Genomic DNA, 144179 nt, shown 5'->3' on the forward strand with positions numbered 1-144179 from the left:
CTGTAGTTCCAGAACTGTTCTTGTCCAACGAGAATTGGACAGTGTAGCCAACTTTTGCTCCTTCACAAAGCTGCTTTTCTCAGAAAGGGACAGTGGATTGAATTGTAAATTGCAGGTGTTCTGAGGAGTCCTGTCCAGTACAAGTAGCCTGCAAAGACATGAAAGACAGGGCAGAGAGGAGCAGGAAGGCAAGAAGTCAACATAGAAGTCCATCTTTAGAATCTTTCTCGCCACCTCTTCCCTAGCCTGAGACACAGCTCCCACCCAGGCCCTTCTACTACCTGGCATCATCCAGCCTTCTGGAAGACAGGGGAAGGAGTAAACTTCTTGGGACCCCTATTTGCATGGGTTTTTCCTTCCCTGCTCAATTTTTCTTTTTTGCCCAACTACAAGTTTCCCTGCTATCAGATAGAAAGAGAAAAACGAAATAGGCTTGATTTACCAACCTTTTATATTCCAGGTTCTATGTTACAAATGACCTACAGTGTATCTCATCTCCAATTTCTAAATGGAAAAAAAGTCACAGAAACCAAAAACATTGTCACAGAACTGGAAATAAGCTAACAGAGGACAACTGTCAGACACTGGACAGATTTCTCCATGGCAATGGGACTTCCTTGAGAAAATGATCTTGGCCTCAAATTCTCTGAAACCAAGTGAACAGGGCCAGCAGAGTGAACAAAGTAGGACACATGGAAGAAATGCACTTAGAGAAGAGCACAGAGCACCAGGCTCTGTGTTGGATGGCAGGATGTGATATAGTAAATGAAATAACAGATGTGGCCCTGCTACCGAACCAAACTTGGGTCCGCTTGGTCACACACAGTAAAGCCTATCTACTGACACTGGGCTGTGCTGAAAGAAAGGGCAGCATCTATTGCAGGTACCAAACAAGGAGTCCAGGAAGCTAGTGCTCAAAAGACACAAAGTCCCCGAAGACTTTCAGGGAAAGGTTTTTAAAAACAGGGTGAGGGAAGGGGATTGTGGGGTGTGTGATCAGCTCGTGGACGTGCTTCTGACTGGTTCGTTGTGATGTAATTGGGAGTCAATATCATCAACCTTCTGGTTCCAGCCAGTCTGGGGTCTCCATGCTTGTGGGCAGCACGCAGTTAACTTCTTCCACCTGGTGGGGGTTTTGGTATCTGAAAAACAGCTCAAAGGTTATGACTCAGGATATTACCTATAGCTCTTGAGGAGGAACTAAAAGTCCTTGACTTTGTTTAATGGCTAAACTATTATTATTGTGTCTTGCCTGACTGTTTTCCTTTCTTTCTGCAATTTCTCACTTCTCTGATTAAACTTATTCTTTGACTAAAATTTTTCTACAGACAAAAGGCAGGCAGATGACATGGTGGGGGGGGCATCTGTTCTGGGAAGGCCCCATGGGATCCTGCTCTGTTACAGCCTCTGCCTTCACAAAGCTGATAATTCAGTGAGTAGTGGAAATTGGTATGGCGAAGTTCCAGGAAAGGTAGACGCCAATTAATTTTTCTGTTGGAAGGGAGATTTCAGCTCATCATGAAGTAAATGCCTTTCGTTCTGGGAAAATTACAAAAGGACCCTTTTCCCACCCAAATATAAAGTCAGTAGGCAATCACTGTGGAGAGGAGGGACGAGGCCTGGCTGGGTGATTCTGGGTGCGAGACCCCTGCTGTCCCTCTCCTCTCCCCTAGATGTGTGGATCTTGAAGATGGGTGATTAGTTGGATGGGTGGACTTGGATTGGGGTCAGCCCTCCCTTGGGTGGGACAGGAGCAAGACATTTTCCTTTACGGTGTCAAAGTTTTAGCAACATAACGGGTCAACTAGGTTAGTTCTACTGAATTCAAAGACCAGAAAATGAGCATTATTTTATTATTGCCTTTAAAAGTCAAGTCTGAGATCCCACATGCCGAGGCAGAAACACTTCGGTCTCAGGTGTTGCTGGTGCCCCCTCCATGCCCACCTCCCTTCTCTCCAGCCATTGAGGAGCCTCTTCGCTGCTTTGGGTCCCCACTTGCCCACAACACAGTCATCTGCTCTATTTGTCCCATTCACTTCCACCAGCTGACACCTGGTGACTCGCTTGTGTGTCTTCTGCCTGCTCCGTGAGGATACAGTCTCCACGAGGGCAGGGATCGTGTGTATTTTGGGCACCCTGCAGCCTGGAAAAGGGTCTAGAAGGATGTCCGGCATGTATTTTGGATTCAGTTGACATCTGCTTTGTGAAAGAGAGGCATGGTTGTCACTAATGCAGTGTCCACCACCCAGGCCTCCATGGCCCTGGAAGGCAGACACCCTCCTGCTTCCAGCCCCATGGGGTGGGATGGGCTCGGATGGGGTGAGCTGGAAGCCTCCCTTCACCCAGGTCCAGCCTCATCAGCTCCCCACGGTCCTCCTCACCCCGCTGTGTTCCCAGAGAGATGGAGAGAGAGAGGTCTGTGGGGCCCTGCTCCTCCTGGAACCCCAACCAGCGTCCTCCCCCTGTCTTGGGGGTGTGTCTCCTGCACTGCTCTTACCCGTCTCCCCCCCACTCCACAAAGACCCCATAATACCCACCTTCCTCCTCCCCCACCTCAAATAATCTCTCTATGTGTTTAGGCTTTTGAAAGAAAAGCCAGGGGAGAAAGTGGCCAGAGTCACCCTGAAACACCAAAGCCCCTTAAACAAGGACCAGGAAGGCTCGGATGCCTTTGGAGCTGGGAGGGAAGATCCAGGTAGGAGATGGCTCACGAAGGACACGCTGTCAAGTGCGGCCGAAAGATCACAACAGAAATAGCCTGACCAGTGTCCACAGGATGTAGCCACCAGGAGAGACCAGGGAGAGCTGAGCTGTGAGAGGCCAGGGTGTGGCCGTGTAAGAAATACAGGGGAGTGGGGGGTGAGGGGATGGAATGGGGGTGATTAAGTCAGGAACTGAGCTCAAAGCCAGCACAGTGGGAAGGGAGTAGCTGAAGGGGACCACGGGTGTTGAAAAATTTTTTAATTCGAATTAAAAAAATTTTTAAATGAGAAGCACTAAGCACGTCTGAATGTTGGGGAAGGATCTTTCAAAAGGGAGACACTGCAGTTCCAGATCAGAGTCTGGTCCTGGGCCGGAGGGGGCAGCTCTTTGTGAGGACGGCAGGATGGACGCGGCTGCAGGTGCGTGGAGGTCTGCCATCTGCCTGGTGAAGTGAGGTGGGGTCTCCTGAAGTGGGAGGGGAAGCGGATGGAGGTGAGTGGCGATGCGGGGTGGAGCGTGAAGACCATGGGCGTGGTCTGACAAACAGTTGCAGAAAACCACAGGGAGCTGAGAGGGACTCAGACGGCTTGGGAGGCTGGAGGGGCGCGTATCTGTTCATTGACCGGGAGCCAAGAACAACTGCTCGCTCACCTCTACGACCTGGCAGCACCTCCTGCAAGTTATTGCCTGTCCTGAGACCACGTGGTCCAACCTCACTTAAACCCTTTCCTTAAGGCTTGAGGGCATTTCTGTTCTTGGCCAACAAACAATCTCTGCTTGAGAGAGAACTGCTTTCCCAATTTGGACCAAGGATTTTTTTGTGTGTGTTGTTTATCAGCCTCCAATTCTGTGTTGATCTTATTTCCCTTTTATCATAAGTCCTTATGTGCTTAGCTCTCATCGTGATTTTTTAAATGTGCACATTGATCACCTTACAATTAATATTTAAACTCGATCGCCATTCATGACAAGTACACTTTGTGTTTTCATACAATTTTCCTGACTCAGCCTAATCTGAGAATGGGGACACGGGGCGATCGGGAAGATATTTTTAGACCCACTTCTTGTCTCCAACTGCAAGATAGTTACATCTTAAGGAGATGATTATAAGGCACCTACAACCTGTATTCTGTTGCAGAAGTGTGGGCTGATTCTCCTGGTGGAATTGTTTTACTGTTGTTGTTGTTTTAGAATTTTGTAAGAAATACATTTGTGCTTTTCATTAAGGAAGGATTTTTGCGTTGTTTGAGTTTTACTTTTCTACCTGACTTTAAGATAACTATATATACTGAAAGGAACCACTCTGAATCACAAGGCTCATTCTGGCCTGATCCACCCAGTCTGAGGCTGTGTATCCTTGAACAGTCCTTTTCTTCAGCTTCCTCATCTTTATTGTTTTGTTTTGGCTATGCCGCATAGCATGTGGGATCTAGTAGTTCCCCGACTAGGGATCGAACCCTTTAAATGCATAGAAAAACCATTCTGAGCTCACAGGCCAATTAAAAACAGGCTGAGGGCCTCAAATTGCAAGTTTAGACATTTCCAGCTATATTTAAGGTTTTCCAGAGATGAACATCTCAGTATTTTCCAACAAGGCTCATTTGGTAATTAAACTCTTCTAACTTGACACGGAATGGTTTCCAGACCCTCTACTATCTTGAATGCCCCCTTCTTGGCATCCCACTGCCAATGGAGTCCCTAAAACGTGTCCTCCAGGACCACACAGCACTAGAAACTTGATGTGACCACTGTGGTGGACTCATTTGAACTATTGCATAACCTAATTTGGCGAGAGTATTGAGAATACTATCACCTTTTTGTATAAATTCAGTGTTTTTGTTTTGGTTGTGCTATCATCTGAGATTTGCAGTAATTTCTATAAAGAACTGTAAACATCTCTTTGTAATCAAAGTTCAGCTTTCCAGAATCAAGTACAGTCTAAGGTTCCAGGTGGGGCTCAAAAAACATTGCCTGAATGAACACCAGTGCAATCTTTGTATTTCTGGGAAGTAAGGATAAAATCCTTCTGAGGGAAACGTGTCTTTCTGTGTATGAAATGAGTGTAAAACCTTTCAGGGTGAGGCCGACAGGGAACACGACGTTTAATGTATGAAAGTGTGAATCACGGAGGAGAGGTGCCTGCATCTCTGTGTTGGACCTGACCCCCCATCTCTTCCGCAGGAGGCCCCAGAACAAAGACGGGTTTATTAGGAAAATTCACTTATATTTAAAGATCTTATCCTTGCCTGTTATCGTGAAGCATGTTTGAATGTCAGCGTGGAAAACAGGTGTTTTTTAGACACCCTTTTAAACAATTCCCCTTTTATGTACAAGAGCCCCAGAAACCCAGAAGATTCCTATCCTAGTATTTCCCAGACTGTCAGAACACCTGCATTTTCTTCACCGTCGTTTACCGTAGGAGAGGGAACTGTGGCCACTGGGGAAGATGTCAGCTCCCGCTGCCCCATCACAAAAATCCCGCAGTGACTTGTTTCCTGTTTTATCTCCAAACCTACCGGACACATCAGGCTTCACCTCAACAAGCTGCTGGCACCGAAAATAACGGATTCCAGTTGGCAGAACACTTTCTGCCATTACATCATTTACGTAGTGGTACAGCCCCCGGGCCCCAGAAGTGTGTCTGCCTCTGGCTCGTTCCCACTACTGGTTCTTCTACCCTGAAACTTAGAAGACAAACCCTCCGTTCCCCAGAGCTGCCTGAGGACGCGGAGGTGCCACTCACGTGGAAAGGACACCACGTTTTAAGAAGAGTTAAAGTGTCATTAAATAAACCCTCTCATGCTGCAGCTGAGAGGCGTAAGATGCTTCTATTTCAAGGAGTAGATACCGAGCTAGGCAGGAAAGAGGAAAGAAGTTTTTTTAAAACTGGATTTCAAAATCATCTGGGACCTAAAGTCTTAATCTGGAAACTGACTGGATATGTCCGCACAGAGACCACCAGTCCATTTCTCACACGAGGATGGAAGGTGGAAATCACTCCGTTTGCCACCGGCTCACAGCTAGCATCGCTGCATCCCAGTCATTTCCACAGCTCAGCAGCGCTCACAGAAAGAACACATACCTTGCCATTCTTGCCGTGTTATACAGAGTACCTATTCTTTGGACCCTTCTAGAAAGATGTTAATAAACAGCACCTCTGCTCCAAGAAGTCCCACACACATTTATCTAGTGAACAAGTACACACTTCGCAATTTTAATCAGTCTTTGCAGACAAGTGTGGATATGTATATGCATATATACATATATATATATATATCAAAATTGAGAATTTACAAGTAAGATTTGATACAATTGGTCTAGTGGTGGGTTAAGTCCATAGAATAAATCTTAAGTAGGCTACATTTCCTTTGGTGGCATTTTTAGTAATTCACTTCTACTGCATAGAAAGGGATCCAAAGCTTAAATTTAGCTCCTTTTGGAGGGGTCCAGTGAGAAAAAAGAACATGGGTGCTGTTCCACAAAGCAAGCACAGCGTGTTTATGCTGATCCCTGGAGATACCAAAGTGTCTGAACTTTGTGCCTATAAAGTATGAAAATCACACCAGGCGTCCTGGTAGCTGCGCGTGTCTGCCGTCTCTGGGATGAGCTATTATAAGCAAAACATGTGGAGAAGCAAAGTTAACAGTAACATTGAATCCTGTGTGTGGTCCAGGCCAAGAAGTAGGACTGAGCTCCAGATCAAAGATGGCTGAAGTGTCCGGTGTCCACCGTGTGGCCTTGCGGACAGTGAGGCTTGGGACACCATCCCTTCTCCTGCTCACAGGCCCTAGTGCAGGTTAGTCGAGGGGGCCGGGCAGGACGAGCTTCCGGCACGACCAGTCCTGTGGTTACCACTTCCCTGGGATGGAAACCCCACACTCGTACCAGCCCACGTAGTAATAGGGGGTTCCAAAACCTATGTTGCCGAAGCTGACTGGCTCCTGGCGGTACTGGCGATAGTAGCCTGGAAGGTAAAAGGAAAGAGAGGGAAAGAATAACCAGTAATATTGTGATTTATAAAAGAAAACATATATTTGGTCTTCATCTCCATTGTTGGCACAGAGCTCCTGAAGCCCTTGGAATTTCCTGAGTGACAAGAGCTATAAAGGTATGTGGAATATTATTACATTCATAGTAAACCCTGTTCAACCACACCGGAGTTTATGCTAAGGACGTGACTTTCGGAAAGCATCTAAGGATGAGGGCTGGTCGCCAGAGGAACCAACCGTGTGATTGTGGGGGCGGGGGGGGACCTTCAGCCCTACCCACAACTTCCAGGGAGGAGAGAGGGGCTGGAGATCGATGAAATCACTACTGGCCAATGATTTCATCAATTTTGCCTATGTAATGAAGCCTCCAGAAAACCCGCAAAGGACAGGTTTGGAGAGCTTGCAGGTTGGCGAGCACATGGAGATTCAGGCAGAGTGGTGCTTCGAAGGGGCATGGGTGCTCCCTGCCCTTCCCCATACCTTGCACTATGCATCTCCTCCACCTGGCTCTTCCCAAGTTACCTCTTTTTATAATAAACCACAATTTAGTAAGTGAAATGTCTCTCTGAGTTTTGTGAGCCCCTCTGGCAAGTTAATCAAATCCAAAGAGGGGGTCATGGGAACCTCTTATTTATAGCCTGTCCTTATCAGAAGGACAGGTGACAAGGTGGACTTGTGATTGGCATCTAAAGTGCATGAAGAGGGGCAGTCTTGTAAGACTGAGGGCTGAAACTACGGCATCTGATGCTATCTCTGGGTAAATGGTTTCAGAATAGACTTGAACTGTAGAGCACCCGCTGGTGTTGGAGAATTGCTTGGTGGTGCGGGAAAAGAACCCACACTTGGAATTGGCGTCTGTATCGTAGCATCAAAAGCACCTGAACCAACTGGAAGAGTCCTCATCCTAACAGCCTCCTTCCGGACAGAAGATTTCTGATAAGTTGTTCTTGTGACAAAAGTTACTTCCAAATAAATACGACCTGTGTGGAGTCACAACACCCACCCCCTGAGGTTTATCCCAAGGATGATTTGTGGGGATAATCCAGTCTCCACGTGTGTGACACAGGTAGGAAAGAGTGCTCATTAGTTCTCTCTCTCTCTCCCTCTCTCTCTCTCTCTCCCCACAGAGGAAGATCATTTTAGTCAATCACAATGGAGCACTCCCAGTAGGGCAGGCCCTGAGCTGGGCAAGCAACCTTAGCCAAGATTCCCACAGAATCTGGGGCCCCTGACTTGCCTAGAACCGCAGGCCTCCAAGATTTACCTCTTGGAATCTGCGGTAGACTTTCAGATCTTTCAAGTAAATCTCTCAGAGGAAAGAATCCTGTAGCAGTTCTGACCACTTCTCCTTTCAAGAAGTGATGCTCCAACCTCCTCAAAAAATGTTGGCAACTCAACAACTGCTCTCACCCCACTGGCCCTGTGTCCTCTTGTAACATGAAAGGTTACCTGCCATTCCGCCAGTGAGTTTCTGATGAACCAGCACCTCTGTTCAGAGCCAAAACCATGACAGAACAGTCACAGAAACACAGTGAAATACAAATGATGCATTTAATACTAACCCTGGGGCACTGCAAGATCCTGAAACAATTAAGAGATGTGGTGTATTATGTATGTTTATTTTGATTGTTAATTTTCTGTGTCAACTTGGCTAGGACATGGCGTCCAGCTATTTGGTCAAATATTATTCTAGGTGTTTCTGTGAAATTATTTTCTAGATGAGATTAACATTTCAATCAGCAGACTTTAAGTAAAGCAGATTACTCTCCACAATGTGGGTGGGCCTCACCCAACTAGTTGAAGGCCCTAGTAGGAAAGGGGTGACTTTCCCTGAAGAGAAGGGTCTTCTGCCAGAAGCCTGCCTTCAGACTAACTGCAGCATTGGCTCTTCCCGGGCTCTCTAGCAGGTTTGCTGGCCCGCCCTGTAGATTTTGGACTTGCCACAGCCTCCACAATCATAGAGCCAGTTCCTTAAAATAAATCTTGTTCTCTCTCTCTCTTTCCCTCTCTCCACCTCTGTCTCTGTCTCTTTCCCTCTCTCCATCTCCCATTGCTTCTGTTTCTCTGGAGAACCCTGCCTAATATACTTGTTTTACTGTTTTGTATATTTTAATGTATCTTAATTTTTTGAAAATGGGTAATCTTTGTACCACCTATGGTATTTTTTTCCAAACTAAAAAATGTTAAAGATCAGAGCACCTTATATCTTAAAAAATGCCACATCACTAAAAGTGCTGCACTTCATTCAGTTGTTCTGTCTGTTTATTTGGGGACTTGGGGCAGTTAGTAATGTATTACAAGTTGTTAACTTTGAGATTAATATACTTGTTTTCACCTTGCAATGCCATCATGAAATAGTTGATACATGATCTCCTGAAGCATATCATGGTTGGTTTGTATTTGTTTATTTTTTCTTTCTCTGGACTCTTGTTCATGGCATTCTCCACCTGGAAGGCCCTCTAATCTTTGCATGTATTTTTATGACTCAGCTCAGACTCTGCCTCTTCTGAAAACCTTCCCTGGAAGCCTCAAGAGGCAGCCCCGCCCTTTTTTTTTTTTTGCGGTACGCGGGCCTCTCACTGCTGCGGCCTCTCCCGTTGCGGAGCACAGGCTCCAGACGTGCAGGCTCAGCGGCCACAGCTCACGGGCCCAGCCGCTCCGCGGCATGTGGGATCTTCCCGGACCGGGGCACGAACCCGTGTCCCCTGCATCGGCAGGCGGACTCTCAACCACTGCGCCACCAGGGAAGCCCAGCCCCCGCCTCCTTTGAACTCAGAGAGTAACTATAATCTGCACAATTACCTGACAATGGGACAATCGTGTGACATAACTCTTGTCATTATCTGTACTTTAAGTTGCTTGCTCTTAGTTACCTTTCACATATTTATCCTCCCTTCCCAATTACTGACCATGTTTCCTGAGGGTAGGGGTAAGGTCTTATATTCCTTTGTGTCCCTACCTCTCCAAGGCTCACCCTAAACCCAGCATGTGGTAGGAGTATTTTGTTTCTTCCTTATTTTTATGCTCCAAAATTCTGCTAATACCCATCTTCAAATGGTAAACCAAATGCAGAGCTACAGTGAATTTTCTCCTTATGTCAGCCCTCCTCTCCACCCCCCAGTATATTACACTGGGCCTTGGTTCACATTACCTTGAGTGGTAGGGAGGGCTTCTATGTAGGACTGAGGCCCTGTTCTTCCATCCAGGTGTGAATCCACAAATTGACAATGGTCTTCACCTCTTCCCCAACTGTCGCCAATGCTGTAGAATGTATCTGCGTAAGGGAATGCGATGAGTCACTGACTGCTCCGGAACTGCCGCGCTGGCTGAGGAATTTGCACAAGCTTTGAAGTGGGCACATGACTTCAACTCTGTGTGTCACACTTTCCACGTTTGAAAGATGGTGATAATGGCACCGGTTTCAAAGTGTTATAAGGATTCAGCAGGCTCACGTATGCTAAATACTTAGCAAGTGTTCATTAAATGGAAACTACTAATATTATAGGCATTTTCAGCCTGTAGATGGGAGACCTTTCTACTCTTTGTTTTAAAAACAAGGAGGAAACTCTGATAGGCAGAGAATGTATCATGAAATAATTATGAAAAGCACGAATACCTAGAAAAATAGAAGAAACTATTTTCACACATAACTAGAAGTAGGGGGTGTGTCTGTAGCATGAGGCGCTGTCCTTGGTCCTGAACCAGAGCTGCACAGTAGGGCGAAGGTGTTTCTCTCAACCTTGGGATACCAGACATGGCTGTGTAGCCTCTCCCGGAGCAAAAGGACAGTGTGCAAGAGGGAAAAAAGAGCAGCAAGAAACGAACAGACTGGCTGTAGGGAGAGGCATATACACGGAGAAATTGCAAGGGTGGGGGATGGTTGGGGAGATTTTGACATTATCTAGAAATGATGAGCAGCAGCAAGAAACAAAAAAAACTGACCTCTGACAAAATATAAACCAGCTGAGGGAAAGTTTTCTTTCTTTTTAAATGTATGTATTAGAAAAATTAAAAGTTGTGCAAATTTTGAAATACAAAACAATTTTGGGTAGATGGGTGAGTTAAAACCAGCAGGGGAGAAATGGCACTTTGAAACGTTAGTAGTTCAAAGTAAACACTTATGTTATTCTTTGTTTTAATCCCCTACCATGATGAAAACAATGTAATTTTTGGACACAGAACAAATAGTGCACCTCATATATGTTTCACCATCCACAACTGTTTCTCTGTAAAGTTGTTCCAACGGCAAAAATCGTAGGGGGTACTTCTCCTCAATACTTCCAGCTTACACTCACACCTTAAAAGAAATTTAAAGGCCATTTTTCTTCGTTGTTAATGTTATGGGATTAACAAAAAAGAAAAACGGCCTTTACGTTTCTAAGAGAATTTTGGATTTCATTCCTAAAAAGTAGTAGATTTTAAATATATACATATATTCCTGGGTACCAATGTAAATACTAGTCACTCCAGAATAGAGCCTGCAAAACTGGCTTGCACTTGAGCCAGACTGAGATGTGATGGGTCCATACCTCAAATGTATTCTGATGCACCTGCTATGTCAAGTTAGCATCTGATAAACTAAAAGCTTTCCACACCTTCCCATAGCACAGCATCCCTAAAGACCTACCTTTCAGGTTATCACTGAGGTAGATCTTATACCGCAGTGAATTACAAAGAACGACTCCCACAAACTTTCTGTACCACGTCCGCTTCACATACTGTCGGCCGTGGCAGTCCGTGTAGCCAGGGTCATGTTTGAAAGCAAATGGGATCCAGATGGGCTCACCACCTGGACGACACACAGCACACCTTCTAAGTCATGGCGTTTCACAGTGTTTACTCTTGCACAAAATACCGGAGAATTTGATTTATTCACTGGGACTTCCCCTTCTCTCAGGGCTTTTCTGAGCAGTCTTCCCACCGCCCAGTGGTCTCTCTCTCTCTCTCTGCCTGTCTTTTCTCTTCTTTCTTTGTACTGAAGTACAACTGGGGAGTTCCTTGTACCTGAATGCAGTTAACGTATTTGCATTTCTATAAAGGATTCTCAGAGTAAGAAAAAGCCTAATTTAAGCCAAGGAACATAAGCTATAATGGCAAATTTGACCTTGCAGGGCATGTCACCCTACCTCCCCACCCCCAAAATCCCTCAGCACAGGCACCTCCTGTTCTTATCACTCATAAGACCACTCTTGAACCTAAGCAATAGGTCTTTCTTGGTTTATTTGAAAAACAAAGTAAAATTTTATCGTACACTTAATGCATTTTGCTATCTTTTCAGCAATTTAAAATATTCAAAGGGGTTACGAAAATAAAGTTATCTATTTTCATAGATACTGGCCACCCATAATGGTTTAGATAGAGATTGGCTGCTACGGCCCTATTTAAAAATTTCCAGAACATGCTTTTCCCTAGATTAGGATGATGGGTGCAAAGAAACCACAGAAGTTGTCAGAAAATTATGAAAACACAAAAGCGGTTCAGCGTGTCTACTTGTAACCATAACAATCTCATATGCAATATTCAACTTGATTACTAGAATGTCAAGTTTATCAAGAAAAGAAACTTACCTGGTGGCCTCACGACAAGCAAAGGATTATCTGTAGAATGAAAAGTAAATAATTGAAAAAAAAAAAAGTAAATAATTGACTTCACTATTACATCACACAGCCACACAACTGTTGAAATGTGTTTTTTTGGTAATTAAAAGAACTACCCAAGCTAGAATAGATAAAGAAGGTATAAGATTCATTTGACAGATGCCAAGACATTCCCTTAGTTTTTACTTTCTAGGCATTTCCTTTCAAGAAATACTCTTTTCTATTTATATTGTCTTGTTATTTATATAGAAGGAGTGGGTCCTTGATGATAATATTTTGACATTGGGTACCACAAAATAATTCAATACTCATTATGTTTTAAAATGTGTCCATCTTGGGAAAACAGTTCAGTGGTTTCTTAAAAAAGTAAAAACACACACCTACTATGCAATCCATCCATGCTACTCCTGCGTATTTACCCGAGAAATGAAAGCATATGTCCTTAAAAATACTTGTACATGAATGCTCATGGCAGATTTATTTGCAATAGTCCGAAAGTAGGAACAATCCAATGTCTATTAACAGGTGAACAGATACAAACTGTGGCACATACAATGGAACACTGGTAAGTAATAAAAAAGAATGAACTACTTATAAATATGACAACATGGATGGATCTCAAAAGGATGCTACGTGAAAGAAGCCAGACAAAAGGACTCACACTGTATGATCCCGTTGATACAAAATCCTAGAAAGTGCACATGAATCCATAGTGACAGAAGGCCCATGAGTGGTTGTCTGAGAAGAGGGGAGAGGATGGGCACACGGGGAGGGAAGGGAGGGCTGGATTGTACAGCAGCAGGAAGAAACTGTCGGGGTGATGGCGCCATGCACCAGCATGACTGCCGGGATGGCTCCAAGGGTATAAACATACCCCAAAGCTTCCTCAGCTGTACATCTTGAGGATGAACAGTTTACTGTATGCCATTTCTACCTCAATAAAGCTGTTTTAAAACATGTCTAATATCTTAGCCCAAATAGTGCCACTTAATATGAATCTACATTATAAGGAATTCTGCTTTAGAAGAAGTTCATTTTTATAAAATACTGGCCAGGTAAACATGGGCCATCTTTTTTTTTTTTTTTAATTATCACAGAGTAAAATTACTTTTTTAGGGTACACATCCTATGAATTTTTACCACACGTATAGACTCATGGAACTCCACCACGATCACACACAGAACATTTTCGTCCCCCCAGATCTGCTTTGTGCTGCCCCTTTGTACAGACCATTCATTCTGACATCATCTGCTATCTATAAAATAAAGTGACATACCATTAGCTGTAAGTGTAAATGCTTGTTTTACTCTCCTGCTCTTAGGAAATAATCTAACCAAATGGAAGCGACAGCCACGTTAGAGTGGAGCCGACCCAGCTGGGCTTCTGTAAGTGCCTGTCTCGGGACCATGGGTACCAACTCTCCAGCCTGGCTTCCTATACAGAAAGGCTGCCAACCCGGCACCTGCCACCATGGGCCAGCTCTGTGTGTACTGCCTCAGACCATGACCACAGGGACATCTCACGGAAGGGCTTGAGAGCTCTGCACACCTGCATCCCAAAGTAGGGACATCCTCTGAGTGATACTGCTTGCAAGATGGACAGTATTTTAATTAGACCCTCCATGTTAAGTAGAGACATTTTCGTCTCCTCGTAAAGGAAGCGACTAATTGAAAGAAGCATCTGCCCCTCAGGTCACATGACATTTATGCTCTTCAGCTGTTTGCAATTAAAAAACAAAAGGAATTTATCTCTGTAACTAAATCTCTACAGATAGATTCAAACTCATCTTTCCCACATGGTTGAAAACTAGATTCCCCCCCCCCCCCCCCCCCCCCCCCCCCCCCCCCCCCCCCGCCTTTTCATTGGAATTTGACCTTTTCACTTCTCAGGCAGTTCCAATGAAGATTACTTTCAATTTTATTATCCAACTTTTAGCTTAGCAGAAAGAAAATCATGTTTATCTTATAAAATGACATCCAATATGAACTGATTAAAGAGAAGAGCATTTCACTTCTTCAGTTCTTATTCTATTGTAGACATGATTTCAGACTATTTGTTATTAAGAAAAGGAAAAAAACGAGGACATGAAGTCACCCATACCTGATTCTGTGACAAATGAGACCGAAGGGCTGATAGGTCCATAGCCGTGAGGATTTTTGGCTTGAACTTTAAAATAATACCTGAAATTGGAAGAAAACATATTTTGAAAGAGAACCTTGTTTAATTTTTGTGCAATGAGACAAACACCCAAACTATCCAGCACCTGCTCCGTGGCAGGGTTTGAGTCCTATTTTTCACAAATGGATACACCACTGCTATTTCTTCGGGTTATTTCTAAACTTTCTCATTTGCCAATAACTTTTCAAAACAATACGTGTGACTAATGGGAACAGAGGGGCATACTGGGCAAACAGCTCACTTAGATTGTGTGTGTTATTTAGAGCGTCAAGGGTTGAACCGCCCTGCGCAGGCCCGTCCTTGGATGCAATGGTCTCCTCTTGTCCCGTCTTGAGTTCTACTGACCGGAGGGGGAAGATGGAGCGGTGAAACGCTTACCAAGCAGAATTCCAACTGTAACCTAATTCTAATCACTGGACTGTGTGTGAAAAAGCAGGATGTTTGACGGTGTGATGATGCAAACCCACTGTTGGCAGGGAGAAGGCTGAGCAGTCCTGAGGCCGGTCTCCTCGGGGGAACTAACACGACAACAGTGTTCTGGGTGCAGGACAAGTGCTATGCTTGCCTCTGGAGCCTTAAAGTCACTGAGTTTCCAGCTTCTGTGCCTCGTGGAAAGAGAAGCAAGTCCGGGAAGGGGAAGAGGAAAAGGTCTGGAGAGGCTTTGCTGTGGATTAATCTTTTTCTTGGAACAGAGAATGTGCTAGAAAGCACATTGTCTGAATCAGCCTGTTCATCTAGAGGGAGAATGACAAGCCAGGTAGATTGGGAGTCCCAGAGCGTCTTACTTTGGACTCTGATGAGCTCTAGGACCAAAAGTGGTGATGAGAAAATACTGGAAACCTACACAGTTAAGACCCACTCTACTTACTGCTCATCTCTGTGTTGTCCTCCCCTCTGGGATTCCAGGTGTTATCTGTGCTCTCTTAGCCCCTAACTATCAATACTTCCAGGTAAAGAAGGTGGGTAAAAAAATCCCTGTGCGGGGAAGCTCTCCACCACTTCAGAGAGTTCAGAAGGAGTCTTGGTTTCCAGCTAGCAGAAGCTACACTTCAATGTTACCAAATCCTGTATTTCATTGTCAGACACACAGATCACATGCACTAATTAAGATACCCTACATTTTTAAAAGGAGAATTATTTACATTTAGAGAGCAAAGGCATGTGTCCGTGGCACCTCTGCCCTGGCACCAAGCCTCCTGAGTTTCTGAGCTTCTGAGAACCCCAAGGGAGCCTCTGGTCTCACAGTTACACAGAGATATTTGACTTGGGGTTTGATTAAACAGAGAGCAAAGAAAAGCCCACTCGGTAAAATCAAGTCTTCTTTTAAGCTTTCCAAGAAAGTATATTCACATCTCATTTAGGACAGAATGCTTTTTTAAATGTCATTTTTTTATAAGAAAGATATGCACAGTTAAGAACATAGGAATTCCCAAATCTCAATTCACTCAGCATTCTGTGTTTCCTCAGTTGTGCGTGCTTTTAACTCCGCGGTCGTGGAGTTATTTAAGGCAGACTCTGCTGGCCGTTCAAGCAGTGGGTTGAGCATACATCAATGATAACAGTCCAACTTTGCAGATACTTTTTTTTCCTTAAAAAAATAGGAGGGCTTCCCTGGTGGCGCAGTGGTTGAGAGTCCGCCTGCCGATGCAGGGGACGCAGGTTCGTGCCCCGGTCCGGGAAGATCCCACATGCCGCGGAGCGGCTGGGCCCGTGAGCCGTGGCCACTGAGCCTGCGCGTCCGGAGCCTGCGCTCCGCAGCGGGAGAGGCCACCACAGTGAGAGCCCCGCGTACCGCAGAACAAAAAAGAAAAGAAAGGAAATCGAAACCTGGAGAGTGACACTGATGTTCAGAGGCTACAGGGGACCTTTCTGTTGAATATTTCTCAAGCCATCCCTGGAGCCACGCTGCTACCTCTTCCCCAGCTCCACAGAGGGAAACACCCTGTGCAGTTGAAGAGATGGCAGACGGATGACCAAGCGCCTGGGAGACTATTCCGATTTCTTGGTTGTATCCATTTTGTTTTACCACTGAAACCTACGCATTCTCCAAATCTACCCTCCTGTCCACACAACAATTCCAGGGCTCCGCAAGGCCCACAGGGCCCAGTTCTAAAGATGTATTTCCACTCGAACTCGCCTAATGTGTCAAAGTAAGTTTAGATATGCTGAGCTGTAAACAACACGGGATCATGAAAGGAGTAAAAGTCCTGTTTTCGAAAACCACACAAGACTTTTCTACAGACTAAAATGTACATTTCATACCCTGAAGAGTCTCTGTCTCACCCAAGAAACAAAAGCAATCCATGCCTTGCCTTCTTCTACAAGCTTCTGGCACCTTCTTTTGAACAGCCTCCATGGTGACAAATCTTTGTACCTTAGGTATGGACTTACAATATGAAGATTCCAGAAAGTGATTCAGGGTTGAGTTGGGTGAATAAGGTGGGCAATGCCCACTTCATCTTGTCAAAAAAGAAGATTCAGTTACAAAGAACCAAAGCCAGTTTTTACATCCTGTCTCCTCTTGGGCTGGACCGACTTCTGCATCTCTTACGAGGACTCTGAAGGGGGTCCTGAGAAGCCCTGAGGACTGTGCAGAGGGTGGGGAGACACAGCCTCCGTGGAATAAGCACGTGGACACCCCAGTGAGCCCATCGGAGACGCCCTGCGTTAGGGGAAACGCGGGGAAAAATGAGCGTCCTTACATCGTGGCACGCTTCCCGGGCTGTAAAAGTTCAGCAGCTGTTGGGGGGTCGGAGGAAGCCTCCGTAGGAGGAAGTACACGCCCCGCTTTCCAGCCGGCCCACTCCCTCCGCAGGACGCGCGAACCACGGGGCAGGGGCAGCTGCTGCTCCCAGCCTGTCTATCAGGGCGCTCAGTGTGGGTGGACGCAGGACTCGAGCCTCAGGGGACACTAGGGCCCTCTGGGACCGGCTGGTCCAGCCTCCAGCCTCCTCTCCTCCCCATCACCACCCCCCCCCGCCCCCGACATCAGCCTCCTTCTCTTCCTTAAACCCACCGGCTTCCCAACACCCTTCCTGCCTGGAGCAACTTGACCTGCTCATCCACCTTCTCCAGGTGAAGTGCTGCTTATCTTACTCCCCATGGAAGCTCGCCTGACTGCACGCTAACCCCCAAGTTCAGGTAAAAAGCCCCCTATCGTACCCTCAGAGCGCAGTGTACTTCTCCCTCACAACACTGGCCGGGGAAGGTTCATACTTATGCGTCTATAAACTGTCTCCACCAGGCTGTGCGAGCCATGAGGGGCCACGGTGCACTGTGCACCCCTGCCCCACGCCCTCCCCACGCCCACTGCTCTCTCCTGTGTGGAGCCCAGTGCCTGGCCTGAGCAGACACTCAGTAAGCACTTACCGGTGGATCGTGGACACTCAGTCATACCTACTGAAAGAATGAATCAACCATCCTACGTAACCGGGCCCTGATATTATTCACAACTCAGCACCAGTTTGGTACCAAAAGTTGCCACACGAACGCTGGACTGCGGAGGGCGCAGGGGACTGAGATTTGCAAGGAGCCATGCGGCCAAACATCCCTAAGGCCTCGTTCAGCTGATACTGAGGCTGTAAGAACATTCACTCTGCCCACAATAAAAAAATGGGATGTTGACTTCGTTTTCTTTAGTTTTATTCTTTTTGTAATGAATCAACTTTTCGTTACTATCAGAGAAGAGCTAAGAAAAGTGCTCTCTCAGTTTCCTGTTTTTTATTTGCTGAATCTCAAAATTTATAACAGTTTATGAAAGCGCAGTCCAAGGGAGCCCAGGACATTAACAGGCCCTGAGGAAAGTTCTCCGCTAGTGCAGAAGTCTCTCGGTGCCCAAGGATATTGTCCAGTTTCTATCCCTTTCAACACATTTCTGTTTAAGGAGAGTATTTTGTTCCAATCTCCTCTGTGTTCCTCTGACTCTATAAAAAGTGGGAGACCTTGGGTCCAAGTCACTTCACTTAGAACACTTCGCTATGGAAACACAGTGGCTTGACATCACACGGTGTGCTAGAGCCATTCTACAGGCTTCAGAGAGCCGATCGCTAAATATCAGGAATTCTGCAGAGCCAGGGTAGCTCAGAATTGGCCACGGTGGGAGAAATTGGCAAATACCATAAATCAGTTGTTATTGGTTTTTTTTTTTTCCCCAGAGAGCCAGTTTACAAGCATACCACAGCTCAACCACTGTGTTCTTTCCTGATGGCTGTTACCAGCAAAACCAGACAGTATAAAAGAGGAAATGCACACTCATGCTGTTTGTACCCTCGAAACAAGTTCTGCGTATTTCACACTGGGGCTCACTCTCAGATGGCCCTCTGGCTAGCGAGCCACTGCCCCGACTAGGTTACACGCTTCTTGTAACCGTTACTAATGTGTAAAATACATCTTTCTTGAATGACCTGAGCTTGTACAGTATAGAGTCTGAGTAATTGCTGCTCCATCAATGTCACGTACAAAGCTTGTGCCACCTAAGCCACCATGGGGTGAGTGCAAACAGATCGATCCCCTTTCAACACACAGAGCAACCTTTCCTTCCCCAATGGTGGGTAGTTTCAGTCTCCGGAAAATAGGGAACAAAATAGAAATACAATGATCTAACAATTACGGTGCCCATAGTGCTTTCTCTAAAGAAAAATACATGACATATGGCAAGCATTCATTGATAGTCTATGAGAGCTAACTAGAGAATTCGAAAGAAACCATAAAAACATTTTTGATTAATCCTTTCCTTTTCAACCTAAGGCTATCCATGACCAGGCACATAGGTCTCGTTTTCTGTTTGTAAATGACTGACACATCATACCTTGTGTTTGGCTTCAGGTTCTCGATGGGCAGGTGCGTGACTGATGAAGCCTGGGTGGACCACTTGTTCCTGATGAAGTCTTCGTAGGATGCACTGTAGACCAGGTAACCTACGAGTGGAAAGGGGGCAGAACCCGATGAGCGCCAAGGAACCACATCACACCAGAGGCATAACCCAGGGGAGGACGACGGGAAGGAAACAGGGGCGTGGAGGCAGCTCTGTGCGAGAAGTCAAGAAGGGGAGTGTGTTGGGTCAGATGGGATAGAACGCTGGTACCCACTGGTGAAACCAGATGCAGATGACAAAATTAAAGACACTTCCTGGTGACGAGCTGGTTCCCTACTTCTCTTCCGTGTCCTCATCTCCCACGTTCCCTGGCCTTCCTCATCTCCTTAGGACTGATAACATCTGTGAGCGCACAGCAGAAGAAAGGAGCAGTGACCTCCACACAAGTATTTAAGAAGCTCCCGATAGAGATATATACAATCGTCCTTCAGGTGAAACGAAGAAACCGTAATGGTGAATGCCGTGTGTGTGGCTGAAAGACCCCAGACTCACGGTGGGTGATCTCCTCACCTACTGCTATCAGGCTCTCCTGTAGTCTCTAGTTGTTGAATATCTCTGCCTGCCCTTGATCTCGATGTCTAGTGACAACAGTCAGGCAGCTCTTTTCTCTGCCTTAGCTGCTGTTAATGGGCCTCAGTGGGTGGGCCCTCAGCCCTGACACCTGCCCAGCCTTCAAGGCTGCCTCGCTAGGCCAAGGGAAGCTCACGTCACAGCTTCACACGTTCTTTACTTATGTTGGAAGGAAATCGTTGTCAAGTACTTTCTAGTGCCAAACATCATGCCAAATCCTTTGGATTAAGTTTTACTTCGATGAATTCTCCTGGTCCTAGTACATAGGTTTCCCTGCCCTCATTCTGACACATGAGGAGACTGAGTCTTAGAGAGGGGGTAAAAATCCGGTCCAAGTTCACATTCGTTAATTCATTCAACAAATATTTACTGTGTGCCTTCTATGTGTCAGACCCTGCACTAAGTGCAGAAGGTCAAATGGCGACTCGTTTTATCTAAAACTCCAGGAGCAGTAGGCCGGCAGACAAACAGGATTACACAGCCTTGATGAGAACTAAGGAGCAGCCCACATGCTGGGGGACAGGGGGTGGGCAGAGCTCCCCCAGGGCCCCGAAATGGGGCTGATGACTGAAGGATGGGAAGCAGCTAAGATGCATGGTAGGAGGTGGAGTGGATTCCAGGTAGAGGGAATTCCTGGGCAAAGATGCTGAAGAGGGAGGAGCCAGGAGAAGGCGGAGCCTCCGAGTGGCAGGGTGGGAGGAGGGGCGACAAGAAATGAAGCTGAGGAAGCACAAAATGGAAAAAATATGCAGGGCCCTTTGGTCACGAAGGCTTTTGCTTTTCATTCTAGAAGAAAGGGAACGTATTGAAGGGGTGACACAACAAGACTGTCTTCAGCGCATCTCTCTGGTGCAAAACGGAGGACCGACACGGTGTGGGGCATGGATGGGATGGTCTAGCTAGACAGCTGTCACAATATCCAGGTGAGAGGCGGTGACAACTCAGGCTCCGTCGTGTTAATGGAGGGAAATGGATGCATGCAAGAGAAAGCTGAAAGGTGAAGCTGACAGGATTTAGTGATGAACTGAATACGGAGGGGAAATAAAAGGAGACTTTAAGATGACTCCAAACCTTCAAGCTTGCAAAAAATGGGTGGAAAAGTGAGGGCTCCTCTGAGACAGAAAGCCCAGATGAGCAGGTTTGGGGCTCTGAAGGATCATGAGTTTGATTCTGGACACGCTGAGTCCGAGATGCTTTGGAGACATCCCGGTGACGATGTCAAGTAGACATGCTTTTACTGTTTGAGGCTCAGAGGAGAGGCAGGCTGGGCCTTGAGCTATAAACCAATGACTCCCCTCCCAGATGAATTAAAACCGCGTGCGTGGGTAAAATCCTGGAGCGAGAGAACACAGAGTAAGAGGAAAAGAGAACTGAGGACCAAGCCTTCGGCAAGTCCGATCTTTAGTGTTCGGTCAAAGAGGGTGAGCCTGTGAGGGAGACTCGGGTTGAGAGAATTGGATCGCAGGTCAAGGAGGAAAAGATCAATAGCATCAAAAGCATCTAAGAGGCAAACAACTTCATTTAGCAACCTGTTCTCTCTGACTGCCTCCATTAAGACCTATCCCGGTGATGGAAAGGGTGGATTAGAGTCACACAGCTAATTGCCGAGTGCACAGGGAGCAGAAGCAGAGGCACTGGGTTCTGAAGCCTTTCCACGCTGCTTTCTGGAGGAATTCGTTCTCCTCTTTTTTCAACAAACATTTCATGGGGACCTGGGAAGGGCTGCTGCTCTCTCCACAGGGTTCCCTCCTCCTCTGAGGACAGCCGCATCAAGCCACACATGCTGCATATAACAAAGGCACATCCTCACACATGTGCCCGAGGAGCCCCATTTTGACGGGTCTGCCCGGCTAATTCGCCTTGAGATCAACTCCATCAGAACCCTGTGCTTCGTCCCACATGCTACGCGGGTTTCTCTGCTTATCCTTGGGTCTGAATTTTTATAATGTGCTATCAGAGCACGTGTAACTCCTGCTTTCTCTGTTCTTATCAAAACCTGTCCTGAAAAACTCAGAGGCCATCATGTGGGTGATTTCCTGTGGAGTCACTCCCGATGGAGTAACTGCCTCACTCATTGGGACTGATCAGGGAAAGCAACGGGCTGCAGGCCTACTCACTCTGCAGGAGTTTCCTATCGTTTGGATACCACCTGGTTACATGTTGACTCAGCCGCCCGTGCAAGAGAGTACAGCTGGTGGAAACCAGCAGAGCGCTCAATATCTCACGGAGCTACCAGGACCCAAATGCCCTGCAGTGGGCCCAGAAGTGTGATGTTCTGTTTGGGTCTAGGAGGTATCTGTGTATCCACTTTGCCCCGCTGTTCTACAGCGAAAAGAGCTGGTACTTGATTCATTTGCTGATGAAGAGCTCCCACGATATTCTCTTTTAGCCTCTGGGGTCTAAACAGCCCTGCATATTGCAGGGCTGTCGTGCGCTGAACTATTCCACAGTAAACAGCCTCGCAGTATCAGCACGACCTTCTACTGGGAGTGCCCGGATCCCTATAAATACTTCAGCCATGTTATCTATGCTCGTGGCATGAGTACTCGTGATTAGGGCACTGGGGTTTGGTTTAGGGTTAGGTGTAGGGTATGTGTTGATGAGATGACCTCAAAGTCTCCAGGAAGGCTTGGGATGTGAAGTTAACAAGAGCACGTGTTTCAGAAGCACGCCCTCTATGGGATGATACAGGAACTGCTTCGGAGTTAAGTCCAGTGTCATTTACCGGGAGCTCTCTGAAGGCTCCTCACGCTGCAGCCCTTGAGGCATGTCTAAGGTGGCTGGCGCTCTCATCCTGTATCCATCCTTCTGTTTTTCAGAAGCCCCGTGGCTCAGGGCACAGTGGTATATTTATTCTAAGTAACATCTGTTATGCAAGAGATCAAAAGCTAAATAGCTTAAGCTAAGATTTTCCATTATTTTTTTTTCGGTATGCTTACTGCTTGCTTTTCGAAATTGCCATTCATAAAATCATATTCAGTTAATAAAAGGATTTTCTGGCTGCTTTGACTACAAGCTTTCCTCCTTCCGTTGATTTATTCGTTTTCTATTAGGAACATGCTGGACTTCACAGAAGCTGGCCTCTGCAGCCCATGCAGCTCACAGGCTGGGGGCGACCGTCACTTACAGTTAGACCAAGACTCCGCTCCCTTGATCTGTACCCTCGCTCTCCCCTGGCCCTTCCGCCTTACCCGGCACAATACCCAGGCACTCTTTCCTATGTTCCTTATCCTGGTTTTGGGGCTGCTGTGCAAACTCCATTAGAAAAGTTGCTCTTTGGATGTGCTTGGATATCTTCTTATCATTTTAAGAGATAATATTGGGGACATAAAGCAAAAGCACTAAAAATTTTGAATTTGATGAACCACACTAGCATAATAGTGACAGATAATATGTCAAACTCTGACTTACAGCACCATCCCCAGCCCCGAGTCACACACACACATATGTTCCTTCCTCTTATATAACTAACTGACCCAAAAAGAATCATTTGCAAAAGAAGGGTCTATTCAAAAAAACATTAATTCTTTACTGTAGGAACTTATCTCAACAAATTTATCCTCAAATATATCCTTGGCAGAATCAAATGAACTCATGAACATCTCACAGGCCAAGACCTAGGAGGATGAAGATCCCTGGGCACTTTGCCATCATCACATCTGGGGCCCATCTAAGGAATTCAGGGACACGGAGACTGGTTTGGAAGCACCCCGCAGACATGGAAAGAAGGGAAGAGGCTGTCACCACCCCAGGGTTGACTGTGACTCTGGGTAGCGCACAGCAGGAGCTCTTTCATCACCCATGCTGTGGGATCTCATCTTACGTGTGGCTCTGTGGACTCCCTGGCTATTTGCAGGATTACAGAGTATAAGAGATGTAACGACATTTTGCATAGGAGGAAAGCAAGGTCCAGAGAGATGAGGTAGGTAGCTCAAAGTCATAAAAACCAATTTGGGACTAGGATTCAGGACTTCTGACTTTCATCTAGTGCTCTTCATGCTACCCCACAAGGCTTCCCATACTGCCTCTATTTCATCCTTTTAAAAGAAGACATCTGCGTTCATCCATCCAATTCATCATCCAGTTCATGCATCTGTCCATCCATTTAACCTATCCATCCATCCTTACATCCATCCACCATTCAGTGATCCAATCCATCCATTCATGTACCCATCCATCCATACATCCATTTTCCATCTATCCACTCATCCATCATCCATCCATCCCTTATTGTCTGTATTTCCCACCTACTGGTTGACAGGGGACACACCTGTTATCATATCTCCCGGGGCGGATTTGTCCCAGTCCACAATGACAAATGAGTGGCAGCCTTCCACGGCAACCACAGTGATGTTGCGGGGGGCATGCTGAGGAGGCAGGTCACTCTTCTTCAGGTCGTTTGGAATGATCTCATCCAGGCTGTCCACTTGGAAGTGATCCAGAGCATCAGTCAGAGAGCATGGGGCAGACGGGTCTTTATTTAGGTACGTCACATAAGGAGCTGGAAAAGAACAAAGATACCCAGTCGGATTGCTGAAGGCTTTCTCTGGAGGCAGAAACATGATGTCTGCTCCACGGAGTAGACCCCCTGATTCAGTGTCTTCCTACTAAGCATCCAGGGTCATCAGCCCTGATGCCAAACTCAGACGCACATCCCTAGCTCTCTTGTATGGATCTATATGTTTATATCTTTCAACATCGTGGTGTCAAAAGAGCTTATCGCCCCATCAACGTCAATGATTATGACCTCGGTGGTTTTGAAACATCTCTGAGCTACGATTTAGTATAACGTAAGCCTGCAGCATTCTGCCATTCCTATGCCCCAAAACTTAGAAGCGTGTGAATCAGCCCGACTTAGAGTTCTCTCAACCTCAGTTCATTCCCTAGGCTGTCTTGGGACCAGAAAAAGCCATACACTGATCAAGATCCACAGCCTTAGCCTCAGTTCTGGGTGGCCTTCCCTGGGACTTCAGGGACTCACATAACTACCTGTAATGTCTGCACAGGCCAGGCCTGAATACCCTTCTACAACATTACCACTCAGGACGATAATAGCTACCTCACATTTATGGATAGGCTCAAGCTTTCTCTATACACGTGATCTCAGTAGATACACGGGCCCCAGACTTAAGGCAGGACAAGAACTGATAACCCATACTCCAGCTGAGACTACGGATGCTGACAGAGGCCCCCAGAGGAGCGGGCAAACAGAAGCTTTTCCCTCTAGTCCACAGCTCTTCTTATTACATATGCTCTAGAAGTTAGAAAATCCAAGGAATTGGATTTGAGCTTTATACATTCAAGACCCCCAAGTGCTCCCAAGTAACAATTTCTAGAACTTTCTAAACGTTCCATTGCATCTTTTCATACAGGTTCTCATTCTCAGTGGCTGTGAGGACTGAAAGCAACTTTTAGATCCCCTATATTCCAATACTCTGTATAAAATTCGGCCTTTCGAGCTTGTTCATGATCTCATCAGGAAGTTTGGGGGAGTCGTCTACTACGCTTTATAGAGTTATAGGCACATGAAAATAGCCAGACAATACTAAGCCTTTCAGTCTTTTAAGAGTTCTCTGGAGCAGTTAATAATAGCACTGAAAGCATTTCTATTTCTGTCACGGGACTACAGAGAGAAAAGTCAGCACATTCGGGGGATTCAGGCAGGCTTCTGCGTGCCATGGACCAGCATTACCATTTGTCTCAGGACTCCTCCTTCTAACTAAGATTCTTAAAATTCAAAAAAAGAAAAAAAGAAAGCACTTCAAACAGATAACACACACACACACACACACACACACACACACAAAGATTCTTGTTCTTCAAGTACGTGTGGTTCAGACACTCAATACTACATCTTGGCTGGCAAGAGTTGTTCTCTGCTGATGGCAGAACATTTGTTTTGGAAACAGAAAAGTGTGATATTAGTTAAAGCTGTTGCCTGTTTCCACTCAGTAATAACTTATTTTTTTTCCAGTTAGTAATATGTTAATCTGTCTTGTTAGCGAAGTTCATTAAGGGCATGGGAAAAGAAGACTCCCAAAGGCAATGAAACACAGTTTAGTGAGACAGAATATCCTCCTGAGATTGTTTTAATAATTGAGAAAGAAGAATAGAATCAATTTCTAGGTCGCAAGTCCTTGAGGCTAACAAAAACTATAGGAAATAAACTGAAGGGCAAACGAACCTATTTACAAAACAGAAGTTGAGTCTCAGATGCAGAAAACAAAACTGTGGTTACTGGGGGGAAAGAAGAGGGAGGGATAAACTGGAAGATTGGGATTGACATACACAGTACTATACAGAGAAAAGATAATAAGAACCTGTTGAATAGCACAGGGAGCTCTATTCAATACTCTGTAGTGACCTATATGGGAAAAGAATGTAAAAAAGAGTGGAAGAAAAAACTGAAGGAATGGGCTTCCCTGGTGGCCACTGGTTAAGAATCCGCCTGCATATGCAGGGGACACGGGTTTGAGCCCTGGTCCGGGAAGATCCCACATGCCGCGGAGCAACTAAGCCCGTGCACCACAACTACTGAGCCTGCACTCTAGAGCCCGTGAGCCACAACTACTGAGCCCGTGAGCCACAACTACTGAAGCCCGCACCTAGAGCCCATGCTCCGCAACAAGAGAAGCCACCGCAATGAGAAGCCCGCGCACCACCACTAGAGAAAGCCCGTGCGCTGCCACGAAGACCCAACGCGGCCAACAATAAATAAATTAATTTTTTAAAAAACTGAAGGAAAACAGCTTCAGCTCTTTGAAACTCTAAGTAGCTCGATTCAGTAAACTGCTCATCTTTTAGGAAGAAGTTAATGAAGTGCAGGCAAGGCCTAGTGGAAGTCTCATCTCAGAAAAGTTGGCTACAATAAAAATACTCATATTCCCTGGACTGGTGATTATCGAAAGTGTTCCTTCCTCTTTGTCCACACAAGGCAGCCTCTCTAAACTCTATTCTGTCGGATACCAAACGTTCTCCTGCATTCACCCCCCCTCGCGACTTCTGCAGAAAGCAAGCTCACGTGCATCTAAACAGGAATGACTCGCTGAATCAGCCCAAGTGGAAAATTCATCCGGGAAAATAAGCCACCGCTGCAAGTGCGCTGCCTTGGCCAATCCAAGGGATTAGTTGTGCTCTTCTTCAAAGAACGAAAGTTAAAACCCATGGCTCTCTGATTCAGGAAGTTCTATTTACCAACAAATCGTTTCTTTCCAGCCAGATCGAACTCTTCTTCAGGGTAGGACCTGATGGAGCCTTCCGGGGGGATGACAGCAGGAGTGGCGGCAGGGGTGGAGGGCTTGGTGGTGGCCGGCAGCCTTGAGGTCTCAACTTCATAATCTGAAACGATGCAATGGTTTTGTAATTGGGCACTTCCAGAAAAGGGGCGCCGTGTGCCATCAAAAGATACCTTCTTAAGATTGATCTCTACACGGAAGCATGTAGGCGCACACACCCCACCACTCCGTAGAATAAATGCTACACCTGAACGGAATTTGTTGCTAACAAAACAGTATCTCCTCCCATTTCAGTCCTCTCGGAAAAGCAGCTCCTGGTGAAAGAAAGGAAGGAAAACAAGAAACGCGATGACCAGCAAAATGAGGTTTTTAGAATCAAAGCTGGACAGAACCTTAGAATTCCCCAGTTTTGCAGGCTCCTGTTACTGGTCCAAAACCATTCTCTGCCTAAATAATTTTCCCTTTTAAAGCCATAAAAAATTCACATGAGAAAAGAAACTTGATTTTTTAAAAAATTTATCTTCTGTGTATGGGCTTTTCTCTGGGGAGGGGTGTAGGATTAATCCTATTCAGAGAACTAATCCGTTAACGAAAAAGAAAACTCTGCTCCCTTTCAACAGCTCCAAACCGAAAGAAAGGTGCTATTTTCAAAGATGCTAAGAAAGCTTCCTTTGCTTTCTCACATCTGCTGTTTTTAAGTCCATTTTTTTTTTTTTTTTTGAAAACTGGGGGATTAAACCACTACATGGAACGATCATGATGGTATCAAAGGTGACATTATTCCCACATTCGTGATTTAAGAGCCTTGGAACTACAGACAGCAGCAGGCAGGCAGAGCACAAAAAGGGGGACAGACATCCCGAGTGTCAAAGGCCAGCACTGGGGTGGGGACAAGATTTCCACGTAAATTCCTTCAACTTCGGAGGCAACTTACAAAACACACAGAACCATCGCAGGGTCGTAAGTACAATGACAGGATTAGTTGCCATTGATGGAGTGAGTGTTCCAGGTGCCATGCAAGGCGTGTGTATTCTTTATCTTAGAAACTCACCTTGACATGAAAACATGCTATGATTAAAAAAAAAAAAAAAGAGCACATCTAGAGCACTGCATTTTCTTATGTAATTAGAAAAGGAGAGGAAGGAAAGAATGAGAATGGGAAGAGTCAAGGCTGGAGGCTGAGACCTGGTTAAACCAAGTCATTTTACTAACGGTGTGGATGGGGGACAGGAAGGCTCAGAATGAAGCAGCTCCAGAATCTCTAGAGGAAGGAGGGGCTGAGAGGGAGGGAAAGGGGGGCTCAGGGAACTTGTCTGGAAGCTGCATCTGTGTATCAAGCACACTGTTTTCCTTTAGGTTAACCTGTATTGGGGGGTAACTTGGAGGGGGACGGTATAACCACCCTTCCCTAAGCATTGCCACCCACCCCTGAGTTCTGAAGGAAACGGAAATTCAAGTCATCCACTTAGTCATTAAAATAAGATTCTCCCATCAGAAAAGTATGCAAATAATGTGTTTAAAAACATTAGCACCTTCATCGTAGATCACGTACGCCTCTTCCGTGGGCACTGCCGTGTCGGTCTCCAATCCTGAGAACTCATCTAGTGAAGGAGAGGGGAAGGGTCAGCAAACGCCCCAGGGTTTCTTCTCAGCATCACGTCCAGGGCACGGTGATCCAGTCCCATGATGGTTCCAGGGGAACAAGCGCCCCCTGCCAGGGGCTCCTCAGCTTCCTCAGAAGGAAGGGAGTTAGAACCCAGATTTTCTCTCCTTTGTACTCAGAAAAGGGCACTGGGGTACCCTCAAGGATCAAAACAAAGATACCTCCCCAGCACTCCCGACCAGCACAAGGGGCTGTTTCTGACCTTCCTCCCACCTCTGCAGTGCCCAGGCTCCCCCTGGCCCGGGATGTTGCAGGCCTGAGAACAGGCATTCTGGGAGAGCAGAGAGTGGCAGCTGGTACCCAGGATGGGGACAAAACTCCTTCTTCCGGGAGCTCCTTTGCTCATGGCACCCTCATTCTCTCCAACCCCTGGATCCTGCCACTCACATGTTCCAGAAACAGGGTGACCTCCTGCCTCTCCTCTTTTCCAATCTGGCTTCACTGCCCCTCTAAGCTCCCACCCTCTCTCACCGACTCAGGAGATAAATCTGTACTGATTAGACCTGCGTATGAAGTTTGGAAATAATATTCCAATGATTACAAACTTCTTTACAAATGGGTAGGGCTTTATTTACAAAACCATGAGATCTGACTACAAAATTATCCTCTAAATGCAATTAATAGACTTTTATATGTGATTTTTTGATGTCTTCCAGAAAGCCCTAATTATAAGAACCACTGTGAAAATGACTATTATTAATGACTGAACTGATATCACGAGCATGGATGACAACTTGGTTAAGAAAGGTGAGTGAAAGCAAAAAACACATTTTGTGTGTCCACCATCTGGGTCCTTTCAGCAGAAGCTTTTTTGAGAAGGTGGGAGGACATCAATATATTACTTCTCGACCTGTGGGAGGAAAACGCCGCTGCAAAAAGGAGACCGTTTCTTTGTAGCCGGTAAGATCTTGAGGCACCTTAAAAATTCAGAGGAATTCCTTTCTTTCTTTTGACCTGAAGCCACAGCAATTATACAGAACTCTCAATTCAAGGCACACTTAAAAGGCAGAGGGGGTGTGAGGGGACAGCAAGCAGGAACTAGGATTTATCACGTGCCTTCTGGGCATCAGGCACTGTCACATATATATTGTTCGAGTTAATCCTCACATAAGATAAATGGGGTTCATTATACCCACTTCTCAGCCAAGGACACCAAGGATTTATAACGTGCCTGGAGTCACACAGCTGGTAAAGGATAAAGCGCTGAAACAGAATTGGACTTGAAGGCCTCGGCTCCAAAGACCATGTTCTTTATACTTCACCACTGCCGCCACTGTTTAAAAGTTGGACTAACCAATCTTTTGTTTGTAAACCTTAAGGCACTTTATTAGAACCGTCATTCCGCAGCATAATGAAAGGGGAATTGAACTAGAAAGTATACCAACGCCCTTCACTCAAAATATTACAGGCACGGGGCTTCCCTGGTGGCGCAGTGGTTGAGAGTCCGCCTGTCGATGCAGGGGACACGGGTTCGTGCCCCGGTCCGGGAAGATCCCACATGCCGTGGAGCGGCTGGGCCCGTGAGCCATGGCTGCTGGGCCTGTGCGTCCGGAGCCTGTGCTCCGCAGCGGGAGGGGCCACAACAGTGAGAGGACCGCGTACCGCGGGAAAAAAAAAAAAAATTACAGGCACCGATTTTGAATGGTTTTCTTGCTAGGAAATCATTGATCATTCCTGAGAGATACACCAGTGTAATCACTCTACTGGCCTTGTCTGAGCCTACTTTCAATAACTTCAGGAATGCGACGCTGCCGAAACAAACTCCACCAGCCGAGGACAGTGGCAACCCTGCCTCTCCTGTCTGGCCCCTCTGTGATGAAAAGTCCCGCATACACCCGAGGCCCGTGACACGCCCCCCCCACCTGCCTCACCATGGAGGTGGTGACGCTGGGGATGTTCTGACAGGGCCAACGAAAGTCAACAAAGAGAAGTTGTAAATGATCCGCCTTTCAGGATGGGCATTTCGAGAAAAACCATTAGACGCAATTTTTTTTTTAGGTCATTCCAATGTCAATATGCCTGGATCCAAGAGGGATTACTTCTGGGCTGGTTTCAATTAGACAGTTTTCAGGTTGACACCACCTAACGTTTGGAGTTACCTGGCTGTTGTGTCCCAGAAACCATCTTCCTCCCTGTGTCCATTTAACTTTCAAGAATGTAGTCTTGTTTCACCTCATTATCAGCTCAGGTTCATTTCCTTTCATTATTATTCTTGCTCAGGTCAAAATGAATAAACTGTACAATTTTTGCATCCCGGAGTGAATGAGAAAAGGGGAAACTATAGGGTTTCTTTCATGGATTCCTGATACTAAATACAATTCCTTGAGGAGCTGAAACGCTCTGGTCCAGCACCAGGCCACAGAAACGATGCCTTTCACCTGCGAACTTGGATCACTTCTTGAGATGAGTGACAGTTAAGTCTTCTGGCAAAAGTGAACATCCTACTGAGTGATTTAGTGCTCCTTTTTTTGTTTTAAGACCAAATAAAGTCAGGCCTAATTTTTCTAAAAGAGCACCATCTTGATTCCAAGTAAAAGAAACTTGCAGATGTAAAGAAATAGATTTACAGTTTTGGGGGAAAAGCTGACCCTCAGAATTTGCCCCACCTGAATGCCATTTTGAAGCATTTGGAGCTACATAAAACGGGATGTCTTATAAGCCAACCTAGAATCAGTGTCAAAAGCTTCCACCTCTTCATATAAAAGTAGCTGCCAGCCACCAACCATGTGGTACTCAAGTTTATTTTCTTGAGTAGTTTATCCAGTCATGAAAAAAAAATGAGCGCAAAATGTCCGGGTCTTAGCTCCAGAGATATTTTTTTTAAACTATAAAAAAGATTCTCATTAGAAGTTTAGAGAGAAGGTAAATTCCAGCCGTTTGAAACCCAAGGATATTTGCAAATTATTTGGTTGGTCCAGCTCAAGTGAATTTTCAATTATTCTGTTTGTATTTTCTGTCTCAAGAGTGAGCTGTGGCAGGAGGGAACCGTTTTCCACAATGACTGATGGTCTTCTTAAACACGCCCCAAGGTCATGTTACAAATTGTTGAAGACGTTCAGCTGGCTCGTAACATTTCCAGACACACACGGTACCATCAGATCTGCTGTCAAAATGGAACCTGAAAAACAAGGATCGCTGGTAAAAGACTTCTCAGTAGAAAACAGAGAATGCCTATGGCTTGGGGTATGGTGTAGATATCCAAAGATGCATAATTAGGTACCAAGAGGAATCTGAGATGAAGCAGAGGACGCTATCTCTACTGCAAGGAGTTTATTATTTAATAGAGAAGTCATAGCAAGCAAAAAAGTGTGTGCGTGTGTGTGTAAGAGAGAGAAAGAACACCAATACGCTGGAAACAAGCATATAATATGCATCTGTGCTTACAGGAATATGCAAACAATATGGCCTCTATAACAAATACTTAAATTACTGGAATGATTTAATGACACAAGGTTATTCCCAAAACACTATTTTAAAGCAGTGTTTTCAAGGGAAAGAGGGGCATGATTTAACCAGGGGAGCTGAGACTAAGAGACGTGAAAAGATGATTTTAAAAATGGAGGGCTAGAAACAAAATGTTAGGACTTTGCCAATGGAAGATAATGACAAATGGTCGGCTATATGGGGGTTGAAGAGGGGACTCTTGGAAGGGCAGGTATTCTCTCAGGGATCACAACACAGGTTCTAAATCATCATCCCTACAACAGCAATTTCAGGTTACTAGGTTGCAAAGTGCCATGGCCAATATTTGCTTGGTAAATAAATATTGGTTGTATACACATGGAGCCCCAGCACTTGTGGGTGTACATTATAAACTGAACTACAGTTGTCCCTAGATATACACTGGGACTTGGTCCAGGAGCCCCTGTGAATACCAAAATCTGTGAATGCTCAAGTCCTTTTTATAAAATAGAGTAGTGCAAGGAATCCAAGTTTGGTTGAATCCGTGGATGTGAAACCCACGGTACAGAGGGCCCACTGGAGAGAAAACACGAGCACGAGAGCAGAGCAAGAGGCAGGGAGACACGGTACAGGTGGTACTGGGAGTGAAGCGTGAGGGGGAGAGTTGGGACTGTCGCTCCGCTGACATCAGCATCTGTCCTGAGTCTCATTGTCCCATTTACAGGATGTGTTTTTGCAGGTCGAGGCCACTGGAACGTTTTCAACCAAGAAATGGCAAACTCTACTGTACTTTATAGATAATGCAGAGGGTTTTCGTGAATAATTTTGACTGTGATTTTCTAATTACAAGCCGTCTTTAGAAGCCAATTCCCCCTTAAGATGCTCCCTTCCACCTCTACCTCTCTCCAGGATTAGCCCTGACAGTTGCATTCCAGTGGTGGATGAAGCGGGGACTGTGCTTTCTATTTCTGAGGCAAGCGCAGTGCTTGGCTGAGTCATGTTCAAGGAATGTGTGTCAAGATGCACAGCTGGATAGGAGGCGCATGGACGCTGGTGTAAGGAAGCCCAGTAAGCAGTAATAATTTGAGTGTTGGGCCAATAGGGTCAGCCTAACAATGGAGGTATGAAGTCTAAGAAATGTGACGGAGGAAGAACCGGTGGGAACTGATGAGACCTGACAACAGAGACGAGAGAACCAAAGGAGACACGAGACACCAAAGCCTCAGGCCTGCAGAAACGGATCTTTATCCCATCTTGCTCTGCCGTAAAGATAAACAACTTGGTTTCCTAATGAGAGGGAGCTGTTACCATCTACCGTAATTTCAGCTAGATCGCGCATTAGACTGTGAGGTTTCAGAGGCACAGCTACGTCACCGACTTTTCTATGTTTCCCACAGAACCCAACCCACGTGGAGTAGATGATTAATGATCATTTGCTGACATTATTTTCCAAAATTATGAATGAAGCCAGAAAAACAAAAACAAGAGCTCCTCCATCCTCTTCAAATTACCACACGGGCTTTCTCATAATGAAATCACTGTACAGTGATAAAGAAACATTTATCCAGTGAATTCCCTAAATCAGGGTTTATCTAGACACAAGACTTAATCATGCTCACTTTCAATTTCAGAACCTATACACAGAAAGTATAAAAAATAGCTATGTCAACATCATTAGTTATTAGGGAACTATGAATCTAAACCACAATGGGGTACCACTTCACACCCGCTGTGAATGAAAAAGACAGATAATAATAGGTGTTGGTGAAGACGGAGAGAAACTGGACACCTCGTACATTACTGGTGGGAATAAAAATGGTGCAGCTGCTATGGAAAACCGTTTGGTGGTTCCTCAAAAAGTTAAACAGAGAGTTACCATTCGACACAGCAACTCCACACAAGAGAATTAAAAACAGGAATTCAAAAAAAAAAAAAAGAACAAACCCGTACGTGAATGTTCGTAGCAGCACTAGTCATAATAGACAAAAGGTGGAAACCACCCAAATGTCCATCAACTGATAAATGGACAAAATGTGGTCTCTCCACACAATGGAATATTAATCAGAAGTAAAAGGAATGAAGTACAGACATATTCTACAATGTGGAGGAAACTTGAAAACAAATCATGCTAATTGAAAGAAGCCAGACACAAAAGGACACAGTTCACATGATTCCATTTACATGAAATGTCCAGAACAGGCAACTATAGAGGCAGAAAGTAGATGAGTGGTTTCCCGGAGTTGGGAGGAGCAGAGAATGGGGGTTTGTTTTGGAGGGTGATGAAAATGCTCTGGAAGTCGGTAGTGGTGCTTGTTGCACAACTCCATGAATTTGCTAAGAACCGTACACTTTAAAAGGGAGAAGCTGATGGCCTGTGATTTCTGTCTCAAGAAAGCTATTATTAAAGATGTTTTTAATAAAAACAACTATGATTGGAAATGATACTAGGAAGAAAGTGTTTAATAATGTTAGCGGAGCAGCAGAAATAAACGAGGAAGGCAAGCCATATACAGAAGTATTTTTAAAATCATAGATCATAGTACATTATGATATTGTTTGAGGATGACAGGTTGCTCCCCCCAAACTTAACTGTTTTTCCAAGACTTTGTACTTATTTTCAAAATGCTGTCTAGAGGTAAACTGTTACTTTTTTTTTGTTTTACTACCGTTGCATTTATTTATTTTTATTTTTATTGGAGTCTAGTTGCTTTTAGAGATAAATTATTATTAACACTTGGACACTAATTTGGCTTGGGCTAGGCTATCCGACGAATGGACAGGAGCGAAGTAAAAAACACACGTCTCTAGCATGATCTGCAAAGAAAAGAAGAAACAAAAATACCAAGAAAAATACTGACTTTCACGCCAACTAAAAAGCCCCGAAATACAGAGGAAATGCAAAGAACATGCAATAAGGCCTAAATCAAAAGAGACAAAAGAAAATGTAAAATATTAATAATAATAGTAGTAGTAATTAGAACCAAATCCAAAATAGTCACTCTTCTGTTTACAACCAATTATTAAACAAATATCTGTTCTAATTATACTTCAATTAAAAAAACGAAACACATCAACGTACGCAGAAGTAAGGAAGATACATAATATTTTCATACCGGAAACCCTAAGGTAAATTCCAATTTGTACTCACTGGGTTAGCTGGTAGTGTGAGAATTTTCCTCCCAATCGTCCTCTTCTTCAGTGTGTTCCTTGTTCTTTGGTATGAATTTTTCAGATATGTCAAATGTTCCTGTTTCTTCGGAACTTGTCCATGGAAAGACTAACTTCAAACAGAATTCCCAGTTTGGAGACAGCATTCATGATCAAACTGACTGGGTTTATCAGGTCAATGATGCTATGTAAGAATTCGGGGCATGGGTGTGATTTCCTGAAATGAAGGGTCTTCACTCTGCGTTAGCTTAAAAAGACAGAAGCTTTACAGCCTGTACTGCAATTCATTTCAACCCGAGGGAAAGGGGGTGAATTCGCCTTCTCGAGCCTGAGGCAAATACAGGATGACACAGCAGGGGTGCAGGACAGCCCTGGCTGGGTGTCCCAGAGCAGGGAAAGGGCTCAGTCTTAGCCAGTGGACGGCCCCTGCTGCCACGCAAGGATAAGCATTTTCCAAAGGGACTGCTGATCAAACATGCTTGGGAAATGCTACTTTACTTGAAAATTCACAATGAGACTATTCAACGGTTAGAGTCCAACAGTAAGAAATTCCTTTAACCTTGTTTACATCACACAGGTAATCACAGAACCTTTTTAAAACAATTACTATATAATAATAATTATTATTATATTTTAATTATTACTATAACAAGTACTAATCTACTAATATCCAGTGGGACACACTTTGGGAAGCACACTGGTCCAAACTAACAATGTCCCATGTTTTTCAGCCAGATTTTTGACTTGGGTGGTGACAAAGGTTGCCAGATAAAACAGAGGATGCCCACCTAGATTTGAATTGTAGAGAAGCTTTCATATAAGCACGTCCCACGCAATATTTTTGTTTGCTGAGTCTGACCATCCTAGTTGTGACACAGCGCGGTCAGTAAACCCCGTGAGCTATAAGTGCCTGCAGCTGCCTCTCCACTGTGAACCCCACTCACCGCCCCGCTGTCTCTGCGGCCCTAGTCGGCAACGCAGCGCGCCATCACATGAGTTACCGGCACAACGAAGACGGTTACCTTCCTCGGGGTGGCACTCCGGGATCCCATCTGAGCCCACGACGAGGTTGCCATCCTCGTCATGTCGCTCCAGGGTCCCAGGGCGACAGGTGGGGATGCGAGCGGCAGGCTCGGGGGCGGTGGTAGTGGTGGTTGACCGCGTAGTGGTTCGGGTGGTCGCTGGGCGCGTGGTGCTGGTCGTGGTGGGCTGAGGGGGCGTGGCGGTCGGGGGTCGCGTGCTGGCGGTGGAGGCACTGGTGGTTGTCTTGACGACCCCCAAGCCCACCAGGGGCTTCCCTCCGAGGCTCAAAATGGGCTTATCCTGGGGACTGGCCAAGGGTTTGCCATATCGCCCCTGCCCAAAGAGGGGGAGGCCATCGGGGCTCACCACGGGGGTCCCTCCCAGATCTGAAACAAAAATCAAACAAAATCTGTGCAACAAGGTGAAAGGACACAGGGAAAGCAAAAAGCAAGTGGAAAATGTCTTCTCAGAGGCTTCTATTTTCATCAGTAAAAGGCAAAGAAATAATTAAAGGGACATCAGGTGAGGGAGCAGTATCTGCTGCTATCCAGAAATTTCTAGGCTATTTATATTATCCATTACTCTGTACTACCTTATATAAATATATAAATATTTCATTGTTATGCCCCATTACCTGCAACAACTCGAAGTCTCCAGTAAGGAAAGTAATTCTTTCCCCCTCTTCATTCCTACCCCTAAAGACTTCAGTGTTACTGTGGACAGTAAGGTGGCAAACTTATTCTGTAAAGGGCCAGAGAGTAAATATTTTAAGCTTTATGACGCCACTACTCAACTTTGCCACTACAGGGCAAAAAAGCCACGGACAGTACACCAACAAATGCATGTTTCTATGCTCCACTGAAACTGTGTGTATGGATAGTGAAATGTGAATTTAATATAATATTCACGTGTCACAAATGTTATCATTCTAGGATTTTTTGGCAGTCACATAAAAATGTAAAAACTATTCTGAGCTCCCAGGCTACATAACAACAGGCAGCAGACAGCGTTTGGCTTTAGAAGCTGCTTTGCTGACTCCTGCTCTCGGCTGCCCAATCCCAAGAATGAAGTCAAGAGCCACCTTTTCTAGAGGGTGGAGAGTCTGTAAGAAGACAGTTGGATCAGGGAAGAAGCTAAGTTCTGCCCCCTTCTGAGGCACCTCCTTTCCACATGGCCCAAGGGCCCCCATTAAAAATGAATAGGGGGCTTCCCTGGTGGCGCAGTGGTTGGGAGTCCGCCTGCCGATGCAGGGGACACGGGTTCGTGCCCCGGTCCGGGAAGATCCCACATGCCGCGGAGTGGCTGGGCCCGTGAGCCATGGCCGCTGAGCCTGCGCGTCCGGAGCCTGTGCTCCGCAATGGGAGAGGCCACAGCAGTGAGAGGCCCGCGTACCGCAAAAAATAAAAAAAAATAAAAATAAAAAATGAGTAGGAGGAGAAAGAGAGAAGTTGTCACTCTACAGCTAAGTCAGGACACTTTTGTTCCTTAAAAAACACTCTCACTTACCCACAATGGTTCGACCATCTCCTCCTAGTTTAACTCGAAGGGGATTTCCTTGTGAATCTTGGAGGTGCCTTCCTTCTCCGTTCAATACTAACCCACGATCAAGATCCACGACCTAAATCCATGACACAGATTAAAAGATATACTGAACATTTCAAAATGTTCACCTTAATCCAACTGCATGAACATATGTGAATAGGAAACATTATTTTTGTCAGCATCATTCATAAGGTTTAATAAGAATAAAGTACGAAACAATCACATTTCATATTATAATTGCTTATCTATATAATATGTAAATTGTTTTAAGTTTCTCAAATATTCAAAAGATGTTCAAAATACTTTTACCATTTAATATGTCGTAGTATGTAAAAAGTAGGAAACAACCTAAGTGTTGATCAACAGAGGAAAGAGATTAAATAAATTATGGCCCATCCATCCAGTGAAATACTATGCAGCCAATGAAAAGGATTTGGAAATTCTATATTTATTGACATATCCTGATGCAGACTTAGATCATAGGACTGATTATGTTGCAAAACGAAAATATATTCATTTGTGTATATAAACTTAAAAGTGCAGAGAGAAAATTCTGGACAGATTATATCCCAAACTGTTAACAGGGGTTATTTCTAAGAAGTGGTTTGGGATGCTTATTATTTTTTTCATATATTTCTGAATGGTTTTAGCTTCTTGCCATGAACATGACATGTTTCTATTTGGCTGTTAGTGTTAAAAATCAAAGTTGCTATAACAAAACCAAGTTAATTTGTAATTAAATTGCCTAATATAGTATGCATGCAAAATTTTCATATTCTAAGGAATTATAAAACTTGAACAAAAGGTATTATTACCTCTGTTAAGAAACAACTCATGCTCTACACTCTTGGTTCTCCAAGTGTGGTCCTGGACCAGCTGCCCCAGCCTCACCTGGGAACTTGCTGGATATGAGAATTACCTGGCCCTACCCAGACCGCACTGACAAGCCCCCCAGGGATTCCGATGCTCACCAATGTTTGAAAACCATGACTCTGCACAATCTGGCCATTGGAGGAGCCCCTGCAAGCAGGCCACTTTGTTGGGTGCTGTCTCAGTAATTAAAATAAAACTTATTTATATAAACCCTACTTTGGAAATCTACTCCATACCGTTTCAATTCAAAATTGTTTACAATGACACTGCTTTAATATGCATTCTTCCTTCCATAAATTTCTGTTCCTTTGAGAAATGATAAAATGGATCTTTAGGTCACCTGTGACTGAAAAGTCTTTGAAGTTCTTCAGTACGTTTTCCTAAACCGTATTGTTTTAAATGGGAAGTTTTGACTGGGAATTCCACTATAAATAATTTTTTGACTCTCTGAAAAAATATTTTAAAACTCTGAACATTGTAAGGTGTTCTGCCTGTCACCCCCAACCCACCAAAAACTCCTAAACATTTATCTTAACCCCAGGAAGTTAAAGTCATTTAGCTTAAACATACATAAAGCACTAATACTTATTTTTTATTTTGGTCAAATTGTTGGAAGATTCAAAAGGTGACCTGATTAAAAGCTGCCTATTTGATTCCGGGATTTTTGGTTTGTTCAATTGTTTTTACCCTGCTTCCTTTTACAAAGGATTTGAGACAATTTACAAAAAATACGTATACTCTTTAATCGAACGATAACAAGAAATAAAATAAAGCTATCAGGCAGGAGTGGGAAAACAGAAGTTCATTTGAGAGGCTGTGCCTCAGATTTTCTGTAACTGTTTGGTCCAAACATTTGTGTGACCTTCCTAACCAATCAAGGCAAATGGGAACAAAGGCCCATGTCTGACCTAATTAGTTATGAGAAGAAAGCAAACTCGTTACTCAGGAGAATCAGGGATTTGTCTGAGCACTGGAAGAAACAATATAGTATATCGACACACAAGTGGTTAAAACTAGAGAAGAAAAAAAAAGACCGCTTCGTTTTTTATTATACAATGCCCACCATTTTTCTCTTCCCAACAGCATGAAAATAACCGGTATGTGTAAAGAAGTTTACCCTACCCACTTTGTTCCTTGAGGGCCATTGATAATTCTTTGTCCACTTGGTTTTCCATTACTACCAGGAAGTACTCTCCCTTCTGCATTTGGTCTTCCATTATAACCTACACAGTACCAAAAAACAACAAAAAACAAGCCAAAACAGAAACAAAAAAAATCCAACAACAGAACCTGGTAAATTCAACATTCCTGGAAAGTTGGCTTCATACAAAACTACACGTAGTAACACATCTTTTCAAACAGGAACACTAAACAGAATTTTAAACCAATAGCTCAAATATATTAGATAATGATAGTCTTAAATTGTGACTTCTACATGACACATATGAATGCCTATGAAAAGTATGGTAAAGTCACAGTTTTCTGACATTACTGGGGGAATAAGTGTGTTCGGCATAAGTAAGTTTTCCAGATGAGGCTTAAGACCTTAAAGCTAGTAGCTGTAGCTTTATTTTAGCCAGTTGGAAGGTAGAGGGAAGGAGAGTTGGAACGATGGGGAAAATTCTCTCTCAAGTGTACGAGATGCTGTCCTGCTCTCCTCCACAGATTATATTTAACACGCTCACTATTTCTAGCTGACTTGGGTCCCAATCATCAACTGCAGAGCATAAACCCAGAGCCGACTCAAAGCTTGACTTCAGTGGGGCTGCTGGAGAAGTATTTGTTCAGAGAGGAAGTGGCAGGCCCAGCTGGCTGGCCTTAGTTGCTATCTGTCTGCTCCCTGCACCTGCCCTCTCTCTTCACCTTGTGCCCTTTCTGATCTGCTGCAGTTTGCTTGAGGCCTCCACTGGGAGCATTCTGCTTCAGCCTGGCCCACCAGATAAAGTGCCTGGGCTTCCTGACAGCTATTTGCAGGTCAGAGACATTTCTCTTGCTCAAATAGTTAATGAAAATTGAAAATTGATTGAGTTTTTTCTATGTACAAGGGAATGTGGGTTTTACCTCTATTGTCAGGGTCTTAGGTTTGTGTAAAAGAGTCCATTTTAATGGAAAACTGAGCTCCACGTGGGGTACTGTTCTATGTCTTTAGGCTGGGCTAAATTAACATCTTGTACAGATTAACAAATATTAATACATTCATTCACAAGTGTTCTAGTAAGCCCTGATTCCATGCAAGGAGAGGGTAAGTCACCAGTTAACTGAATGCAGATTTTGGGTAAATACCTTAGATCCTGCCCTGGGGTCCATGTAGACTCCAGTTCACAGCTGCCTACCTTCTGTCCTCAACCTAAGTCACACGTCGGCCTGCTACTCCGCTGTGTGACATTCATCTTCAACATGCCTTTTCTGGAGGTTTGAAGCAACATTCACTGATCGCAATGTCTGAGCAATCCTCACCCAAGACATTTGAGTTTGTCCCTGGGTATTTTCAGCTGAAGGTTTTATATGCAGAACAACAAGCACACGATCCAGCCCACACGGGGAGGTACTCCTTCCTGTGGACTCCTTAATGTGCCCTGGCACAGGGGCAAGTAAAAATAACGTAAAACACAGGAACCTGAGTTTGGCATCATGGCTACGACATATTTTCAGATTTAGAGCATATGTTAAGGAACTCCAAGAAGCGGTGTGGGATAGCGGAATGGCCGAGAGCTGTGGAGTTAGTGTTTGGGAACGGAATTGCAGCTCAGCCACTTCACAGCTGTCTGGCCTCCAGCAAACCACTCAGACCCCCAAACACTGGTTTCCTCATCTGAAGACCAGGAGAAGCAATGCAAACTCAGGCGATGGTTATGAGGATGCGCTCATGTTGCGTCTGCAAAGCTCCTAACACGACGCTTGGACAGAGCGGATGCTCGATAAAATAAAAGGCTCTCAGGAATTTCTACGAACACTGCTGAGAACCGTAAAGAAAACGTTAAGTTAAAAACAAATTACCTTGTCTGGAAGGGGGTCTCACAGGCGGGCGTGAGAAAGGGTTCCGGAATCTTGAGTTCATCATGCGCTGACGCAAGGAGAGCATAGGGGTGGTGGACGAGTAGCTGGCAGGGGCGCGCGTGGTGAAGCGCGGCGGGGAGGGGGCGGCCTCCGTGGGACTTGGGGTGGCAGGGCTGCGAGGGGGGTGTCTGGGCGGGAGGTGCGTGGCTCTCGGGGAGCTGCCCGGAGGTGGAGGAAGAGGACGCTTCACTGGGGTGGCGTTCTTGTCCTGCGGGGAGCTCACTCTGGGAGGCGCAAGCACGATAGCAGGCTCTGTCTCCCCCTTCGCGATGTTCCCATCCACGTGCTTGCCGCCCCTGGGGATGAAGGAGGAGGGCCACTTTGGAACAGAGGAAGACAGTGGGTCCTTGTCCTTTCCTCCGTTAAAAAACATCATGTCTTCATCTTCCTCCTCGGCCGAGACCGACTGCTGCGATTTTGACGGCAGGGGCTCCCTTTTGGATGGCGTGGCCTGGGACGCACCGTCCTTCTTCCCCACCGCCTGGGGCCCTGCTCTGCCGGGGACCCTGGGGCGGGCTTGGGGGTGGAGGCTGCCGGGCCTGCCTAAGGGTCTGCGGAGGTGACTGTCGCCGGCGCTTCTTGCCTGAGCCTCCACCTGGCGGTGCTTGGGAAGGGACGGGGTGGCGACCTTGGCAGCCGCCGAGTATGCGGGCGCCCGGATGGCCCTGGTCTCGGCTTCTGCGCTGTCGTCGGAATCCTCGCTCTGATTCTGGGGAGACGTGGGGAGCCCCCCCTGGGAGCTCGCCGTGAGGGAGGACTGCCTGCCTCTGGACGAGTAAGGGTCTGAGAAGGAGGCGCTTTCCTGCGACGTGGGGTGGGGACGCCCCTCTTCCTTGCTCTGCGGGCCGCGGGGCTGCTGCTGGGACGCGGAGACGGCCGATGAAGGCTGCTTTTCCGGAGCGGCGGACCCGGCACCCATCCTTCGGGGCACGCGGGTCCCGCGGTGGTGCTGCGAGCGAGGCGCAGGAGACAGCTGCGTTTGGGAAGAGCCGCCCTCCACGCCCGCGTCGGTGCTCTGTTGAACATCCTGCGCCTTAGAGGGCGGAGATTTGGCCTGAGGATGCGCCCCTGCCCAGGTCCCCGCGGACTTGGGGTTCTCTTCGAGGGGCTCCTTCCGCTGCGGGCTCGCCGCTCTCTGGGGGCCTCTTCTCAGGTGGTCCGCGCCCCGGGAGACAGGCTGCCCGGAGGAGGAAGACGCGTGGTCATTCGCCACGGTGGCCGGGAGTGGCTGTTCGTCCCCTGCCTCTTCTTCGCTGTCTTCATGGCCGCCCAAGCCTCGCCTGTGGTCAGAAGCTGGGTGAGACTTCACCCTCGAGTGAACCCGGGGGGCCACGGTGGACGGCGGGGAGCTGGAGGGCCGTAACCGGGGTCCTCGGCCACCGCCAAGCCTGTGTGGATATCTGCCGGGGAAAGCAAAGGGCCTGTTCCTGAGCGCACTGAAATGTCCAGAGACAGGCGCCCAGGACCAAAATGTCGGGGCCGTGGCTTCAGCCTGCTTCCCTTTCTCTTCAGCATCATTGTCACCGCCGCCGTCCGAGTCATCTGCGCCTTCAGAGGCTTGTGTCCTTGAGGAGAGACGAGAGGAGACCGAGGAGGGCTGGGTAGCCCGTAACAGCGCGGTGGACTTGGCGGCTGGGGCATCGTGACCATCCTTCCAGCCCCTGGAGAGCGGGGGTCCGGGCTGTGGTTGGGTGGGCAGCAGCCGAGATGGCCCCCTGTGGGATGGAGACAGTCTCGCGGGTGGGGCTGAAGCCCTGGAATTTTCCTCCCCATCCTCAGAGTGGGGCGCCCTCTGAGCGGGCAAGGCCGGTTTGGCGCTGTGGTTCACGGAGCCTCCGTCGCGCAGGGCGCCCCAGGCTGGGTGCCGGCCGGGCGTCAGGGCGGGCCGGGCGTGCGCTGCGCTCCGGGGAGGCGGCTGCGGGGAGCCTGCGGCTGGTCCTTCCTCCTCTTGGCCCACGGAGTCATTGTCATCAGAGCTGGAAGGGCGGTGAGCGGGGCCCTCAGGGGGTGTGGCTGGGACAGAAGAGGCGGAGGGGGGCGCCCCTGGGCGAGGGTGAGAGGCGGGCGACGAGCCACGCTTGTCCGCGCCGTCCTTCCGGGGCAGCCCCGGCGTTCGGGCTCTCCCGGGAGCCCGCCCCGCAGGGAGGACCGGGTGGACAGGTCTACTTGGTGGCCTCTGATGGGGCTTCTGGCCTTGGGTCTCCGAGGGCGAGGTTGGCGGGTGCCCTCGGGAATCCAGCACTTCCTCCTCGGTGATTTCTGTCGACTGAAGATCCACCCCTTCACTCTTCCGAGGGGGAAGCTGGGGTTTTCTGGGCAGCCCACCATTAGCCAATATTTTGTTCTTCAAGTCCAGAAGCAGGTTCTTGACGTTTCTCCCTTGGGGAGAAACAGGCAAACGAGTGTGTTTTGAGGAAGCTGGAGCTTTGGGCGAAGATGAGGACGGCTCGGGCTTTTCAGCCTTGTGAGGATCTTCCGTGTCTGCTTTCTGCTGAACATCAGACTCACTGGTAGGGGCTGTAATAGATTTTAAAGAATTTGATGTCGAAGAAGAAATACGAAAGATACGCAATGGAAAATGAGTAAGATGGCAGTATGGAGGAGTTTAAAATTAGTAATAATAATCGATAACTTCTCCTCCTTTAGACCTGACACTTACTTTCCCAGTTATAGCAAATCTCTTTTAAAGTTCTATTTTGCTTTAAGTAACATAGTCCTAGAAAATATGCATATTGAGTTTCTATAAGTCGAATCAGGCTATGTATGCCACGTCTTATTTGAAGCCAGGCTTTTCAGGCTTGTGATGAGTACTTGGAAGTAATTGAAATGAGTACTTGGAAGTAATTCATTGATTTTGTAAGCACAAAATCTTATATAGGACTTTCTTAATATAACTGTCAAGATATTACAAGTGCATTATAGCCATTCTTGACAATGTAGGCAAGAAATACACACAAGCCTGGCACAAAATGTTGAATGATCTGTACTGAAAGCTATACGGAGACGTGTCGTGTATAATTTGCAAATGACTGGGGCGAGCTACAAATTTGTAATTTTTGAGGCATTACAAAGAGTCCCCTATTCCGCATAACATGTCCTTGCTTGCTTTTTTCTTGCTTAAAATCCCTTTTATGATGGATACATTTGTAATCCCACAATAAAGCCTAAAATAAAAAGACCCCTGGGGTAGGCAAAACATTATATTATGTGAACCCTATAATTTACCCTTTATTGAGAGCAGGATGGAATGCGGGAAGGGATGCTGTAAGGGGAGAAGGACTTATATAGCAATGGGGGATCCAGAGAGAGCAAACTTCATCTATTTCAGGTTTTTTTTAATGATAGAACTGTGTAATATTGCAGTATACTGTGGATCCTCACAGCATATAATGAAGGAGAAAGCTCCCAATATCTGGTGTAAATGTAGACAAGCAGGAAAGAAAACACAGTTCAGAAACACCCCACTCCAATTTTGGTTTTTGTTAACCTGCTGGGGTTTGATACTGAGCAGATAAACAAGGTAACTGAAATTCTTCTGAGTAAGGTCGCACCCCAAAATAACGGTATACAAACTATAAAAATTTTATGTACCATTTACTCATTAAAATGAACTAAAAATGTCACATTCTGCCTGTAAAAATGTTCTTTCCCTGTCATCATAAACCCCAAATTACACAATGATATAAGATGGATCACATAAGGAATATATTAGTCACATAATTACTACATAATTCATAATTACTATTATAATAGTAATTCATGTTATTAGCCATCAATAACATTTTAGCGTTTGGGGAGACCAATTTCTAAAGGGACCACAAAAATATTATAGACATCAATATGGTACCTTAACCCCAAAATTCATCAACAGAGCAGTTCTAAACCCAAGAGCATGATTCAAAGTAACACACCACAATTAGCAGTAACGAAGAGAGAGAAAAAGAGAGCCACAAACACACAATGCTTACTTACTTGCTGGTAGAGCGACAATGAAGGCTTTGGAATGAGGCCCCAATCCTCTCCTGTTTGCGGCCCGGATTTTGAAAAGATAGCGTTCCCCAGGCTGCAGACCATCCACTAGGGCAGAAGTAGTCTCTCCAGGATAGGTGAGGGACTTTGCTCCAAATGGTTTGAGAGCCGGGGCGTATGAAAGAATGTATTCTGAAATGATTTGGCAGACGGTTGGAAGGAGGAAACTGAAAACAGTCCTGTGTCCAGTAGACAGACTGTATGGGCAGGATGAATTAGAACGTGCATTACTAAAATTAATTCTCTAGCGATGCACGCCAAGTCAGTAGCTGGAGCATAAAGACACAGTAGAAGGTGAACTGACAGTTCAATCAGGCTACCAGACGGGCCCACGGAGTCAGTCAGCTGGCAACTTTCCATTTACAGCAAACTAAATTCATGGACCCCAGGAGGCCAGTCTTCATACATTTACCAAAAATATTTACCCTTGTGTTTGGGTTTTTTCTTCATTGTGTTTATTTACTAATTTCCTATGACAGACTGTATGCAGAAGACAAGAAACCACAGGGGAAAAAAATGACAATTCCTAGGAACTGATTCTGAAGAGCTGCTGACACCTTTAAGAGTTCCATTTTATTAATCTGGGCTATCTGCATTTGTGCATTAAGCCAGATAAATTCCATATTTGGAATATAATTTCACTTTTGTAGGAATTATGAAAGTTCTTAATATATTCGGATAAAGATTTTTCACAGTATTTCAAACTGTGAGGAAAAGTTGCTGAGTCACGGATTTATGTGATGTTTAATGTCTCCATCCTTAATTGGCTATATCTATAAATATATAATGCCCTGGGCCTTTGAAAATCATAGCAAATCCAGTCCAAGGGACTAATATATCTCTATGCTTATATGGAACTGCAACATAAGGAAGCCACATTTTAAAGCATCATTTTCACCCTCAACTAAAAACTGTCATGCCGATTTTCCTGCCAATGAACTCAAGATTTACAAAACTTATCAAATTAATATGAGCAGGAGATAACCAAGAAAAACAATTTAAATTACAGGATGACCAGGCAATTATCATACTTCCTAGGGGAGCATGGACGATCTTTCCTTTTCCCTAAGCTCTAATCTTTAAAAAGTACATTTGTCTGAAAAACAAAAAAACCCAGCATTCTTTTCTCATTGAAAATGAACAAACTAGTTATTTGTGGTGGTCAAAAGTAAGAATTAAAAGAACCCACTGTCTACTACAAAATTTTGTAATTCTGATTTTTTTTTTTTTTGTGGATTCAATTCATCTGGAAAAAATTTAACCATGTCAAAGTATATTCTTTTATTATGGTTTCTATTTCTCAGGCATAAAAAAATGCCCCAGGATAATTATGAATTTACTATCCCACCACTACACCTTTAGGTTAGTGAGGTACGTGAGTTCTTTCGGACATAAAAACTCAGTAGCTATTTATTACTTCTGGCAATATTTAATTGACTACCAGGGAGCTTCTTTTGCCAAAGAGCTATAAATATAAACTAAGATGTGGGAGAGGGGAAAAAAATAAGTGGCATGGTAGGTAATAAGGTCACCAAAGGAGCAATAGCTGATTTATTTTGAATAACTTCATAACTTTTTTTATTAAAAAGGTAGTCAGCTAAAACATGTCTTTATTCACGTTTCAGAAGTCTTTTCAGCATCACAATAATGATACAGAGGCCAATGTTCAAACTGTCATAAAAAGAACGATTAAAAGGGGGTATCCTAACTATTTTTTCTCTTCATTTGTTTCTGATTTATTCCACTGAAAAAATGAACAAGAATAGTACAATATATTCTTTCAAAACGTGGCAAGTGAGAAAGCATTAAGTTTAGAAAATACTGTCCTACCTCTACCTTCCGTAATTTCTACCGTTCAGTGAAAAGATATCCTTATAGGTCAGAAAAGATAACTTACAGTTGACTATAAAACAGAACCACCCAATTTCTTCAATTAAGAAATTCTCAAAGAAGATCAGTGATAGTTTTCTGAATTTTCTTAAGCTTACACAAACTTTCCATATTATAGTTTTCTTCCAAAATCAAGCAACAATAAAAAGTAGAGTACGTTTGTATAGGTGATATCAGGGGAACCCTCAACACCACCCTTTTAAGTGTTTCCAGATAGACTTCCAGAAGGTTCTTGAATGTTTTTACAGTAAAAAGAAATTATCTGCGCTTCTATTGAATGTTCTCAACAGACCATTTTAAAAATTTAACTAGTTGTGGATATTCTATGCTATTTTCATTTTTTTAAATCTACAGTATTTTTTTCTATTTTAAGGTCATATTTTCCTCAACCAGCCCCCCACCCAAAATCAGTTGTTCAAAATGCTGACAAACAGGGAAAAAGTCTATTTAACATTTTATTTTATTACTTGATTTTCAAGCCCATTAAATATTTATAGTCCCGTTCGAGACATTTATGGTCCCATGGGATTTCTGCTCACTCCTACCTGCCATGATCTTACTGGCACGAAGAAAAGGCCCACAGCGTGAAAATCAGGGTGTCCTTTTGTTTGGTTAAAGGTTGTGATGTCACATCCATACAATTAAAAACAGCCCTCTTGATAATAGCATCAAAATCCCTGCATAGAGGGAAGATGAAAAGTCATCTTCATGATGACCTGGGTCTTACTGACAATGAAAACCCCTCATGAAATATCCTTGTCCATTGCGTCAGCACCCCTTATAGGTACGTTGCTTCCGTGTTGCTTGTGCAGTCACTAAGCCTGCGATTAGAGCCAGTTTTTATCAGAGTCAATGTACACAGCTCTCTTTGGGGTATTTCACGCCCACGTGCTTCTTATACTTTAAGTAATGAGGTTCCTACCTTTCACTTTCCCCTCGGTCTCAGGCAGTGCATCCCAAGCTACCGTGACAGCCGTAGGTTTGCCATTGACTGGCCAGACGGTTAAATTTTCAGGAGCTGTGGTAGGAGCTACAAAAGGACAAGGATCCAAGGTTTAAAAGTGCCCTTATGGGTATTCTAAAAGTAAATGACATGTGGTCCCTACATACACATTTTTTTATTGCAGAGCTACTGTGTTAACTTTTATTACACACGAGAGAAAATTCTCCACTTGCTCTTTGCGTGATTTATATCAGTTTTACCAACTCATATAGTACGGTTAGACATACACAAGGGAAATGCTTTTAGGAATTCAGAATTTCCCTCGTTGCTGAATATCGAAATATACAAAGAAGATGAAAATCCAGTTTCAACTTCTTTTGAATAAGGTTTCTTTTTTTTTTTCTTTTTTTTTTTTGTGGTACGCGGGCCTCTCACTGCTGTGGTGTCTCCCGCCGCGGAGCACAGGCTCCGGACGCGCAGGCTCAGCGGCCATGGCTCACGGGCCCAGCTGCTCCGCGGCATGCGGGATCTTCCCGGACCGGGGCACGAACCCGTGTCCCCTGCATCGGCAGGCGGACTCCCAACCACTGCGCCACCAGGGAAGCCCTTGAATAAGGTTTCTAAAGACACAGTTTAAAAGAAAATAATTGTAGTCTTAAATATAGAACAAATTTCTCCCCCAAAAGCAAACATGACCTCAGCCTTAAAAAAGAAGAGTCTCTCCTCTATTCTAGAGCCATGTGTTGTCCAGGGGCATTCACACATACAGTGGGGATTTATGAAGGCTCCACGTGGTTTTAATGTGCTCCACATGTCAGAATAACACGCTCATGAAAATAGCCAGTGAAGGACACAACATGGGCCCAGGGAAGCTTCTTTGTGTTCATACATAGAAACGCTTCCAAAATTTAGGGTTAATGTTACTTTGAAAAATGCCACTGCTGGCCTTTATCACTACTGGCTTCTTAAGCTGTCTTTAAATCTTCTTTTAGTGGTAATTCCCAAGTTGAAAGTCCAAAGGCCATTTTGAATACAGACCAGATTCTGGTGTTCTCTGGAAGACAGATGTACTCCATTTGCCATCTCGTTCACCCTGTGAGATGCGGACTGCAAATTCATACATGGTGTCTGGAATCAGGTTCTCTATCAGCACTCGTCTGTTGGAGACCTGCTTGTAATCCCACCTGGCGGACTCCCCCTTTTCTCGGTAGCGCACAGTGTACTGTCTGTAAGAAAAGGCAAGGCAACAGCACAGCCCTCTGACCAATTCTCCGCACCTGAACACCGGATTCCTTGCCGTTTTCCCCTCCCCACAAGTGATGACTTTTGGAGGTAAGTAGAGAAATCAAAGAGGAGAAAATTCTAAACTTTTGACTTTGTTATTGGCTCAAAGGATCTACTTAAGTTCCAGGGAGATGTGTCTAAAATAGCCCAGAGGAGATGGACCTTATTGTCTTTTCAACACCAAAATGTCTTATTGCTCAAAAGGTCAAGCAGCGATTAAAAGGAAGGGATAGAAGGGAGACTGTTTTTCTGAGGCAAGGGCCTTATTAGGGGTGTGTGTGTGTGTGTGTGTGTGCGCGCGCGCGTATGTTGTGTGGAAGAGGCGATATTAAGAACCAGAACCGGCCCGAAGTACCTTGGCTCTCCAGAAAAGAAAGACAAGAAGACTCGTTTCATGCCAAAGCAGGCATGTTTTCTATAAGGAAAGGCACCATGTGGTTTTGAGTAGACTTATTACCATGAGATGGAACAAAAATGTGTAACAGAGCAGGAGAGAGGCGCTTATGAAAGGAACTCTGCTGTGTGATTACCAGGCAGAGAAGTACGGTGTGACCCAACATGGTCATACTGGGCAAGCCCCGACCTAAGACATCCTCAACACTTGACATTTAACAGTTGCAAATGCCATTTACTGGACTGCTTCTCCAAGAAGTTTTCTTTGTGGCCACTTTACAGTAGAAAGCATTTGATGCATTAAAAGTGTGCTATTCATTACGATATTTAATTAGTTAGGATAAGACTTCAGTTGCAGACACAGCACAGCAATTCGCAATAAAAGTTCTGCTAAGAAAACTCAAGCCCTCTTGTTTTCATCAAGATGTTGGAAATCAAAGTCCAGTGGTAATCAGGAATACTTCATGTTGGGGGAGGCCCTATGGCTTGGGAGAGAATCACTATGCATTTTCTGAGGTCTTTGACAAGAAGCAGATGTCTTTTTTTACTAGCAGACAGTAGAAGCTCTATCTAGTACCAATAATATATCTAATATAGATCTAATGTATACTAGCTCTATATATAATATGTATCATACACACACACACACACATACACTCAGCATTATATTCCATTCATCTTCTAAAGTATAATCACTTTTCCTGGTTGCAAATAGGTTCAAAAATTAATACATAGTGACTAGACCACCAAATCTTTGGCTTTCTCTTGGCTATGTATACTACTTAGTCATTTAACACACAAAACTTTTGTGACTCTATTAATCTACCACTAACTAGAAATGGCATTCACCAATGGCCTTTTTAGCACAAAAATTGTTCTAACCTTATGGTTTTTCCTCCATCGCTATTGCAAATGAATGTAAAAACCAGAATAGCATAAGATCATGGCTTAGGACAAAATACGTGCACTTCGTTACACACAGAGGAGCTGGACAGGAAGCAGTGCAGTGTCTAAAGAAGAACCACTGTGTGCAAGGCATCAGGCAAACGTCCACCACTCTACATAGGACCCTTCCTGCTGCCACTCTTCCCGGATAACGGGAAGATGGTAAGACTCTTCCCAAGATGGACCCACATCCCCTGTGCGTGAACAGAACATTCATGAGACGAAGCAAAACACAGCTGGGGGCAAAGAAAGAAACAGAGTCTAGGAAAATTCCAAACACAAGTTAAGACTTTGAACAGATGAGAGGTGAGGTCCTACTGTGTGTCTTACACAAATCTGATTTGTGGGCAATGTGTACCACACTCGAGATTAGCTAGACTGTCATACAGCAGTCTACCCGTCAGCTACAAAAAGGTCAGCGTTCACATACGTCCAAAAATACAATCGTTCAAATAAATACACGTCTCTTCAGGGCCGGAAAAAACCATGTCTCTCATATAGAAAATAAAGACAAAGAAAGAAGGAAAGGTACCTTGATGTAACAACTTTCTTCTGTTTTTCCAAAACAGGATCCACCCAGGCTACCAGCACAGATTGGGACGATATTACCCGGACATTGATGTCTTCAGGTACATCCAGTTCATCCTCTTCTGCAATGACAGTTGTGCACATGGAAAGGCTGTCCCCAACAGTAGGCTCTGCCCTGAGTCCCTCTGGTCCCCAGAGTTTATTTTTTTAATTGCTTATGCTTGAGGTAGATAAAATGAAATGAATAGAAAGTCAAGCAATTATTTGACTGGTCAATGCAGAAAACCCAAAATCCCCACTCTTCCTCTTCTTAAACACATTCTAAGCTGCCTAACCCAATTGACATAAGAACAGTAGCACAAAAAGAGGTGCTTTGCCCTTGGTCACAGATACTCCAAATCACTCAGCGTTTTCTCAGTATACACCGTGAGTTTCTGGGAAATAATGCAATTTTTACAGGAGGCAAAAGTTTAGGGGAAGAAAGGGTCAATTCAGAGCATTTCCTGGGCAATCATGGCATGAAATAAAAATTCTAGCTCAACGATTGCACAAGTCGCATTGAGTCCAAGGTCCTCACAATTTAGAATCTGTGATTCCAAGGCAGACTAGAAGTAATATTCAGACAGAAAAGAGAATTCAGTTTGCCAGTTTCCAATGGAATACAGTAACGTCACAAAGTTTATAGTTTTTGTTCAATCTGTAACACCGAGACTCACAAGATGTCTTCAGTTTTGCTTTTAGTCTCTTGGAATTTTTTGGGTTTTTTGTCTGTTTTGTGTTTTTCTTTTCATCTTTCAGGGATCATGTTTCAAAAGGATGTGGCTTTCACTACAAGTAGGGGAAGGTGGAAATGCGGAGCCTGTTAGAAAAGTGATACAGGGACTTCTTCTAGAGCAGCAATTAAAGAATTTAAAAAGTGAAACAACATACATGTGGGATTTTTCTTATACAACGTACCATTCTAATAATTATCAGTATAAAAGTATAATATATAGATATATGCTATATTATATAATTCAAATAAATTGTGAATTCATGAAAATCATTACGCTGTAGGTTCCCTCTTTAAATTAAGGCACGTGAATCAGAAAAGGTATATTTAATTTGTTACTATATGATTGATATAAAAAATATCTGTTGAATGGATGTGGAAAAAAGTATCCCTTAGTTAAGTAACCAAGGATCAGGCTACCAGCAAGACGCCATTACAATTTTTCTCACTCTTCCCAATGCTACTTTTAGGCAATTTTAGCTGAAATAAAGTTTGAGTGCGTCTCTTGCACGCTGCCCCCTCTACACCTACTCGTCCTCCTCTCCCTTTGTTCCCAGTCTCTCACCAAGGGCAGCTTATGCATGGATCAGACTGCCTGTTAAATGGAGTAAATGCTCGGCACTCCTATCATGACAGATCTGAGGCCATTCAGATGGACACAGAGATAGATTTCATCACAAGAACACTCTAGCCTCTGAGTAGAAAAGAAACACACATGCTCCCAAAATGTGACCAAGTCTGCCCTGCTGTTTCCTTTTATACTCAACAAAATCCATGTGCATTGTCGCTCAGCCGGCATCATTCAGAAACAAACAAGCCCTAGACCATGGCTTGACCAGACGCGTCCTTGGAGACATACCTGAAATCTTCCGCTTTGTTAGTGCAGCCCTGTACACGGGCTGACTCTGCCCCCGGGAGTTCAGGGACTGCAGTGAGACCACGTACACTGACTCGGAGGCTGTGGACCAACAAGCAAGAGATGAGGTTCTGCAGCTGGTTTTCTGGAAAGCACACCCCTGCTCGTCTGTGTTCCTCTCCCCTTACCTTCTCATCTCTCTTGGGCATTCCTACTTATTCAGGAAAACTACAGGTGAGACCAAGAACTGTAGGAACTAAACTCAAAAAGAACACGATTTATGTCAGGAAATGTGGAAGGGATTTTTACCTATAATTCCTGAAAAATGGGTTTCTAGCTCATTAGCATCAAAGAAAGATGAACAATGTTTAAAAAAGAAATGAACGGAATATTTACCCACACAATTCCCTAAATTTTTTTTACCTCCAAATATAGAGGAGGGAATGACTCTGTTTTTATTTGTCATCAAAAAGAAGGGAGTTATAACTGATTCACTTTGTTATGGGGCAGAAACTAACACACCATTGTAAAGCAATTATACCCCAATAAAGATGTTTAAAAAAAAAAGAAGGGAGAGAGACAAGAAGAGCCAGTGCACCAGGCTTGCAGCCCGGATGGGATGCTGTGCCCTTCGAACTAAAATCCTCAGAACGGGGTCTCTGAAGATTAGCTAAGGGCAAATGGAAGAGTAAACTCATCCTATATTTCTGGATTGTTCTTTCAGTTAGTTCACCTCCACCCCACCCCCCAAATTGTGCATTGGGCCACTAATGTCCAACTTACCTGAAACTTGAAAACTTTATTTGGAAACAAATTACAATAGTGAACTAAAACTTACCACTCTCAAGTGCTTTGGAATCACGGAGTCTGAGACCCCAGTGAAACCTTGGCTAGCTTCCAATTTGACCATCTCAGTTTACAAATAAGGACATAAAGCCATAAAAAGGGATTGATTTGCCCAAGGTCACACCCCTAAAAGGACTCATAATCTTCCTTAAATCTAAAATTGCTAATGCCCAACTCCAGGTTCTATCGACCTAGTTTCCTGTAGCAGCCTCGATCAATTCAAGAATAAAAGTGAGGCAACCTGACATACTTCTAACACGGATAGTTATATCATCAGGTAATACCTCAGCACATTAACAAGGCGGCACTAAGACCCTAAAGGAAACTTCTAAGACTGGTGTCCTGCCTGCAGGAATTGCAAACTTCCATACGGCAGTGGGAAAATAAACCTGTCATGTTTACAAACAGCATGTCAAGTTAAACATAAAAGGAGACTCATGCTCAGAAACACTCACACTGAGAGCCCTGTTTATGTAAAGTAAACTTCAAGTTTAATCACATTTCAAGGGAAGGGGCAATACTTGACAACCTGCTCCCTCCCGTGTGTGTGTGTGTGTGTGTGTGTCAATACACACACACATAGGGCAGGTGAAACTCATACTGTGACATGAATAAATTATTTAGACTGAGGCTTTCACATCTTATTCTGTCAGAGAATTTTGAAATATGTGTTTTACAAAAGGGAAGAACCAAGTTTGTAACGCTTGAATTCATAGAACATCAAACTAAACTTCTCAACATTGGAGTCCTTTCAGGTCTGTTCATTTCTTGCTGCTACTGGCAAGTACACCAAATGTCAACAAAGAAAAAACTCTGCCATTCAACCTCACAATCCAGGAACATGTATAAATAACTAAATGTGAAAAGCAGTGGCTTATCACTTATCAGGAACCACCAAGAAAAGAATAATTTCCCACAATTGACTCTTGAACATATCTGCGATGCATCTCTTAAAGTTCTTGGACTTGCTGAACGCCCATGTTCTTGATGTGCTGTGCTCTCCAAGTCAGCTTGGCCCGAGATGATCCCAAAGGAACAGTCTACACTGCAGTAAACTGTAGCGATGGTTTCACACGCACTGGGTCTAGTCTCTGTGCCGTGTTAAGCCCTGCACATCAATTCTTCATTTAGTGCCAACAAAGCCCCACGAGGAAGCTACTCTCATTGTCTCCTTTTCACAGATGAGGAACCAGCTCAGTGGGGTGAACTGACCCCAAGGTCATGGCCTAAATGCAGGACTGGTCTCACACCCAGCTCTGTGTGGCTCCAAACCCCAGGCTCTTACTTATGCAGGTGAGGAAGGGGCAGGGCCCAGGGCTCACCGGCCACTGACCCCGGGCCTGAGAAAGCACCTGACAGCTGGGTATGCACCAGTCCATCTCTTTTTCATAGAAATATAATAAAAACACAGTGGTATGAAAGCACACTTCTTTCTGTGCTCCTGATTATTGAATAAAGGGTAGAAATAAAGTCTCCAAAATGACTGCAGCTTCACCAGCCCAGGGACCACAGGACCCCAAGCCCCAACCCCCCTGTCAGAGCCACCATCTTCCCTCACTTCCCAACCTCGGCGTAATGTGGCAGAAACTACTTCTGAAGGTCCGTGGAAACGTTCTGAAGGACTCCAAACGTTCACCTGCTCATCCTTCGTTACTGTCCGGCTCCCACCTCACCTGGGCTGGCTACCTCCTCTCCCTCTGTATTCCCATGCCCCCAGGGACCCCTCTGACTACAGGATTCAACACTGGCGCCCTCCCTCCCCCCGCAAAAGGCCCCGAGCTTCCTGCCTCCGGTGCCTGCTTTTCCCTCTCCAGCTGCTTTCACAACAGTGAGCACTAAGCACTCTGGGTACCCTTGTGAGGGACCCTTGTGAGGGACCGCCGGGGAGCTGGTACCCAGCATGGTGCTTGACATGGAAGATGCCCAGGAGGACATGTTTAATGAATGACTCCAAGGACCACAGGCTCCAAGTTTCCTTAACATTTGGCCATTCCTTGCAGTACCACACTTTCAATGGCATCTCGGTCATCAATGGAATTAAAATCCTATGCAGGATAAAATAAGGAGACAGGCGTCCCCTAACATAGCAGGCCACGCCGACATCCACAGGAATTCACATCATTCCGTCCTCCTGGCCAGGATAGAGCAAGTGTCCAGTGAGACCTCCTCCTCAAGGCGACCACTTAGATCGTTCACAATGGCAAGTCCAACGCTTTTTTTTTTTTTTTCCCAATGCTTTTTATTTGTTGAAAATTCCTAAGCTAGCAGGTTGTATTGGAAGCCTCAGAGTCCTGAGCTGTCAGTTCAGGCCAGGATCAGGGCCCACCACTGACCTCAGGTCCAACATTTGCTCACGTTCAGGAAGCAAAACAAACAAACAAACAAAAATCCTTCTGCTACACTCAGGCGAGCCAGGGGTTCACTACTGAGAAAACAAAGTTAACAGAACCAGTCAGATGAAAAATCTGTCGACACCAAAGGACATTTTAATGTGTGGTGTCTATGAAAGATGCAGAACAATGAAAACTTTCCAGTTACAAAATGCTCTCTCTACAGTATCAGAAATGCAAAACTAGTGACTACTTATCTGCTGATATCCTGGGTAGAATTTGGCCTGAATCACCAAAACAGAGCCACTTAACCTGCACAGGACAACCACTCAAGGCAAGGGGTAGGCCCAGGAATGAATGAATGAATGAATGAAGAGTCCCCAGATTATTCTGTGGCTCCAGGTGTGGAGCCTCTAGCTCTGGGTCTCACTGCTAATACTGAAACCAGGCTTCACGAAGCATGGACAGCTCGGGTTTCTCCATTCGCTCCCACCATCCCTCTTGTTTTCGTGCGGCTTTGGAGCAGACAGGTAGCTAGTCTCTTCGGGCTGGAAAAAGTCTGGAGTCTGTTTTGAGGCTTCAATGCCATGCCTGGCTCACCGCTGCCTGTGCCACCACGTGGAGACCCCGTAAAGCCCACAGAACGCCAGGCTGACCCTGTGCCATGAGCACCCAACAGACTTTTCCAACAGTGGGTGTGTGAGCAGAGCAGGGAAGGTAACTTCCGAGAATCTTCCAGGGAGCGAGTCCAGCCTGGCTTCCGCTCGGTGTCTCCACCAGCTCAAATCTGCCCAGGTCAGTCTCTAGCCCCTCACTGCGTAGGCTGGGAGCCAAGCCACGCCTGATGACCGCGTCGTGAAGAGACCCTCGTTCCCACTGGAGTCTTGGGAAGGCCCAATAAGTCACACCCTCTTCCTTGCCTGAGCACTGATCTAATTAGAAAGTGAATAAGAATAAAGAGTGGAGGCCACAATATCTATGGCTCGTACAAACTAAGTTGGAGAACACGGGGCAGGTGCACGTTCTAACACCAAAGCCCAGAGTCAGACAGACCTTGCTGCCCCAGGAGCCCTGGGCCCTCCACGACTCGGGCACAGAGGGGCAGAACGGAATGTGTACTCTGTAGCCTGGCTTCCCCCAGAGGAGGCGATAGGGAGGGGCCGAGCCACGCTCCCCCAGCGCCTCCTGCCAAACTCATCACGTAGGTAAGGGGGCATGAGGGAAGGGAGAAAGGCAGAAGTGTTGCATGAGTGTTGCAGTGTCTCTACCCCCAAGGAAGGGCCAGGCATGAGGGATCGTTGCTGCGCCCCTGGGAGCGTGGTCCGGGTCCACTGTCCAGGCCTATCGAGGAGCAAGGCCAGCAGAGATCAGGCCTGGAACCAAGCAACCAAGCACATAACCTCTCCCGGTCACAGCCTCCATGGCCTGTGCTTTGATGCTTCCTTCACCCGATGAGGGTTTGCAAAGAGGAAGGAGGGCAGGCTTGGTCCGCAGGCTCCATCAGCTGCCACCACATTTCATCTCGATGGGATGCAAGGTCCAGTAGCCCAGGATCTAAGATGCAGCTTAGAGAGCAAGACGAGGAAAGCAGAGCCGAGATGGAAAAGCATTAGCCCCGACCCATCACATCCAGAAAAATGACCCAGCGCAACTGGGTCAGGAAGCCGCTGAAGGGCACTTGTTGGGCAGCCTTGTCCCACCACTAACAGAAGATGGAAAGAATGGAGGCATGGACAGAGGATAGAACGGAGAATGAGGTTTTGAATAACTGTAATACCTGGAAAATGAACGTTACAACTGAAATACGACGTTCTGTCACGAACAGGCTTCAAAATCTTGAAATGACAGCCAACATCATTAAAACATCGAATAGCAATGAACATGAAACTCACCTAGCTTTTTAATTTCGTGTGTTCGCTCATCCCTCGTCAGTGGAACATAATTCATCTTCCGGCCACTTTCTCCGTAGCCCAGAAGGAAGCCCCGTGATCTGCGTGGACTCTTAGCTCCAGACAGGTGAGGCGCCTTCCACGCCACGGACAGCTGGTCGTTGGAGGAGCGGACTCGGACCCGCAAGGGCTTGTTGGGCACGTCCTTTTCTTAAAGAGGACATGACACAGAGACCATTAAACAGCAAACCCTGGAGCTCACCATCAAGGATGGAAAGCGTATCCAAAGACTGACCACCACAATTAGCAGTTGGGCTTAAAACATCCATTTTTGGTTACCAGTTCTAGTAAGAACATCCTTCCCCCAAGGGTATCGACACTCCGTGTCCACGTTCCTCCCCACACTGCACACGGAAAGATCTCAAGGACTTAAAGTGAAAACATACTGTGTGTGAGACTGCCAGCCAGAAATCTTGGATGTTTTACAATGTTCCTTTTCATCTATTTCCTCTTGCCCCCTTAAAGCCAAAACTATATATCTTCTATTAAAGCAAAAGGTCAGCGTGAAATATAGCAAAACACTTTCATGCTATTTTTAACTGTCCTCCTGGAAGCTTTTCCATTATGCAGTTGAAAAAAAAAATGGGCTCTCCTTGTCTTTATGCCGAATCACTAAGAACTAAATACCACTCTCTGGTCTTGATCTTAATTTCTCTTACATGTCCAAGTCTTGCCCTTTCAGACAAACCCAGCTGCTACTCCCCATGTCTGTTGTTGCCTTCCTGCTAAATGAATCCATTTAGAGAACTCTTCTTACTAAACTGAAAATCTCAAGAATCGCTCTAGGGACTTCCCTGGTGGCTCAGTGGTTAAGACTCCGTGCTCCCAATGCAGGGGGCCCGGGTTTGACCCCTGGTCGGGGGACTATATTCCACAGGCATGCCGCAAGTGAGACTCAGCACGACCAAATTTAAAAAAAAAAAAAAGAAGCTCTCACTGTTAACATTCTCAAGGCAAGGCATTCCAGTGGCCAATACTTAGTGTTCAACGTTTTGTTTTTACATCAATTTGGAGCTGATAAGCTTGGGAACAAGGGCTGTGGACCATGTGACAACTACACTGCCTGGTTCTGACAGGGGGCCACATTCTAGCCCTTTCTGGGGATCCAGTTACCTAATGAGTTTCCATATATCAACCCCGCCATCAGTCCTGACTAATTTTATTAAACTGGCAAATTCCCACCTAAGCTAACATTTCAACACTAAGACAAAATACAAAAACAAATGTCATGAGTTAGTGAGTTTCAATAGCACAGTAAATAGCCATTGGAGATGGTTATTCCGAAAAGCCAGACACCTGGCTCCAATGTCTTGAATCGAACCAAAAGGAATATCCTTTTGAATATATTAGCTGGAGCTATCTAATCAGTCACTGGGCACCGCCGTTCCTAAAGGCTACTGAGAGAATACCATATAATGGTTCAACAGATATTTTCCCCAGTTCACAAAGTAGAGATTACTGAGATTTTTTTTTGTTTTTAATCCAATAATGTAGTCAATGAACTAACTATACAGAACTTTGTCCTGCACCCTGGTGATGTGAGTGTAACCACTTTCGCTGGGGTTATACTACAATTTCAATTTTATTCCAAGTTCAGGGGTAGGCTCTCCATTGCAAGGTCTAGCCTTTATAAAAATTAGGGACCTCCAAGCAATTATGGAAATGACAAATACGCTTATGGCTCTAATTCAAAAGAAAATAATTTGCCCAAAGTGTTCGGTACCAAGTTATTAGTGGCACAGCACTGATGGATCGAATGAGTTCCTGTATTAATCCTATGAGTTGATTACTCTTACGAGTTCCTAGTGGGAATCTCTTGATACATACTCCTAACAACGTGACATCCAGTGTTTCTCGGAAGGTACAGGCTGGCAAATCTTGTTAAGTGTTGTGGGTGACTGTGGGCATGGATTTTCTCCATCAGCATGTGTCCCTGCTGAACAGACTTTGTGTGGGTCTAGGGTAAGAATAGCTTTTTAAACACAAAGAGGGAAAATATCTTGTAAAAACCATTTATGGAAAGCAAAATCTGGAAAAGGAGGAGCATGTTTAGTCTCAATGAAGCTTTGGTTTGGTTTTTGAAGTTAGCACATTTTTGGAGGACATTCCTCAGAACAAAATACGCAACCGAGTTTAACTTTTCAGGGATGGAGTTTGTGTCATTTTCAGATTTATGTAAAGTTATGAAATAAACTTGACATGAGCCATAAGCAGGGGGATAGAGGTCGAGAGAAGAAATTTTAAAGGAAGCAGAAAACCTTGCTTCATTCTCTTTACATCTTCTAAGTCATGTTTTACTCCGTGCGCCCCCGATACAAACTATCACCACCCACAAAACTGAAGCCCCTCTCACGAGTGATGCCACAGCCTCTTCGAGGTGAACCCCCTGCGGCTGGTGTTCGGTTCCAGAGTGTCCAGCTTTGGGAAGGGGTCAGGGCTATGTTTTTTAAGAAGTCTATAAGGTGAAAATGATCTCTGCCAACAACATACGATGTTTACTTTACTTTTAAGAAAAGCTCATACCTCCTCGAGGGAACCTCAGTGAGGCGGGGGTGAGAAATGACTCCTGTTCAGGCTGCCACAGGCCATTTGCTCTGCTCGCTTTCCCAGTGGGACTGGCAGCGTCCCCCCAACCCACCTGGCTACCACAGCCTATCTCCCCAGCGGCAGCAGTAAACATGGTGGGCGTCCATGGTGCTGTCACCGACTTGACCGACCTCAGGGCTGCCCTCCACGGCTCTTGTGCTAAAGCCCCATGGGACACAACCACGCTCCCATCCGCTGCAGAAGGCAGCACGTCAGCGTGGGACTTCTGGGATGATCTCCAGCAAAATGGGCAAAGCTACCGAAAACACACGCATGGGTCTCGCAGGAGTCAGCTGAAAAATAAATTACTGACCAGAGATGGCATTCCCCACTCTGTGGCTCTGCCCCTGTCCTGGGGCCCTTCCAGCCTCCCATTTTAGTGGAACCAGCGTCCGTGGAGAGCGCACTTTTACGGGGGGACCTTGGGGAGTGTTGTAGGGCTGGGCTCCAGGACAGACAGCCCCTGACACTCAATAGCACAATTCTGAACAAACAGTAATAAGGAAAAAGACCACTGGAATGCCCCCAAATGACAGCGTCCCTGAGGAGGAGAAAGGCGTGTTTCCAGGAACAAGGAGCTCGGTCCCAGACAGCACAGGCTTTTGCCTGAGGTCCTGACCCACGCCAGGCCCACTGAACGTCGGCCATGCCACCCCCTCGGACTGTACAGGCTTTCCCCCAGGCTCCAGCCTGCTGTCTAACCCTCCACTCCAGGGTTCGAGAACGAGGCGAGGCCTGCCGAGCAAGCTCTGGGAACAGGGCTGAGGCTATAGTACAACCAACCACACTGACTACCCTCTACACAACCTCCCAGTTTGTCACGAGCTCTTGCATGGCTCATTTTAATTGTCCTTCCAACATTTCCCAGGTGAGTAGGATCGATGTCGTAATCCCCATGAGAAAACTGAGGTTCGAGAGGTGAAGTAACAGACCCAAGGCCACACGGCTAAGTGCCAAGCGGCGACCTGAATTCAGCCACTGAGGCCAAGTTCCCTTCTCGTCCACCTATGCCCCTTCCATTCAGGCTCTCCCCTTACCCACGAGCCATCCCACCAAACACCCAACCTCTTCTGCTAATGAAGGTAGGACAAGGGTTCTGAGCTGGCCAGGCCCCCTTCCGAGTGAGAGCATAACGCCTTGCACAGTAGGCAGTACACGTGCATGTATGTGTTTTTTTTTAATGGATCAGACAGTATACTCAGCAGGTAGCTAAGGAACCAGACCAGGCCCCTCCCCCAAGACTGTCCCAGACAACTGCCCCCAGACTGCGCAGAGGCCACTGACTCTGGAAACCAGAGTGAGGTGACAATGTCACCCCCCAACACACAGCCCTCCATCCTTCAAATCTCTGAGTTTAGAAAAGACAACCACAATTTTTTTCAAGTACTTTCAAATTTTCCTTCCTTTAAAATTCTGGTGATACATACTTTCAACAGCTTTTATAGATCTTTTATAGATCATCTGGGAGTCCTCTTTTAAGCTGATGTGCACATGAAGAGAAACTATTCATATGGTTCAAATTCACTTGCAAGGGGATTATCTGTTTTCTCTAAGCCGTATGTGATAGCCTCACAGAAGCCTTCTGAAATTTTTCTAATAAATCCCTGTAAATCTTTTATCTTGAAAACAGGAAGTCACAATTGCCAAGAGGAGTCAAGTTCACATCCACTAGTGCCGAGTGTATTTTAAACTTGGCAGGACAGACTCCGTCCATCACTCTGGGTACCGCATAACCAGGTAGATGTTGCGCAGAACGGGTCAATCACAGAAGACCTACAGTGATTACACACCGTATGCTAGGCAGGTCAGCTGGGTGAAACAATTACCGTGTAGATTATGATAAGTATTCAAAAGCCAGGTACAATTAGGACGTCTCTCCCAGGACTTCCATGGTGGTGCAATGGTTAAGAAGCCGCCTGCCAATGCAGGGGACACGGGTTCTAGCCCTGGTCCGGGAAGATCCCACATGCCGCGGAACAACTAAGCCCATGCGCCACAACTACTGAGCCTGCACTCTACAGCCCGCGAGCCACAACTACTGAGCCCACACACCACAACTACTGAGGCCTGTGCACCTAGAGCCCGTGCTCTGCAACAAGAGAAGCCACTGCAATGAGAAGCCCGCGCACCGCAACGAAGAGTAGCCCCCGCTCGCCGCAACCAGAGAAAGGCCGCGCGCAGCAACGGAGACCCAACGCGGCCATAAATAAATAAATGTATAAAAATAAATAAATAGAAGAATGTCTCTCCCGATTTGTATCGCCAGCTATGCAAATTGGCAAGTATTCTGAAATTGGAGGGAATTAAAATCTGTTTTTATCACAAAGAAAAAACTCCAAAATTCAACATGACACTTCGCCCATTTACAATTCAATGCTAGTTAAACGTGTCATTTCTGAATTGGGCTTCCACAGGCTCAGAAGTAGGGGTCTGAATCTGAGTGTACCTCTCACTGCCTGTGTGATTTTGAGAATCCTCCCCGAACCTCAATTTCCTCCTCTGTAAACTAGTGTCTAGCACACTGGGTTTTGTAATCGAATCCACGTAAAGCATTTCACATCGTACTGGCATCTATCAAGCACGCAGTGCCTGTTGTGTTTGTGGTCGTGACAAAAATGAAATCGCCCACTTATCAGATTCAGTGGATGGGTGGGTGGCTCCTTCCAGAAAGTGAGCTGTGGGTGTATCACAAAGCTTTTCGTGATGCCCTGACACACAGTGGGCACTAAAAAAATGGGTTCCAAAGAACCAGACGTAAGCAAAAGAGATGGACTTACTGCCAAAGCCTCTAAAATATGAGGCTGTCTCCATCCAGGTGACTTTTTTTGCACCATAAGTAGAAAGCACTGTTCATTGCCCTCATCAGCATCCCAGTTACCAATCACTCTGAGCGGGTGCCTCCTCTTCGTTGGCATAAAAGTACACGGCCACCGCTGTCTGGAACGGCTTTCCCTGGCCTGGTCTCAGCTAGCAGGACATTCTCGTTTTCCAGGAGAATGTGAGGGATCACTCAGTCTAGAGCTTCGCAGAGTAAGTGGTCTGTCCCACTTATGGACCAACCTGACTCCCACTGTGCTGACCTCCAAGCTTTGAGAAGATGGCCCTTATCCTCATGCCAGGGCGCTCACTGGCCTTCCACTCGCCCAGCCTCTGCCCCAGGCAGCCTCCCCGGCCTCCCCAAGCAGCAGACCTCAAGGCCACCAGGGACACTGGCCGGAGGGTGGGCGGGATTCCGGCTGCAAGGCGCCGTCCTCAGGCTGCACTGTACATCAGAACACCCGAGGGCTTGTGAAAACACACCCGCCTCCCACGTCTGTCTGTCTGGGTGAGATTCCAGAGCTTGTATGTGCTTTCGATGAATAAGCATGATTAGGAAGTGGAGAGGGGGCAGGGGAGGGGGAGGGAAGATGCGTTAGAGGGGGTGACATGAGCTGTCTCAGCCGGAGGAGACAGACACGTGCTTTGCTGCCCTCACTGTGAGTCTGGGTCCCCTGCCCCCCCGACATGGGGGCCGGTCAGCAACACCTCACAGCCTCCGTCTGCCAAGGGCTCCTTCTTCCTGGCTGAATTCTGACAGACAATCCTCCCGCAACACCTCTGATGAGTCCCAAAGCCCTGCAGGACCTCAGTCCATTTAACGATGGACCGACTTGTCTATTTGGACAGGCCCAGCTATTTAACAAGGAGAAAGGAAATCTCGTGGCTTCATTTTGGAATAGCACCTGTCAGAGCATCACCAACCTTCCTAATCTATTGGATCCCTACGACGTAAGTCATTTGACAAGCACCCTCACAATAACCCAATAAACACCCCACTGACAGACAAGAAAAGCGAGGCTCAGGAAGATTAAGGGAGAATCTCGAAGCCGGGCAGCAAGAGGCACTAAGCTGGCATCGGAACCCCGGTCTGTCGGAGCTGTAGCCCTGCTTCCCTGCACTGGTATTCGGAAACTCACGGTGGCTGCAGTGCTGGCGTCGCCAGCAGCTCCCTGTGGCTTAAGCGTGGCTTATGTCACAACCCCTTTTTGAGGGGTTGGGAGAAGAGAGAAGGTCTTGAAAGAAAAAAAAAAAACCAAAACACCTTGATCTCCCCCGAGCTAATCAATGTCAATTACGAATCATGTTAAGGACTGGGGAAGCCTTTTACAAAGCATTTAAAACTAACTTTCAATACAGACAAACCCAAGTGCCCTCGGTTTAAGATTTCTGCCGCCCCCCGTCCAGGTTTCACAGAGACTCCTCTTTCCTGCTTCCTAGGACCACGCGGGGACAGCCAGGCTGTCACCAGATGAGGAAGCCACAGGGAATCCTACTCAACGTGGGGTATAGAAAGGGATGGTGCAGTTAGAGGCCAACCCCACAGGCCAGTGGGGTCCTCAAAATCCAGCAGGACTGTCTCAGAAACAAAGCAAATGCTTCAGCCAAACCGGGACCACTCCATTCCAACCATGTTGTTTTGTTCGGCTGTTTGTTTCACAAAAGTGCTGGCTCACTTTACCACTGAACAGAGCTCCTCAGATGCTTCACCAAGGTTTATGTAACAGCAGAGAAAATGAGCTCAATCCCCAGAAGCCTGGAGCGTGGCAATTTAGCCCCAATCTCGGTTTTATCCCAAAATTGCATTTGAATTTTATAGACTATAATATTTCGGTGTCTGTTTTAAAGTCAAAAATAACATTTTAAATAACCGGCCATCAAGAAACCACTACCCATCGGATCTGCGTCGTTTACCTCATGCCTTCCTGGACTCCTGGCAGTGCCATGTTCTCCCGAGTTCTGAGAACCCAGTTTGAGAAGCCCCAAGAATGAGCGGTATGTCATCAGCTTCAGGACGTCATCCAAAAATGTCAATCAGTGGCTGACTCTGACCCCAGTGGTGCTATGAATATCAGTGAAAATTACACCATCAATGTCACCGCACAGGACTGAGGCTGCAAAGGCCAGGTCGCCCCACGATGGCAGCCAGCAGGACATTAACGACACAGGCAAACTCTGCACAAGTTGGCGACGAAGCCGTGCTCTACGACCAGAACAAGAAATCAGCAGTCCTATAACTTTGCATGGACACATCCCTCAGTCTTACAGATCATAAGCCCTTTGAGGGGCGTCTCTCCCTACGTTAAGCCAATAATTTTTCTCCACCACCACGAAGGCAGAGCTAAGGTCTCTGCGTCCTACTCAGGGCAGTGGCTCAACTACAAGCCTGGAACAGTGACACAGTTGCCGACGTGCTCAGCCACCTGCATCGGGGCCTAGGGTGAGCCCTTGCCTGGGCCCAGCTCACTCACTCCCCATCCCTGGCCCAGCCTCACCTGACTCAGGGTGGAAGGAAGGACGGGGCCCTCCTGCAGGTGACCCGCTGCAAAGCTTCCTCCACGAGGGATGTGAAAGCACATCATTAGAAGCATCTGCTGGGCCCATCTGGTGGTGCTTCAGTTCTCAGCCACACTTCCTGAGGACTCAAGAGGGCCACAGAAAGCAAAGGAGGCAATCATCCTCTCCTGAGCTCCTTAACGGCTGAAATGTGGACACCTGGCGTTTCCTCACCTCACAGAGGACACAGAGCCTGCTGGTCGATGTAAGCTAAGAGGAAGGGGTGTTAAAAATTCTAAGAAAAATTATTCAAAGCTTTTTTTCTGGTTTGGTTTGTTTTAGTCTAAAGCTCTTCTGCATTTGTTTCATTTGGGAGTAGCAAGGCAGCAATGCAGTTGTTTTCTGGGTGTGAAAGACCTTTTTCCTATCCATTATTTCCATTTTTAGCGCTCTCCAACATGCAAATGAAAGATCCCGTTACAATATATGAATAAGTTGACAACTGAGAAAAGAAAGTGCTTTCCTTCAGGACTGACAGCTTCCTTTGCAGGGAGCCTGTATAAGAAGCTGCAACCCTCTTCAGTGACATCACTGCCCCTCCCACCCTCTTTTTCACTCAGACGTCAAAAGAAAAGCCGGTGACAGATACGCAGTCAGAAAGTGGCATCCAGCTCCCAAGATGCTGGCCTTATCGGGCCGGTAGGTTTATTAAGTACTGCAGGTTCCTCTAAGACTTGACGGCCGACATTCCATTCAAGGCCACACACGGGGGGACAGTGGGGACAGTTCGTCTCCCCAGCTGTCCACAGCCCCTGCCCCACCCACTCGAAGCAGCCACTCACCAGCCTCTGAAATAAGCGCCCGTCCACGGGAGGAAAGGGCCTCTCTCACAGTCGCTCGTTTCCTAACAATTCACTGAAGGGAAAATCTGTGCACAGATATTTACACTCACCAGTGTAGGCATGGAGATGAAACACCGCAAAATGTGGGTTTCAGCCCTGCTGTCCTGGAAGGCTGCTCACCACTGCTGCCTCTTCCGGGCAGCTGGCCGGCGCCGAGTCCTTCCCATGGCATTCTTGTTTGGGCTGAAACTCCCGAGTTCCCACCCAAGAACGTCTGGCTAAATGACGTTAAACAGCTCTGCACACAAGCATCTACTGCCTACTTTTTATGATTAAAGAACAGCCTCTAAGGTAGGTGAAGTCTAACCGCATTCTGATGTGAGAGGCGGCTTTGAAACAGGCCCTCACATAGAGACCTGAGCCCCAGGATGAACGTGGAGAGAGGTAACCCCGCAGCAGGTGGATCTGACTGTGTCTTCACAGAGCAGCCAGCCCTGAGGAACTCCAATCTCCAAATGCATTCAAAGCCACCCTTCCCCCAGGCCCCGCCAAGAAACAGGGGGGCAAGAACTAGGATCTCTGACTGATGACAGCACCGCAAAGTGACGACAAGGTGGCCTGCCCGGGGCCAGCCCCAGAGCCAGCAGCTAAACGGGACGGGGGTGCCCGACCTCCTGACACACTGCACATCCTCCAGAGCACAGGTGTGGAGAAGAGGCAGCCTCCAAATTCATTTCACTCGACAAACACGTCCTGAGCACATACTGTGCGCTTGGCCCAGGCTCTGGAGATACAAAGATGAGTAAATCATTTTGCCCTGCCCCAGAAGAGCTCACCACCCAGACCAGGAACCACAAACCAGGTCTGCCCTGTGGACTTGCACACTTAAACAAACACCGGGGCTTCCCTGGTGGCGCAGTGGTTGAGAGTCCGCCTGCCGATGCAGGGGACGCGGGTTCGTGCCCCGGTCCGGGAAGATCCCACATGCCGCGGAGCGGCCGGGCCCGTGAGCCGTGGCCGCTGAGCCTGCGCGTCCGGAGCCTGTGCTCCGCAACGGGGAAGACCACAACGGTGAGAGGCCCACGTACCGCAAAAAAAAAAAAAAAAACAGAACACTAATAATTGCATGAGAGAGCTGCTGAAAATAGAACGGCACAGACAGTATTAATTCCCTGTGGGCCAAAGAACTGTTAAATTGAAACCAGTGCAAAGAGGACAGTCTTTGATTCATAATTTAAAAGTCTGAACTGGGCTACACTTAAAGCTCAAGTCCAAAACTCAGCAGCCCCAGGATCTGGCTCCAGGATTACCTGACGACCGCCCAGGGCGGCAGTGCTGTCTGTGGTTCGCCTATTGCTGTGCCACCCAGGCTACTCTCTCCCAGAGTCATACACACACGCATCAGTTTAAGCGAGTTAACACGACCGTCTCCTTGGCTCATTTGGCAGAATGCCTGCCATTTGCATCCAGAGAAGGGGAGGGCGCCACTTCCAGTGTATCACTGGAGACAGTTCTTTATCCTGGACACCTTTGTGTATTCAGTCACCACCCCAACACCCAGAAACTATAATTCAGTGTTTCTTCCTTGGCTAATACGCTTCCTGGATTTGCTGACCTAAGACACTCCAAGTAGGGGGGAGACTAAGGGAAACAGCCATTTCTCAGGAATGCTTCCCAACTGCTTGCAAAGCTTAGGATCACTCATTCAAAGTGCCTTAGTGTCATTAATTCATGAAATTTCAAAGCTGAAAGGAACCCTAGAACCTTAGAAGGAAGCTTAGAACCTGAGAAGCTTCTTAGAACAGAGCCTGGAGCCTTCCTGGGGAGCCCCATCGTTGTATGTCTGAGGGGCTCAGAAGGTCAGCTCTCACTGTTGGCTGAGCCTGAGTCTGGGCTGCAACAGTGTGCAGTGATGATTACGGTTTGATGGATTAATTACGCTCTAAGTTAAGAGATTAGGGAAGGAGCCCGTCTCAAGACAATGGGTTAGAATTTTCAAATTCCACACCAGTCACATCTATATAAACAAACCAGCAAGAAAATGTACCTGGAGATGGGTGCTCATTTTGATGAACTACTGATAGAAGAGACCAAAACGCATGCTCGGGGCACGCCTTCCTGATATGTCCACAGACATTTCCTATGAAAGGAGTGCCAGGGAAGAAAGGGAAGAGGCCAAGCTTCGGTTTTCGGGGTTTCATAGTTTCACTGTTTCAGTGTCAAATAATTTGACACCTGTTCAAATCAGCTTTTGAGCCAGTTCCTGTGGGGGAGGGGAGGCTCCAAAGTTGAATCCGACCCCAGAACAGCCCTCGGGTCTAACCACACTTGCAAAGAAGCTTTACGTGTCTCAAGCCAGCCTTAAAGAGAACAGCAAACTTTCCTCAGAGCCAGGAGGACGGAAGGGAGCCGCGAAGGCTTAGAAGTCAAGAGGGGGAAGACAAGAGATGTCACCCTGATGACCTTTACTTCCCAGGGAGGCAGGAAACAAGGTTACTTGCTAGAAGTGATAGGAAGGCAGGCGGGATAAGAAGCCCGAAGAAAGTGGCCACTGGGGGAGAAAGAAAGGAAACCGAGTAAGGACAGATCATTGCCAAGCAGAGCCGAGGGCCCAGACGAAGTTAGAAAACCAGCTACAAGAAGCTGTCACAATGCGTATCAGCTCAGCTCTTTATTTCTCCCACAAGGCTCAGCAGTTAGCACGCAGGAGGGAAAACCAGAGAGCTGGGGGAGGGGGGTGTCTGGCATATGGCCATGCTGCCACGAGTGCGGCTGAAATGCTGGGGACCCAGATGAACTAAGCAAGAAATGAGCCAGGAGACGGCTTCTGGACTCTGGAAAGGGGAAGGGTCTACAGACCCAAAGCCTGATTGGATCTGAAAGAAGCTTCTGACATGAGGGCACTGAAGAAGTGAGATGATGGGGAATTTCATGATTCTAGACTGTGGAGGAGAGCAACTTCTTCTTAAGTGACATGAGTGAGACTATCAAAGGGACCACTGTCACGGAGGTGGATGCAGTCCAGGACATAGGTGTGGCAAGGCGTACAATAAGCCAAGTGCCCTCAAGCTATCTGGATTCAGGGAGCAACCTGGGGATCAGGGGGTGACTGTGATAAGGAAAGTAATGGCTGGACCACAGGTATCATGCCGCTGTTGGTTGAAAATGGCCTGAGAATTGTGAACTCTGTGCCGAACTTGAGTCTGAGCTATAATTTAACTGTAAAAAAATTTTTTTAAACTAAGTATAATGTAAAGAAAATATGAGGCATAAATCCGACTTTTATTTTATGTCTAGTTTGGGCACCATAGCTCAAGGAAAGCACAAAGGACTAGGTTGTTAGAAAACCATAACATTATTAAAAATACATGTGATCCTACTGAGAGCTAAAATTTCCCAGATGAAGAGGTAATGAGAGCAGATGAATTGTCCTCTGAGGCCCCGGGCTGGCTGGAAGCAGAGGTGGACCGTGGTCCTCATTTTGACTCCCAGTGCCTGGTTCTGCAGAGAGCAGATTACCCAGATCCCGTCACAGGAAAAAAGCTAAAACAACTTCAGAAAAGTCTGCAGGAAAGCTAAATAATAGGATTCCAATAAGTGAAGGGACTTGCAGCATCTCTTCCCTGGGACAAAACAAAGGCAGATGGGTTTACAACTCAACAGGAGAGGTTTTACATTTACATACTAAGAACACTTTCTAACAAAAAGATGGGAGATGAGCTACCCAAAGAGGAAGTCTAAACTTCTGCCCTAGAGTTGCATTTTTGCTTGGTCCTATCATTTTCTGAGTCCTGAGAGTGTCCACATTTGCTTGAGTGACCATCTGAGAATCGCTCAGGTCCAGCCCACCTCCAGGACTCCCTGCACGCTTTTCCTCCCGTCTTGTGGCTTCTCAGACAGTCCCCATAGGCTCTCAGCCATCTTACTGGCACCTCCCAGGCTCCGCCACCCTGCTTGTTCTATTTCACAGTGCTGTTGGTTTTTCAAAGAATTTATGATTATGTTACAGGCTAAATTTTGTGTCTCCCCACCCCCCAAATTTTTATGTTTAAGACCTAAACCCTAGTTACCTCAGAATGTGACTGTGTTTGGAGACTGGGCCTATTAAGAAGTGATCAAGTTAAAATGAGCTTATTACTAAGGTGGCCCTAATCCCATCTGACTGGTGTCCTTAGAAGGAGCAGAAATTTGGACACACAAAGATACCAAGGATGCATGCCCACAGAGGGAAGATAAGCCAAAGAGAGACAAATCTGCTGACACATCAGGAGAAATCAAATCTGCTGACACCTTAATCTTGGACTTCTAGACTCTAGAACCGTGAGAAGATAAATATCTATTGTTTAAGGTAACCAGTCGGTGATATTTTGTTACGGCATCCCTACCAAACTCATACAGGTTGTATGCATTACTTTTTGCTTACAGGTTTATTGTCTTTCTTTCCCACTAGAATGCAGTCTTCATTAAGGCCATTAAGGCCCTTGTCTATCTTATTCACTATGGCGTCTTTTGCACCCAGAACTCTGCCTGGAAAGCCGCAGGCCCTGAATGAATGAATTAAATAATTAAAGTCCTGTTTTTAAGTAAAGACAATGAGGTGAAGATAGATTCCAGCCAGCAAAGGAGGCCTTCTGAAATCTGAACTGAAACCACTGTTTCCAGCAGAATAAAAGAACGGATTTTCCTCTGGTTTCAAATAAACACCGGAAGAACGTGAGGTATTACTGATCAAAGCACTAGAGCCAACCCCGGGGCCTCACACCAGGTGCAGATGGTAATGTCTGCGTTCCTAGGACAAATCCCTTCCTTTGCATGAAGATACCTGGAATTCAGAACAGTACTTCTTTTGTTCAACAGGATTATCATATATTAACAATTTCCTCAGAAAAATAGCATAGCATATTTTCCAGGCCATATTAAAAAAGGTACAGATGCATGTTGATCCCTTATTGATAATTTCCCATAAATTATTTTTTTCCCATTAACAATGAAATATAATTCTTTTCTGGAGCACTGTAACCAAGTCTATGCGTTCTGTATATGCATTTTTTTAAAGTTCTGTTTTATATCATATACTGCAAAAGGCTTTGGCTAGCAATTTCTTCCAGCATCTTTAGTAACATGATGTATGGCAAATACAGTGTTATGTATTATAGCAGAGCGTTCTTTGGCAACTAGGGCCTACAGAGGCTCCTGCAGAGAGAGGTTAAAGGATCTCACAGTCCATAAAACCAAGAGTGAGCTGGGGCATGACTGTCTGTGGTTCCCAATTCCCAGGGTTTCTGTCACATGTGCTTACTCAGAAAGGACACACACACCCACTCTCACACACACACCTGTTTCTATTAAAGAAGGCATAAGAAATTAACTACTTAAGAAAAAGTAAGGAAAGTACTTGTTCTAAAACTGCCATTCAGAAAACTCTATCAGGAAGATGATAAAAATAAAATGGTTATTTAAAATACAAAGTATAAGATTCAAATACAAGGCACAGTACATCTGTCAGTAAAAGGTTTATGTGTGCCTGTGAATGTTTACATGTGTATCTTTAGGGCAAGACAACCTCTGAAATAAACGTCCTTTCCTATTTTGCACATTTCCTAGGTGTACTACCTTCTTGACTCTTGTACTGTCAATGTCTTCCAAGGTTTGATCCTTGGCTTCTACTCTTGTCTCTCCTAATTCTCACCCACTCATCACTCTCCCTGCTTTAGTTTTCCCTCTACAGCATGACTCCTAAACCCATACCTACCTCTTGCTTCTCTCTTCCAACTTTCAGGCCCTCATCTCCAATCACCTATAAGACATTGCCACTACATCCCCTCACATCCAACGTATTTAAACAAGAACATATCACCTTTCCTAGAAATCCAGTTTCTTTTTCTGGTTGTTTTGTTCTTCCACTCTCTTTTTGTCTAAAGCGGACTTTGAAAACTGCCTACACCCATCAAATCTGACCTGAGAAGCAGATTAGGGTCGTTGGTTTCCACATACTCACCTTCCTCTCAACAACAATACCAGATTGATGTATTTAAAAACACTGCTCCTTGCCACACTGCCTTTGGGATATCACCCAACCACACTCTGAAATAACTGCTTTCATTTTGCATTATTGTTTAACCATGAATCAAACATATTCATGAAGCACACAGGAAATGTCAACACGTCTCTCAACAAGTAAAACAATATGGCCAGACAACATCAACATCCAAATGATAAAACACACATATATACAAATATGGAGCAGAGATGGAAGGCAGGTTATCAAACATATCACAAAGTATCCCATGGATAAGAAAAGAGAGAAAGCCTTGATGCAGCATGTCAGCCAATCAAAGCCACTGTTTGGTGGGCCCCATTCATTTCTGCATCCACAGGTAGAAGAGGTGTAAATTTCCTCATCGGGCCAGGACTGCCATCTCAACCACCATATTTGCCTGTTAACAGTGCAACAGCATCCCCAGATGTAGACGAAGACATGCCCCCACACCAGAACATGAAAGAGCAGTGAGGAGTGCAGACTGCAGACTGGCTGCAGTCTGGTCCATCCGGTGCAGAGCAGATCGACCAAAACTGTGCGGCATGTGTGTTAGTTTAGCGATGGGAACCGAATGAAGGTTTGTGAGCACATGTGTGTGTGACAGAAGCACGGCCCTCTTTTGAGATGGTGCTTCGGTGAAGACATGAACCGAATGAGCAAATAGTACCTGTGACGGTTTCATTAAATGGTCCTGGACCCTTAATGGGAAAACCATCAATCTTGATCCATTCACCTCCTAAATTAGGAAAATGTAACTTGATAGTTAGAAAGGAGGACTGTTGTATTGTCCACATTTCAGTGCATCCCTAAACGCATATTTCAATGGTCTCTTCAACAATCTTCCAAAGGATCTGCTCAGGCCATACGAGTGACTAGGCCCCTAACCTGTATGGACAACACACATTTTTGGTCTTTTATACATAGTTTACTCTAATGAGTACTCCGAAATTTAAGACAAAACGCTAATAACCTACATCAAAATTATTTTAAAAGAAGGGATAAATCTCTCCTAGTTTTCAATCTTCCAGCTTGCCATACAAGTCTAAAAATTTCTTGTTTGGGAACTCTTTAATGATTCTAGATTGGTATTGACCTGATGAAGCAAAGAATCTCCCAATCTAAGTCATAAAAATACAGCCTCCAATTCTAGATAAGACTTACCAGGCAGGCTCTCAGCTCTGTAAACTGGACGGCTCACTCCACTGTTGTTTTCTGCAGTAACCAGCACAAAGTACACTACCCCCGGCTCTGAAACATATGGTTTATATCAAGCCACCGTTTCAAATCTCCAAGAACGACAATTTAAGTCACCGTCTTCCTTATACCAGTTATAACCAAACATAAAAATCTGAATTAAGTGACCAGTCTAACTATAGCTTTCTCTCTTTTCTTTAATCAAAATCACTGACATTCATCCCAGGCAACTGAAGCACATCTGACCAAAAGAACACAAAATTTATTTAATACAAAGTACATGACATGTGTAGTAAACCTGGATTCATGAACAGTCAACAAGAAAAGCTTTTGCGTTTTTTTTAATGTGAAATCAATGTAGGAAACAGGCATGCACTGTCCACTAGATAACTGATTTAACCCACCGTGTTAGTAACTACGAAGAATATTTCCCAATGGAAACTCCAAATGGCAACCTCCAAAAAATAGTGAGAAAATTTCAGCGTAACTCATAAAATTTAGTGCATGCGAAATCTTCATGGGAAATCTTTATTTATGCAATAAATAAAGCTACATGGAATTTTCCTCTTTTCATAATAAAATATTTCCCTTACTATGTGTACATGCCGTCTTTGACTATTTCAACAAAAATCTAGAAAAACATTTCCTGGGATCTTGGATATGCTAAGCTTGAAATAATTGGGCTTCGTTTTTTGACGTGCATCTACAGGTCAAGGACACATAGCGGAGGTCTCTTTGGCTGAGACTCTGAAGTTGCTGGGATGCAAAAGGAAACCTAGACACCGTGTTACAAATTGAGGGTACCCTGAACTTGCGGCTTCGAAAGCAAAACTCTAGTAGTGCTGGTTTTCCTCCAAATGAATTATTATCTTATGAAAGGTAAGTGAAGGTGCCAATTCCTTGAAGAGATGAAAGTTTGTGGGCACTTGAGGGCATGAAGGGTTGGAGAGGTAAGAGCTCCGTCAAAGGCAATAACGTTTATTGCATCGCTCAAAGTGAGGAGTGCTCCTTTCACAAAACTTCAGTTCTCAAGCCAGAGGCCCAGGGGCAGCTACACATCTGGGACCCCTGCTATGCTCAAGACTGGTCCGCCTTCTGTCTGACCATGGCAGGGCCTGATGGCATTGAGGGCTTGGCACGACCTGCCAGACTAACTGGGAAATGCTCTAGGTTCAGACAAAAAGCAAAACCAGGTTTCGCCAGGCACTTTCCCTCTTCGCTCTGAGCTTATTCGTATTTCAAAGAAATTTCATCAACGTGTCTCTGATTCTGTTCAGTTAACTCATCAGAAAGATGCTGGGGAGACACTCTCAGTCTGCAGTGAGTTCTAGGGCTTTCTGTCTGCATGTTTTTCTTCTCTGCAGCAACCCTAACAACCCAAGGGTTGAGCAAGCACATGTGACGCTGCTCGTGCCTTTGGTGGGACAGAAACTCCATTTAACCTCACAGTAGGACCCTGTGGGGCCCTAGTGACGTGGAGGAGATTCAGATCCAGTGAAATGTATGTTTCGCTGGAACCGTGAAGACGGGAATCTGTCCCTCTTTGTCTGCCCTCCGTGCACGTTCTGCTCTGCTACCGAGAAAGCTTAATATCACAGTGCAGGAGTTAGAGAAGGAGTAAGTGTACTAGATGGTGACCAGGAAACTAAGAAGCCACGAGCTGGTTTTGATCCACTGAAGGAAGGCAGCAGAATGCCAACGTGGCCGGCGGGGAACCTGGTTGTCACAGGTGCTGAATTCTGTTACTTCCTATGATCCATCTTTAGGTTGGACCATGAGATGACTGTAGAATAAACAGGGTTTCAGGCCAGTGGGACCAAAAAAGCAGAAGATAGAGGATCCACTGGAGCCTAAGTTCGAAACCACCTACACCTGCCCTTATAAAAGAATATGTGGTTTAGGCAAAATGCTAAATACAAGAATATGTTTAGGCAAAATTCTAAATACCCCAAACTTCCAGAATCAACTCTAATGGCGAGAAACGTTATATCTTTGAACCACACGTGGCAAAGCATGGCACATCACACACCCCTACAGGGACATATTACTTGAGTAATCCCTAATTATAACATGGTTTATAAGTTAGAAATCTCAAGATCAGGCTACAGACTTGTCCAGTTGTCAGGTTCCTATGAGATAAAAAAGGGTCGATGTATTTTCCAAAAGCACATCCAGAAACTAAAAATTGTTCCCTACGTCAGTGTGGAGAGAGATCCAGGAATACTGGACTTCAAATGCAGGTTGGGGAAGCCCATGGGCAAGATGAAGGCTGCTGCTTAATAGCCGCTTGACCTTGGCTGTCCATCCCCAAAGAACCACTGGGTACCATTTTTGTCCCACAAATAGTCACCCTGAGAATGGAAGGAGAATGTAGGTGTACAGTTAGTTCTGACCAGTAACAAGACCAGAGTGTCACTTACCCACATCCTCAATAAGGAAGGAGTGTGTCTCCGCATTCACCTTGATGTATTTAAGACTTTTCAGTGACTTCCCATAGGCAATGTTGTAATGCTCCACGGGTCTACTGGTAGCATCTTTGGGTGGGTCCCACGTGACTTTCAGGCCCATTTTAGTGGACAGCAGTTTCACATGCCTTGGCTTCAGTGGGTGGTCAGCTATGCAAACAGCGCAACTATCAACTCACGGGAAGGGCAGATTGGGAAAACGAATTTTTTCCAATGTTCTCTGACATGGTTAGCAAAAGAGCAAATGACTCTCAATCTGTCTGATCCTGAAGACTTTAAGTACCATCATATTTGGACAGTGCGACAGCAAAACAGACACACCAAACCTACAAGATTTTATGTATTTCAGGGAACTGTGGGTGGCAAATTTAAACCAAAAGTAAAACAAATCAAAATAAACTCTAGGCGTTCCCCAGCCTGATCATGTTGCCTTGCTAGTGCAAGATTAACGAAATAGTAATTTGACATATTCTCCAGAAGCATTCGTGTATTAAATAAATTCTTAGGATTTTACATGGTACAGCTGGACAATCTTTCAAACAACTCTGAGAAGGATAACATAGAATAACATAGAACTCTCATGGTCAGGAAGAATTTCCATTGTATCCAAAGTGAGATAACAGAATCATTCATTTCCACAAAGAAAACAAACCAAGATCAACACCTTGAAAGAGAGGTAACCCGCTGGTTTTACCTGCATGTAGCTAATTTAAATGTCTCCATATCTTGTCCCAGAAGAGGAAGGACAAATTATGAAGAAGCACATTTTTATCTCCAGTTATGAGTGTTCTTGATTTTCAAAAATAACCAAAATGAAACATAATATTTTGTCAAACAAAATATCTCAGCTCATAATGTAACCGATATTGCAATGCAACGTAACATAAACAGATGCTAATATTCTCGCAACAGTCAATTCTGGGGCAAATCTGGATCTGAAACTGATTATTCAATGATGCAAGGCATTCTCGGTGGGGGGGGGAAGTAATCTTAAAAATCCAGAAACATTTAAACTTAGTAACATTAAGAAAAATGAATTTAGACTCTCATAGAAGAAGAAAGGGAAAAAGGAGTGTTTCGTGATAACATATAGATTGGTTAGTATATGACTGTAACACCAATGAAGATTCTGAACAAAATAAGTATGGCTGATTCTAACATATATCACGTATTCTTCCCAAAATTACCCTGCTCCCTCAGGAGTAAAAATGATAAAAGGAGAGAACTCCTGGGACCCCCACTAAAGAAGTTCAAGGAATGAAAAAATAGAGTATGAATATAATAATTTGAGGCACTAGAGGAAGAATGTCCACTTTGGAGACAAAAACACAGTGTCAGAAGCTGAGCACGGACCAGACCCCAGAGAGCATTCCTTCCACAATGTCAGAGGTGAGAGTCCTGTAAACCCGAGATGGGAGAAAGCACAGACAAGAAGCTTAACACCATCGGGGAAATTTTGAGTTGAGGAGACAATAAAGACAGCACACTAGTGAGTTTCTGGATATTTAAAGTTAGCAATCATGGCGACTCTGCCATAATTTTCACTGACCCTTCCTCGCCTACGAGAAACTTTTCAGGATCTACTTTGTCTGAGGACCGGGGCTCCCTTTCCTCAGTTTCCTTTATTTCTCCCAAGGCTTCACTACAAAAACCTCCCCTCCTTCTCCGTCGTGTGTTTGACCTTTTCTAGTTGCAATCCCCATTTCCCACAATAGCAGAAATCATTCCCAGGAATCCAATATTTCACCCTGACCAAAATATCGGTGGAAACAAAGCAAGGACTCCAACACCACGAAAGGATGTTCATGGTTAGGTGATTCTCCTAAGGAAGACAACAAATGAATGAATAAGTGAATAATGCTTTTCTTTACAGTTCAATTCCAAACCTCCCTTCAGACAGATGGTCTGAAGTGTGAGACTTGCGAAGCCCTAACACCATCACATTTTCCTCTGGGTGCGAGTGATCCAATCAGTACACGACAGCCTGGGTCTGAAGATGATTTCTGTTCATTACTGACATCTGAAAGGAGGAACGATCTATAAATATGCTCATCGTTCATTCCTGCTCTGCCTTACATCTGTCCTTGGACACAGCATGGAATGATTTCTAAGTCATGTGAGGAATGCAGTCAAATGGTTGCATCAGCCCAGCACAGGGGAACATTCAAAACCTCAAGGGGCTCCAGTAAGATGAGGAAAGTAAAGAAGAACAAGAGGCAGGTCCCCCTGGGTCGCCAAAACCTAATGCACATCACTGCATTCCGCTTACCCCATCAGTTTCCAAGTGTGTCCATGCATGAGCTTGTTTGTTCTCCTCTTGCCAATGATCAAGTACCATCAGTGTGTCTCAACTCGATAACTGCCTGCGTCAGCACTGTGCACTAAGAAAAAGGCCATGTGGTGCCAAGCAACTCTAAAGTACAAAAATGGGAGAGGGACATGGACAGGAAGAGAGGGCTTGTTGAGTGCCTACCACCTGCCACCCTCTGCCCTGAAACTTACACTGCAATAGGTGCTCTTAACACACACAGCCTGAGAGGTGTTACTTACTCCCTCCATGTGGCAGATGAAGAAAGCAAGGCCTGGAACAGAGAGGTTAGGAGAACTGCCCAGAGTCACACAGCTGTGTGGAACAGGGGTGGAACCGAATGCAAATCCTGCTGTGTCCACAGCTCACAGACCCTCAGACTCTGTCCCTGCTCATAAATGACCAATGACCACACTCATGGAAAATTAATTTAGGAAGCCACTAGTATCCTAAAACCAACTGTGAGGCCTCCAGCTGCGTTCATCATTTGCTCCACCATCTATCCCACCTTCCCAGTCGTTTTCCCCTCTGGGGGGTACCCTGCATTCACCTACAGTCACCTTGCCTCCTGCTACCTGTACTACCTGTACTCATCCTCTCCTCTCTCTGGAAGGCATAGAGTAAATGAACAATACTTGTATTCTTATAACAAAATCTTAGGCCAAAGGAACAACTTTCTAATGGTGACATTTTAGGCCTTGGACAGTTACCTAATAAAGGTCGTCTTTGAACACGAAGACCTTTGGGGACCCTGAAATCATCCCTTAGAGGCAGCCCTAGGGTCAATCTGCTTGTAAAATCAGTCCTGAATTTAAGATCCTCCAAAGGCTTTAGACCAATGTACCATAACCCGTCCCCCCACCCAACTCCCCAACACACACACAAATTGGGCCAAGTAAACGAAATACTACAGTGACTTAATTAAGCGACATTTTCATTCCCTGGATTCTCATCAACTCTGATATTTAAAATTGGTATCATTGTCGATGCTGCCTAGTCAACATCACCCATGCCTCAGAAAGGCTCGGCCGAAAAGAAGAATAGGAGGGGGCTAAATGAAAGGAAATCTGTGGTCATTCCAGGCCTACCCCTCCCCCCCCCAAGTGCCCGCGCTCTGAGAGTATTCATCAAACCAGCCTCTATCTAAGGAAGAAGCAGGTACAGATCAATGTGCGTGAACTTGGATTACTTGACAGAAGACTTATTCTTGGGGCTAGAAACACGGCAGTTCGTTCTATTCGTGGTCATCATTCTGTAGGTCTCGTGACTTCATTCCTTAAATGTGAAGTAGAGACATAAGGAGTGTGAAATTGGTTTCAGGGTCTGCAGACTGCGTTCTGGGTTCCAGATCAGCATTCCGGTAGCGTAAAGTGGATACGTGACATACACTGGCTCCTTCTTTATTTTTAAGTGTTCTTAGAAACTTAGAACAGACCCTCCTGTCTGCTAGATAAATGAAGCACAGAACCCTCTTGTAATACTTTTCAGTATTCTCATCTGATGAAGATGATACAGGGGTATATTCTTTAAAGCCATGTATGCCACGAACAGCTTCTCCAAAGAGAAGAAGGACAAACCCAAAGTCAATAGAACAGGAATCACATGACCCAGTACAGGGGGTGCTGGGAGGGCACCTCACAGAGTGTGTGTGACAGGTTAGGGCTGTGACAAGCTGTTTTTTCATCTCCACAGAAGGCAAAAGGAGGACATGAGCTCAAGCTGCACCCTAAGGGATTTCAGAGGAAACAAAAAGAATTTCCTGTCCGTGTCCTTCCCCATCACCCCCCATTCGAGGCTGTCTTTGATGGAGATAGACGGTAAGGTGCTCGAGACAGTAGGTGGTAAAGACAGCTCGAGGCTGTCTTTGAAGGAGATAAGGTGCAGAGTCCGCTATGACTCGAGCAATTTCATACCATGACAGAGTCATCCTACAGTTCATATCAGTAAACCTCATCCAGATTCAAGAATGTTTTACCAGGTACTGAGCGGCAAAATGGTATTTTGATGATATATCAGACACCTGGTAATTGCCAAGCTAGACATCTCCATGCCATGGCTCCCATGAGACCTCTCTTGGTCCGTTTGAGAATAAAAAGTAGGGACAGTCAGCACCCAGAGTTCTTACTTTGGTCTAAGCTCCAAACTCCAGGTCTCGTTCAAGAGGGTCCTAGCAGGTCAATTTGGTTGAAGGGTCCAAGTATGGATCCACATCTGTTCAATGATGGATTTCAAGATTCCAAGGGCTCTGCAACGTCGGTCCTCAGAGAGTCCGCAGAGTGGCCTCAAGGGATTCTCCAGGGCTGACGAAAGCCCTCGGGAAGGCTGGGTCCAGAGCTAGGTCCCACGGCCGGCCTGGTCTGCCCAACAGAGTGGACAGGGCTCAATCCCTCACCTGCCCCTTCCCCACCTCCCCACTCTGGCACCTCTCTGGGCATCGGATACTGACCACACACTCAGTACTCAAATGGCTAATGGGTTGACGAGAAAGACGTTAGGACGGTTTAGACTAATGAGGTCAACCGAGGGTCCCCAACCCAAACACCTCCAAGGACAGGAAGATGAAACAAATAAGCGAAGACGTATTAGGAATGTAACACTCCGACCAGAGGCACAATTTACTTTCCGGCACCTGTCGACCAAAAGGAATTCAGGATCCAGATTGTCCAATATTCTGGGGAGTTTTTTCTAAGAAGCTAGAAATCCTGATTTTTGTGTAAAGTCTCCCAATTTTATACTAATTCACTTAAGTTTTAAGAAACACACACACACACACACACCTCAGCTGGCCAGACTCAGTCCACTGGCAGCCGGCTGGTGACCTCTACCTTAACTCCAGAAGAAACCATTTAGTTGCTGATCCTGACAACTTCCCAATGTCCTGTGTGAATGCTGAGACTCCCGTGGGAGTCTGGGTCCATCAGTAAGAGCGCCAGGTCAAGGTGCATATGCTAAAGTCTGGAGAAGAACCAGCACTAACCCAGCCCCCGAAGGCTTGAGGTATAGATCTGTTCAAGGACGCATTTCCCACCTCCAGAATTCCCTCTCTCTCCCAAGAGACCCAAAAGCTGTGAAAAAAACTTGCTTAGGCTCCAAGGCAGTAAGGAGGACCCATCTCAGGATGAGTCTAGGGAGGGGAGTGTGAGGTGCTACCTAGGCTTCAACTACTGGTACAGTCAGTGACTTCCACATGCCCAGCTCTGCCCTAACCATCCCAGACGGAGAGTCCCTACTGCCTATTGGATAGGCCCACGTGAGTTCCAAACTGAACGTGTTGAAAATGAAACTCTTGGTTCAGACTCACCACCCATCCTTAAGGGTACGCACCTACCTGCAACAGCCGGTAATAAATATGTTCCTAGAAAGGGAGCTCTGTCAAGGGCTACTTCTCAGATTAAGAGAAGGAAAGTTCAGAATCCATTCATACAATGAATCAAGGATAAAAGTGATTCAAAAAAATGACACAATCCATGGGGAAATCCTGCCCAAGACTGTGATTCAGAATAGTAACTGGATCTTTCTGGATCCAAAGTGTTGTGTTTGTTTGTTTGTTTGTTTTGCTTTGTTCTACTTTTAAAAAACACCCTCCAGTTACTTCATTACATTCTCCAGACAGGCAAAAAGAGAAGGGAAGGGAGATGGATGGCAGACGTGAGGGAGAAGTTGTGAGATCACCATTAAGCCACCTGCATGCTTCCTCTGTACCGGCTCCATCGCAGCTTTCCAAGTTGACTGACTTTAGTCAAATCCGCTACACCAAAGCGTTGGCACACAGAGTTCAACGAATATCAGAGGAATCAATGAATACTTTGAGCTGGATTTACGGTCAACCTACCATCTAGAAACAGAACAGCAGCTGAAAAACAAGCTCAAATCCTTTCATTCCTGTGACTGCACTGGACAGAGCAACCTCTCACAGAATCATCTAGACAAGGAGGCTACCCCCCAGCTGAGGTAGGAAAATCCACCAATAAAATGTTAGTTGGTAGAACCTAATATTTTCTGAGACAATAACTGACACAGTCATTACAAGAAAAATAAGTATTTCTTCTTTGAGTTTTCTACTGCATATTTACTGAGGGAAATGACTCAAACGATAGTTTGATTTGACTTGAAAATTAAATCTGAAAAATAGATTTGTATCTCAAAACTCACGGTCATATTGTACTACACGATTTATAGATTGACGTTAAGTAGCAATGATGCACGATGATGAAAAAGGGCCTATATGTTTCTCCTGAGCTGATATATAACAAATCACATGCAATTCTATCTCACCTGACTAAATGTGTGAAGGAGCTTTTCCAGGATTTGAAGGGTAGGGGACAAAAGCGGTCCTTATGAACACTTGAGCTCAACCAATTTGAGAAAGTAGATAAAGGAGTCAGAAATCAAACTATCAGGTTTATTACTGAGGAGGCTGCCCTGGAGAAGGTGGATCTAATGTGTGACCTCCATCGTGCCTCCTGTCCCCCCTCCCGTCCCTCCTCCCGTCTCCAGTTCTGGGTAGACACAGCTGAGCCTGCAGAGCAGACCAGCTCAGGACCACTGCCTCACAGGTTGGGTGACAGCAACAGGCCTGGGCCTCCACCCAGCGCTCCCCATGGGTAAGCAGGATTGAAGCCAAATGCAGCCTTCCTACAGCAAAGCAGGCTCCAAGAGGACACCTGTGTGCCTGTCTCTTCTAATTCATGAATGCCACCAAGTAGAGAAAGTAGACCAATGGAGACTGGGCTCTCACCACTCACCCCTCCAATCAGCATGCCTCAAGGAGGGGAGGGAGCACAGGATGAGGACAGAGGCCAAAACAAACGTGAAGAGAGGACAATGGAAGTCCCGGAGCATCCCCAGAAGCTTGTTCCCTCAGCCCACTGGGCATGACCTCAACCTGAGGTCAAGTGTGGCTGCCTCTTCAGAGCGAGGGTCAGGACCACTTGCCCCCCCTTCAGAGCCTCCCCCAGTACTAATCACTGTCCCACCATGTATCTTTCTGGGGTCGTAGGTGGGGACTGCCCGCCCCCAGGTCCCCAAAAAGCTCTGAAATGAGGAAGGCTCATTCTTTAACCAAGTCCAAAGCCAAGATGACCTCTAGCCTGAAAATCCACTTCTGGCCTTTCCTATTTCAGTCCCAAATTTTGCCCACCTCATGGTGTCCAAAATAGCCCACGGGATTTCAGCAACGAGATGAAATGACAAAATAAAGATACTCTGAAAATATAATACTAGCAACATAAAAAAGTCCCCGTTTCAATTTGTGTCTCCTGTTACAAAAGTCCCAGGGAAAAAACGTCCAAGAGTGAAGGCTTCTCAGCCTCACAGCTTAAATAAAATAGAAAGATTTGAAGTCCAAATTGCTTTATTCCCTTACTTCTTATTCTGTTTCGCCTCAGCCAGAAGAGATTCATTCAAATGCCCGGAGGGGGTCAGGGTTCTCTCAGAACTGCAACCTCTGCCATCTTTCACTGGAACTGGTGTCGATTCTTCAGGATTGCCTGGACTAAAATTAATTGAATCCAAAGTCTCTCAGCTCCCTACATTCCTAAAGAGTCCTAATAAGACCCTAAAATCTCTGCAAGGCAGTGAACCAAAAATGTGCTGTGTGAAGGACACATATTATTTTTCTCTACCCAGTGAAGCCTCCCCCAGTTCTCTGGTAACAGACCTCTGGTCCTGTGACCCAGCCAACCCCAAAAACTTCACAGGAATTGTTCTCACTGGAGCTGGACGCTGAACACTGCCTTTGCTCTCAGTTGGCATTGTGGGTGACCAGTTCTTGCTGTCACACGGCCAAGAGACCAGAGACGGAGAGAAAGAGTCTGGGCACCCCTAAGACCAGCTCGACCCCTGCCCTTCCCAATGTATGGTTCCACAAGCCATGAATTCTGGAATTTAAATTAGTTCGAGTTGGGTTTTCGCCACTTGCAGTCAGAACCTAAATGGATTAAGAGCCTATTAATCAAAGTCTTCTATGGAAGTCAAAAATAACTTTTTTGAAGCTACCCCAGCAGCCAGTACATTTGGTCACAAAAGTCTGCCAGTGCAGACACACCCAAAGAAATTAAGGCAAATACCAGCCAGGGATGGCTGCCATTCTTAGCTGAGGGCGCCTCGTAGCCCACCCAGTCTGGCAGTGGAGGCCGAGAAGCAGGAGAGGACAACCTTGGTTAAGGAGAAAACCCCCAAAGGAATGTTAAAAGCCTTGGAAATAAACTGGCCCCCTAAAACCCCAAAATGCTAAAATTATTTCTTAAGTATACCAAGGATTGCTCTTTAATGCAAAAAAAAACCCTTCAGGTTTGTGTAAGTCTCTCTACTGCTTTTTTGTCTGAAACTCAAGTTTGACTTTCCACTGAAAACCGCCAAATACTTCCCAGACTCTGAAATGAAGAAAACACAGATCTCAGTGTAACCACAAATGTTTGACCAAAAATCCAATCGATACGCCAAAAAACGTTAGGACGTACTGAAATTGCAGTGTAGCTTGGGGGAGGAAGCAATGTGATCTACAAATCTGACTATGATTCCCAGGAAAGCTGGAAAAATTCAACAATTATCCATAAGATACCAGACAGCACAGGGCTATCCAGAAATGCAGAAACAACCAGATGGTTGGCAGCATGTGCGCAAAACACTGAAATGGCTGTTTTTTAAATAATTTTTCAAATGGATGTTGGAATTCTATTTGCCAAATAGTTATGACCCTTCCCTTCCAAAAAAAAGGGGAGGGGGGAAGTACATGGTGTTTTGCAACTGTGCGAAGTAAAACTGACACTAGTAAAATTTACAGGTGGCTGATTGAGTTTTCCACCTGAAAATCTGGGGTTGGGTAGACAGAGTCAGAGTATGAAAATAATGGCCTGGCTCCTCTTCTGACATTTCACGCTAGGCATGGTTCCATCAAAGTGTTCCCCGCGGTCGGCACGGCTCTTTAGGTATAACTGAATAAAAAATGAATCCAAACTCTAGATCTTTGGGGTCTTTAAACGTAAAAAACACTCCAGGGAGCTGAAAGAGCTTTGCAGACAGAGCCTCTGAGCCCACCATGGGGATCCACACAATACCGGCCTCACGCAGAGAGAAACACCAAGGCAAGCAGATGCTCCGGGTCCCTCGGGAGGTCAAGGGTAGCCAGGGCTCTCTGGACTTTACCCCTGGTTCACATCCCTCAAAACCCAGTCAATTTCTCCAGGTTAATAGTGACTTACTGGATTCTACATTCTACCCCATGCCCCCAAATACGGCAAATATGTCCTGTCGTATCTACCTGGTAAGGGTGTTATGTGAGTAGAGAAGCTAGAAGATTCCAAACGGCCCGGGCAGCTCTTGTGTGTGGCTGGAGCATCAGTCCCGGTTTCCTAATGGCCAGCCGGGCCCTGGGTGCAACTGCACCCCTGCTCACCACGCCAGCAGCCTCTGCTAAACCTGAATTCCCCGCAAGGTCCCTCGCCCCTCAGGCATTTTCCAGTATTTTGATAACAACAAAGCATCTTTCTATTCAGAGGAAAAGGCCAAATTCATATGCGCACAGGCCACTGTGCTTATAAGGGTGCTGGATGGTCACTGAATACAACTGTGAATCACATTTTTTCTCCACTAGCTCAAAGAAGCCAAATGGTGAAGCCATCCCAATCTCAAAATTCAAGCCACTGGCTAGTCTTTAAGTAGAGTTTGTCTGAGTCCACTTCCATCCTCTCTCGCTGGCAGCACCACTGCACCCGCATCCAGCTGTGTGCAAGCCTCCTCCACCCTGCGCAGGCTTCAGGCAGCCTCGTGTCATGGGCTGAGCCGATCCCCACACTTGGCTTCGGGAAACTACTCCCCTTGGGGGCTGCACACCAGCTGGTCACGCCTGAGGCCGCCAGGCACTCCTGTGGGCACACGGGGACTTCCCAAGGGAAGAGCCCAATGCCACATGGGCAGCGTTTTCTCCTTTGTCCCCTTCTCCACAGGAGATGGCCCCCAACTTCCCAGCCAAGGCCACTTGCACCCTCAACACAGCCACAGTCCCTTGATGCTGGTAAACAACGCTGTCATTCCAACACTCTCACATCACCTCAAGGGTTAACAGCTCCCGATGGACAAAGTTTGCTTAGAATGTTCTAGATTCTAGGTTGTTTGTTTGTATTTGGGGGGATACTGGGGTGAAGAGTAGAAGCCAGAATACTTGCTAATATAGTTTAACCTCATTTTATTCCCCTTCATTATCTTCTCTCTTTCTTCTCTCCTGACCCCCAGCACCTTGGGAAAGATCTACAAAGCAGAAAAACACAAAAACTGACCCAAAAATGAAGCAGCAAAGAATTCTGTTTAAAAACAAGCAGCAAGCCGCAAAGCCAAAGTCAAATTCTCAAGCCCAAAAGATACTCTTAAAATGAATCTGCTTTTACCCTCAGGATGTTTTCTGAGACGTCTTAAGTTGAATTTTTATTAGTCCCACTCAAGCCAAGTTTCCCAACTAATTAAGAACAGTTTAGCAGTTTGCATTGAATTCAGAAACTGCTGTATAGACACTGTGGGTGGGGTGTCCAAGAGCCATGCCCAGCTTCTTCTTCCTCCCTTGCCTTCTTCTGTAGTAGAGGCTGAGATACTGAATATTCATAACACTTCAGCTTCCCCTATAGCTAAGGGTAGTCATGTGGTCAATTCTAGCCAATGACATATAAGAAAGTTACTGCTGCCACCTCCAGGAAGGCATTATCAAAGGGTCAGGATCTGCTGTCCTATGCTTTTGCCTTTTGTATCACCCTCCATTTCCCCCTCCCCGGGATGTCAATGTGATACCTGGAGCTGCAGCAGCCATCTTGGAACATCAATCAAGTAACAAGTCTGAGGACGATGACCTGGCCTGGGGTGGCAGAGTGGAAATACAAAAAGATCCTGGGTCCCTGAGAACCTCTCTGCTCCCGAGTTTACTGGTGAGTGAGATAGACAATTCCCTAACCTGTTGAGCCACTGCTCGCCAGATATTGTGCTATCAGCAGCCCAATCCATTGCTACCTGATATCATCATTTCTGGATCCATAAAAACAAATCCCTTTTTCTCTTGATTTCTAAACGAGAACTGCTTTAATTTCATTCTGTTTGTTGTTTCTAAGGGATCCACTCCAGGAGTTTAATTTCTTTTTTGATTTTACACATTTACGTGTCTTTTTTTTTTTCACACACACTGAGGAATTTAATTTTGACAGTGTCAATGATTTATTTGTCAGTATGCCATGGACTTGAGTAAGCAGTCCTACCCAGATCATGATGCGGCCAGAAAGGGTGAACGTAACCAGCAGAGCTGGCAGAATTTGAACATTAGGAGTTAAGGTTTTAAAGCCCTTGTGGCCATTTTATTCAGGAACCAATGGAACCAAAAGCTACTATTCCAAAGACAAAAACAAGAATTCTTCCCCATCTAAACCACCAGCTTCCCAGAATGGTTTAGGGAAATGGAACTGGAGGAATTCCACAGACATATTTATCTATGACAATAAGAAAACAAGGGACCCTAAAAAGAAAATGCCTAGATGTGAGAAGGGATATAGGACTCCTCCCTGCTGCTGAATGGCATCGGAGACCCTACAAGAAACCAGTACTTTCCAGGCTTTTGTGGGATCTTTTGCACATTCTTCAAATTCAATTCGCAGCTGAGAAATAGCTGGTACAGCTTAAACTCAGCCTACTACAAACTGCTTGACATGCCAGCCAAAAAAAAACTCCCTGCAAATTCATTCCTTGTCCCAGAATGTGAAAGTCATTGTCTAACTATGTTAAACACTTGGGCATCACTGTCGCTATAATCACCGCTCATCTTACTCAGAAAGCTCCCTGAAAAATACCCTTAGAAGAGAGGCCAAGCAAATGTTGTTGACAGGAAGGTATGAAACAGAGAAAATGAGGCAGACATGACCAGAAGCCAACCCCACATGGACCCAGTGACAACCCAGATTGCTAAGGATAATCACTTTCTGAAACACGTTTTCATATTTAAAATGCTTTACTATTTCAGATAATCACTTACTGGTTACGAATGGGCAGAGGCAAACCATCTACCGATGAAGATGAAAAAATGCACAACACACCCAGTGAGCAAAACGTTTTAAGTTTTGCAATGGGACCATTTGTGAAAAGGAAAAAATAGAGAAGTAAAAGAGAAGGAAGGAAATGAACATTTGCTGTGTAGCTACTCAGTGCCAGCCACTTCATTTACTTCTGCGGCAGATAATCTACTGAGCACCTACTACGTGTCAGATTCTGGTCTACGCACTGGGCATCCGGAGGTGGTTAAAAAGAGTTCACATGACCACAACCACTAGCTCTTGAATCTCCGTAACAACCCAGTGAACTGTGCTTTGGTATCCTCGTTTTTATTCAATATTTTGTTTTTATTAAAGCATAGTTGATTTACAATGTTGTGTTCATTTCTGCCGTACAGCAAAGTGACTCAGTTATACAGGTGTATACATTCCTTTTTTATATATTCCTTTCCATTATGGTTTAACATAGGATATTGAACATGGTTCTCTCTGCTCTACAGTAGGACCTTGTTGTTTATCCATTCTATATGTAAAAGCTTACATGTGCTGACCCAAACAGTATCCTCATTTGTATAAATGAGGAAACTGAGCCTCGGAGAGCTGAGTGACTCGCCAGGGGCGCACAGCTAGTAAGTGATCGTGGTCACTTACTAGACGCAGGCCTGTCTGAAATCATAGACCATATGCTCTTCCTCCTATACCTGGTTGCCTCTCAGCTGTCATTATAACTACAAGGAGTAAATGTAGGCCTGCAGAGAAATCAGAACCAAAGGTATGAAACTGAAAGTCATTTGTGGAAGCTGAATTCACCGGGACACATGAGCTCACTGCACTGAATGAGCTCTTGTAAGTGTCAGGAAGATGTCATGCTGTCAAATTCTCCTTCTCGCTCCTTCACTTACGCTGCTTCCAGCAACAGCTGAATCGTTCTCCTCGTGGAAGTACCTCTCCTGTCCTCCCTGAGCCACAGTCTCCCGCCTTCCAGGACACCGTACTCCCTGGTTTCCCTTTCCCATCACTTGTCTCCTTCAGCAGCTCCTCCCTCTCTGCCAGGACTCAGAACGTTCCAGTGCTTCCAAGTCCCACTCTGGACGCCCCTCTTCTCTGCGTACCCCTCCTGGGCCTTCACTAAGTTAGCATGTCCAGTCCCAGGACTGCAAACACCATCCATGTGCTGATGGCTCCCGAATTCATAACTCTAGCTCTGGCTTTTCCTCTGAGCACCAGCGCATCCAACTGTCTACTTAGCATCTCCAGTGAAACCCAAAGAACACTGGTGTCTAAAGGATGACTGGGACCAAAAAGTTTTCAATCTGAAACATTAGTGATAAAGGGGAGAATCGGCATTCAAATTGCATCCTGGAAGACAGGAGTGGAGAGGTTTTCAGGAAGAAGGGAATGCCCGTCAGTGTCAAGTCAAGTAAAGGCTCAGAAGAGCTCATTTTTTCTCCCCTTGTTATTAGGACGTGTCCACTCCCATTCAAAGCCCCCCAACCAAGCAAACATGCCACTGATGTTTCACTCTGCAAATATCAAACTTAATTCGTTCCTTTTCTATAGCTACCCTCCAAGGATTTTTGTGAGAATAAAATGTGAAAGAAAATCATATATATACAATGGAATATTAGCCATAAAAAGAAACAAAATTGAGCTATTTGTGATGAGGTGGATAGACCTAGAGTCTGTCACACAGAGTGAAGTAAGTCAGAAAGAGAAAGACAAATACCGTATGCTAACACATATATGTGGAATTTAAGGGGGAAAATGGCATGAAGAACCTAGGGGTAAGACGGGAATAAAGACACAGACCTACTAGAGAATGGACTTGAGGATATGGGGAGGGGGAAGGGTGAGCTGTGACAATGCGAGAGAGTGGCATGGACATATATACACTACCAAACGTAAGGTAGATAGCTAGTGGGAAGCAGCCGCATAGCACAGGGAGATCAGCTCGGTGCTTTGTGACCACCGAGAGGGGTGGGATAGGGAGGGTGGGAGGGAGGGAGACGCAAGAGGGAAGAGATATGGGGACATATGTATATGTATAACTGATTCACTTTGTTATAAAGCAGAAACCAACACACCATTGTAAAGCAATTATACCCCAATAAAGATGTAAAAAAAAAATCATAAAGCACTCAATAAATGTGAGATACAACAGTAAGCAGAAGAGCCACAGAAGGACCAATGTCACCAATTACAACCCAACAGAAAACGACCCAGCAGGATTCCCAGTACCTGGGCTCTTGGCCAGCGCCCCCTCCTCACACAGCAGGAGTGGGCTTTGGGTTCTCGTTTCCCTCAATCTCAGGAAATACGCTTACATAATATACTTATTAGAATTTTTAAATCTTGAGAGTTGAAAGTCGGGTAACCTGATCCAATCTCCCCTCTTCAATCTGCCTATCAACTGCGTGTCTAAAATGGTCTTCACTGCTTTCCACGACTAGATGGTTCTACCCAAATTCCAATAGGTTTCCCCGACCTTCAAGGGTAAACATCTATGAATGTGTTACTCAGTTGGGTGATGCAGGGTTATTAGGCAAGGCGCTGCCCAGGGATACAAGTGAGGTAATCGCAGATATACAAGAAAGGCAAAGGTCTTCAGTCTCCTGAGTGAAGCACTACATTGGCATCCAAACGGAAGAGCGAGGGCATCGACATTAAACATCATCTGAGCGCTGCTAACAATAAACGTTATCAGGGCTCAGACCGTCCTCTTCAGGCTAGGACGATCAGAGAACAAAGTATGGCATCAGTGGAACTCAAGGACAGCCTTTGCTAGAGCTTTCTCCCATGGCCACTGCTTTCCACAACTTGCATTCTAATAGGACATTTAATCTCTTAAGACTCTAACCCAGCCTACCCTTTAACCCTCACAATGTTCCTGAATTGCTCCCTGCAAGGAAAGCTCATTACAACTTCAGGGCATCATCAGACCCTATGGAACTCAGCCCAGACAGCCCTCATGTTCTACAGGAGACACACAGTCTACTCAGACAGCAGCGGGTGCCTCATCTCCCAGGCCTCTCTCTCCCTGGGTGTTACAGTCAAAATGTCATCATAACCGTAAAATAAGATCAGCCCAGGTCTCAGAAAAGTCAAGGAGCTTGGTGTTCTCTGCCCCTCTTTTCTCTTCCCTTTGACTATGGTCTGCTTGGATATCTGTAGGTATGTATGTGGATTCTGAGAGTTATTCAACGTAAGAAGATGCTTCAATCCTCCCAGTCTATCAGAAAATAATAGAAAGAAATCGTTGGGTAGGGTAGAAAATAGTATTATAAACAGCAGGGCCAGGGAGGCATTACAGCAGAAAGAGAACGTGGTGGCTTTCCGTAACACAAAGAATGTCAGGGAGTCAGACGCTCTGGGAGAGCAAGGCTGCCACATCACACCACCTAGAAGACTCCACGAGAGAATACAACCTCGATGAAAGAAAGACAGCAACACATCCCGACTTTTACTAAATAGGAAAGAAACGTAGATTGTGTCAACTTCAAAGTGCACCCGCCAGGCCAAGTCCTCGGACAAATCTGGTGATTTTCTTGCTGATCTTACGATTCTATGTGTTATCAGTGTAAAAACATTCAGAACTTAACACTCTATCTGGCAGGTGGAAGTTGATTAGAAAGTACTAGATGATCCTGTATTGCTACACTGATCACATTTGATGCCATTATTTATTGCTGTATCCATCCCAACTTCTTTATTAAGTCTTTGGAGCCTGTGCCTTAGAGCCTACAGAGTTACAGAAGACCTGATTTAACTATTTAACTACTTACTTTATGAACGAAGGCTTTAGCCAGGCTGGATCTATGAATTAGGCTCACTGAATGTGCGCAGGTGTTTGGAGCTCTGGGTTGACAGTTCAGCACGCAGTGCAACACAGTGACCCATATCTGCCCGCTTCTCAACTACGGCCCAGGGCTGGAAGTTGTGTGAATTCTTTCACCTACTGAAAAGGAACTGTGTTGGTATGAAGGCATACCATATCTTGTGGGTTGAATTGCGTCCTCCAGAAAGATATGTTGAGCCCTAATGCCCAGTCCCTGTGAACGGGATTTAGAAACAGGGTTTTTGCAGATGTAATCAAATTAGGATGAGATCATGCTTGACTAGGGTTGGCCTTAATCCAGTATGACCAATATCCTTATAAGATGACACACAGGGAGAATGCCACGTGACAACGGAGACAGAGATTGGAGTGACACATCTACAAACCAAGAAGCACCAATGATTCTGGAAACCACCAAAAGCTAAGAAAGGAAGGATTCTTCCCTAGAGCCTTCAGAAAGAGTATGACCTTGCCCTGCAGATTTCAGATTTCTAGCCTCCAGAGCTACGAGAGAATAAATTTCTGTTGTTTAAAGGGCCACCCAGTTTGTGGCCCTTTGTTTGGGCAGCCCTAGGAAACAAGAATACCATGTAAGTAAAATTCTTCACTCCCGCTGCAGACGGGACTTCCAACACAACCAACCCTCCTCAAAATTCGTGTGCTGGGCTTCCCTTGGTGGCGCAGTGGTTGAGAGTCCGCCTGCCGATGCAGGGGACACGGGTTCGTGGCCCGGTCCGGGAAGATCCCACATGCCGCGGAGCGGCTGGGCCCGTGAGCCATGGCTGCTGAGCCTGCGTGTCCGGAGCCTGTGCTCCGCCACGGGAGAGGCCACAACAGTGAGAGGCCCGCGTACCGCAAAAAAAAAAATTCGTGTGCTGACTCCACAGGTTAGAGTGAGAGGCATGCAGGGGCCTGCCCCACACCCACAAACCACACATATCCTGCTGGCCTCAGGTCAACATACATAAAGAGATTGAATGTATATCATATGTAATTAATACCAAAGAAGGCATATCCGATCATTCAGTGAATATTTACTAAGTACCAACTATTTTCAGGCAGCGTTCCAGGCAATGGGGAGAATTCAGTGAACAAAACTGACAAAATGGAGCTTCTGTTCCAGAGGAGAAAGACAGGCAATTACCACCACACTCGTGAAATACGCACTCTCTCAGGTAGTGATAGAGGTTGAGGAGAAAAATAAAACTGGGATAAGAAGTGCTGTGGGGTACCGGTAAGATTATACCGTTAAATGGTGGGGAGCGGTCAGGTGAGGCCTCACAAGATGATACCACATAAAGAACCTGAAGGCGGTGAGGGATATCCCATACATGTTTATGGAAAGTTGTTCAGGCCAAGGGAACAGCAAGTGCAAAGGCACTGGGGCTGCAAGGTGCCTAGCACATTAGGGAAGCAGCAAGGAGGCCCAGGGGCTGAAGCTGATAGTGAGGGAAGGCCTGGTGGGAAGATGATCATGTGTAGCCTTGAAACTTGCTAGGACTTCGGTTTTTATCTGAGAGGTAGACGGCTCTGTGACATCATGCATCATGAGAATCACTGTGATGCTGTTTTTCGGTTTTTTGTTTGTGTTTTGCGGTACGCGGGCCTCTCACTGTTGTGGCCTCTCCCGCTGCGGAGCACAGGCTCCGGACGCGCAGGCTCAGCGGCCATGGCTCACGGGCCCAGCCGCTCTGCGGCATGTGGGATCTTCCCGGGCCGGGGCACGAACCCGTGTCCCCTGCATCGACAGGCGGACTCTCAACCACTGCGCCACCAGGGAAGCCCCCGTGATGCTGTTTTAAAAACAGAGTGTAGGGGAAGAGGGCAGGAGCGGGGGACCAGTGAGAAGGTTATTGCAATAATCCAGGTAAGGTGGCTTGGACCAGGGTGGGCGTAGTACTTCCCTGCCATGCCAAATTACTCACCATAATATCTCAGTACACACAAAATACCTGCAAACTAACTGTAGTGATCTCAAGCAGAATGGGAAAAAATATATACTTTTTAGGGCTTCCCTGGTGGCACAGTGGTTGGGAGTCCGCCTGCCGATGCAGGGGACACGGGTTTGTGCCCCGGTCCGAGAAGATCCCACATGCCGCGGAGCGGCTGGGCCCATGAGCCGTGGCCACTGAGCCTGCGCGTCCGGAGCCTGTGCTCCGCAACGGGAGAAGTGGCAACAGTGAGAGGCCCGCGTACCGCAAAAAAAAAAAAAAAAAAAAAAAAAAATATATATATATATATATATATACTTTTTAAAAATAGGCTTTTACCAATCTCAAAAGGTTATATATACAATTCCATTGATATGACATGACTTTTTTTTTTTTGGCCCTAGTTCCCTGACCAGGGATTGGAGCCCCCTCGCCCCCTGCAGTGGAAGCTCAGAGTCTTAACCACTGGACCACCAGGGAAGTCCCTGATATGACATTCTTGAAATGACAAAATTACAAAGATGGAGCACAGATTAGTGGTTGCCAAGGAGGAGGGGAAGAAGGGAGGTGGGCGTGGCTATAAGAGAAAAGCAGGAGGGGTCCTTCCGATGGAATGTTCTGCATCTTGACTGTGGTGCTTGCACAATCTACACGTGTGCTGAAATTACACAGAAACACACACACAAAAGCACGTGAAACTGGTGAGCTCTGAATAAAGTTGATGACTTGCACCAGTGTCAGCTCCCCGACCAGGGCAGTGCACTGCGGTCACACAAGATGTGACCTTCGGGAGAAACTGGGTGACGCAAGGGAATCTACAACTCTCTGAAAATAAAAACTTTTAAAAACTATTTTAAAAAATGACCTTTTACACACATAATGTTGTCCGAAGTCCTGACCCTTCTGCCTGGGGAAATGCTCCCATAAAGTTGTCTTTACACTGACCTACAATAAGTACAGTAAGCCCCCCTGGTCTCCGTGTGACAGGTTCACCCACGCTCTCCACTTTCTAGGAGGAAGCATCAGTGTGACGACCACACAGCTGGGCCATCGCTAGTCTGGAGAGCCTGAGCCTTCGCTGTAGAGGATTCTGTTTTATAAAACACTATGAGGATGCGGTGGTGCTGCCCTCGTGAGATTGTGCCGGCAGCTTTCCCCTCTGTCGACCCAAAGTACCCATCGGTGTCAACAGGTCTGGTTCTTCAGATCCCAGCCAGCAGGGCCCGCCTGGCCGGGGCCGCCCTCACCTGGCCTGGCCTGGCTCGGGTTGTTCCTCTGAGCTCCCAGGAGGCCACACGTGACCAAGCAGGTCTCCCGCCTCGTTGGCCCTGCCCCGCGCTGGGTGGTCCAGCCGCGGGTGACTGTCAGTGGGACTGCGTCTGCAGACAAACGCGGTGTCGTCTCAAATTAGGAGCCGTGGCTGCATACCTGCTCGGACTGTTTACTACGATGCTAAGTGGTTCCAGCCACAGCACTAGGGTGCAGGGACCCACCATCCACCCTTCTCACAACAGCAACACAGGTGCATCCCCGATCCGTGTCTGCTGGCTTTGGCCAACCATCTGCCTGCGACGAAACGATACAGCTGTCCTGGACCTTCCAGTCCTAACGCGCACCACACTGCCTGTACCCTCCCCTGCCGTCCCCATGCCTGTGCCGTCACAGACGGACTGCGTGTACTGGACTTGGCATTCCTGTGCTTGCTGAATGAATGAATGGACACCTTCCAACGGAGACTCCCACAAGGTGAGAGCTGGAAGGGGCCCTTCTCCAGATCTCCAGTCCAATCCCCTAATTTCGCAGATGAGAAAACTGAGGCCTGAAGAGTCACGACCTGCCTAAGGTCACAGTGCAAATGAGCGGCCGGGTCAGGGCTACTGGAGTGAATGAAGAGCTGTGACACCAGACAATAATTCCTAAAAGACAAATCCCAGCATTTCGATGACGCATCTCTTCTGAGAAGTCTGAAACCCTTCACGCTCGTAGTACTACAGTCTCACCAGGTGCGGGCCTGTCGACCCCACAGATGAGCTGCCCCTGCTTCTCAGCGCTGGTCCTTGATTTAACCCTCCGCTGTAATCAAACTTGAATTCTGGGAGCCTTCTGGTGAAAATCCAAGGCCAGCGGCTCAGGGTTACGAATTCCATCATACAGGTCAAACATTCACAGAGGAGCCCTGTGTTAAAGGTTGAAGGGCTCATGTAACAAACTAGACACAGAGCACTGGCCTCCAGGGCCCACTAAGTAAAGGGCACTTCCTACAATAAGGATCTTGCTTATATCCAAATGCCAAATCAATTTCGCAACAGGGAATAGGGTTCACTAAAACCCCATCTGAAGTTAAGCCCTACCAGAGTTTAACATGCTTCCGTGTACGACAGAATCATTTCTCAACAGCAATGTGACCAAAGCACAGATTTGGAAGGGCATCCAGAGCAAATCAGAAACGGTTGTACCGGCCTAACGAAGAGACCAACATAGGAAACGTCCAAGCCAGCGGGAGCCGGGGAGTCTGCAGGAAGAACACGGGGTCTCAATCCAGGAGACTGGAGTCCAAATCCCAGGACCACCATTCAACTAGATGTCCGACTCTGGGACAGTCCCCTCGGGGTAAGATGAGGATGTTACCAACTTCACAAGGCTGCAGTGAAAATGAAATGAAATGACATACAGGGAAATGGTAAACTGTGGCACTTTTAACTGCCAGTTCATATTACAAAGAAAGTCAATGCACAACCTAAGAACTCCTCATAAAGATGAACACAGGATTAACTAGACTGTACTTTAAGGATTATGATGATGTTATCATTTTATCATGGCCTCCACACATAGGAGGCCACGGCAGAAGAATTAGCAGCTCTCCAGTTATTTCGGTGCACTTCTAAACCTGTCTTAGGATTTGCATTACTCTCTCTGGTTACAAAGAGAATCCAGTGAGCATGGAGGGGAGATACTGAGAGAGACGGTTTCACCCAAACTCGCTCAAAACTGACTTCCAGTGCCCAGGAGGCAGGTACCTCCCCTCAGGGTCCCTTGTGCTCACCCATCCTCCAGCTGCGGCAGCTTTGACCAGAACCTGCAGATATAACAGGGGTACCCCAGCACCTGACCCCAGCTTTAGGTTTAGGCTTCAAATTCTTTCTCACCAATGGGCAACTAAAAATTGCTAACTTGCGGGCAGGTCCACCCTCAGTGAGTGATTTCCAGCTTAATATTTGAAGGAAATATTTATTTCCTTAATATTTGAAGGAAACTCCAATGAGTAGCAAAATTGAAAAAAAAAAAAAAAAAAAAGGGCAAACACTAAGGGAAAACCAAAGCAGGTAACTGAACATGTGTCCTAAGTTTCTTGTCTCTGTAAAGCCCCGGCGACGGGGGCTGGCAACGCGGCAGGAAGGCCCCGAGCGCCCTCTAAGGGCTGTGGACCGCAAGTGCTACCGCCTGCCGGGCCAGGAGCCGAAAAAGGAACTGGGAAAAAATTGTGTCTTCCGCATCTTCCACGTGGCATCACCTAATACTCAGGGGCACAAAAATTCCTTATTCACAATTTCTAAATTTTAATCATCTGATCCATACTGGAGAATTTTCCTTGATAAGATGATATTAATAACACAATTCCCCCAAATTAAATTAAATTCATCTTCTTTGTAACTAAGACAAGGATAATGTCTTAGGAAAAAAGGATGTTCGCCATGTGTTTAACCAATATCTCCCTGATTCCAAATGCTCTAAAATATGTCTACTAAAATAATGCAACAGGGACTACCCTGGCGGCACAGTGGTTAAGACTCTGCGCTCCCAATGCAGGGGGCCCAGTTTCCATCCCTGGTCAGGGAACTAGATCCCAAATGCATGCCGCAACTAAGAGTTCGCATGCTGCAACTAAGGAGCCCACCTGACACATCTAAGACCCAGTGCAACCAAATAAATATTTTTAAAAATTATTTAAAATAATGAAATAATATCCATTCTCTGCCCTCAGCTACCCAGTTCTCCCCAAAGGCAGCCAAGGTCTCAATGTCAGGTGTATCCTAACATAAATATTCTATGGTTAAACATGTGAATACACATACATATATATTCTTTTCTCTCCTTTATCTTTATACATTTAAATACTCACATCCATATTTTCTTACTGAAATAAAAGCTTCTGAATAGAAGTTTTATTAGCACTCAAGAAATTCTTAAATTCCATAGGGACCAATGAAAAGAGCTCTGCTCCTTAATCAGCAAATCATGATGGGGCCATTCCTGAAATGCTTGCATCTAGGCTCCCTTTACCCACACCCTCACCCCTTGCAGTAGCAAAATAATGGTCCCCAAAGATGTGCATGTCGTAACCCCAGAACCTGTGAATGTGTGATCTCACACAGCAAAATAGACTTTGCACGTGTGATTCAGTTAACAATCTGGAGATGGGAGGTTGTCCGATGTAATCACAAGGGTCCTTCTAAGTGAAAGAGGGAAAAGGAAGGTCAGAGTCAGAGAAGGCGATGCACGGATGGAAGTGCAGTGATGCCATTGCTGGAGAGGTCACCAGCTGAGGATCGTGGGCACCTCTGGAAGCTGAAAAAGTCAAGAACTGGATTCTCCCTAGAGCCCCAGGAGGAACAAAACCTTTGATGTTAGGCCAGTGAGACCCACTGCAGACTTCTAACCTCCAGAACTATAAGATAATAAATTTGTGTTATTTTAAGCCACTAAGTTTGTGCTAATTTGTTATAACAGCAACAGGAAACGGATACACCCCTCCACCCCTCGCCCCCAACAGGGCCGGTTTTCAGGCCTTTGTGTCTTAAATAGCTATGAATGGTCTTGGCAAGATGATGATCTGGAACTGACCAGTGATAACTTTCCAAGGACATAAATTATCACTCTGCAATTCTATTACAACCTCTAATTCCTACTAACGAATTGTGTGCTCAGTTGACAAATAGAACAGCTCTTTTATCTGGGGGAGGAGGGGCTCCAATGTACAAGGTAAAAGGAAAGGGCGTATTCACCCCCTCCTCTCAAAGAGGACAGAAGTAGGAGGGGAACCCTGCAGAGCTGCCTGTAGGTTGGGCCACAGGAGAATCTGTGAGGGCTTCTAGAGGTGGAAGGAATATTTCCATTTGCTTGGTCCAGTGGGGACTGACTAACTGGCCCGAAGCCACGCAGCAGGTGAATGGCGGTGCTGAGACTCAAACCCAGGCGCCTTGATGTTGAACCTATATCCTTGCTATACGGCAGTGGTTATCAAGCTTCCTTTTCTCAGATTCCTATCTACTCTTAAATTAATAAGGATCTCACAGAGTTTGTGTTTTTGTGGATTTTGTCTATCCATATCTACTGACCAGAAATTAAATCTAGGAAGAGGTTAAACTACGTACTTATTAATTCATGTTAAAATAGCAATAGTAAACCATTACAAGCTGACATAACAAACTGTATTTTATGAAAAATAACTGTTTTCCAAAACAGAAAGAAAATGAGAAGAATGGCGTTTTTTGGCATTTTGGCAAATCTCTTTCATAGAAGACAGTGGGATCTCCCATCCGATTATGCCTTCAACCTATTGCAGTATGTTGTTTTGGCTGAAGTACCTGAAGACAATCTGACCTCATACAGATATGGGAAAGGTATTTTAATAGCCTTACAGATAATTTTGGAAAATCTTTGATACTACACCAAAACTCATCAAGTAGCAGTTTCTTAAAGGTTAGTTGCAATGTACAATCTGAAACCATAAAAAGAATTTTTCACATTTTGTTACATTAAAAGTCCACTGGGCTATTTTGCACGTTGATGGACCTTTTAGCCAGGCAAGATTTTGAAACACTGAGCATCGGTCACTTGGATTTACCAGTTCACTTGCTTATGCACAGCATCTAAATGTTGACACATTTTATAACACAGTATTTCAAAATCGCATTCTTTTATATCACCACCTATCTTGTTAGAAAAGTTTCTAAGTATTGGGAAGCTTTCAGGTTTAGGACGTTGGAGGTGACATGGCAAAATTCTAATTTTCACTTGACAGCTCAATTTTCTCACTAGCAGTTATTTTACCAGAAGTGGCAGACCGCCTTCGTTTTTTGAGATGTCTGCCAAATACTCACGTCAAAATAACTGGTCTGTCTGCAGCCATTCTTTCCGGTAAAGGTGGCGTTCCATGAAAAAAAGCGGCTAGTTCAGCTCACAAGTCAAACTATCACACAACTGCTTCTCTGCGGGATTACTGATGAACTTGGGCAGTCGGCAGAAGTGCTTTAAGTGTCTTTCCCATTTCCTCACACGGAATATTAAAGAGACATGCATACAAGGGTAGAGATTTGGTTAAATTAATCATTTTTACTGTTGCACCAAGGACATTCTTCATTGAAACTGGCATATCCTTTCTCAACTTCAAAAGCCTGAAAAATGCAGTGACTACCAGCTCACGACGGCAGCAACGCTAAGATTCACACTACAACACCCGCAGTTGAAGTTTTCTCACTAAGCTTTTGTACCCTCCCTACAGACGTCACCACTGTGAAAAAGGCAAATAGTATCTTAGTATTACTTTGAAAATCGCTTTGACCTTGCGGATTCCCTGAAAGGGTCCTCAAGCTTTAAAGAAAAAAGCTTTTAAATCACCCAAAACCATCCTAAGATAACCACTATAAATGTATGAGAGAATGTGTGTCCTCACGTGTTTTTAGAAAAACATATCTTATCACACTGGCAAGTGCAATCACAATTTTAACTGTTGCGTAGTCTTTTATTGTCGGGATGGGGGGGGGGAGCATGCATCACTTGCTGATTTTGTTTTACATTTTAATTGACCACCAAGTTGAAGGGTTTATTTAGATCTTCGGCATGCCCTGCAAATCACCTCTGTTTTAAGGAAAGCTCCTCTGAGCTGTGATGGGTCAGCCACTAGGAAGGTGGCTCTGGGTGATTTCATGACAGGGATTCTGATCCCGAAGGTCTGGGGGATGGGAGAGGCCTGACTCGAGCAGCTCGCTAAGCCCATGCATTCGTTCAGTGAGAGAGGAAGCAGTGTGTCCACAGCCCTGCTGCAAGTACCAGAGTACAAGTCTGGAGCAGTGACTGCAGCTATTACAGCAAGACAGGCAGGAAGCCTTCCAGAGAAGCAGATGAATAAATTACGTGCCCCCCCCCCATTTCTTCTCCAGCACATAGAGCTCTCTGCAGGTGATGTCGCTTCCTTTCCTTCTATCATTTAAATGCAGTAGATATGCATTTCAAAATGTGTTTGTCCTCCTTTGTCTGCTTCTAGTCTGGTCATCATTTTATTGCAAATCCCACGTCAACACAGTAGAGAGAAGTGCCAGCAAGCGTTCCAGCTCCCACATTCCACAGCTCAGTGATTTACAGAGCAGAAGGCGAGCCAAGGAGCAGCACGCAGAAGACAGCAGGATTCCGGGAGCGATCACAAGCCACCCAGACTTCGGACCCACACAAATGTAAACCCGTCGGGCAGGTGGCAGTGGAACCTAACAGGTACAAGGCTGCAAAATGCCAGTGTGGCACTGGTTCCACTTTCAGTGTGTTTTCTGATACAAAAACTCTTTCCAATTCAGAGAATTTTAATTTAGAAAAAAAAAAAAAAGCCACGGGTTGTAGGGGGCGAAATTGAAAGGCTTTAAAATAGTTTTATTCTTGATAAGTACTGTACAAATATTCAGTGAATGCTTTCCTAGAAGTAGCTAACAGAGACGAAAACAACCTACAACTGGACCCTCGTTTTATGAAAAAGTGGCATTTAGCATCCCAGCGCTTGGCATAATCCTGAGACATGCATGATGCACCCACCAAAAAGACTCAGAAGGCAATGTGACCCCCAACTTTTCCCTTTTCCCTTTTGTAGGAGGGCAATCGAGACACTAAATAGCATCATAAAGCAAGCAGCCCTCCTCAGAATCGCATCTGAATTTTTATAACCCAGCTGGGAGTGAGCAGCGTCAACAAAAATGTCGACTTCAAACCGATGACATAAATAAAAGCCACACAGTGTCAAGTGTGAAAATGCCTGCACAGGAGGTGGAAACAAGGGCCACCAACGGCTTAGGGATGAAAAATTTGTCTCGCTCTGCGGGAAACGTACAAGAAATCTGAAAACAGCGCGCTTGCATTTTCTCAAAAGCGTTTCTCACATTTCGGCCCCCGAAGCAATCATCCACCCCGTCTCCAGCCTCAGCCTTCGGGGAATGGTGAGCTTCTCCCGAAATGACCCTCCCTCTCCCCTCTCCCTCCTCTCAAGACAGATGCCCCCTTCCCAGCTCCAAACTTCCCACCGAGATGCAACGTAAGAGCTCGGCTTCTCCCTGGGCACCGAGGTACCCGATTGCCCCGCGGCGGCCCACAGCTTTCCCCGTGCCCTTCTAGAACAGTCCTGCCTCTCTGCCTCCCTCTGGTCTCCCGAGTGCCGTCCTTCACCAGGCATCCGTGCCTCGGGGCAGGTGAACTGGAGGAAAGAAGGATGCCCACGGGGAAATTCTGGGCAAAGGAAAGCGTCACCCCTCCCCCCACCGCAGAGCCGAGCGGTCGCCTTTCTTTCATTTCCCCCCCCCACTTCTTTCCTTTGCCGGAATGCTCCCGGAATGTTAGACTGCCGTGTCTCCCGACTCCGGGCGCTCGACGGCAAAGTTGAAACCGCTTTGCGCTGAGGTCCCCATGCCGCCAACCGTGTCCCCGGGCCCACCTCCAGCGCGCGAGGCTCCGAACGCCCGGACCCGCGTCCCCAGCCGCCCCTCCGCGCCCCGACCCGCGAGCGATGAGGACGCACAGGTTAGTGACAGGACATGCAGCCAGTACAGAGCAGGCCGGCGGTCCCCCGAGCGACAGGCGGGTGAGCGGCGCACGGAAGGCGGACAGGGAAGCGGTGAGGAGGCGCGGAGCGCCGGGCGGCCGAGGCCGGGACTGCGCATACCTGGAGCCCCCGCCGAGGAGACGACTGGCAGCAGCGCGGCCAGGAACAGCAGCGCCGCCCAGGGCAGCGGGAGCCGAGCCCGCGGGGACGCCCCGACCTCGGGCGCCATCGGGAGCCCGGGGTGCGCGGCGGGCTGGGCCGGGCGGCTGCCGGGTGGGCGCTGGGCTGGAGCCTGGGAGCGCAGAGGGGCCGCCGTCGGGTCCCCGTCGTCGGTGTGCGTCGGAGCGCTCTGCGCCGCACCCGTGCGCCCAGGGCCCGCGCCACTCACTCCCTGCCCGCGCCGCGGCCGCCGCGCTCCGCACTGAGGCCGCCGGCCGCCGGCCGCGCCTTTTAGCCGCGCGCGGGCGCCCCCTGCCGGCATGCGGGCTGAGGGGGTGGCGAGGGTGGCGGGGTGATGGCCCGAGGCGGGCGGGGCGCAGGGCCGCGGCTCAGGGTGCCCAAGCGCCCGGGAAAACCGCTGGGCGGGCCTAGAAACGCAGTGATTGCTGTGCGGGCGTGCGCTCCCGCTGTCTAACCTCTCCGGCTTTCCGGCTGCGGGAATGGCCCATCACGTCCAATCTCCTTGCCAAGCCCAGGCATGCCTATGTCACCTTAAATAAATACCTCTGGCTTCAACGTTGGGGACCCGAGCCAGGCCCCTTCACCTCTATCAGCCTGTTGCGGTCGTTCCTGCAGCCCTCCCTGGTCTTCCCCACACCCCACGCCCGGGAAAGGGGGGTTTAAGGTCCTTAGATACTGCTGCTCCCGGCTGTGGTTTCTGCGGAGCGCCTGAACTGGGTTCAAAGGCAGAGTTCTGTAAGCGCGGAGCTCTCAAGGCCCAGCACTCGCCTGGCCTCGCTTCCTCCGGTCTCTATGATGCTAACACGGCCTAGGGCTCCCTCTCCCGATTCCCACCTATCTGTGGTAGGCTCCCCGCCTTGGAAGCCTCGCCGCCCGCCCGAGTGGACCGGGAGAGCCCCTGGAGGCGACCAGGACGCCTGCGCCCGGGCAGGTCCGCGCTCTGGGCGCAGGTGCCTACATCGCCCAGCAGCGTCCTCGCAGACCTCATCTGACTGCAGCTCACAGCCTAAGGTCGAGTCAGCCCTCCGTCGTGACAGGCCCCAACTTGACCAGACTTGTGTCCTTCTGCAAAGAGGAAAAGATTGCAAGACGAATTCTCGACTGACGAAAAAGAAACACAGCATCTCTTTTCTGAACGGAAACACCACATCCGCCCCTTTAAGCCCTGGCAGGCGCCGCTTGCCCAGTGAGCACCCAGGAAAGGCAGAATTCTATGGCCTTCCTTTCAGGAAAACATTCCCCTGGGTCCCAGTTCTTCATTCATCCTGCAAGGTCTATGAGCTCCCAGAACTCTTCTTGCAGTTTGCAACCATTTTTATGTTTAATTACTCCCCAGTTTTGCAATGTTTCCCCACCGCCATTTAATGGAGCTATGGCCTTGGTCTGCCCAGCACCCTCCCCTCCCTGCTCTTATTCCGGGAATAATAGCCCCCTCCTCTACTCCAACCAAACGGCTCCAGTGGGGCCTGTCCCCTCCCAACCACCCTCTTTCCCACCCAGTTGGTCCAAGGATCGCCAGTGGCCCAAGCAGGGTCAGTCAGAGTCAGGACGTTTCTCATTGGAGCTGGTGAAAAAGTTTTTTTCCTCCGGTCATTCATGGATGCTGAAGGATGGTAGCTGAGGTAAGCTGAAATATGCCCCCCCCACCCCCACCCCCGCCCCCCGCCAAAGATGTCCATGTCTTAATCCCTGGAACCCGTGAATGTTACCTTATACAGAGGGGGGAAAAAAGTCTTTGCAGATGTGATTAAGTGAAGCATCTTGAGATGGAGAGGTTATCCTGGATTATCTGGTGGGCCCTAAATACTATCACATGTGTCCTTATAAGAAGGAGAAGGAGATCTGAGATATATAGAAGAGGACACAATGATGTGTGCACAGAGGTAGAGATGGGAGTGATGCAGCTACAAGCCAAGGCACACAAGCAACCATGAGCAGCTGTTAGAGGCAAGGACCAGATTCTCCCCCAGAGCTTCTGCAGGGAGCACGGTCCTGCCAGCATCTTGACTTCAGTGCAGTGGAAAGAATGTCAGGCTTTTGGCCTCCAGAACTGAGAGAATAAATTTTGGTTGTTTTAAGCCCACAAACTGGTAATTGTTACAACAGTCACAAGAAATTGATACGGTAGCCAAGAGGGGCCTGTGTGTCTGGCTCCAGCCTCGAGGGTACCATCCAGAGATACTGGAGCCAAAACATGGAGAACAACGAATCAGGGAGAAAGAATCGCGCAGGTGGGCAAGTCCTAGGCTCCAGCCCCAGCTCTGCCCTTCCTGAAGATTGCTTCCGGGAGACAAAAGTTTTCTTTGGTTAAGTTGGAGTGGGATTTCTAGCTCGCAGCCCATGAGTTCTAACCAGTACCTTCCCCCTGTCCTCGGGAGGATGAGAATCAAGATTTACCTTTATGTCCTGTCTGCCAGCCAAAAAGGCCATCACAGTACCAAGCACACAGTAAATTCCAGGAAATACTGATAGATCAGTTGCCATTCATTTGCTCACTCAACCAATATTTATTGTGTATCTACTTCGTGCCTGACACAGCTCTGGGCACTGGGGATCTAAAACACTAAAAACAGCAGTGATTGAAAGTGAGCAGGAGATAAGTTTTAAAAGATGGGGGACATTGTAGTAAGGACAATGAAGGCTACATTAGGATTTAGGCTTTTATCCCACAGTGGTGGGGCAGGGGAGTGCATTGGAGGACTCTGATCAGAAGAGCGACATGACAAGGTTTATGTGGAAGCAGAAAGGCGAGTAAGCTGGCTTTATAATCGAGGTGAGGGAAGATGGTACTTGGACTGGAAGGATAGCCATGGAGGGGATGAGAACTGATGAGACTCTCGGTACAGCTTGAAGGTACAGGTAGGATGGTTTTCTGACAAATTGGATGAGAGGGAACAGAGAAAGAGAACTGGCAATATAAGAAGTCACACTGTTCTTACCCTGGTCATTGACTCTCCATTAAGACTTTTGTAATTTCAGGATTTCACTCTTCAGTTTAGTTTTAAGAAAATGATTACATGGCATAGCGTGCAGAAGCTCAAGGGGAAGGCTCATCGAAGGTTTACTTTAAGAGGGTTAAAGTAAACATATATTGTCCAGAAACGAGGTTGGGAAATTTAATTTAGATTTTTTAAATTAAGTATAACAAACTTTTAAGAGTAACAACTAAAAAATATAGAATGTATAGCTTCTAAACCAAGAGAGGAGAGATTTCAACATTCCTTCCTCAATTATGGATCAGATAAAGTAGTAAAGCTGTAGAATATTTAACACAACTAACAAGCTCGATTTATTGATCATATACAGAATATACATTATTATTGAGTGCAAATGGAACATTTATAAAAATTGGCCATGAATTAGGCCATAAAGAAGCCTCAAATTAAAAAAAAAAATAGGTGTCATACAGACCATGATCTCTTACCATAGTGCAGTGAAGTCAGAAATCAAAGTCAAAAATAAAATTTTTAGGGACTTCCCTGGTGGCGCAGTGGCTAAGAATCCACCTGCCAATGCAGAGGACATGGGTTTGATCCCTGGTCTAGGAAGATCCTATGTGCCACAGAGCAGCGAAGCCCATGCACCACAACTACTGAGCCTGCACTCTAGAGCCCGCAAGCCACAACTACTGAGCCCACATGCCATAACTATGGAAGCCCGTGCACTTAGAGCCCATGCTCTGCAACAAGAGAAGCCACCACAATGAGAAGCCCGAGCATCACAATGAAAAGAAGCACCTGCTCTCCGCAACTAGAGAAAGCCCACATGCAGCAACAAAGACCCAACTCAGCCAAAAATAAATACATAAATTTATTCTTTAAAATAATAAAATAAAATTAAATGAAAATTTAAAATCTATATTTGGAAATTAAACATAGACAAAATCATAACAGAAATTGTTAAATGCTCAGAACTGAACAATAATAAGTTCTGTACATATCATAACACATAGGATATTGCAAAACTAGAAAGTGTATAGCCCTAAATATTCATATATGAGAAAAATATGTAACCTCAAGCACCTGGATTTAAAATTATAACGTTGAAAATAAGCTAAATGCCCAACTAAGAAGTTAAGAAAAGAACAAGAATAGAGAATAAACTCTTTAAAGGAAAAGGAAGGAGATAGTAAAAAAAAAAAAAAGCAGACATTAATGAAAAGAAATCCACAGCAACAACAGAGAGTATAATTTTAAAAAATAGTCCTTACTGGGGCCCCTAGATCAGGCATCCAGAGATCTTTACTCCCTGACAGGCAGGGTCAATGCCCCTACTCATCCTTGAAGCAGTTACAGAAGACAGACCATTGCCCCTCTGCTTCCCTTAAGAATATGGGAGTAACATCTCTGAGGGGGAAATAAAACAGGAGGGAAGGGGGCAGGGCACAACCTTTAAAAGAATGACATAGCCCTTGAGGATATGACGTAAACTGGTTAGAACCAACTAGGTCCAAGATGGCAGAAGATTCACCTTCCAGTAGACCTTGAGCCTCACTATACATTCACTGTAATGCACTTGCTAACTGACATACCCACAGGCGTCATGACAGTTCCAAAGCCAACCATAAAAGCCCAAAAGTAGGTGGTGGCTCAATTCCTGGAAATCCCTGCCCACAGTCTGTCTGTGGAGTGTGTTTTTCCCAAGGCCACTTTTGCCTTTTGAGACGGACCACATTCTGTCTATGGAATGTGTATGTCTCTAAATAAATCCACTTCTTACCTATCAAAATAAATAAATAAAGATAAAAATAAAAAATGGTCCTTAGAGTAATAACTAAATATTTTGTGAAATTTATTAAGAAAAAATAGGAAAGAAGGCACAGATAAAGGGTAAATAGGAACTTAAAAAAAAGACATAACTACATAAACAGCAGATATTAAAAGGAAAAGAAAATATTATGAAGTATCATAGCTGTTTTATCTGTTCATCATAATTACTTAATGTGTTCATAAATATAATGCTAATAAATTTGAAAACTTATACGAAATAAATTCCTGGAAAATTATAACTTATTAAACTTGACTCAAGAAGAAAGAGAAGGCCCAAATGGTCCTACAATTATTAGAGAAATTAAATCAGTAGTTTAAAATCTTCCTACGAGGAAAATAGCAAGTTCAGCCAATTTTACAACCCCCTACTCCTGGTCCATTGGAAAAATTGTCTTCCACGAAACTGGTCCCTGGTGCCAAAAACATTGGGGACCACTGTTCTAGAAGATGTAAAATGAGGAAGTGCTCCCCTAGGAGGATTCCGTGAGGTTAATATAATCTTGATGCCAAAACTAGACCAAGATGATAAGGTGAGAGAAAATTAAAGACGCTAACTGATAAACGTTGACGCAAAAATCCTAACCAACATTAGCAAACCAAATCTAGTCAAGTATAAAAACAAAAGTATATCTTGTCCAAATATGCTGTTTCCCAGGAATTCAGGGGAGGTTTAACATTAGCATAAATGTCCTCTACCACATTAATAGACTAGAGGAGAAAAACCATATGCTCTTCTTATTTGACTAAGAAAAAGCATTAGATGAAACTTAACATCACTTCATGTTTTAAAAAATTCTTAAGAAACTCAAAACACAAGGCAGAGCCCATAAACTGAAATAGTATCTATAAAGAACCCCCAGGGGTTACTCAGTTTTCTTGGGTCTCTCCCACATAGACATGCTATTAAATTTTTGTTTGATTTTCTCTTATTTAAAAAGAAAGAAAGAAAGAAACTCCATACAGAAAACACCTTTCTGAATTGTGACGTACAAGCAGAATAGGGTGTCCCTTCCCATCAGCAGTGTATGCTGGGGGCCTTGGCAACTAGTCTTTATCTGTTTCAGGCGCTTGGCCATCTCTCCGCTGTCGGTTGTACTGCTTGTCATGTGAAAGGCAATCTTTTCCCCGTATCTTAGTAACAAAACAACACAACTTTATCGACTCGAGTGATCTTCCTTTATAAGATCCTATAAAACCCATGGCGGTAACTGATTTAATTTTGCCTTATATGTTCATTTATGTTACCATACTGGCTGTCAACTATTTTGAATGGCACTCCAGCTCTCAGGCAAAACCTTGCAAAGCCCCTGTGCCAGGATATTTTCATTCTCACTCCTCTGGACATTTTCCATTCTTCTCTAAATTTCAACAAAAGTAGGTGGAGAGAGGAGAGGAGATAAAAGTCAAATGTGTACAGTTTTCCCCCTTATTCACACTGCGGGAAGTGTTTCAAGAAGTTGGTGGTGGGCATGACTTCATTTCTCCACACTCTCCCTGGTACAATTCTTGGTAATTGAGTGCTCACTTTCTTTCACCTTTACTTATGGCTCCAATTGTCCACAAGTCACCTGGACATGTTTCTTCACACAGGGCAATGCATCCTTTCAGTGATGGTATTTGCCCAGTTGCAGGATCTGATTTTTTTTTCATATGCCTTCAACAGCTGGTTTTTCTAATATACATTTAAAGTAAGAATAAAATAATTGGCAAACATGATGTGAATTAAAGGAACTTTTTGTACAATACTTGACCATTCTTTTTGCTGATACTTGATGATTACATCATTATTTACGGTTGCCAAGGTGACCATGTGAGAATACTCAGTTTTGGAATACTTCGAGTCCAAGTTTGTAGTTCATATCCTTGTGAATCACTCCGGTTATAAATCAGATTAACTTGACCCTGGGCCATTTCATCAACTATACTTCTGGCAAGATAATACAAGTCTGTCGCATTCTAGGAATAATAAGTTATTTATTGGCCAACCTACAGGAGAAAATGACAGTTTACTCAGAAGTAGAATCACGCTATCAGGTATTGTATCTGAAAAACTGAATAACACTACACACCTGTTTAAAGCAAATCAAAGTGAAATGAAGCCCCAAAGCCGCCAATTGTTGGTGGAAGTTTAAACAGCTACTTCAGATTGGAGGACAACTAGAGGTATTTGTCAAAATATTAAATACACATATTCTTTATATCATTAACAGACAACAGAGACACACCTGGGCTAGATTTAAAAAACAAAAACAAAACCCCCCACAGTATTAGAAGAAGAAGAATTAATAACGAAGTCTCAGGAGAAATAGGACTCAACAGAGCTTTAAGGCAGAAATATTTAGCCAGCTTGATTAAGGTACCCCTTTTGGGACAAATCATCCCCAACCGTTTTCCATTTTTTGTGTTCTCTTCTCGGGAGGTAGCATCTGATTGGCTTAGTTGGATCATATGACTCCAATTCCCCACAAGAGGACAGGATGCTAAGTTTCTTCCCCAGGCAGTGCAAGCACTGCCCCCACTGTATTTGCTTTTAAATAACAGCAGAAGACAAAAATTTGAGGTGTTTTGTTATTACATCTCCATTTCCCCAAAGGAAAAGAGGGATGCTATTATCAGAAAGAAAGAGCATGAAGGGTAGGAAGATAAAAACACATGGGGTCAACATGTTCTATGTGACAGCAGCTCCACAGCAGCGATCCATCCAGAGAAATCTATTCATACAGGTGTCACACAGGTGGTAAACAAATATTTTTGCAATAGTATTCTTAATAGTAAATAACAAAAATAATAGGAATAAAGGACTGGTGAAAGTACTGTGCATCCAGACCCTAGAGTTCTAGGCAGCCAGGAAAATCAATGGATTGAAACTATACTGACGCAGGGTGATGTCTAATACATGCCAGTAACTGATTAGAGGATGTTTCAGAAGATTGTATAAAGTATAGTTAAAGGTCAAGTAAAAAATTTTGAGATGTATATGGAACAGGAGAGCCTCATAAGATGTGATAAGAAAATGACTTTAGACTTGTCCTCTGCTGTTCCTTTAAAATATCTACAGTGGGATCAGTTCCTCTTCTGTCTCAGGGAGAAAACTCAGGCAGTGTCATGACTTCTGTGAACTCACAGGGAGAAAACAAATCCTATGGTTGCTCTAAGTCATAAACACAGTGTCAATTCCATACCTAAAAATGTCTAATCCTGTATAGTCATAAAAATTCCAAACTTGATTTGACTAGACTTTCTCCCGACCTCCCCTGGAGCCGGCTGTACCTAGAAGCCCACAGACACTGAAGCTGCTGCCCCTTGCCCTCCTGAGGTTTCTACAGCCCTCAGCTTGCTAACGAGTTCTGACCCCTCCAGCATCAAGAGTATGGAAGAGAGTGAGAAGAAGGTGGGCAGGAGAGTTGTTGGCCAACTGAGGGTCTTGTAGGCTGACATCACTCTCTCTTTCTCAGGGGCACCTTTATGGATACTTTAGAGCGCCCCTCGGGAAACATTCAATTGCACTTTCCATGATGGCTGATCCCTTCACACCTGTTTCTTTGGGAGTCAGATCTACATGGATTCTCTTGGTTGACCTAGTTGTCCCTCTAGGACAGGATTTAAATAGACAGTTCCTTCTAGTGTAGTTTTCATTTCAGTTATTGTATTTTTCGTCTCTGTTTGTTTGTTCTTTAATTCTTCCAGGTCTTTGTTAAACATTTCTTGCATCCTCTCGATCTTTTTCCATTCTTTTTCCGAGGTCCTGGATCATCTTCACTATCACTATTCCGAATTCTTTCTCTGGAAGGTTGCCTATCTCCACTTCATTTAGTTGTTTTTCTGGAGTTTTGTCTTGTTCCTTCATCTGGTACGTAGCCCTCTGCCTTTTCATCTTGTCTATCTTTCTGTGAATGTGGTTTTTGTTCCACGGGCTGCAGGATTGTAGTTCTTGCTTCTGCTGTCTGCCCTCTGGTGGATGAGGCTATCTAAGAGGCTTGTCTGCCTTTTATTCTTTATAGTTCTGTTTTTTCATTTTGAAGTTTTTTACAACAAGCATATCTTCATGGGTTGTTTTTGTAATTTAAAGAAAAGTTTAAAATACACTGAGTAATTATAGTCACAACTACACGATTCTAGACTGCAGATGGGACTGTGTACAGCATATGAGGTTCTCCTCTGTGAGTCCAATAGTGTCCAGTGATCTAGCGCTTAATTCATGCCTTAGACCCTACATTACTCAGGAAGTGCTTACCAGCATTTAGAGCTAAGTAAACTTCACCGATAACCAGAGTTCAGCACAGGCCATTTCAGAGTTCTGCATGGCAGTGTGGCACTAAACAGTTGGAACCCACGCCCTGCAGTAGCAGAATAATGGCCCGCAAAGATGTCCTAGTCTCCAGGACCTGTGAATGTGTTACCTTCTCACGGCAAAGGAGATCTTGCAGGTGTGATTAATTAAGGATCTCGAGAAGGGGAAATTTTCTGGATTAGCTAGTTGGGCCCAATGTGATCAAAAGGTCCTTAAAAGATGGAAGAAGGAGGTGGGAGAGTCAGAGAATGACATGCAATAATGGAAGTAGAGGTCAGAGCGATGTGACCACAAAACGGGAATGTTCACAGTCTCTAGATGCTGAAAAAGACTAGGAAGATTGTCCCGTTGAGCCTCCAGAAGGAATGGACCCCTGCCAACACCCTGATCCGCAGATCCCCTCCAGCTTCTCTGACCCCGGGCCAGAGTGACTAACTGAGTGACAAAGGGCCCGGTCCCTGCAGGGCCGCCACACCATCTAGGTCAGAGGCGATGAGAATGGAGACAGCTTCCAGTGTCGTGCTCTCGGCTTGCAGCTTGATCCTGGTTTCCAAGACTTAACATCCATCTTTGCTTCCCTGCTGCCTGCCTTTCAGACTTCAAGCTCCAGCATTGTACAAAGGCAACAGCTCCCAGAGAGATCACTGCAGCAGCTCCCAGAATTGCCCACGGTCAAATCTCTATAACTGAGCCCTTAAGATTTATGTCTCTATATTTATTACTATATCTATCTGTATGTATGTATATATTTATATCTACAAATAGGTATTGGATAGATAGACAGGTAGATGATAGATAGACAGACAGGGAGATACATTTATCTCCCCTAGTGTCTCTGCTTCTCTGATCAAACCCTGATTGACACAAGGGGCTAGTCAGCATCTCACCGCCAATATCACTGTTAACATTATGTATCATAAAAGCACTGGCTTTCTCAGGTCGTACTCTGTACCAGCCAAAGTCTCTAAAAGGATTCATCTCTTTTCCATTCTCAATAATTAGCAAGGCGAATGACATCCTCCTTATACTACAAATAGGAAAAGTAATTGACAACAGAAGTCCCTTAAGGCAGGGGTTCCCAACCCCCAGGCCACAGGCTGGTACCAGTCCGTGGCCTGTTAGGAACTGGGCCACACAGCAGGAGGGGAGTGGTGGGCGAGCAAGCAAAGCTTCATCTGTGTTCACAGCCGCTCCCCATCGCTCGCATTACCGCCTGAGCTCCGCCTCCTGACAGCATGACGGTGAGTTGTATGATTATTTCATGATATATTACCATGTAATAATAATAGAAACAAGTGCACAGTAAATGTGATGTGCTGGAATCATCCCGAAACCCTCCCCCCACCCCGGTCCATGGAGAAATTGTCTTCCACGAAACCGGCCCCTGGTGCCAAAAAATGTGGGGGACCGTGGCCTTAAGGAGCCGGGGTCTGACACACCCATCTCTCATTCCAAGAGATACCACGAAGGAAAGCCAAGGAGGAGTAACTAGCCAGCAAACAAGTCCCTCACCCTTGTTTCCCTTGAAGAGGTCATGGGGCCACTTCAGCTCTGGGCCAAATTAGGGACTCAGTAAATAGGATGCATTTACGTGTATAAAACTTAAATCCTTTGAGTATTTTGCTTTTCAAGAGCTGACCTCCCTCTGCTTTGTTAAACAAAACCCTTCTGATTAGCTCTAACCCGGCTTGAGCTGGGGATTACTTGGCCTTGGGCAAGCTTGCAAGTGAAGCAAGTCAAAGCAAAGCGTAACACGAGGGTGTGATTTTTGCATAGGATGTTTCTTATTTATTGGTTTAACCAACTCTTTGACTTCCCTGAAGGTCTAAGATAGAGAGACTTGATACAAGAAGACACATGCTTTGCAGAGCCTCCCTGAGCCCCTAAAACTGTCATATGCTCAAGCCACAGAGCTGCATCGATTTGGTGCTCGCCCCTACACTTGTACTGCACGTGGATCTCAGTTCTTGTTTTCTGTATGTTGACTGGATTTCTATTTTGACACCTCCTCCTATCAAGAGGAAGGGAAACAATCTCGGTCACCTTCCCCTCCTTTCCCTAAGTTGAGGAAGCCTCACTGAGAGACTCACGTACCTGACCACGCCATTCTTCATGCTCGTGGGTCTTCCTGTGACTTCTGTGCAGCACGTGGGACACAGGGACAAGTTGGCGCCCCCAGCACTCCACAGGTGGGAGGGGAGGATGGCGAAGAGCCACCTGAAGATGAAAGCAAAAATGTCTCAAATAATATCCTGCCCCCAGGTATCACTGAACTTTATTCTACGTGCTTTACATCTCCCAAACAAGATCCTGATTCCTTCCAGGACATCAGCTGTGCCTTATAACGCTATATGTCCTTACTGGTCAGCAGAGTACCAACCAATGCATTTTTATTGTTGACAATAATCCTGTGTAGATTACATACACCGTATAAGGACCCGTGACTTAAGTCAGGATTCCCCAGACGTGGACCCCATGATGAAGATTCATACACAGGTGATGTGTTGATTGTGAAAGCCGTGCTCCCAGGGCCGACTGGGAGGTGAGGAAGGCAAGACGGGGGGTCCAGCAAAGGCTCAGTCTCAAGCCAACGCCCCACAGAGGGTCACTGCAGCCCGATTCCACAGAGGAACCTCAGAGGATAAATTACACCTCAGGGTGGTCCCCACACGAGTCAGGGAGCTGGGCCTGTTGGTATTGGGGCTAAGGGGCTCCCATAGCCAAGGGAAGTCCTTTAAAAAAGGTTCGGGAGCCCACAGACATGGAGGGAGAGGGTCCAAGAGGATGTGAGCAGATCCTGGGCACTGACCAGTATAGCAGCCCCACTGACCAGGACAAGAACTCCTGAAGGCAAGTGCTGACGCCGAAACACACCACGATTCAATGGCTGTGAGTGTAAGAAAAAAAACAGAGGGAAGAGAAGAAAATGTTTAAAAACTCTTCAAACAGGGGTGTGCACCCCTCTGGTTCACTGAGATCCCTTCATGTATAATGTCAGCAGTACTGTGACTTTTTGAGCCATGGCTTCGGGCCAAGAATTTATCACAAACAGCAAAATACCACGCGACGCACATAGTGGTCATCAACATACACAAACGTCAGCTGGCAAGTGCTAGGACACGGAGTAGACAATGAGTTTTATCTGAAATTCAATTTACAAGTACTGGGAGGTAGTATGTAAATAATATTTATCCATGCAGATGTGTTATTCAGTTTAAGAAAAAACTGGTCTCTTAAAAATTCCAGAATGCTTTTACAATATTTTGCATATGATATTTTAAAGGAGCACTCCTTCTAGAAAATATGGGAAAGTTGGAAAGAAGATTATTGCTTCTAACTTTGAAGCACCTTTTTCCTTTAGAACAATGGTTCTCAGAGTGATATAAGGGTGGTTCCAGGTCAGTCGCATCAGCCCAGCTGAAAGCTTGTTAAAAATGCCGGTTCTCGGGCCCCATCCCAGATGGACTGAGTCAGAAATTCTGGGGGCTGGGAAGCTGTCACCCCACGATAATTGTAAACTAGTGCCTTATTATTGGATATATAAGTTGTTTCCAGCGTTTCACTGTTATAAAGGATGCTGCAGTGAACATCCTTGTACTAGAACCTTAGTGCAATCAAGCAGATATTTTGTAAATCTCCTCCCTCTGCACCTCTCTCTCTCTTTCTCTCTCTCTCCCTCCTCTTTGTCTCTCTCAAACAGAAGCTTTAAGATGAGGAAACTGCCCTGCCTCAGCTTCTTTCTCCCTCTCTCACTCACTCTATGACAAAGCCCAGAATACCTGCTGGGGACTCGGGCGGGAGGGGAACACAAAAATAAGATTGTATTAAAAACTCTCATTTCAAAGATTATATTAAGAACTCTAGTTTTTGATCCATCTCCGTGCATTTTCTTTTTACCAGCTGCGGAAAAATCCTGCCTGCCTCTCTGGAAAAGTAGCCCATAATGTTTCCTGAACTGAACCGCAAGGCAGATCTTGTCAATTTCTGTTTAAAGTTTATGGACGGGACTCCCAAGGGGACAGAAATGGCTACTTCCTCTTTTAGGGTAAAGCAAGAAAGAAGAGAGGAAAAGGAACAGAGAGGGAAATTGAAGACAGTGGAGGAGCTGAGAGTGAAAGGGGGTGGAAGAGAGGTGGGAACTCGTCACAGGCTTGTGTCACTAAGTGCAGAGCAGAGCAAAGCCGCTGCCTGGTGCCCCTCGTCACCGGAGCACCCATTATACACCCTTTCCAGAGATACCCAGGCAACCTGTGCTTCCATAAATCCTGCAGCATTTTTTTCTTTACAACCTCAAACAAAATTCCATTTCTGCTAAAGTGGCTGCAGGCCATGATAAACACATCTCCAGCAATTTCAGCCCCTATTGTTGGCAGAGTTCTTGTGCCAAACTTAATCCGAAAAGCTGAAGTTGCAACCTCCTCGGCTACAAAATTTTAAATGTGTTTTCCCTTTGACCATATAATTGGGATAAGAAAGGTAACTCCCACAGAAATATCAACGTGCATCTGAAATTGAAAAAGGATGAGAAAATGCTCCTTAGGCTAGTAATATAAATTCATCCACATTTTTTCCATCCTGTGTCACTTGCACCAGTAAATGCCAACTGCACAACTTTCCAGTAAACTTGCTGGAGTTATTATAAGTATTTAAAATTTCAAGAATCACCTGACCAAGAATGTGAGACTGACTAAAAATAATAACATGGTTCCACCCTGTCTGTAATGATGTCAGTTAGCTGTAGCTGGTGGCCTCATCTTCCACCTCTCCTCCTTGCTACCCACCAGGATCCCCTGCAGCCGGCCCCCCATCCCAGACACCTCACTGTGCAGCGGCCGGGGCTGCAGACCCAGCCCCTCTCTCCTGCCATTGGCTCCGCCTTGTAGAGTCTCCTTCCTGCCTGCTGGTGCTTCCACCCACCGCATGGAGCCCACTGTGGGCCACTGTTGGGTTTGCTCCATTCTGACACTGGGTCGTGGGAACTGTATATCTCCCTGCCTGCCCCCCACCCAGACTCCGAGTCCTGTGAAGATGGGGCCAGCATCTTCATCCTTGCTCTTTGGATGTGGGGGAGATTCCCCCCAAAGCCTCAATCCCTGGACCCACACCCCTTTGGGCTGTGAGTTTGCAGTTCCTTCCTGCCCTGCCAAGTGGAGTCTACTCCCCACCCGCTTGAAGCTGGGCTTGGCCATGTGAAGCATCTGGGTCAATGGGACATCAGCAGAAGTGACAGGTACCCCAGGAAGGAGCCAGGCCAGCCTGACAGAGAACAAGAGGTGACAGCATCCAACGAGCGACCCAGGAGGGAGGCTACCCTAGACTATCTGGAGAGAGGTGAGAAATCATAAAATGCCCCTGTGTGAGGAACAACGGCTAATTTACGCATGAAAAGAACGGGTACTGTCCTAGTTTTCACAAACTCTGGGACCTCTGCTTACATACTTCCTTATGTTGTAGATACAGGACCTGTGTCTGTAGGTCCTGGAGAGATAGAGCCGCACTCACTGGCTTTCGGGCTAATCAGCCTGGGATTAGGAAACACCGCAAGCCTGTGTTTGGGGATTTGGGTTAGAGTCACATAACCTCTGGAGTCAGGAATACTGAAGTCGGGACTCGGGGTCCCCGATGGACCCTTCCTCACAGGCTGAAAAACTCATCCTCTACCCAGGACTGCTCTACTCCCCAGGAGGGCCGGACACCAGCCACACCTCCCACGAGCCTGCACTTGTAGGCGCAGAGGCACACCTGCGCCAACACATTCACGCACGTGCAGACACTGCTGACAAAGGCCATGGGCCCACCTTGGAGGGAGGCTGCTGCTTTCTTAGCCCGGCAGACTGGGCCATGTGATGGCAGAGACGCTGCTGACAGAAGGAGACCCCGACTGCCGGGGCCTGGATTCTTCCTGAGGAGCCTAGCACGCGATCAAACCTCGGGAGCAGCGGGTTTAGCAGAGACTGAACTCCCCCTGTAGGCCATCCTGCCGTCTTCCCACGGATGGACCTGAGGACCGCTCCCGGGCCACTTCCAGGTGACAAGAGTGAGGCTCCGGAGCCCTCGGCAGGTGCACCTGAGGCACCGAGGGAGTTGGGGGTGTCCTTCTCGACTTCCCAGGAGACTTTACAAAAAGGTTACTGCGGGGATGCAAGGAAGGAAAGCAGTGTCAAGGGCCACCTGGCAGGTTGGACCAAGGGGACAGTGTCGCTCCTTGACTGTCTTACTTTGTGGCACTATCATTAAATATTTTAAAATCCCACATATGTCTTCCCCCCAAATTTAATTTTAAACTGTTCTTGGGCGAGAATCACATGTTATACTTTTTTAAAGTACTCAGAAAAGTGCTTTGAACAATGGGAAATACACTTTGACTTGAATCAACATGAAAAGGAGGAACATACCCCAATGCCTATTATTTTTAAATGATTACAGATCAGGTCTCCACTGACAAAGTGAAGCGGGCTCACCTGGTGGCGCAGTGGTTGAGAGTCCGCCTGCCGATGCAGGGGACACGGGTTTGTGCCCCGGTCCGGGAAGATCCCACATGCCGCGGGGCGGCTGGGCCTGTGAGCCATGGCCGCTGAGCCTGCGCGTACGGAGCCTGTGCTCCGCAACGGGAGAGGCCACAACAGTGAGAAGCCCGCGTACCGCAAAAAAAAAAAAAAAAAAAAAAGAATCCAGATAGTGCAGGTGGGTGGTGGGGACCACACAGGGCTGTGGGTCTGAAAACCTCATCCCTTCTGGGCATTTCCGGTTCCGCCCCCCGACTACTGCTTGATGCTGGGAGAATGATGTCACTCACCTGGGACCCGCATTGCATCATTCGGACCACTTTTAAAGGGAAAATTTGCTCCCTCCACCCACAGTTGGATTACTTCATTTTCTGGAATAACACATAAATTTACACAATGATAAAGTAAGGTGTGAACCATTTAGGCTTATAGCTCTTAGGTATCACTAAAGCACCTGTTTAAAACATTTTAAAAATAAATAGTAGTAACACCACAAGTCAACAGGACTCAACCGGCAAAACCGACATGAGAGAGAATGTCACGTTTCTAAGCAACACTGCGTCTCACCTCCCCCCGCACCTCCAAATGCAGTATTGACAGTGTGAGTCTTTTGCACGGGGCTTGCTTCTACTGTAGTGGCTTCGTGCAAAACCTGTATTGTTACAGGGAGCCCGAACCTCACTGGGCCTCCCTTGGCAATTGAAGTAGGAATACGTGGCACCAGCCTGACCGTGAGCACTAACACAAATGAGAAAACAGAGCAGCAGGGCAGCGCTTAGAAGGGGGCCATCCACATAACCCAGAATACACACCTGTTTCAGATTATCACCGAAATCCAAGCAAAGGTTTGATCTTGTAGAGAACTCAGAGGCATTTCCAGGATCTGTCACAACACTCCAGCTGGAGAAATACTGGAATCAAAAACAAACAAACGTAGTATAAGGTAGATAGCTAGGGGGAAGCAGCCGCAAGGCACAGGGATATTAGCTCGGGGCTTTGGGACAGGCTGGAGGGGTGGGATGGGGAGAGTGGGAGGGAGGGAGACGCAAGAGGGAAGACATATGGGAACATATGTATATGTATAGCTGATTCACTTTGTTATAAAGCAGAAACTAACACACCATTGTAAAGCAATTATACCCCAATAAAGATGTTTAAAAAAAAAAAAAAAAGAGTGGAGGTTGGAAAACTATGGTCCAGGGCTCAAATACGGCCCACCATGTGTTTTTGTTAATAAAGCTTTATTGAAACACAAAAAAAAAATAAAAAAAATTTTAAAAATTAAAAAAAAAAACCTCTAAAACCCTTCAAGTCAAATCTAACCTCACTGGAGCCTCAGAAACACCCATTGCAGTGCACAGATCTGCCACCAGAGGGAAATAGAGAGCCATCACAGTAAAGATGCGGCTGACGTGGAGTCACTTCCTCCTTCACTTGCCAAGCAAAGAGCTTGCTGGCAACTGTTCCTCCTCTTCCCTCCTTTCCTAAAGATATAGTTTAACCAAGCTAAGTGTGATAGGGGTACAAATAATATTAATTCATTCTTTTACTCAAATCAGAGGAGTGTTCTCTTTTTATTAGTTTCTTTCTATTTATCTGCATCTATTGAAAAAACTTTCACTGGATGCCTACTGCGTGCAAGAAAAAGACGTGAAAAGAAAAAGTTGTTCACAGAATTCTAAATACATTTCTAAGCTAAACTGAGTTGACAGTTCTCAGAGATTCTCTCTCCAAAACTCACTAGTTAGGATCTTCACAGAGCATACAGAGTGTATGGTAGAAGGAGAAAAGGATGCATTGTTTGAAAAAAGCAAAGAGGTATGGGTACCACGGGTGGCTGTACTCGGATAGAAGGAAGCGCACTGCTTTACTGCCTCCTGGGCTCATCCCTGTAGAAAATCACTCTGCTTCCAGCCATTCATTCAGGTAACAGACAATTCTGGAATATCAGCTGTGTACTCAGAATGTGGTAGATGGTTTGGGTATTGAAAAGAAAAGTGAGACCAGGTCCCCATCCTCAAAGAGCTGCCTAAATAACCTAGATGAGTAAACCAAACTAATATGCAAGACGAGAGAAATAAGTACTAAACTGAGTGGTGGGAAAAATAAACGAATGGAGGAAGGGAAAGACGCCATTGTTAATTATGAGCAAAGGGACCCTTGGAGAAGGCACGGGAGGAAAGGAGAAATGGGAACAATCATACCTGAAATGCACTCATCTCATGATGGTGTGAGGCGATGTGGCTTTATCAGATGTATCTCTATGACTATTTGACCTTCCTGAAAAACAAACAAAAAAATTATGTCCTCTGTGGAGGGGAAGTGTCCCAAGGCCTCTCTTGCCTGCAGTGAGCAGCAAGGCTTGTGGGCATCAGGACCCAGGCTTCGGGACTGCCGCATCCCACCGCCACCCCTGCCCCAGTCTGTTCTGCCCATAAGTACATGACAGCAACATCAGAGCGACCTACCACTTCCTGTGCCCTGTGCTCCCTGCTGCTGAGCTGGGCACCAGGTCAGAAGGGAAGAGAATGCCCCCTCAAATTCTTTGGGGGACTGTGCTTCTGTGCCCCCAAAGCCACATCACCCGGGCTGCAGGTCTCAAGAAGCAGCTCCTTTGACCCACCACCAGCGCCAGCCTGCAGAGCTCTCTCTAGAACGGTCCCCAGAGCCATCCTGCTGCTGCCTGTCTCCCCTCTCAACCCAGGCTTCTCTGCCCAAACCTTCCCTCTTCTCTTCAGCCACTAAAGAAAACCTCATCTCCTGTTAGCGCACAAGGAGTCACGAACTAGCTTGTTCTTCCGTGTGACCCTCAGAGAGCTGGCTGATCCCGGATACTGTGAGTGACTCTGACCCCGACAGCAGTGTACGCCCTGTGAAAGGAGCCAAGCAGAGAGACCAGGGTGAAGAATCAAAATCAGTGTGTAGAGCAAAGCCTGCTCCAAGAGTCACTGCAAATCTAGTTTACTCACAAAGCTTTGCATTGAGAGACAAACCCTGCCCTTTGGGTAGGCGAGTTTGGTAATGTTTAAATTGTCAGAAATTATGGTTTGACTCCTATAAAGTTGGAATTTCGATTTCCTCATGAGTATACATCCGTCCATTCTTTCAAAAACAAACAAAAAAGGCTGTATATCTACAAAATACCAGGCGTCCTGCTGCGCCTAGAGCTACAGAGAGAAATACAACGTGATCTGCATCCTGGAAAACCCAGTGCGCTGAGGAGACAGGTACGCCTGCAAATCATAATTCAGCTGAAGGCTTCGCACGCATGCGTGTGTGTGTGAACGCGTGCGTATAAATGTGTAAAATAAACCACAGTTAGAGACTTGACACGCAGTTTTCACTGTACCGGCTATTTTTATTTCATACCACCAGATTAAAGACAGCTAGGGGCCACTAGAGATGGAGCCACCACCTTGTGGGCTTGGATAAGAAACGTTCACAGATGGATAAGAGACCGAAGGACCACACACAAATGAGGCATGAATAATGGCTGCGGTGCCTGAGGAAGCTGAGAAAGCAAGGCCGTCTGTAGGTTACGCCACTGTTTTGTTTAAACTCACGAAGAAAAGGTTTTGATTTGCTTTGTCTTCCAGACCTCCTTTAGCAGAAAATTACTTAGACAAACTAGATAAATGAGAACATTTAGGGTAATTTTATAGAAATCAGCCCTAACTGCTCCACTTACCATGAATTGGTTTCTAGGAGTCAGAGATGCAAATATGCCAGGAGGATTCTGGAGAGACTCACAAAAATCAAAATCAGAAAACACGTGGCCCGGGCTTCCTTGGTGGCGCAGTGGTTGAGAGTCTGCCTGCTGGTGCAGGGGACGCGGGTTCGTGCCCCGGTCCGGGAGGATCCCACATGCTGCGGAGCAGCTGGGCCCGTGAGCCGTGGCTGCTGAGCCTGCGCGTCCGGAGCCTGTGCTCCGCAACGGGAGAGACCACAACAGTGAGAGGTCCAAGTACAGCAAAAAAAAAAAAAGAAGGAAAACACGTGGTCCCATGGGACCCAGTGGCTGCCGTGAGGGCCTCTCCACCTCCCACTCGGTCTCCCCTGTCTGCCTCGCTCTGCTTTTCCCCTTTGCAGACCGACTCCCTCCTCTTCCCCAGAATACATGGGGGTATGTCGTCCCTCGAGGCATCCCCAGCCTTTCCTCTCACAATTCCAGTGCCCAAGAGGTGGTTTCTTCTCCTCATTCCAGTTGCAAAATCCCTCGGAAACAACTCTGTCCTATTTTGGGTTATTCCTGGAGCAAGAATTGACTGTAGCCGGGAGCTGTGTGGAAAACTGTTGGCGGGGCCAGACCCAAGCAGTCAGTGGCAGCCAGGTCGTAAAACAGCTGCTCTCCCCAAGCTGCAGGACAGGCCCCAAAGAAAGGGATGGAAATGCTATCACAGAATAGACTCCTGCATAGACTAATTGGCCAGAGGCTACATTTATTTCAGATGACCTCACCTTTCAATTGATAATCTCAGAAATACTGCCTTGCAGAAAAGTCTGGAAGAGAAGCTCTTTAACTCTCAGAACTGAGAACCTGTCCCAGTTCACTTCAGTTTCCCTTCTCCTGCCCTGAAATTGCTCTTTTCCTCCCACATTATTTAAAGAAAGCTAGAGACGAATGAGACATGATTTTTTTGATATGTGACCTTAAGACAGGGGTTTCATTTATTTTTTTTTAATATTTAACAGATTCTCTGTATTTGGAAACTACCGTGAGTGTAAGTCTATACAAAGATGAACATAGTGGTTTCTATTTGCGGTCCGTGCCTGTCCTTACGTGCAGCACGCAAACTAAAGGCATCTAAAACGTGCACCTTGGCATGGAATGCTGTCTTTTTACCAAATGCAAATGATAAATCCAGTAGCAGAGACTATGCTGTCATATGCTGGAAGCCAAAACCAAATCAGACTGTTTGGAGATCTTGAAGAAATTACTGATTTTGAATCTTAGTTTCTTTATTTAGAAAATTGGGAGTTGGGGCCATATTATCTTTCAAGTTGCAGCTAAATCTAAAATTCTGAAGGATCCTCTGAACGACTATAACAGTTACTGATAGAAAATTCTTAAGAAATGCACACTTTCTGTTGATTACCAGTTAGAACTGAGTCTGTCAAAAAGCTGATAGTCACCAAAAAGCAAATTTTTTGAATTAATGCTCTCAAGTTACCAGAAGAAAGCCAGTCATTTATTAGAGCTTCTCTTCTCTCTGAAAATTTTGCTCTCTGCAAAGGCAGGGAGCCGAGCCCTCTGCCTTCACGAGGGGGGCTTGTACCGCCACCCGTGTGCATGCTATAAAAAGCAATTGCTCGTGGAGCCACTTTCTATCGGACACTAAGGGGGACCGTGCACAGCTTTTCACTCACTGGCGCACATTGTTCTTTTGGGTAAGAGTGTCCGACAATTGATTGAAACTTCTGCAGTGAGAGGGGTTGGATGACCTGTTTCGTGTAGGAATAAGCCTGTAAGTCACATTTGCTGAAAATAGACCCTTGTGGCATGAAGTTCTTTAGAACTCAGCAGGTCAAACCAAGTTGAGGGGGAAAGAGACAAAGAGATAGAAGGAAGGAGTGAGAACTCGCTACTTTCTAGCCAGTTGACAGATAGAGAAAAGAGAGAGAGAGAGAGAGAGAGAGAGTGAGGGAGACTGAGGGCAGGCGCATGCGCGTAGAGCCTGAGAAGTCCGCTAGGAACGCGCTTCTCACAGCGCCCCAGCCCGAAGCGGCCCGCATGTGTTCTGGCTGCCCAGGTCCAGTTGGGTCATGAGACTCGATAAGCTCAGCTCCTCGCTGTCCTGGAGCAGCCCCAGCATGCCTGGTCCCCATTCTCCGAGAGCATCCCCAGGGAAAAGCCGTGATGTGGTCCTCGCTCCAAAGAGCACGGTGAGTGGGGAGACTTCAGTCTGAAGTCCGCTGGGCCCTCAAATACTAAGGGGATCGAGCATAGCAAATCTCCTCCCCAGAGGGACCTAAAGATAGCCTCCAACTTAAAGACCATTGTTCATAACAGTATATATTGGTTGACCCAATATGGGTTTATGTAGATATCTAGAATATGTTCATATGAGGGTCTGGAATAATCTCTACTGGAATGTTAACCATGATTAGCTTAGAAGTAGGAATTTTTGTCAGTTTTGCATTTTCACTATTTATGTATTATCCATATTTTATATTTTTCTACAATGAGCATATATTTCTTGTTTTTTTAAGTTTTTAAAGAAATATTTATTTAGAAATCTCAAACTAAAGCTATATGGGGAGGAGGGGAACATTTATTGAGGCTAAGAGTTAGTCTTGTATAACCTAACCCCAAATCTAAACCTCTCCTCCATATGTTGGTGTCTTCTGCCCTTTCCTAGTTTGTTTTTCCCTCTTCCTCTAAGTACTGGGGGAAGATCACACAGAATATTGTGATACAGTGTGCTCTCAAAGTGATTTTTAAAGTTCACTTAAAAAGAAACATTTAGGGCTTCCCTGGTGGTGCAGTGGTTGAGAGTCCGCCTGCCGATGCAGGGGACGCGGGTTTGTGCCCCGGTCCGGGAAGATCCCACGTGCCACGGAGCGGCTGGGCCCGTGAGCTATGGCCGCTGAGCCTGCGCATCCGGAGCCTGTGCTCCACAGCGGGAGAGGCCACAGCAGGGAGAGGGCCACGTACCGCAAAAAAAGAAAGAAAGAAAGAAAAGAAACATTTAGCACAGAAGAGAAAAAACGAGTCTTCATATTTTCAGGAACATAAATGTCTGAACTTAGCTTACGATCGAGCATGTTCTGCATACAGAGCACCAGCCTGTACATATGATGTTAAATGACTGTGATTTGTTAATTCATTTACAAATGATGTTAAATTGAAATCCACAGTGTTTGTTGATCTTAAATTAATTTAAAACTTGTTAACTGAAACTTCAGTTCATTTAAGGAGTGGATCTCTTTCTTAAAAACAGCCCTGTAGTGTTTTATGTGAAATGATATATCTTGGAGCAGAGGAAGGAGAAGGGATGAGAGGTTTAAATTTCGACCACCTCAGCCAAATGCAGAGGGGCCCAGATTCAGCGGGCCTGGATGGTGGCCCAGAGGATGGGGCGCTTTGTGAGATATTCTGGAGGCAGAAATCAACAACGTTTGCTGTCAGGTGAGGAAGAGTGGGTGAGGGAGATGGGCCATGATACTTGCACAAGCCTTTTTGGGGAAAAGGTCAATAAATTGATTACTAACTAGTAACGAACTACTCATTTGCAAGAAGAGAAAGACTGGTTAGAATTCAACTTTTTAAATCATCTTGTAAAAGCAAAAGTAGGCTAGGGCCTGTAATTTCATCAGCCAGCATTCCACCGACGAGGGCCTGATTTCAGCCACCTTCTTCTGCTTCTCGTAGCCACCCAGCTGGCTTGACTCCAGGAACTGGCTCACTATGACCCTGAGTGTGTAGTCATTTGGGGAATGAAGAGTCAGTCCACAGTGACACCCAGATCCAGCACCTCCATCACCAACTCTGATGTTTGGGGACACCCTGCCCACCCCGTGACCCCTGCTTCCATGTGTCAGTGACGATCACCTACAGATTTATGGTGGCAATGCTGCCGGGACCTGACTCCTTGTTAGCACACATCACAGCGCTGAAAGATCACTTCCATACGAGAGAAGGCCTGAAATCGCCAGGAGCGCCGTGGCTGGGTGGTTGTCTGAAATCCAAGCATTGCTGGTGGAAACTCCGAGTCAGGCTCTGATGCTTTACACGGATCGTTCTGCAAATCCAAAAGTGGAAGAGCCCCCGGGCTGTGTCTTAGAAAAGAAGTCATATGCTCAAATCTGAGGGTCAACCTGCTTCTCGTTCCAAAACTTCATAGAAACAGGCTATGGAGAACCCAAGCCTTGCTCTGCGAAATCACATCTCTGTACCCTCCACCCGTACAACTGATTCCCTTAAAATGTATTAAAAATGACAAAAATTCCTCTCATTTGGAAACTTTATTTCCAGTGGGGCACAGAATTAAGATATAATTCAAAGTATAACATTCCTTTTTGTTAACTTGTATCAGATTTAACAGAGAGACAAATATGGGGAAATGTGAAATGAGAAGCAATCGGAAAGTAAACAGAGAATGTAATTCTTTCCATCAGTAAGCTTTTCCAAAAGATGCACCTACTGTTGAGTCTATAAAATCTCAGGTACGTACAGAGCCCTCACGAAGTGCCGGGCACTGTTCTGAGCACTCTGGCTACAGAACACAGCCAATAGTCATAATAACCCTATGGAGAAAATACTATCATTATTACCATTTTACAAAGAAGAGACGGAGGCATGGAGGTGAAGTAACTTGTCCGAGGTCATGGCTAGTCTGTGGCAGAGCTGGATATACACCTCTCAAGGCACAGGCTAGGCTCTGCTATCCTGGTCCTCTTCTAATGGTAAATAACAAGAGAAGTGTCTATTGTAGATAACTTTGTAATCAGCAGAGGAAAAACAGAGGCAGCGCAAATGTCTCGGCCACTGTCCTCTGGAATGACCCCCATGGAACACGGGCAGTAAGGGTCCCAACTGCTCATCCCGCCTCGCGGCCCTGACCCCGGCCTCCCGGGCTCTGGCCTGCCTCGAGGTTTCCACGTCAGCCAAATCCACACCTCCATCCTCAGAGTTACTTTTCTGGTGCCCTGATTCCTTTCCCAAGCAGTCGTGCTCTCGGTGTTGACCCTCTTGGGGGAGGTTAGAGGAATCTCTGTAAGGCGCAACTGACCAACAGCTGTGGTTAAGTGTTTGCCTTTTTAAAGAGGAGCTTCTCTGATGAGTAGAAATACAGGCAATGTGGCAGAGAATAAAGAACTCATTGAGGGGCCTAGTTTTAAAACAGATATTTTTAAATTGAGTTATCATTCACATACGAAGTTGTTCAACCATCACCACTAATTCCAGAATATTTCCATCAGCCCTAACAGAATCCCCAGATCCATTAGGAGTAACTCCCCCATCTTCTCCACCTCCTGACAACCACTAATCTGCTTTCTGCCTCTATAGATTTGCCTGTTCTGGACATTTCATATAAATGGAATCATATAATATGTGACCTTTTGTGACTGGCTTCTTTCACTTAGCATAATGTTTTCCACGCATGTTGTAGCTAGCATCGGTACTTCGTTCCTTTTTATGGCTGAATAATATTTCATTGTAGGGATAGACCACATCGTGTGTATCCACTCATCAGCTGGTGGACGTTTGGATTGTTTCCATTTTTGAGTGATTGTGAATAATGCTGCTATGAACATGCATATACAAGTTTTTGTGTGGACATGTATTTTCATTTCTGTTGTGTAGACACCTAGGAGTGGAATTGCTGGATCACGTTATAATGGAATGTAATATTTAACATGGAAAATTTAGAAGAACCCATTAAATCATAGCAGGTAGCAGCCATCCTACTACTTACAGCTGTGTAACCTCAGGAAAACCAAGTGACCTCTCTGAATTTCAGGGAGTTTTTGTTTTGTTTTGTTTTTACTGTTATGGTTGTTTTTGTATGTTAAATGTCTTAAAACTTTTGCCTCTCAGTTGTATAAATAAACTAAGATAATATACATAAAATTGTTTATAAACAATGCAGTGTGAGATCCCTGAGCTATTGTCATTGCATCCCATGTTGGGCGGGGAGGCCATTCACATGGACCATCCCATATGCTGGTGTTGGGGCCCAGGGCAGGCCGCCCCAAAATGTGCCTCAATGGCATATTGGTTATTTTGAAATTGAAGTTACTTAAGAAACGGCCAATGCAAGCGGGATACTCTGACCGCCCTTTCTGTGTCCCTGAAAGCAAGAAATAGATCTCTCATGTGAAAGGTGCTCTCCCTGCAGGCAGATATAGGAGGACATCCTTATCACCAAAGCTGAGGAATTCAGGGCTGAGAAGCCTATATATACATATAAGTCTGTTTATATATATATAAACAAACCCCATTACTTCTTTAATTTAGTACCCCAAGCCCAAACTCTGTTTAGATTCTCCACTAATTGGACACCCAAACCTACGTTTCTTTGTCCTGTCAGTTCCTTACAAACTTACTGTTTCTTTGTCTAAAAAGTATAAAAGCTGACCGCTCTCATTTCTATGGGACCTCCATGCCCATGAATTAAAATGTGTTTTTTTTCCTCCTGCTAATCTGTCTTGTGTCAATTTTATTATCGTCCAGCCACAAGAACTGAAGAGGGGCAAGGGGGGAATTTCCCCTCCCCAATAGTGGGACCACCACCCCTGTCCCCATGCAGCCCAGGCTCTGCCCAGAGAGCCCATGTCCTCCCAGCCAGTGGCATTGCTAAAAACTGACCTCACGAAAGGCTCCAGGTGTGATTATGCCTTAATGAGTTAGCTCGCAAGGTGATGAGGAGGAGAAATACCTTTCATGTGGGAATTCCGAGCACAGACAGAAGCCAGAGCCCTTCCTAATTCCCCTTACGTCACACCGTTCAGATGACCAGACACCCTGCCTGGACTTAGAATGCATCCTGCACATTATCTCACCTAAGGAAACACTCGTCGGGTGGAAATGCCATGTGTTCACGAGGCCATTGTCCTGGTGCATGTTGACGTGAACGCAAGCTCACTGGACGCCCAGAATGTTTACTTACAGATCTGCTGTCCATTAACTGGACTAATACAATGAGACCTTTAGGAGGGGGGGAAAAATGTGTCTCTGCCGGCTAGGTTTTTAAGAAAAATATAATTTCAAATTGAACTAGACCAAATAAAATTTAAATCCAAGACCTGTCGACTGGAGCAAGCCACTGAGGACCCAGCAAGGACCAACACAGCTGCCCTCTGGAGCTCACAGTCCGGAGGCTGGTGACCTTGACCTAAGTTTACACACCCACACGCTGCACGCACACTGCACACACAAGTTCACTAACAGGCCAGGTCTGGCCACGCTCGCCGGAAGTTCGCCCAAGACCAGACCATCCGGGCTCCCCTCTGCTCTCTGCAGGACCTTCTCTCCCTTCAGAGAGCCATCCTACTCTGGATTTTCCATCCACATCCTTTCCAAACGTGGCTGCTTGTGCCGTTCACCTCGGCCCTGCTTCCCCTGCTGGTCCAGAGTTAGAGCCAAGGCTTCTGCTCAGTGGTAGTTACACCCAGAGGAGGCGGGAGAATGAACTCCAGCTCTACCACCTACTGGCTGCGTGGACCCTCCAGGTTGCGGTTTCCTCCTCGGGTACCGCAGGGACAATAACAGTACCTACAGCAAAGGGTTATGGGGAAGATGCACTAGGCTCTGTACCACACCGAGATCATGCCCTGCACAGGGTAAGTGCTGAATTGCTCTTAGCTGATGCTGTTGTTATGACCATTATGAATGTGTTCGTGGCGCCTCCACAGCAACCACGTCCAACTTAATTGGGGCCTTCTTGATAGGCCTTTGTCTCACCAAGTGCACCCGGTGGAAATGCCAGCCACGGAGTCAGGTTGGTGGGGGAGACGGGGAGACAGGTGTGCCAGTCAGCACAGGCAGGTAGGTAGATGTTCTATTTATAGCGCCTCTTGAGGGCCTTTGCAAATGTTACCTGCTAGTTAGGTACATCCTGCCTCTCCCTAAAGCTGGTTTTTTTTTTTTTTTTTTTACATCTTTATTGGAGTATAATTGCTTTACAATGGTGTGTTAGTTTCTGCTTTATAACAAAGTGAATCAGTTAATACATATACATATGTTCCCATATCTCTTCCCTCTTGCGTCTCCCTCCCTCCCACCCTCCCTATCCCACCCCTCCAGGCGGTCACAAAACACCAAGCTGATCTCCCTGTGCCATGCGGCTGCTTCCCGCTAGCTAACTACCTTACGTTTGGTTGTGTATATATGTCCATGCCTCTCTCTCGCCTAAAGCTGGTTTTGCTCACAGCTTTTTGCATTAACAAAAATATTTATTGCTTCCATCACTTTCCTGATCCCAAACTTTCCATGTTTATAATATCATTTGAAACCCTTAACCCCTTAGTGATCTGGCCCATCCTTACTTTCCATTCTTACTTACTTTCTCTCACTTAAGCTCCAAGCAGTCTCACTCATCCACTGGCCTCCCGAACACCCTCTGCTCTCCTGCCTCTGCTAGAACTGCTCACTCCACCAACACCTGCCTCCTCCCAACTCCTGCCACATCGGCATCATCTACTCCAACATCAGCCCCGCTCAAAGGTCACCCTTCCAGCAAGTTCCATCAGATCTTCCACCAGTCCCAGCTCCATGCCAGAAATCATGTTTCCTCCCTGTGTTCCCATAGCATTCATAGCATTCTTCTAGAATATTCTCTCTGTATTGTGGTTATTTGAATACTTGTTTTATTACTGATACCACACTGTGGGTTATTGTCACTTTGTTATTACAATATTGTCCTTCATGATGTAGCATCACCAGGGGCTTGCAGATAGTAGGTATTTAAAGTTTGTTGAGGGCTTCCCTGGTGGCACAGTGGTTGGGAGTCCCCCTGCCGATGCAGGGGACACGGGTTCGTGCCCCGGTCCGGGAAGATCCCACGTGCCGCGGAGCGGCTGGGCCCGTGAGCCATGGCCACTGAGCCTGCGCGTCCGGAGCCTGTGCTCCGCAACGGGAGAGGCCACAGCAGTGAGAGGCCCGCGTACCGCAAAAAAAAAAAAAAAAAAAAAATTAAAGTTTGTTGAGTTGAACAATTTGCACCCTTCAAAACAATGGAGTTTTCACATTATGTCCTTAAATTACTAGCATCACCATGGTACAAATCTGTATCAATAAGAGCTGTAAGTCTTGCATTCTATTGTGAAGAGTCAGCTCTGTGTCAGCAGGCGCAACTTGGTTGATTCCTGGTTATGTAAACTCAGGCACATTCTGAATTCTCAGTGTTCTGTTGTCCTCTTGGTTAAAATGGGGATAATAACAGTACCAACCTCAGAGGGTTGCTATGAAGAAAAACACGAGACAGTCTACATAATGCCCTAGGAAGGTTCATGACATGCAGGAAGCCTTCAGTTAATATTAGCTGTTACTCACCTCAAGGGCAATTTCCACCGGGGTCTTTCCCTAGAGAAGTCTAGAAAACAGCCATTTAGGTACTGTAGTTACCAACTCTGACCAGAAGGAGGCGCCCAGCCTCCAGGGCTGTGATGGTTTAGCTTCCAGACTGAGCCCTGCAATAGAGAATTCCGTTTGGGGGTGGAGGCAGAGGTGTGTTTAGAAACGTCAAGGAACCCTCAGGTTTTAAAGGTCACCACAAGGACATTCCGCTGCATCTCCTTCTCCGCCCACCACCTGTTTAGAAAGGGCAGTGGTGCTGAGGTGTGGGATGAGAGAGCAGGGAGGCGGGCCCGGGGACACACGAGGAAGAAGCTGGGTCTGAAGGTAGTGGCACATATATTGGTTTTGATACCATGATTTCTGCCAGGATTAGCTAAAATGTATTCATCCAGCCTAGCTCGTGCAGTCACCTCCTGAATGTGGGATACAGTCCACGTGAAATCGCCTACCTAGCAGCTTGTTCCTCCGTTTCATTCTCCAGACAGATTGTTAATCTATTCCCTGGGCCTGAGCGTGGCCTGGTCTGCCCCAATCCTGCTGGTATTTCTAGTTCTAGCTCATACGCCTCTTCCTCCAGGAAGTCTGCCCTGACTGCTCTAGTTCAACAAACTCCTCCTCTGCTGAGCAGCTCCCACTGGCCTTTCCACAGTCAGGCACTTTCCCCACTGCTGCTTGTCAGGTACTTGCCTTTTTATATAGTTCCCTGAGGACAGGACACACCTCCTTTGTCCCCTGCCAGTAGTCAGTGCAGGATCCTGCATGGAGCTCCACAGGTGTTGACTGGAATGACTACAGAAGGGCCAGGTGTTTTGCAGGTATGTGAGAATGAATGGATGGCTCCTTAATCTCCACCATAAACAGAAAAACTCCCATTTTCTCCAACACTGTAATCAAAATATGACACGTGAAAGCCACTACAGTTATGTCTTATGTAGATACTGTCCATTATCTGGGTCTGGGTCCCTTCCACTCTCTCTAGCAGTATGTATTTAAGTTTCTTCGCTTGTGGTTGGCTTTATGCATTTAGCGTTTGGTGAGTAAACTCATTAGAAGTTAAATTGCTGGCCGCCCGCTCTGCCGTCAGCCCTGTGCTGCTGGGAAGACAGTGAGGGGAGCAGACACGCCCCTGCCTGGGGGCTTACAGTCCAACCATTCAGCTCACTAAACAACAACTCCTAGCACTTATACATGCCTGGCCCTGAGCTGGTAGCCTCTGGGGAGAGAAAATGGAATAAGAAGACACGGTCCCTGCCCTGGGGAGGTATTATCCAATGGGGGACACAACTAAGCCATGTTCAAGGGAGTCAGGTCATCACCTTCTCAGATTATCTGATGAAGGTCTTAGAGAATAGACTTACCCAAATACTGTTCCTGAGACAAGAATACTTTACATTTTAAAGAGCAAAGTTGTAGGAATATTTTGAGGGCAAAGAAACGAACAGTAACTCTTCACCCACACCTCCCCAAATGTCCTGCCTGGTCTCTGAAATTTTCATTTCCTTTCATAAGAAAGTAATGTATTTCACTTCACAAGAAATAAGGCTTAGAAAACTGACCTAAACAAATATCCTATTCCTGATGGGGGCAAGGAAAAGCAGGAGAACCCCTGGGGCACACCCATTTTACAGATGAGGAAGCTGAGGCTCCATTCGGAAGGTGCAGCAGTTTGGCTGGGCTCACAGGGTGAGTCAGGGCAGGTGGGAACGCTCCAGCCCAGGCCTCCCAGGCTCACGCATCCCTCTCTCCTGTTCTCCATTTCACCCTGTGTGCCAGCCCAGGGCACGAGTTACAGGGTATTTCGGGCCCTCTGAGGCCTTGTGGGATCCCAGCAGGACTGACTGTCATGAAGCCAGGTGGAGAAAGGCTGGGGTGGAAAACAGGCGTGAGGCTGCCTCCGCGCAGACGCCCAGGGTCCAGCCAGCCCCTGGCCCACTGGTGCACTGCGCCAACCGGTGCTCCTGCAGACACAGCTGGAAGCCACACCACCACCACCTCTGCAGCCAGGGAGCTCAGCCGAGTGAAACAGAGAACGCCATCTCCATCTGGCGGATGACTCCGAAGGGAGACCCGCCCACAGGGGGCGATGGCTGGCCCAGCAGTGGCATGGAGTGTGCCCAGGACAGCTCAGAGGCTGCCCACCTGCCTCTCCAGGTCCCGCCAGGCCCAGCGGGAGCGCGTTCTCTCGCTCACAGCTTCCCTCACAAAGCTGGATTTCCCTCTGCTACTGGTTTGCCTTTTTGGAAAGGGCAGCAGGAAAAGAATGATGAGATTTCGGTGAATCTTCCAAAAACCCTCACCTGAACCTCAGAGCTGAACGGACCATACAAAGATGTGAAGTCGGACCTACTCAGTTTCAGAGCACATTTCCTGCATCTTCAAATTCACCTCCTTTCCCCTCTTATGAAAACCTGCTTGTGGGACAGGGAAAAGTCATAGCCTGGAGGTATAAATGAATAAGAGCATCTTGCAATGTTATTTGTCTTTTATCAGGGGGCGGGAAACCTTTTGGAAAGGAATGACTCTACAAGGGTAGCATTTAGGCATAGCTGGGACACAGACGGGGTGAGTTAGAGAAGAGAGGTTCATTCTTCACTCCCAGTACCAGGCTGGTTAGAAGCCACTTCCTCTGTCCTTTTTCCAGTTCAATCACACGGGTTCTTCATGGACCTGGCACCTGGTGCTGTAGGGAGAGGTGACCCAGCCCACCAGCACATCCTGCCTGGGGACCGTTCGCCTCGATGTTGCCATCTGCCTCCTTTTGTTCATATATATCCTGACTCCCCATTTTCCCTGTAAGTTCACCTGAGGCTAGAAACCATAACCCCTCCTCATCACCCTTTATCCTGCAGAGTCAACATGATTGTTGACAATGAACTTTATTTCTGTTTGACCTTGGAATGAGTTTTTGCATTCGATTATCAGAGCGTCCGACATTTAGGGATTTCTACTTGCAGTGAGATCTCATGATACGCCTAGAAAGAACCAGATCACTAAACTGGGTGCCAGGAAGACGCTCAGTCCCCTCTGCTCCTGCAGTAGCTGCCTCCAGTCTGGGAACCGGCGCTTGCCCCATTCCCTGCCAGGGGTTCCTTACTGCCTGCAAAGTGGGAGTAAATAGAGGGTGTGGGATGTCGACAAAGCACGGTGGAGCGGAATAGATTCCCGCCCCCCCGCCCGCCCCCGCCTATGACAGCAGAACATACGCCAGAGGTCTGTGGCCTTTCTCAGTAAAATGCAAAACAAAGCTCATTAAAGCACACCCAGCCGGGCACAGCTGGGAAAACACTGGCGATCGGTATTTTGCAAAAATAAAGCCAAAGTGCTACTTATTGTCGAATTGCCACACACGAAAGGGGCTGCAAGTACAACTCCAGTTCAGCATTAGAGCCGCTTAACTGGGCCCAGAAATCAAGGCTCCTGACTATACCGAATGGGCAGGAGGGGTCTGGAGAGCACATCGTGGGCAGAGCCTAGGCAGGGACTCAGGGACCCGACCCAGCTGCACAGAGGGGTTGGTGTGTGTGTAGGGGTGCTGGTGAGAAGCCCCCTTTCCCTGCCGTGCCACATGAGAGGGCGCTAAGGTCAGGTCCACCCGACGGTCCGGGTGTGGACGTGTGAGCCTCCCCGTGCTTTCCCTCCTCCCGAGGGACTTGGTATTTCCTGAGAATGATGCTTTCCCTGCAAAGGGACAGACCAAGACAGCCCCGCTCTGCTTCGATTCCGCAGCTCAGGAGCCTGGCCCAGCACTGCCCCTCAGCACCAGCGGCAGGACTGGGCAAGGTTTTAAGCAAGGTGTGGCCAGCCACCAGGTAGGTGAAGACACCCTCCCCCCCGCCCCTGCAGGGAACCCGTGGAGCCAGGCGGGGAGCCTCTCCGAGCAGAGGTGCCACATGGGTCCCTTCTCATTTCATCGCCCATCGCTCAAGGGTCTGTGTCTCTGGGGCACCTTCCATCCTGCAGGAGGACAGGTCGTGCTGCGAAGGTGAACCGGACAGAGGAAGCCTCAGCTTACTCCCAGGCACCGGCCGCCCCCGGGGCAGGCATCAGGCTGCCCGCTGGTTCACCTGGGCATTTGGGCACCGTGTGGCTACGCTACAGAAAGAACCAAAGAGCAGGAAAGAAACAGTTCACAGAAGTGACTGATGTTTAAATTTAATCTTTTCTTTGCTGAATTGGTCCAAACTGGATGAGTGTCCATCTCCCTCCCTGGGCTCTCACTCACCCCAGGAAGTAAGGGGCAGAACCAAGGTGTGGAGCAGCTGCCCGTTCTCGGGCATTTCCCATACGCCGCTGCCCCCGCCTCTCCATACCGCATCATTTACCCTCCAGCGCGCCGTGGGAAGTGGACCCAGTTATTATCCCAGCAGGACTGCGAGCGGTTGGGTAACTTGTCACAACATGACAAGGACTGGGACCCCAGCTCAGATCTGAGTGACGCTGAAGTCTCCAGGCTTTTACCCAAAACTCTTTGCATGAAGTGGGGTTAGAGGGACCTGAAGCAGCATGGCGAGGACCCTGGGAGGATGACCAAGCAGAGGCCGCTCCAGGCAGTGGACAGTACGTGGCAGAGCCAGAGTGCGCTCTGCAAAAGGAGGCCACCCCTGTGATTACGCGGTGGTCCCTCCCTTACCCCCAGACCCCACACTTGGGCACAAAGCCTGCATTCCAGGACGCCGTGGACACACAGAACTCATGTGCACTCAGACACACGGAGAGCATCCCCACCTCACGCTGGAGGCCGGGCTGCTGTGTGACGGCCCACGGGCTCCCTGTAGAGAGCTTCCTCCCTCAGAGCCGGCAGGCCACCTTCCTAAATGCGAAAGCTCAGCTCTTGCAGACAGGTAGTTTCTGCTTTCACACATCTGCTGGAAGCATTTCGAAGGAAGCCACAGCACTTGATGGCAGGCAGGATTTTCCCTCACTATCTCCTGTCATTTGAGAATGAAGGTCATACAGCTGTCATCCTGATGGGTGTCTTTGAGTCGTAGGTTTGATATCATGACTTGTGTGAAAGGATGGGGGGAGATGGGAGGTCAGAAAAGGCCTGACGGGACATTGCAGACACAGCCCCCGTCTCCACTGACTCAGCACCACCCGCAGGAGGTGCTGGTACCCAGAAAGTGGCCCTGGCAATAGAGCCGGGTATGGTGTGATCAGGATCGAGGAGGGGAGGTGCGGAGAAGGGGCCGGGAGCACAGCAGGACAGTTAGGGGGCTTGCCTGAGGGTCATTAAGCTGGGCCAGCAACCCTCAGCCACAGCACGCGGGTGCAGGAGGAGACAGGACGGGTGATGGCAGATTCTCTGGGAAAGTTACGGGGGCTCATTTTCTTCATCAGTCAGATGAAGACGACTTTCTCAAGCTCTCCAAACATGAGGGAAAGTCGACTGAAAATGTAGGTAACGCACTTGGCGTACAGGAGAGCAAGCGTGCCCAGGGGACACGGCATCCCACACCGCATTTGTTGCCTGGGAAGGCCACTCCTCACACCTCCACGTGGAAAAAGATGCCCGTACATGACAGGATAGGTGAGGTCAGCAAAGGGGTGAGGTCACCCCTTTGAGGGTGTAGTTGGAGATGGTTGAAATTTGCTGGCCGGGAGCCAAATACCTGAATCCACGTGCCACGATTTTGACCATCATCTTCGGTGGTTAAAACTTAATATAAAGGTTTCAAAGAATGTAAGGACTCTATCTGTCATAAGCTAATATCCACAGCAGGGAAGGATGAGAGAAATCAGGACTGAAAATCCGCTTTAGAGCAGAGTCAAATGGTGGTCGGTCTTGGGTAAAACCACTGCATGGTTAACGATATGAAAGTAGTGTGTCTGACTTCTGCTAATGCAGACGGATTTCATACCTTTGCTTCCGCGTTAGTGCCCGGTTTACCCGATGCTTTCAAGTGCTGCTGTCTGTGATCAGCAAGTGATCTGATTCACTCAATCAAGTTGTTCTCCTTCCAGTGACATATGAAAGAAAAGGGGCCATCTTGCCAATTGATCCTTGTGACCAGATGTTCAGATTTAGGAGACACAGGTACCTGTGAGAGCATCTAAGCACGGGCACACTGGGTGCTCTGGCTGTGGGACCAGCTCCAGACCTCAAACTGTATGTGAGCTTGGCCCAATCAAACAGAAGTTACATATCCTCTCAGAAGGGAAGGCGGCAGAGTGCCTGGCATACAGGAGGTGCTCAGCAAGTGGCTGAAATTTCCACCCTACTTGTCAGGATGACCACACCATTCAAATGCAAGTGACAATTTTCATAGGACATTTCACGAGTCCTGTGTGAATCAGGCTAACCACATCTTTTGACCTGATTTAACTCGGAATTGGTCTCATGTCAGCTCTTCACAGCCTAACCTAACTTCCAGGCTGTCGAGCAAACGCAGATTTACTGAGCACCTTCTGTGTACCTGACACAGAGCTGGATGGTGGGGATGCAAAGGTGGGTACAACAAAGGCCCTGCTCTCCAGTTGTCCCCAGCGTAGGGACAGGTGAACAAGGAACCACAGGACAACCAGACAGGCGTTAGAGCCACAGCAAGGTGCTGGGAGGCTCAGAGGAAGCGCCCAGGTGTGCCCCAGGGCGTCAGAGCTGCTTGAGGGTGGAGGGGAAGTGAATTGGACTCTGATAGGTGAGCCAGGGTTGGCCAGGCTGGGTGGGGCCACTACAAGCACAGAATGGCACATCCTGCAGGGCGGCGTCCTGAATGCCACCACGCATCTGAAGGGCAGCCGGAGATGCCATCTGACTTCATGAGCACAATATATGATCATTACAACTTGGGGATAACACAGGACCCCTCCAGTTTGGATGTAGTACATCATTTATATATTCATGAAATTCCTATGGAATAGTGAACCTTAAACAATCAAGGGACACGAAGTCCTTTGAGAATATGAATTTTTTTTAAAAAAAATGATGTCTCCTCCCCCCATGAAGCCACCCTTGGACTCCTGTTTAGGACATTCTCGTGTAGGATACAAAGCGCTTCAAAGCCAGCTGAGACTACACCGACCTATATACAGCTCCAGCACAGGTGCACCTGAGCTGGAAGCCGCGTCTCTGCCTCTGCCAGGCCACCCAAGTCTCTTTACACTCACACCAAGAGAAGCGCTGGGACGGTGAGACCCGGCGGCGTGGAGCCCACTGCCGCCCGAGAGCGATGCTGAGACGCAGCCAGCCGCAGGCCCGCCCTGGACCAGCTAACGTGGGGCGCACGGTCCTGCTTCCTGCCCCATGTGTGCATGTGCGGCCACCGCCAGGCCGCCCTCCGCGTGTGTCTGCATGGAGCCCGCGGCCAACCCTTCAGCTCACAGTGTTCCATCCACCATCCTCAAGCAAGCGGGAGGCTCTCTAGAGGATAGTCTATGGAGAGATCAACAAAGTAAACATAACTGGAAAGGCCGAAGCTCACATAAGAGTTAGAGTCTGGAGACCTGGCTTTACCTCCCTCTCCGTCGACATTTATCTCTGTTCCTCATGTGTCTGTTGCCCATCTGTCAATAGGGCGCGAGGATTCCCGTCCGATTCACAAGGTAGATGGGAATTAAAATCAAGTGAGATAATGCAGGTGAAGAGTACTTTTAACTCTAAACCTTCTGAAAGCCGTGTATAGTTTTAGAGAAAATATTGGAGAACTGGTGATAACATCACAGGGGGGAAAAGGGCATTTCACTATTACCACCAAACAATATTGCAACGTTAAAAAGAAAAAGCCAGACTGCCAGTAGAGAATAAATAGTAACTGTCATTTGTTATAGGGTATCATAAATAATACACTTACTTTTTATTTATTATGCAATTTTAGAAAGGAAGGGGAAAGAAAAGGACCCTCGATATAATTCCAGGTGAGAGATAAGAAATTTCTACTTTGGGGCTTCCCTGGTGGCACAGTGGTTGAGAGCCCGCCTGCCGATGCAGGGGACGTGGGTTCGTGCCCCGGTCTGGGAAGATCCCGCATGCCGCGGAGCGGCTAGGCCCACAAGCTATGGCCGCTGAGCCTGCGCGTCCGGAGCCTGTGCCCCGCAACGGGAGAGGCCCGCATACCGCAAAAAAAAAAAAAAAAAAAAAAAAAAAAAGAAATTTCTACTTTGTTGGATCAGCTTCTCCTAGAACCCTGGCTGGGACATGTAGATGCTAAGCAAACGGTTGTTTTTATTATAAAAGATTTTGCTGGCCTCGGAGAGCCTCTGGGAGACTGGAGAGACTGTGTGTGACGAGCCTGGCCAGGCTGCTCTGTAACCGTGCTTAGTGCTGTCTTTCTTCACCCACCTGTGTCTCCTCAAGCGCAGAGCCCCGGAAGGAATCAGGCTTCCCTGTGGTTCCACCACCTGCTGCCTTCTCCCATCACTCCACGACCTTCCCGCCCCCGGCTACAAACTGGGTACGGGAGATAAGCCAGTAAAGGACAAGATAATGCCAGATGCCCTCAGTGGAAAGCAAACTAGGCAAGACACGTAAAGATCCACATGTGGTCAACTCATCTTTGCTTCATTCATTCATTTGCACATAGTGCATTTTCCACATCCAGGCGCTATGCTGGGCGTGTAGAAATGAATCTGCATTACAATAGAGGAGACAGAGGAGCAGGAAATTAGGCGAGAGAGGCTTGCAGAAGTCACCCAATCCAGACGACAAGTGGTCCCTGGGTTGAAGTGTGGAGGGGGCATCTCAGCAAACAACAGAAGGGTCAGGGCTACCCACAAGAGCTCTGAGAATCTCAAAGGCAGTGGCATCTCTATGGGATTTTAAGTCTGGGAGTCGTTCAAGCTTATATATTAAAAAAAAAAAATCCACAGATAGTTATGTGGAGGATGGAGAGGTTCAGAGCGTTGGGGGAATTAAGATCTGAGGCAGGGAAATTGTGAGAAAGTATTGAGTCATGCAGGCAACCTGCCACCAGAGCTTGGAACTTCAGCAATGGCAGCTAAGATGAAAAGGAGAAGGGGTGAATGAGAAACACTTCAGAGGTGGAATTGGACACGTGGAGCAGGAAATGTCCCGACTCCAGCTCACAGCCCCGGCACCTGGTAACTATGCGACCTGCAGGTTACACCACGGAGCCTCAGTTTCCTCATCTGTAAAATGAGTCTAATTATATAGGTATGTTGTGAGGATTGAAAAAGAATGAGAGTAAAGAGGTGAACCTGGCACATAGCAGGCACTGAATAAATGCTAGCCCCATAGAAAGAAAGGCTAACTCGTGCCACGGGTAGGAGTCAACTTTGAAAATAAATGGTAAGAAAAAGGGAAGGAGCAGAGATGAGCTGCCAGGAACCCTAGTGTCGGGGGACAAATCTTACACCCAGACTTCAGGAGAAACCGCATTGAAACGATGGGGCTGGAGAGAGAGAGAGGTATGTCCATGACTTCACCCAGAGCAGCTCCTAATGCAGGAAACCCCGGGGGCTGTGTGGAATAGAGGACCCACATCTACGCTGCCTCTAAACCCCAGCCCTCTGGAAAGCATGGTCTCAAGCTCAGGCTTCCGACTGCAGAGTCACCAGTCACTCAGAGAACCCCCAAATGCTTCATCACTGTCTGCTCCTTATGTCAAACCAGAGACAGATGAAGGGACTTCAGATCAGAGGGTGGGGCTAGAGTAAACTGGACCCTCCCCTTCCAGTGAGTGGCCCCTTTGAGCATATGCTCACTCCGCTTCCATTAGAAACTAACTGCTCTTTCTTCCCCCACTTCAGGCATGCTCCCAAGCTGGCTCAGGCCAGGAGCTGACTCGGAATGCAGCGGGGGCCCTCAATATACTAGATCAGTTCTCAGGTCAGGTCAGGCTCTAGGGCAGCAGATCAGGTCTCAAAAAGTGCCACACTTTCACTGTGAGAAGCCGACATTCAGCCGCACTCTAGGCTGGAAACTCATCACCACATGGAAAGGCAAAGGGCAACTTTCCATTCACTGTGTATTTGCTACATCACTGGTTTCCTATTTCAGTGCATTTTAAAAATTTCCCCTGGGGTGAGAGCCCTGAGGCGCCTTTGTTGTGAAATATGGTTAACACGAGGTGCTTTTTTTTTTTTTTCATGACGTTGCTCAGACTAGGTCTCTGTGTGTAGGAAAACTAAAGCCTCGGTGAGTGTATAGTCCTCCGGGATCTCAAAGAAATGCAAAAAAAAAAAAAAAAAAAAAAAGAGGGAGGGGGCGGTTAAGGGGAAGAGCAGTGACAGGAGAGGTGAAAGAAAAGAAAAGTGTCTAGACCAGGGTCAAAGTTGGAAAAGCACTTGGCAGAGTAGCATTCTCAAAAAAGAAACCTTACCTACTTCCTTTTGCTGGTCACAGATTATCTATGAGTCCAGAGTTTTTAAAGCTCAGATGAATAATAATCTGACAGATTTAGATGTTACTCGCAATATGGTTTGTAACATCATATTTAAAATATTCAAATATTTTGCTCAAATCATCAGAGGCTCTATATCATCTGAATGTTTTCATGTGCTCTAAATCTGCAGGTGACTAAGACGGATCAGGCCAGAGGTCAGAGCATTGCCCTATTGTGTTTAAATAAATGCTTAGAATTAGTTGACATTGAATAAAATTTTGGCTTTCTGGCTTTTAAAAAAATTGGCAGCAACACTGGGCCCACGTTCCTGCATGGTGCCTATGGGCCACCCCTTTGGACACAGCATGACTTCTGCCATTTTCCACAGTCCCCGCTGCTCCCTATCACTCACCTCAACCATTCACCTTTCCTGCCTGGCGCCTCAGGCATTTGAGGGTGAAACCTCTGGATCAGGTAGTGAAGCAGGCTCTGATGGGTGTAACCAAAGTTGTGCTTTCTACTAGTGAGTTTTTATCCCTCAGATATATATAAATAATGAGGCATTTCCAAATAAACCCAAAGAAAACCAAAAGACATTTATTGATTTATTTTTAAACAATGTGGGTTGGTTTTTGTTTTTTTTTTTATTTAACCATACTTGATTTACAACACTGTGTTAGTTTCGGGTGTACAGGTTCGGATTCTTTCCCATTACAGGTTATTACAAGATATCAAATATAGCTCCCTGTGCTATACAGTAAATCCTTGCTGTTTATTTTACATATAGTGGTGTGTACCCGTTAATAAACCGTGTAGGGAGTTCTAGTTCCCCGTTCCTATGGTTTGAGTCCCCATTTCTCTACCCTGGTTCCCTCCCTAGATAATTAGCCAACAGCAAGAGCTGGAAATACTCTGCCTCACAACCCCCGGGCTTTACTTGGGGCCGTATCATTTCTGGACACCAGCTTGCGCTGAGAGTTATCTAAGCGAAGGCAGTGGGAGGTGTGTGGTGGGTGGAAAGGTCAGGAGGCAGAGTGGTACTAACGAGCGGGAACTTTTCATCAGGGAGCTCAGTCAAAGATTCGTACCACATCACTGATTTCTAGAATATACTGAGAACTGAAAATTTTCATGTTTTCTTTAAATAACAGAAAGGTGTCCTTAAG

At 46.3% G+C, this 144179-nt stretch overlaps 1 protein-coding gene across 1 annotated transcript; it reads right to left on the reverse strand.

The window, feature by feature from the left end:
* Positions 1–6551: 6551 nt before the first annotated feature.
* On the reverse strand, positions 6552–104198 carry FNDC1 (fibronectin type III domain containing 1). The gene is made up of 23 exons (XM_065888817.1): positions 104090–104198; positions 77035–77229; positions 74582–74668; positions 74088–74156; positions 58583–58789; positions 53518–53616; positions 51891–52008; positions 49775–49962; positions 48716–48823; positions 45843–46035; positions 41815–44381; positions 39940–40040; positions 37909–38020; positions 36402–36788; positions 28679–28747; positions 27106–27249; positions 24182–24412; positions 19276–19384; positions 14391–14470; positions 12260–12289; positions 11320–11481; positions 9844–9966; positions 6552–6667 (listed from the first exon to the last, which is right to left on the reverse strand). Exons 1-23 carry the CDS (start codon positions 104196–104198, stop codon positions 6552–6554), a joined length of 5604 nt encoding a protein of 1867 aa, XP_065744889.1.
* Positions 104199–144179: the final 39981 nt, after the last annotated feature.

This window comes from Phocoena phocoena, chromosome 12 (genome assembly GCF_963924675.1).
Source record: "Phocoena phocoena chromosome 12, mPhoPho1.1, whole genome shotgun sequence".
Lineage (NCBI taxonomy): Eukaryota > Metazoa > Chordata > Mammalia > Artiodactyla > Phocoenidae > Phocoena > Phocoena phocoena.

What these genes read in the sequence shown, in the direction of transcription:
- FNDC1 (XM_065888817.1), bottom strand. Translation starts at nt 104,198, where the DNA reads ATGGCGCCCGAGGTCGGGGCGTCCCCGCGGGCTCGGCTCCCGCTGCCC. An exon ending in CTTCCTTATTGAGGATGTGG is followed by an intron (nt 74,669 to 77,034) that starts GTAAGTGACACT and finishes CATATGTTTCAG; the next exon opens with AGCCGGGGGTAGTGTACTTT. An exon ending in GCCCTCAAGGAACAAAGTGG is followed by an intron (nt 38,021 to 39,939) that starts GTAGGGTAAACT and finishes TCATGGATTTAG; the next exon opens with GTCGTGGATCTTGATCGTGG.